This window comes from Lytechinus pictus, chromosome 9, assembly GCF_037042905.1.
Source record: "Lytechinus pictus isolate F3 Inbred chromosome 9, Lp3.0, whole genome shotgun sequence".
Taxonomy (NCBI): domain Eukaryota; kingdom Metazoa; phylum Echinodermata; class Echinoidea; order Temnopleuroida; family Toxopneustidae; genus Lytechinus; species Lytechinus pictus.
In genome coordinates this window covers 19,793,311-19,917,348 of record NC_087253.1, presented here as the reverse complement: position 1 = coordinate 19,917,348, position 124,038 = coordinate 19,793,311, and the positions used below count along the sequence as shown (strand labels likewise).

At 36.5% G+C, this 124,038-nt stretch overlaps 4 protein-coding genes across 6 annotated transcripts; 2 read left to right on the top strand and 2 right to left on the bottom strand.

Annotated features, from left to right (window-relative positions):
• Positions 1–13,546: 13,546 nt before the first annotated feature.
• On the top strand, positions 13,547–21,078 carry LOC129267579 (5-hydroxytryptamine receptor 1D-like). 2 transcript variants are annotated; one of them, XR_010294676.1, is made up of 3 exons: positions 13,562–13,634; positions 16,287–17,963; positions 18,488–21,047. XR_010294676.1 is itself a non-coding variant. In XM_064104895.1 (2 exons), exon 2 carries the CDS (start codon positions 16,301–16,303, stop codon positions 17,546–17,548), a length of 1,248 nt encoding a protein of 415 aa, XP_063960965.1. In that variant the 5' UTR covers positions 13,547–13,634; positions 16,287–16,300; the 3' UTR covers positions 17,549–21,078. The 2 variants fall into 2 exon arrangements, 1 of the variants encoding a protein (XP_063960965.1); XM_064104895.1 differs by having other exon boundaries at positions 13,547–13,634; positions 16,287–21,078.
• A 32,420-nt stretch (positions 21,079–53,498) lies between these two features.
• LOC129268701 (meiosis 1 arrest protein-like) lies at positions 53,499–67,004 on the top strand. Its single transcript, XM_064104894.1, has 11 exons — positions 53,499–56,498; positions 57,084–57,242; positions 57,914–58,027; positions 58,770–58,878; positions 59,646–59,735; positions 61,834–61,919; positions 62,576–62,710; positions 64,066–64,179; positions 64,933–65,160; positions 65,418–65,549; positions 66,254–67,004. The coding sequence occupies exons 1-11, from the start codon at positions 56,439–56,441 to the stop codon at positions 66,401–66,403; spliced, it is 1,377 nt and encodes a 458-aa protein (XP_063960964.1). The 5' UTR covers positions 53,499–56,438; the 3' UTR covers positions 66,404–67,004.
• A 1,770-nt stretch (positions 67,005–68,774) lies between these two features.
• On the bottom strand, positions 68,775–105,275 carry LOC129267583 (DNA damage-binding protein 1-like). Its single transcript, XM_064104392.1, has 22 exons — positions 105,242–105,275; positions 103,381–103,493; positions 100,292–100,504; positions 93,712–93,870; positions 93,131–93,214; positions 91,612–91,728; positions 89,982–90,084; positions 88,968–89,043; positions 86,083–86,191; positions 85,226–85,404; positions 84,290–84,447; positions 82,620–82,727; positions 81,450–81,657; positions 80,311–80,660; positions 79,507–79,671; positions 79,017–79,111; positions 78,179–78,349; positions 77,323–77,432; positions 75,859–76,028; positions 75,081–75,183; positions 73,192–73,315; positions 68,775–71,971 (listed from the first exon to the last, which is right to left on the bottom strand). The coding sequence occupies exons 1-22, from the start codon at positions 105,273–105,275 to the stop codon at positions 71,891–71,893; spliced, it is 3,030 nt and encodes a 1,009-aa protein (XP_063960462.1). The 3' UTR covers positions 68,775–71,890.
• Positions 105,276–110,864: 5,589 nt separating this feature from the next.
• On the bottom strand, positions 110,865–118,911 carry LOC129268483 (DNA damage-binding protein 1-like). 2 transcript variants are annotated; one of them, XM_064104333.1, is made up of 4 exons: positions 118,761–118,911; positions 117,419–117,567; positions 115,656–115,772; positions 110,865–114,137 (listed from the first exon to the last, which is right to left on the bottom strand). In XM_064104333.1, the coding sequence occupies exons 2-4, from the start codon at positions 117,458–117,460 to the stop codon at positions 113,931–113,933; spliced, it is 366 nt and encodes a 121-aa protein (XP_063960403.1). In that variant the 5' UTR covers positions 117,461–117,567; positions 118,761–118,911; the 3' UTR covers positions 110,865–113,930. The 2 variants fall into 2 exon arrangements, with proteins under 2 accessions (XP_063960403.1, XP_063960404.1); XM_064104334.1 differs by lacking the exon at positions 118,761–118,911 and adding an exon at positions 118,520–118,617.
• Positions 118,912–124,038: the final 5,127 nt, after the last annotated feature.

Genomic DNA, 124,038 nt, shown 5'->3' with positions numbered 1-124,038 from the left:
GTAGTCAATTTTTTAAGAGCGTAGTAACTGTGCTCAGTAGCTCATCTAAATAAAGGTTTTAATGGTAGCAAAGTTGCCATAGTTGTAGGCTTAACATTGTTTCCCTTTAGAACATAGGCTGTTATGTTTCCTTTCTTTATAATGATATATTTCTTGCACACTGAATGCTCCGGTGGTGGAGGATAATTATGAGCAGTAAGCATTGTTTTGGGGGTATGCGACAGCGTTGTTCTGCCTTTATGCTCGGCCTTCACATTATGCCTACTTGGGATTTTGGTTTGTTTTGTTTGGTTTTCTATTTTTTTTTCTCAATACTATTGTCTTGAACTTTTGTGCCGAGGCTGTAAGCAAGCCTTGGCGTTGAAGTTTGAGGTTATGAAGCTTTGAAAAACCCTATTGCATTCCAAAAGCATATATAGGCGCATGTATATGTTTGCATAAATTTTTCAATATTTGGCTCGCTGTGGATGGTTAGTATCAATACAAAAGTTGATTTACTACATACACAGATAAGTTATTGAATATCAGTTGCAGTAGTTGTAGTAGTATTTATTTATATCACCTGGAAAAAATGAAAGAACTATTATTATTATTATCATTATTATCATCATCATCTTCATCATTATTTATTATTATTATTATCATCATTATTATCATTATCATTATATTATTATTATTATCATAATTGTTATTATTGTCGTTTTTATTATTTTTGTTATTAATAATAATAATAACAATAATAACAACAACAATAATAGTAACAATAATGAAAATGATAATAATAACAATAACGAAAATAATGATAATAACAATTCTTTCATTTTTTCCAGGTGATATAAATATAATGCGGAGATATAAATATGAATTTATGAAATATAGCAGTATAAAGGTATAATTTCCGGGTGACGAATTTCAGATTTGCCCGCCTCCCTCCAATTTGACCTCTATTAATATGATATAGATTTAGCCAGTCAATGCAATGTATAAACTCTACCCCCTTCTATATGCCACTATATCCCCCTTCCTCCTCTCTTTTCTCTATAATCTCTCCATTTGCTGTCACCCCTGCGATCATATTATGACGTCATACTAACTATTACAACATGTGAGTACCCATTCACGTGGAATAAGCTCGCCAACATTGAGAAGAGGCGCGAAACGCGGTTTCCCCATAGGGAGATCAAAAATTCAATTTGAACTCGATCGTATGAATACTTTCTCTATATCATTTTGGATAATCAACCCCAACACTCAGATTCGAGGACAGATAGGGCTATTTTGTTATTCTTTTGTGGACTCTTTCATATCAACTGTGCGTCCTCATTCTAAGATTAATCGATCATGTTGTATCGACAGAACACATCATTTGGGTATTTTAGCAGGTTGTTGCCGGGGAGGGGGACATTTGTGGTGTCCAAGGAAAATATGAAAAGGGGGTATTTCTTTATGAAAATTGAGAGTATATATTCCTTCTTTTTTTTTTGGGGGGGGGTCATCAATTGTCTTAAAATGACATAGAAATACCATCATATGTTGAAATCCTTGCTTGATAGAAGTTGGTTGCTAGTTCAGATATAGACTCATTATATTTCATTTCGGCTAATTTACTGATTTCAAGAAAAGGAATACTTTCACACAATGATCTGAAAAAGAATACTTTTAACACAATGATCTGATTCATAAAATCTCTACATAAATCTAGAATAAGAAGGAGATCAGAATATGTGTTAAACTAGTTCGACGCAGTTCAAAAGCCGAGATCGAAAAAATAAAACGTTTGAGCAGCATATCCCTTCAAACGCATGTTAATATTTTTTTTTTAAGTCAGGAAAAACTTATGCCACGAATCATGTATTTAGGCAACGTTGACATGACAATGTTGAATACCTTCACTGTAATCTGGTTTACTGGAGGAACTTTACTTGTATAATACTGTGTATGCCCTTCATAGAATAAAAAATAAGCAAGAGTAATTTGAAATTGTCTAGATACAAGTGCACACGTTGTTCGTATCGCGCGGGCAAGCCGGGGTTCAATGACCGGGGTGGTAATAATGACAATGTTAAGCGATTGCAAACACAAACATATTTTGCCAAAGAGGATCCAATAAATTTAATTAAATTCATTGTAACTACTACTACTACTATCATTAGTATTACTATTGTTGTTAATATTATTATTATTATCATTATTATTGTTGCTGTTATTATTATCATTATTATTATTGTTGATGTTATTGTTGTTTTTATTACAAAATTTTATCATTTTTAAGCCTGCGCTCTTTCCTTTTTTTTTTCTTGTTCGTGAAAATTGTTTTGGGGAGCAAGAGCACCCCAAAGCCTCCCCCCTCGGTAAGCCACTAAATTTAGCCCCTCCTGCCATTTACAGAGGGCCATCCAACGTTTTAGCGCCTCATTTCATAAGCAATTTCCGTTCTTAAGGGTATGGTTTCAGATTTTGGAGTCACACACCTCTAGCCTTCCATATCCAAGTGCCTCCTCCCCATCACTTTTGCATAATAGGCTTTGGAAGATGTGTCCAAATTGAAGCCATTGGCCTATATATTTATGTAAAAAAAACAAGGGGCATAATGGAGGCCAGATAAACTCAATGATATTAAATTTGAGAGGTGACTTAATTAAAAACCGTGATTACTTTGAAGAAATTTCATATTGTGTGTTCATGTACTACAGAGAGGAAAAGAAGAAACAAAGTTCACTTGGAAGTTCATACACATCTGCAATGCATAGGCCGTACAGGGTTTTAGCTGTGGGAGAGTTGTCGTGGCAAAAGTAGTTCTGACTCTCGATTGTTTTTTGTTTTTTTTGGGGGGAGGGGGGGGGCTCAAGTTCAGTAAGAAATGTATCCACATTGTACTGCACTCCACCGAGGTGATAGGCCTACCCCCAGGGACCTGGGAAGCGGGGGTGCTGGGGTGCGGAAGCACCCCCAGAAATTTTCCTGGTGGTGCTGCGTGTATTATTTTCCATAGGCAGCACCCTTACGAAATCAGGTTCCCCCTGTATTTTTATTAAATATGTTATAATTTACATAATGATCACATCCGACAATCGCAAATCATTTACATAGTCTTTCACATATTCCAATAACATCCCTCCTATAACGCGACTTAATCAAGCTCCGGCATTCCGAATCAGACATAGTCGCGCGCGATACGTGATAACCATAGTTTACACACTACTCTATAGCAGGGAGGGACATATGGGTGGGATTGGACTTGAAACTTCCAGGTTTTATGTCGAATCAAGTGTGCGCGCGCCAGACCGCCCGTGTTTTTTTTTTAATATAAACAATTACAAGTCAGATAATAGAAATAAAATTTCACAGTCTTTTTTGCCCTGCCCCATGGCCCTGGGAAGCAGGGGTGCTGGGGGTGAAGCACCAACAAAATTTGGGGGTGCTGCATGTATTATTTTCCATAGGCAGCACCTCCTGGAAAGCTAGTGGTAGGTATGATAAATGACAGAAATGTAATCAAAATGAACGACGTTTTGTAGAACCCCCCCCCCCTTCAGAATTTTCCGACACAGTACTTAAAATAGTGTTTAAATTCTTCACCCTTTTTCAGATCGGAATATCAAATATTTTCTGCTCGCGCTTCGCTCTCGCATTATTGATTTTTATAATAAAAAATGGTATGTAGAATGCCCAGATACTAGGTCTAACTCTTAACACGCGCACACATGTTTATTCAGATACGCAGCTTGTTTTGGGGGTACTCCGGGCTGAAAATATTTATATCAAATACATTTTATCAAAATAAATAAATATTATGAAAATCTAATAACAGATAGTTAAGTTATTTAATTCTACAGTTTAGCAATATTTTATGAAAATGGTGATATTCATGTCGTCATAATAACTTAATATGTGGGTTGACATGGGCGGAAATCTGTCCTCAAATGTAAGGGGGGGACCAGGGCCTGTAAAATTTGACAAGTAAAAACAAATAAAAAGGTTATCACCCTACATGTAAGGTCATTTTAACCCTAACAAAAATTTGACAAGCCCCCCCCCCAAAAAAAAAAAAAAAGAGGTTTTCACCCAAAATGTAAGGTCATTTAGTCCAAAATACATGTATCATTTCGATTGTGAAGTGATGTATTTTTCTCCATCATGAAAAACCAAAAATAGTACTAGGGGGACATTTGATCTTGTGTCCCCCTACTACTTTTGGTAGGGGGGACACGTCCCCCTGTCCCCTCTGGGATTTTCGTCCATGTGGGTTGAATATGTCACATCCCCACTCTCCTGTTTCTTGTGTTATTACATGGAATCAAAATTGTTTCATTTTTTTTCATACCAGTGTGAATGATATGTCTCCCTTATAATGAAATAAGATGCAGCAAAGAATATTTAATGGACTAAATCAGTTGTCAATTAAACTGCTTTTGGTTCTTGAAGGGAAAATATTGAATAAACCTAATTATATGTAATAAAATACAAAAAAAAAAGTGGGGATATGACATCATCAGTTTGCTCATTGAATATTAATGAAGACATGCTTAAAACTGTTTCACCGGAATAATGCTAAACTTTAAAATGCAATAAGTTTGATATTCCTTGTCGGATTTTGATCAAATCTTTATTCTTATGTTCGTCGGATTTTTCTTTATCTGTTCAAACCATATTGCATTCAGTGCGGAGTTTCAGATCAGAATATAAAACAATTTCTGCTCGCGCTTCGCGCTCACATTATTAATGTCAGAATATATCCAATTACCCATAATTTTCTTGATTTACAAAACATGAATAGAATCTCCTGTTTTTAGATCTGAAATCTCATTTTTATTTCCGCTCGCGCTTCACGCTCGCATCAATTGTATAGTTATATACATATCCTCTTCATGATTAAAAAAGTGCTTAGAATATCTCGTTTTTTTGGTCTCAAATCTCAATTTTGTTTCCGCTAACGCTTCGTGCTCGCATCAATTGTATAGTGATATATATATATCCTCTTAATAATTAGAAAAGTGCTTAGAATATCCAGTATTCAGGTCGGAATGTCAAATTTTTCAGCTCGCGCTCGCATTATTTGATTGTTGGTAGATGTATCGTCTTAATGGGTAACTGCAAATAGTCCTTATAACACGTCCCTTTCGATCAGGCCAGAGCGTATATAAAAAATATCTGCTCGCGCTGATCACGTTCGCAGTTAATATTTGTTACATACGCATCTTGTTCAGGACCACAAACATTGCTCAAAATGTTTTATTTTTCAGGACAAAATACATGAATTTCCGCCCCCCCCCCCCAAAAAAAAATAGCTCGCGCTTCGCGCTCGAGTTATCTAATGATATGTCTATGTTATTTTATAAGAAGAAAGCTAAGAAGTGACTGTCATATATATGTATATGTGTATATATATATATATATATATATATATATATATTTATATGCAGCAATGGAGATACACACCTGAAAGTTGACCCTGAGTCAACCGACTTGAAGTCAATTTACTCAGAGTCATGTTCAGGACTTAGACTTTTTTCGAGCTCAGAGAGTGTAATGCGGGCGGCAACGGAGTGCTATATCACGATTGCAGTTTCTTTCAGTTGATTTTTCTAACATGTTGTCTGTTTTCTTGATAACTGTTCAACTGGTTTGAGTTATTGCTTGGTTATTCATCTCTATTTGCGTTTCCTGTATTAATTATAATGCCTTAATAACAAAATAATGAGTCTAGATTTGTCATTGTAATGTTCCACGCAGAGCGATTAATGTGGGGTTGTGGTCGCTTATTAGAACAGCCGCTATACGTACGTGCATAGACGTACTGCGTACTCTGCGGAGCGAGAGCCGATGTTGTTGTTGTTGTTATCTTGGGTTTAGAGGCGCGTGTCATTCAGATATGAATATTTACGCCTTTGAGTAATTGTGTAGTCTTATTCCAGGAATAAATAAATAAGTAAAATAATAATTATAACAATGCTCTAAAATTGTTTGGTTTTGTTTTTGTTGTTCAAACTGTGGTGTGATATTATGGTTCGACGCTTACTTTCCAAGATTCGTCAATTTTGACATCCAATAAAGTGTACTGACAGTGGCGTAGGCTACTTCTGGTAGGGTTTGTGTCTTTGTGGGGCGCGCTGCTGTTCCCCCATCCCCCCGCCCATCCCCCATATTTTCTTCAAAAGGTTTGTGTGTGTATGTGTGTGTGTGTGTGTGTGTGCGCGCATGTATGAAAATGTCGATTAATTTGATTTGATTTGATTTGTCAAGTTGAAAATGTAGATCTAGGCCGGATGAGGCAATTCTTGGTAGATCTATTGACATTGAATTGTACTTTTTTCAACATAATTAAAATACTAGATCTAGATCTATATGGTAACTATGTCAGATTTCGATACATATCACCCCGCAACGCAAAAAAAATCCACAAAGAGAGTCATAACAACTTGAGGTAAGATGAATACCACCATTATTGACCTGAAGTCAGCAAACTAAAACATATCATCACTTTGAGTCGATTTTAATGAGGGATATATTACTTTATATACTTTATATATTTTAGGTCGGTTTCACGCTAAAGTAAGATACCAACTGCTCCACCCCCCCCCCCCCCCCAAAAAAAAAAATATATATATATTATATTAAGATATGGACAGGATATGGGAAGAACGTAATGTTATCTATTCCTGAAAATCCACAAATAGAGTCATAACAACTTCAGGTAAGATGAATACCACCATTATTGACCTCAAGTCAGCTAAGTAAAACATATATTCTCTTTGAGTTGATTATATTAAGGGATATAAGGTAATGTAATCTAGTCCTGAAAATCCACAAAGAGAGTCATAACAACACACAGTCCCATTCGCACGAAATCGCGTAGGCATTGCTGCGTTAAGTCTCCATGCTGCAGAACTACTGGCGAGGAATGTGCGTCTTTAAATATCTACTCCCCCCCCCCCCCCCAAATAAAAAATAAATAAATAAATAAATGAATAAATGGGAAAAAATAGTATGAGTAGGTATGATACGTGGATGTCGGACATGCCGGGATAAATTAAATGTCTCTAGACAATGTACACACATGAAAACCATAAAGTGACCCAAAACTTCAAGTAAAGTTAATACTACCCACAAAACCCTCAAGTCATCTAATAAAAAAACATGTCATCACTTTTAGTCAGTTACATGAAGGAATATAATCACACGGCTGAGGTTGTTTTATTAACAGTTTTATGCAAAATCATGATATCAATTCCCCCCCCCCCCCCGCTGGAAAAAAAAAAGGCATAGACAGGGTATGGGATGAGGTAATGTTTAATTATCTAAACATGAAAATCCATCAAGTTAGCATTAAAAGCATGAAAATAAGTACATCTCACAGTGACTTCAAGTCACCAAGCATATCACTTTTAGTCGATTATATGAATGAATATTATCACTGCTGTTTTATTTTTAGTTTCATGTTAAATTAACATATCAACTCCCCCCCCCCCCCCCCCCAGAAATAAAAATTAAGACATGGTCATGATATGGGATAAGATTATGTTATCTATTTCTATGGAAAACCATCAAGTGAACCAGAACAATTTCAAGTAAACTAAACACCAGTAATACTAACCTCAAGTTATTAACAATAGCACGTCCTGACTGATAGTCAACCCACTTTGGTTTTCATTTTAAGGGTGAATTTAAATATCAACAAATTGATATATCATAGACAAAGTAAATATCGCCCGTGCTAAATGATTGTTCGTGGAAAAGGGCATATAAGCCATAAACCAAACAAACGGTTAGTTGCATATCATATAGAAGTTCCTAACATCTTCACCAGATAACAATTCAATAGAAGATAACCCGTCCGATTAAAGGGATGGTCGGGCTGAAAGTATTTATAGCTTAATAAATAGAGTATAATTCACTGAGCAAAATGCCGAAAATTTCATCAAAATCGGATAACAAATAACAAAGTTATTAAAGTTTAAAGTTTAGCAATATTTTGTGAAAACAGTCGTCATGAATATTAATTAGATCGACTGATGATGTCACATCCCCACTTGTTCTTTTGTATTTTATTATACGAAATAAGGTTTATTCAAATATTTTCCTCCAAGAACTAGAAAATTGGATTGACAACTGATTTAGTGCAGATATTTATTTGCTGCAACTTATTTCATTATAAGGGAGACATATTATTCACACAAGTATGAAATAATGAAGAAAAAAAAAGATTTATGAAATAACATAAGAAAACGGAAAGTGGGGATGTGACATCATCAGCCCACCTAATGAATATTCATGACGACTGTTTTCACAAAATATTGCTAAACTTTAAACTTCAATAACTTTATTATTTGTTATCCGATTTTGATGAAATTTTTAGCATTTTGCTCAGTGAATTCTTCTTTATGTATCAGGGTATAAATATTTTCAGCCCGGACCATCCCTTTAATGACTTTTCATGGAAAAGACCGGGAAAAGACAAAGTTGGTTGGTGTTTATTTTACAAAGTTCTATGTATATATTTTTAATATATATTAATATATGTATTTCTACTCTCTTCACTTTTTCTCGTACTTCATCTTTGTTTCTTTTGAATAAGAATTTTAAATCCTTCTTTTATGTCATGCGTGTGAATTGTCCCGGAAAGCTTGGTATGGTACGGTTAACTGCTCCTTGAATAGCTGGGTAACTGATGAACTATAATAGTTCGAAAAGGGGCCGGGGTGCTTTCATCGGCCGCTTCCTCCAGGAAACGATACGTTTAGTCGGTGTGAGAGGGCGGTGTTTAATAGTTCTCAGGAAAAATCATTGATTACTCTAAAACATCAGATAATGTTATAGTGATGAAGCTATGTTTTAGAACTTTGCCATGCCTGCAACAGGCTGCAGGCTGAATGAAGGAATCGGGAATCCTATGTATATCATTTTCATTATATAATCATTATGTAAATCATGCCAGGCTTTTGCAATCACAGTGGGTGAACTCCAAAGATTAATAATAATAATTCAAAATCGAAATCAATCGGCAGTATACTGTTTGTTTGCTTTGTTGTTGTTGTTGGTTTGGGGAAATTACAATTGTCATTTACTACGCGTTCAGCTCCTTCCCCCCCCCCCCTATTAACTCACACACACTTTTGTTAAAAAGCGTATACAAAAATCAAATGGTAATATTTATTGAGAAAGAAAGAGACGGACGAGTGAGAGATAGAGGTGGTTTTGACAAACTAAGAACAATATTTATAAGGAGGAAGGAGGGTGTGTTTCTTTAAAGATTTTATTCATTATTATTTTCATTTGCTCGATGGTTTGTGAATAATTTAGCATCTACAGTAATACGGGTATGAAAGAATTCATACCTTATTTTTATGGAATAATGTACATTATTGTTGTGAAATCTTTAATATGTATTTTTCTTTCGGGGGGACAAAAACCGAGTATGATTGTGGGCCTAAACGGTGGGGTGGGTTTTTTTTTTTGGGGGGGGGACAAAAACTGAGTATGATTGTGGGCGTAAAGGGTGGGGTGGGTGTTTGTGCGCAAAGTCTGTTGGAGTGCATGGGTGTGCTTGTGGCAATGTGTGGGCGTGTGTGTGTGTCGTGTGAAAGCTTAAACAATTGCTGAAATATTTCTGGTTTAATTCCTCACAATAATGTGAATGTATGTACTCGCACTAGTTAAGCATGCCAATGTTACTAGATTTATGTTAAATTTGATTTCGCTTGTCTGCCGCTTCCTGTATCTGCGGTAAAAACACAGTTTAGGGAAAAAAAATCCAGATTTGCTACCAGGGTATCGGACATGCGGAAGTCAGCTCTATAAACATATCGTCTTTCTAAGCAGACAAGAAACAAAGTTTATCGATATCAATCATATATTCATATTCATATTCATCATTCTCAAGATATTATTTTTTCATTAGTTCTTTACAAACAGAAAAAGATTTTTTATCAAAGGCGAAAAATTTAGGGGGTCCACCTGAAATTTTTGGATGGACACAGGTAAAAAAATGTGACAAGCAAAAACAAATAAAAAAAGATTATCAACCAAAGATTTGGCGGGACAGGTCCCCCCCCCCCCCCCCGATATAAGAGTATAAGGAGGAACGGGGGAGTGAATGTGTAGGGGCGATTCATGTTTTATTACTTTACTTAATTCCTTTCACTATTCACCCTTTGTTTAACTGCCTGTGAGTCTTTACGAAATTGTTGTTTGATTTGCGTGGACTTATTTACATTGCAGTTGAAGTGATTGTTAAAGTGAAATCTTCAATATGAATATTTCGAGAAAAAAAAAGAAGTATGGCTGTGTGCTTAAAGTGTGCGAGTGTGTGGGTGGCGCTATAGCTCAGTCGGTAGAGCGGGTGACTCGTATTCCGGTGACCCGGGTTCGATTCCCACTTGGTGCGCTAGTGCCTTTTGGTAAGGCATTAATCCTCAGTACCAGGTCCTTCGGAGAGGACTTTAAGCCGTCGGTCCTCTGGTTGCTTGCTTACAAGCATTCATGCTTTCTTAGCAATCAGGTAAAAAATCACCACCAATCACCACCAATGGGCTGGCGCGTGGGTGTGTTAGGTGAACTCTAGATTTGCGGAACCATTTCACATTTAATTCCTTGCAATCATATTAATCATTTAATGCATGTATTATAACTTGACTTAACTAAAGTATGCAAGACAAGGATTGTAAAATTTAATTTCGCTATTTCCTTCGTTTCCTGCAATAGCGGTAAATAACAAAATATATAAAAAGAAACTTCAAGTATAGACTGGCTACCAGGGTACAGAAAATGCGGAAGTCAGCTTTATAAACATATCGTCTTTCTAGGCAGACAAGAAACAAAATGTATCGATATCAATCATATATTGATATTCATATTCATCATTCTCAAGATCTTTTTTTTATTAGTTGTTAACAAACAGAAAAAGATAAAGGCGAAAAAAGAGTTAAGTTAATTTTCTTTTTATAGCACAGTTCCCCCCCCCCCCCCCCACTTCAAAAGCAATCTGCGGCCCTGGGAAGAGAGCAGGATAAGGGGGCAAGAAATTGAAGACAACCAGAAAAGAAGAACAAGATATAAGAGTTTGCGGAACCATTTCACATTTAATTCCTTGCAATCGTATTAATGCGTTAACTAAAGTATGCAAAACAAGGATTGTAAAATTTCATTTCACTGTTTCCTCCGTTTCCTGTAATAGCGGTAAATAACAAAATATAGAAAAAGAATTTTCCAGTAGTCTGGTTACCAGGGTACAGAAAATGCGGAAGACAGCTTTATAAACATATCCTCTTCTAGGCAGACAAGAAAAATATATATCTATTGTCAATCATATATTGATATTCGTATTCATAATACTCAAAAATAAAAAACTAATAATAATAATCTTAGTTCTTTATATGAAAAACATAGCAGTTAAAGAGGAATAGGATGATATTGGATTAAAGGCGAATAAAGAGATAAGCTTATTTTTAATCGTCTTAAGTACGGGAAGTATCGTGGCAAATATCACTCAAAAATACGTTTGGATATTGAAAAAAATTATAAAAAGTGTGTAAAAAAAAAGATCTACATAAATTATATTATTTTTGTTGGGAATTCTACAGTCACTCAGTGGAACTAATCTCTGTTTTTTAAGTGCACAAACGGTTACAAAAATGACAATAGCATTTCAATTAATTTGAATGTAGGATAAAAGAGAACTACATATTAGATTTCTTCCCCATTGGCATATTAAGATTTTAATGTTTCTATCCGTCACGTTTACTCCACATCCAACTTGTTTTCAATATTCATCGCCCTCATTTGTCCAAACCTGGCTAATCAGGTGTCATTTCTAAATATATAAATATATATATATATATATAGTTAATATAATTTATTACGTTCTCACGAGTTCAGTTTTCTCATTCTCCAAGTAAAAACATACTGACAGACCTTCAGCGGTGTTGTTTTAACGATATATATTATTAAATTGGGAAGCTAGTAAAGAAAAAATCATACCTGATAGGCCCTATTCTGTTTGACTTACGTAGACATGTATCTGCTCGTGGGAGAGATTAAAAATGAATTGGATTTACACGTACTGATACAAGAAAACAAGAAATGTATATAAACATTTTTTTTTGTTCACCTGACGTAACACCGAAATCATTATTCTCCCCCCCCCCAAAAAAAAAAGAAAAAAAAAAAAAAAAAAAAAAAAAACGGGTAAACGAAATACATAGGCAAAATACATGCCCGAACAGTAACAAGTCATTAGAAATATGACATAAGTTTGGGAATCCAAATACATGTATATAGTTTACTTTCAATCAGTAAAGCATTTATCGTTAAACTATATTGTATACACGTCACACAAAGTGGATCATCGTATAATCCAGTCATAATTCGTCCCCTGTGACCCACAGATTTGTCATTATACTATAATCTGAGAATGTTCATTCAAATGCGTGTCAATGTTTATTACGGTGTTGGTTGCCAAGGTAACCGGTGACTAACATGATCAACTTTGTTAACCAGAAAGCTTGTTATTTTACTGGAATAATGTGGCCCCAACACATACACCCCACCGCACAAACACACACTAAGGTAGCCATGTGAACTACACTTGTGTTTCTGAGTTTTCGGTTAAGGGTATATTTAGGAGTTCAGTTGAGAGAAATCCCCCTTGACTAAATAAATAAGTAAATAAACAAATAGATAAATAAATAAATAAATAAATAGATAAATAAATGAAAAATAATAAATAAAAAAATAGAAAAGGGATTTTTTTTTCTGAATTGTTTTTATTATTCAGGGATATTTTACCAATATTTACCCCAAAAAATAGAAATTCAGGGGCTACTTTTGCTAATATCTTTCATGTGATAGGAGGCATGATTTTGTTGTCTTCATTTGTCTTCATCAAAGCCCTTGTGGTGTAGTGAGTGGGAGGGGGGAATGTCCATGGCTTTCATTCCAAAATTAGGGGGTCAAAACTCCAGCCCCATTTCCATTATTGAACATGTAAAAGGGGGTATTTGTACGAATCTGGAACGCGCAAGTTAACGAATTACATCATTCGACCATGGTTATAGATGTTATGATGTATGAAAAATCCATCCATAATTTGAAAATCCAGAATTTATTGTTCGAAATAGACATGAAATGAAATACTCCGAAAATTTGCTTTGGGCCCGGCAGCCGCTGTGCAGCGCCAGATCGACGAGGTTCTATCCCTTTAATCGTTGAACGCCAAACAGGGTAGCAGCAACTCCCATCTTTTAACGTCTTTTGGTCTGACGCGGCCGGGGTTTGAACCCCCGACCTCCCGGTTGTGAGACGGACGCTCTACCAACTGAGCCAACACACCGGTATCTCCATGGTTCGTCGCTTTGCTAACAAGAAAACTTGTCATTTTAGTGGAATAGTATGGCACCTGACCTTACAGTGTCATGTCTTTTTTATTACGTAGGCGTATATAAGTGGATTTCGTTGTCAAAGTATGATAATACCCGGATTTCAAACCTAACGCGCACGGGTGCGTCCAAACTATGTTAGGATATATCAAGCAGCCGACAATTCGACTACTGTCATAACCAAGATTGTTTCCAAAGCGAAAGGATTCCCTCTCACATTCGTCTAGAGGAATTAACAGTTGATTTGGCATTCTCCAACAGGTAGGAATTTCGTCATATTTCATGCACGTTTTCATAAAATTGTAATTAACAAGTGCATTTCAATTGCTAAGTAATGGTTATATGATACATCTCCTTCTCTGCTTCCCAGCTCTCTGCTTCTAAGTATAAAATGATGTTGTTCTACTCAAATTTTACTAGATTATTATTCAAATACGACTAACTTATTAGTTACACACATCTGGCCATTCTATCTATTCAATTTTTGATATTTGTTTTTTTTAGAGTGCATACTATTCCCTTTTTATCAATCACCTTTTGAGAGGCGCAGTTACAATTTTTAATGTGAAAATGCCGATAAAACACAAGTGTGCCCCCTCCCTTGAAAGTGAAACATTTTTTTTTCTTTTTTTTTTTGGCTTGTCAAATTTTTTTCTTGGACGAAATGTCTTAAATTTTGGGGCGAAAACCCTTTTTTTTTGCCTTTTCAATACTTTTTCGTGGATGAAATGTCCTTATTTTTAGGGTGAAACCGTTTGCTTGTGTTTTTTCCTTTTCAAATTTTCCTCTGAAACATGTGCCCCCCCCCCCTTGGAAAATCCTCGATCCACCCCTGATTATAAGGATATCATTCTAAGAATGTATGTTATCTAGTTTAACCCCTTGCATACATAAAATCCTGACTTAAGTGTTTTGAAAAACAAGGGTATATGACTTGAGGTGCCTTATTTCATCATCAAATATTTATATTTTTGTTAGAGTTTAAAGCATTTTTTTTTCAGAAAAGACTTTGCCAGTGATCATACAGTACTACCTGGGCCTATTATCAGTAATAGCAATAGAGTAATAGCTTGCATAAGTGGCGCCTATTACTTACCTATAAATCTACTTTGGAAGAACAGATGTTACGTGCTATGCATTTTAAGGAGTATTCCTGCCTGTTACTCAATGTAGACAGATTACCTTAAGGAAATAAGAAATCTGGAGTATATTTTGAAGGACCTTTTAAGGAAAAGTATTTTGCTTTACGGAAGCAAGAGCTCCCTCTGAAATGTTACAAAACTTCTTGTCCTTATATTATTTTCAATTTCATGCAGGTATCCGATTAGATTATAATAAATTCAGTATTCTTTTTATCAAAAGATTAAAAGTATCGACTCCAAAATCAGGTTATTTTTTCAAGTGCAATACTTTTAGTATTGAACGTGTCAAATGTAAAATCTGATTTAAACCATCGGGACTTTAATTACTAACCAGACATAACCATGATCGAAAGAGTATGCCGAAGACTATGGCAAAGTGTGAACAAGATTGTCCTGATGCTTTAAACGCATTTATTCCGCTTGAAATTTCTTATACGTGCATAAATAAGTATACGAAACGTCCTTACTTTGGTAAAGCTTTATAAAACACACATGCTGTTTGAAATTTTCTTAGACATTTTTTAAGGATGCCTCTCTGGATACTTGCCTCTTAAATAGGTTTATGTTTGGAAATTACACTACACAGATATGTGATTTAATGACTCTTGACTGTTATCATCAGGAAAATTGACATGTTTTTATCCTTATATATAAATCCTCACTCAAGAAAAAACGGTCCTCTGTAAAGTTATGTTTCGTAGAGGAAAATAACAGTAGTAATTCCAATTGTTTGTATAACTATTTGGCTAAAAATTTACTTTATGAAATGTCTTTCAACAAAACAGAGCAAACAACCTGAAGCAGCGGCATATAGAAATATTTTTTTTTTAATCACTTCCAGGAAACAATGTTGATACTTACATGTATATGGTGTTTCGGTTTCCAAAGAAGTATGCATACTTGACCGAGAAATAGACAGATTGTTACCATGAAAGTACTTTTTCTATATTTTACTGCCGTAAACAATGTAAATTAATATCGCGTTGATAATAGATGGTCAACTTTTGGATAAACCGACTAAATATAGGAAAAAAGGAAAACATTCCAAGCAATCCTTGTTCTTCCTTAAAAATATATAATTTTTATTTTAATTAATACTGCTATCTCTGACTACCATGATTATCATGTTTATCATCATCATACCATAATTACTGTATTTTGTTTATCCCTTTAGTAATAAGATTATCATCAGCATCATTACAATCTACTACCAGCAGCTTCACTATTCGCAATACATTTTCATTATTATAATGTTCGACTTTAGTCTTCTTAGCTTAATGATATATAAATCATGACTAAAAGGGCCAAAGGGCAGATTTTGTGATGTAATTTTGATAATTGTTATATATTTCATGATTTATGATACATTGCGACATTTATTTTAATGTGATTTACTATGCATTCTTTGATTTATATGTGATTAAATTTAAGTGGAAAATAAATGTTGTGAACATAAATTACACAAAGATTTTGGCAGTAACATGATTAAACTACTCAGTGGGTAAGCCTGCTGGCCACACAGTAACATAAAATTAAACAAGCTGCATGCCACGCATAGTGTTTTATAAAACTTGGTGTACTATTGGATTGCATATGGGTGGTATTCCATTAGCAGAGGTTCAATTAATCTGATGATGCCACACAATTAAAAAATACCATTTGCCATTTGGTGCATCGGAACGCATCTTTTAAATTAAGCTGTGTATATGGCTCCCTTAAAAGAACAAACAGGAACGGATTTATATTTTTTTATTCTTTATTATAATTACAGCAAAAAAGACGAGCATGGAGAGCTTAGGGAGCATGGATTCTGTCAATGACACAGAAGGTCCACAAGTTGGAATGCTTCATGATGCCAACGGAAACGGGACCATTGACCCGGTAGAGAAGGTCAGCATTGTTGCTATGATCTTCCTACCAATCATCATCTCCGTAGGTGTCTTTGGAAACACTCTAGTCTGCATTGCCGTGATCCGCATCCAAAAGCTCCGCACAGTGGCGAATTCCTTCGTGGTCTCCCTGGCCGTATCCGATCTTGCGGTCTGTGTCATTGTCCTCCCTCTGGGTCTCTACGAAGCCATCAATTTCGGTAGCTGGTACCTTGGTGATATCCTCTGCAACACTTGGCTCACACTGGACATCATCCTCAGTACTGCTTCAGTTTGGAACCTCTGTGCAATTGCAGGAGATCGCTATCTGGCAATCACCAAGCCCATCTGGTATGCGAACAGAAGATCTAGCAGATTAGCTTTCATTGCTATTGCAGCGGCTTGGGGCTTACCGGTGCTACTCACGGTTCCCTCTACTATTTTAATGTACCATAACGCCCGTGATTATGAAAACGTATGCTACCTAAATGTCAATTTTTCGTACGTTATTATCGCTTGCATCTTCGCTTTCTTCCTACCGTGTGTACTTGTTCTTGGTGTCTATATTCGTATCTTCATGGCCGCAAGGGATCACTTCCTGCGAAAACCGTCCGCAGTTCGTAACCGGAAGAAGTCCTCGAGCGCTGGCACTGACCGCAGTTTGGACAGCATGGGTGATAGCAGCGGTAATGCAAATGCGGGCGTTACGATCAATGACAAGACGGAGTATACGGTGACCGGAAGTGCGGGGAGTATCAACGCTCTCAACAACCCCGCAAGGAAGATCAGTACGTCCGCTTCGACAGAGAACTCCTTGGACCTTCTGGACAACCGTCCGCCACTGAAACGACGCACGTCTAGGATCCCACGTATTTCAGTAAGCAGGGAGAAGAAAGCTGCTATAGTCCTTTCCATCGTAGTAGGTGCCTTCATCATCTGCTGGTTACCATACTTTACTGCTGTTCTTCTTTATGCTGCATCTGGTGGAAGAATTATGGCATCAGATGAGGTTTTCGTCGCATTCTCCTGGTTAGGCTGGTTAAACAGCATCATCAATCCAATCATCTACACTATCTTTACCAAGGATTTCAGGAAAGCTTTTAAATACATCTTAAAATGCCAGTGCGACAATTGGATACCAACGCGTACATCGAGCTCACGCTAGCAATTTCCAAAATCTTGTAAATAAGACATTCGACCTTTTTTTCACAAATATATTGGACAGGTGTCTGATTATTCTTCTCTAGCTGAAATGAACGATTGACTTGGACACTCATGATAATGACGTCATAAAAGAGGAACAATTTCCAGACAAGGTTCATGGCTACAGTTACACCAATGAAATAATTATCATAAAATTGATCGGTTTGGAGATGAATTCATTAGTGTGACTGTATCACATGTGTGTATTGCAAGAAATCAATTTGCAATCGATTGAAAACATACACTGTAAAAACTGTGGTGTTAAAACTGACACCATTTGGCGTTAATAGAGGACCACACCCTGAGGTGTTAAAATTACACCCTAGAGATTAAACATAACCCCAAAGAGTGTAAAAGTAACAACCAAAGGTGTGAAACTAAGGGTGCGTTTATCCGCCACTTTTTTACCCTATAATCATGATTCCAATCATGATTCAAATCACGATTCTGCAGAATCACGATTGCGTTTAGTCGAAATTGAATATAATCATGATTAGAATCACAAACATGAACTACGAAAAAAAGGGCGTTTGGAAAGACGTTTCTGCAGAATCACGTACGAAAATGTTCGGATAAACGATATCGTGATTTGAATCATGATTATATGACGTCATTGTGTCGAGCTATTTCCGGTTCTTGCCAAGGCGCGCGCCCCACGTTGTCACATCACATGTACGTCGCCGACCTCCAATTAAGTGTCCAACGTTGACCTATACTTCCTGGGTCAAACTGCGCACTGTGATGCGCACTGGATCGGTCCGAATCCGAGGAGAAACAGCGTTGGAACGAAGGTCGTCTAAACCCTGATTCTGTAGTAATTGTGATTCATGTTTGTGATTTGAATCATGATTCCAATCATGATTCAAATCACGATTCTGGCTTGAGGTCGGATAAACGCAGCCTAACACTGTCAATTTAACACCGGTGTAAATAACTGGTGTGGTCCTCTATGTACACCGGTTAACACGACAGTGTTTGCTGTGTAGATTTGGGGTTAATGTACATTCTGCTGTGCAGATGAGGAACTTTTTTAAATGCACAAATAATTACATGAGGTACTATTGCATTTTGGATTTTAACCAGATATGAAATTGATTACCGATTTCTCGCAATAAAGCGATCAGTCTTCACTGTACAGAAACGTAGCTGTCATCATATTTCATACAAAGGAAGATGTATTTGTTGCGCCACGTTTCTCGCAACATCATACAGAAATATATTTACCTTTGCTCATATTGAATACTAGTCTTTATCTTGCTATTTAACAATATAAAAATGTCAATTTCCACCTAAACTCCCACAAGTAATCACCCTTAAAATTCTTTATTTTTAATCACGTTTAAAATACCATGAGCAGGGCTTTAAGGTGATATTTTGTTTGCCAAACTTGTTCGACAATAACCTACACAATTACTTGATTTGATGACGACGGCGAAATTTAGTGAAAATTCGGGGTCTTTGTGTGTTTTGTTGTTTCGCTTTGTTTTTGTTTTAACTGAAATTAGCAAATATTTTCCAATTTTGACCGGATGGAGAAAGGGAGTTGGTCTGTTAAATCAGCGAACTTTCCGAATTTCGATCTTTGGAGACTAAGATCTATTGTGGCTAAAGTCCTTTTTTAAGGGGGCGGGTGGCAAGTGGAGGCACTGGAGGGTTAGAAATTATATTGTCAATCTATGGAATCTCAAATGAATCATTTGTTTGATAATTACTTTGGAAAAAAACAATTTGTTCACTCGAATAATCTCAGCTAAAATATGGAATATGTATCGTTTCAAATGTCTTTTATGAAAACTCCGACATCAGTGTTCGCAAGTGATCAGTTTAAAATCCACGGGGTTTGTGTAAACGCGACTATTATGTGTGTCAACTGTGTGAATGCAGTCCACAGTGCAGTGAACACGGTGTGGGCATGGTGTGGTGTAAGCGTTGCATAGCAATTATACATAGTTTTCATTTGGTGAAATAGTTCACAGTGTGTGGTTTAATTCGTTCACTGTGTGAAAACGACATACACACTGTGTTTACATAGTCGGCCCATAGTAAGAAAATTGCAATACAGTCAAATTCATTCGACACAATATGTTCACACAGTGCCCACGCAGTAAAAATAAAAGAACTCGGGAAAGGAGTTAGCCAGTGTGTGGCATTTATTCAGCACAGTGAGTCCATATGGTTACACATGGTTATCACAGTTTGATTACTTATATTGGCCTATTTTGATTAAATATCCATGAAAAGGTTGATTCCATGTTGGAAGGGAAAAAAGTGAACTGGAATAGTTGTTTTTAATAAAACATTAAAAATATTTTTCCGAAAATTGTGATCGAAAGTTAACCATCACTTCAAAATATTATGGTAATGATAAATAATATTATATTTATACTAAGCATAACTATAAACAGCGATCAATATGGTTGATTCGCACCCACCCGTCCCACACCCGCACGCGCTGGGCGTTATGGCGTGCTGCGCCTGCAATCTGAGCTATGTGGGGGAAGTTACAAATTGATGCAGAGGTTCGAGCCCTGGTCACGTCTTTCGGATGGTGACGTTAAAAGTCGGTTCCTGACGTAAAAAATCAAATCTGATTGATACACGCCTGATAGAGACTGGAATACACACGCACGCGCACACAGAGAGAAAGAGCCCACATTGAAACACAGTACAATGACATCTCAATGCAAAAAAAAAACAGAATGTTAACTAAAAGAAAATGACAGAATCACATATTCTTGTATTCCATGTCTGAGACTAGTTTCAGCAGCAACAATGCCGTCAAAATGCTGAGCATGATCAATATAGGATGTCCTCCCATTCTCTGGACATTACAGCCAATTTGGGTCGATGGGTGTGTGTGATTCAGTTTCATCATGCTTTCATAGTTATTCTTCCGTAATTCTGAAATGCAACCGTCATGAAAGATTTCCTTTACCAAATTACATCAAGTTATATTATTTTAAAAACAGAATAACTGCTATTTCCAACGTAATTTAAAACAAAGAAAGTCAAATTTTCGACTCATTGGTCGTATTTCTGGGGAGGGTATCTTCGCCTTCTTTCGAAACCCCACAGTTTGCGTTTTACACGATGCGTCTCCTAAGAACAAGGAATATTTTATTTGATAATGATTAAACAATGTATTTCTAAATACCTATAGATCAAGTTTCTTTTAATTGTATCATTACGATTTCTGTTTCTGTCTTAAGATGGCATTCAAAGTAAAATCTTTATTCTTAATTCCGGTTGGAAGATATGTATATATCAAGTTGTACATTATTATATGTGTATATAAACATGTCAGATGAATTGGAGTTTCTAACATAGTGTATTGTAATCAAAACAAAGGAAATCATGATGTAAAAATATTAATAACGTGTTACAATAATTTTTATGATACAGTGTACAGAAATCTTCCAATGGTACAATGTCGATAAAAAATAAAATCGAAATTTTCCATTAAAAAATGGTCTGATTCTGTTTTAATGATTCACATCTGATTCTGTTTGAATATTTTACATTGGAACAAGTGTCATTACATCCACTACACTCTAAAAACAGAGAGTAAAATTTACCCAATATTGGGTGGAAATGGAACATGCTAGGTAATTTTTTCCCCAATATTGGGCAAAGTGCATGTTTAAATGGGTAAGTTCAACGCAACATTTACAAAATATTTGGTATCTTTTTACCCAACAAACAAGCATGTCCCAATTTTAACCAATATTGGATAAACCTTTTTTTTAGAGTGTAATGATAAGCATATCGCTACTAGTAAGAACAGTGTGTGCCACAGTGTATTCACAATGTGGAACACAGTGTAAAATATCTTCACACTGTTGAATTTGAGAATAGGAGCATTTTAACAGTGTGAATAATATCTGGCATATTATTCACACTGTTAAAATTCTCCAATTCAACAGTGCAAAGCTTTTTTCACACTGTGGACACCTCGACAATTATCATATCAGATCGTATCAGGTCATACCAGATCGTATCATTTCATATCAGATCAGTCGTGGCAATTGCATTGATCATAGAAAAATTTTACGATCAGTTACGAAAGGTCAATCGTGGGGTTCGCAACAGATCGCAATAGGAACGAGGTAATAACAAGGACCACGACTGAAGGCCCATAGACAGATTGACAGTATATTACACCATTACAGAAGTTTCACAGTAGATGGATCAATACATTATATATCTGCATGGGTTCTAGAAATTCACATATTTTATTTTATTCATTCAGTTCCATTGATTTCAATCAATTCCATAGATATTGCAATTTCATTTCAATATCTGTGGATTTGTGGATAACCAAGAAACACAGACTTCAAGGATAAATGAATGAAGGGAATTTGGTTAAGAGACCAAGGTAGGTTGAAGATTTTTTTAAAGATGAAGATCCTGGGATAGATTGGAAAAGATGGGATGAAGGCGAGAGAGAAGAGAGAAAGCTTGAGAGAGAAGGGAGAGAGAGAGAAAGATAATTCATGGTGATGATTACATTACAAAAAATTTGAATAGCCAAATATATAAAAACAGCTAATCCTAATGAAGATGATATTGTTCATATTTGTGAGTGATAGAAATTATGGAGCAAGTATACGCTTGGGTATCACAAGGAATCATCTAGGCTCCGTGTTGCAGACAAGCGGCAAGCTCATTAGTAAGCGAAATGTAATTGAGAGCAGATAAAGAACTTTAAATTTGATATTTTGTTCGTTGTATTAAATCCAAACTAAACAAGAAACCCGGTTTTCGTTGACAGGAAGAATGGTTAGTTTGTGGTCAGAGTTATACTAGGAGATACCAGGTACCCTATATATTGAAGAGAATGTAAAGTACCAAGAACTAGAATGTTGGCAAACATTCGTTCCTGTGCTGTTTTATTAGGAATGATTTTTATAGCCTCACAACTGAAAGTAGAATACGATCATGATAACATTTCTTGGATTCTCTTTATTATTGAGACAGTTCCCTTTAGAGTTCAGTGCTTCCATGTGAATTTTGTCATTCTCGTATTCGTAGGAGTACACATATAGTACTTGTTATAGTAGTAGTAGTGGTGGTGGTGGTGGTGGTAGAAGTAGTAGTAGTAGTAGAAGGAGGAGGATGATTAGTAGTAGTGGTAGTAGTAGTAGTAGTAGTAGTAGTAGTAGTAGTAGTAGTAGTAGTAGTAGTAGTAGTAGTAGTAGTAGGAGTAGGAGTAGTTGTATTAGTAGTAGTAGAAGTAGTAGTAGTAGTAGTAGTAGTCGTAGTCGTAGTAGTACTAGTAGTAGTAGAAGTAGTAGTAGTAGTAGCAGTAGCAGTAGTAGTAGTAGTAGTAGTAGTAGCCGTAGTAGCCGTAGTAGTAGTAGTAGTAGTAGTATAGTAGTAGTAGTAGTAGTAGTAGTAGGCCTAGTAGTAGTAGTAGTAGAAGTAGTAGTAGTAGTAGTAGTAGTAGTAGTAGTAGTAGTAGTAGTAGTAGTAGTAGTAGTAGTAGTAGTAGTAGCAGTAGTAGTCGTATAGTGGTCATAGCAGTTTATTCAACAGTGGTCAGGCATATATACCTGACTAGAATGATTCTATTCTGATTTCTCACAAGAAAAAAAAAAGATCTCGGTTGCCTGGAGGATTGAACCACTATACTAATCCAACTGAACGAAACTGTATAGCTAAACCGAATCAAATAAGAATATAGATGATAAGCATGAATATAACTTAATGTTTTTGTAATTAAAGGACAAGTCCACCCCAACAAAAGGTTGATTTAAATAAAAGAAAAAAATCCAACAAGCATAACACTGAAAATTTCATCAAAATCGGATGTAAAATAAGAAAGTTATGACATTTTAAAGTTTTGCTTAATTTCACAAAACAGTTATATTCACATCCTGGTCGGTATGCAAATGGGGAGGCTGATGACGTCATCCACTCACTTTTTCTTTTGTATTTTATTATATGAAATATGATATATTCTAATTTTCTCCTCATTATACAAGTGAAACAAAGATTAATTCCTCCCTGAACATATGCAATGGCATTTTTTAATACTATATGGTTCAGTCAAGTTGGTTCTCATTGTCAAATCTGTAAAAAAAAAGTGAAATATTGTATAATTCAAGCAATAAAAAACAAAATAAATAGTGAGTGATGAACATCATCAACTGACTCATTTGCATGACACTTAATTGTGCATATCACTGTTATGTGAAAAATAAGCCAAACTTTAAAATGCCATAATTTTCTTATTTTACATCCGATTTTGATGAAATTTTCAGCGTTATGCTAGTTTGATTTTTCTCTATTTATTCAAATCAACATTTTTCTGGGGTGGACTTGACCTTAAATGTGTAGAATTCACTGCGGGAAGTTGCCCTTATGTTAAGTCATTGTGAGGTCAAATCAACCATTAAATGACGTCAACCTAATTATGACGTATAGGCCGGTCAACAACTTCGAGAGCTTCCGAGCAATAATTAATCAAAGTGTTCGCTCATTTGCTTACATATTCTCTCAAACACGTGTCAAACATTTGTACAAAAATGTTGTTCCTCTAAATGGGTGAAAATCATTCGCTGGAAAAACAAACAAACACAATCTTAATTTGATGGCAAAACGTTTCATTATTTAAATATTGGTCCAGTTTACCCCAATAATTGGTCAAACCCAGATTTTTACCAACTTTCTCAATATTGGTCAAATTTTTGGTCATCTATTAAGTCTTGTAATCAACAGTTCATCACAATTTGGATCAATAACCGGTCAGAGATCCTGCACAAGCCTTGTTGACTTTTTTCACCCAATTTTCGATGTTTGATAATGTACCAGTATCGGTGAATTCCCCCATTAATCCAATATTGTATATGAATATATTGAATTTATACAATTTTCCCATAATCCCTTGCGAATATAAATGCCTTACGGTTTATATGCGTTTACCAAGAATTACATTATAATGTAGCTATTATCCAGGCACTTTATGGTTTCAAGGCGGAAATGTCCTACTTTTCTTTCCCGACTAATAACTCATTTTTCGCAGGTTAGTATTTAAAACAAAATGGACTTGTCTAGTGGCGAGTGTATCAATGCATTGTGCAATTCATTCATGTTTGCATTTCTTTTTTCATGACCGCTGGTGTTTGGTTATCACAGTTTGTGTTTGAGGAAAGAAAATTAATATTTTCAAAAGAAAACGAAGGTGATTTTATATTTTCTGATGGATATACAAAGGAATTTGTTATATCAAGGCGATTGGATCTTCTGTATATATATTATAGAACAAAAAAAATAAAACTCCGAGTATATATAGACTTGTCGGATTCAGTTCAAATATCGAGCTTTAGTTTAAGCTATCTTCAAGAATTAAGGTGTAAAATAAAACAAATTGAAAAAGGAATCTAAATCCTTTTAACTCTAAATGAAATACATGTAATTGAACTCAAATTAACAATAAGAAGGTATAAGATTACAACGAACATGACATTGGTTGCATTTTTTGTTCTTTATTGGGTATAACCTTTGAGTGTTACTTGATTTGATTTGATTTTGATTTATTTATTTCCACATTCCAATAACAAAAGCATATACAAGTGTAATCATTCTTTCTTAGCATAGCATAACAATAAGCAAATGACATAATTAATAACATATGCATATATACAATCTGTCACACCTGAATAAATTCAAATGGACATAACTTGTGTCGAATGGTGACTCTCTCAACTCACTACTGTAAAACTAAATAAATGACCATGGAAGACAATTATTATTTAGTTCAACAAATAAAATATGTTTAGTTTTATTACTCGTTTTCCGGCTTCAACTTCCAACATTTAAATTCAATCTTCTGGTTTTGGTGGACCAGAATAAACAGAAGATAAACAATAATAACAAAAATATATTCAACTCGAAGGAAGTTACACAATAGTATATATATGGTTACAAAACAATGCTTTAAGTCTCTGGAGGGTATAAATAAAATAACCCACTTTAATCAACTGTTGCTTCCTGCTAAAAATTCATGAGGAGTAACGAAAGAGTAAAACGAGCGATGATAAACGACCATCATCAGATCTTGTCAGCGAGGGTGCTGTCCGTTCTTGGTGGGTGCCCTCTAATAAACCTTTACTCCTACTCTTGACTGGTCTGGTCAATGGCTGAAAATGAGCTGCCAGACTTCTTTACTTCTGAAGAACCACTGGGTGAACTCCCAGGTAGATGAAGAAGAACCACTGGGTGAACTCCCAGGTAGATGAAGAAGAACCACTGGGTGAACTCCCAGGTAGATGAAGAAGAACCACTGGGTGAACTCCCAGGTAGATGAAGAAGAACCCATCTACAATTAAACAATTTCCAAAACTTAAAAAGTCTACGGAATACATATAGGACAATAACCATAACATAATAGGTTATCTATATTCAAGGAAACATCATTTCCCTAGCTTAATTCAAGTATTCAAGTATAATCTAGAATGACATAATTCGGTCATTGAAAAGAAAGCATCATCATTTCTCTTAAATCTAACATTTCATACAAAGAAATTCCATGACATGAGAAACACTTTCCATAATCCATTAATGCTTAGGAAAAGCAAAGTTTCTTATATATTTTAAGAATATCATTTTAAGACCTTTCAATATTTCAACAGATGGAATTCTTGTTGACATATAATAATCTTTTAATGAAAAAATATAGTTAGCATCTTTCACATCTCACATTTTTAGAGGTTTTCTTTGACCTTTTGTTATTCTCAATGAATAATAAAAATCCAAGACATAAATGAGACAAAAAAACAACTAAACTTACAGTTTGACTGGGATGACTAAATGCAGGAAATCAGGAACAGGCCTCCATGTTGGTTTAGTGAATCTTGACTCTGGAATATAGTTTTATTGCAGCGCAAGTGTTTGGCTTAAAACTCTAACTCTCCATTTCCAATCACCCAACTGGACCCAAGGACCAATAGGTCCTGCCTGTGTGAAAGATGTGCAGATAGTGAGGTACTCCTGCTAAAACAGGCAACCCACCCAGTTCAAAAATGCTGAGTATGTTAATTACAATTAAGTGCGATGGAGCCTAACCACTGAGCCTAACTACTCACTATTCACTCCAGAGCACTATTGTGCATTACATAATACAAAGGATTAAGAATACACTTGAGGGGGAAGGTTGAATCTCTAACACAATCTAATAATCTAATTGAAATATATTTATGCCTGATAAATTTCTTTCTTTTTTTATTATTAAAACAAATAGCAGAAAAAAAATATATATATACAAATATCGATATAATGCATTTTGAAATGTGGGAGACCTTCATCTTAAGCTTAGAGCTTGAAATTGATAAAGGCCTTAAAATGGCTCCTTCACAAATTCAACATTCTGGTCACTTCAGTGGCCAATAACCTCATCTTGTCATTTTAAATTGAATTGATGAATAAGAAGGCAGTATGACCACGATGGCCGCAGGCAAGAAACACGGGTGCAATAGAACTGTCTCATGCCTCGCGTCCTTCATTCATAACACGATTCGCTCATTAAAATATGTATGATATAATAGATTATATCACGCACCCTATCACACGCGTGATATAGTTCACTGTAGCCAGCTGCTAAGTGTCCAGCATTTAAAATAGCACAGGGATTTATTTGGCAAATAGTTTATCACTCCAGGGTGAAGATTGATAAAGATGTCGTAAGTTACTAACGACTATAACTATATATTCATGTGCTAAGCAAGAAACTGTATCAACTCTTGATGGAATGCTCCCGAGGGAGTGGAGAAGGTGCATACATTGTATGCGGGCATGCAAGGATCCGATGACCGGGGTAATTATTAGAGACGTCGTTACGATGTGTTAAGCGCTATATAAATGCGGATTATTAATATTATTATCAAAACATGATGAATCATGATGTCATGATACACTCTTAAAACAAATTAGTAAAGTTGACTAGATCAGTATAGTCTGCTGCTTGTAACTGATATGTCTAGTCACATTGCTGACGTGCATTCTAGTCAGAAATAACTATGTTATAGTTAAATACGACTAGAAAAATAGTATAATGTGACTAGAATAACAGTTGCATCCAGCTGACTCGATTAACTAGTCATTTTGACTGATTAGTTTTGAGAGTGTACGTTGAGTCAAACTATATATGTCATAAAATGAATAGTGAGTGTGGGACATTGTCGTTTCTGTGATTTCCATTGACGAGTGGATACCACGCGCGACCATGGTGTCTCAAAAAGCACTCTAAACAAGTATATTCCATATTCTGAAAATGCACCCCTCAACAAGTAATGGCGTGTGAAACCCTACCCTAAACCCTACCCTAAACAAGTATTGGACACAAAACGATACCCTTGGCAAGTATGCTCTGAATTGAACCCCTCAACAAGTACACCGATATTTTAATTGTTATATGTCACGAACGTCGGTTTTACCTTTACCTACATCATTGGGTTTAGTACGGCCCACCTCCAACACCTCGCGCAAATCAGACTCTAAACATGTAGTGTTGACTGTTGGGGCAAATTTTACATCCTTTCTAAAAAATTCAGTCTGTTTTATCCCCTCCCAAATTTGACTCTAAACACGTCGCTTTCTTGCCCCCCCCCCCCCCCCCCGGATGAGGAACCGAGATAATTAGGAATGCACTATGTTTTCACCCCGTCGACATACATTTTCCGGGCATTTTTTTTATATTTTTTTTAATTTTTTTTTTTTCGAAGCTATTCTGATTTTAGTATAGAAGAAAACTAAGAGGAGGCACATTGGAATAATAAATGTTTAGAGTGTGATCTGTTAAATTCATTTTATTTGTTACCGGAACTGACAGCCAAAGGAACCGACAAGTACACGGAAACATGGTACCTAGGATAGCTTCAAATTTCAAATAATCGATTTTCGGTCCCGAAGATTATCCTTTTTACCCCTAAATTGAATATTGAAAGACCTTGGCAAAATTTGCATTTGCTTCACATGAAGCGTCTATTTGATTTTATATTTGCTGTTTAAGCTCATTTCGCGGGAGTTACATGTTAAAAAAACATACATGTTTTCTGGGCAACAATTAGCTTCCGCTGGAAAAAAAATTTATGTTAGATTAAAACCGCGGTGTTGAATAGAAAGAAAAATAATAGCGCGAGTATGTAGATAACTATAGCATAAAAAGATTGAACGAAACTGCAGCATCAAACCGAAAATTATTTATCGCCTCATTGAAACTATTCGCAGCATGGCGATACACATGATACACAACGGGAGGGGGCAACTGCCCGGTAGTCCCCTCCCCCCCCCCTTATCTACTATTCAAGACATTACTTTTCATTATAAATTTTGCATTCCCCCCGAAAAGAATCTGCCTACAGCCATGATCAACCCGATCGCCATTTTGATTGGCTCCAACGATTATGATACCGTTTTTTTGCGAAATTACTTTTGAGTGGCTAATAGTTACATTTAATCTATACCTAACTGCCTCAACTAATTTTACATTTGAAAAACTCGTGGCGAACAACAAAGTCTAATTTAAACATTTTTCAAAATGTAATTTCATATTCACTATTTTTTATCGCGCCTGGATTGACTCTTTCTACATGACTGACATTCATCTTTTTTAAACCAAAATATACAATGAAATATGTTTCACGGCAATTATTGGACATAAGGGTACCAACATTTTATCATGATTTTTTTTATCAACCTTTATCTGACAAAGCATTTCCTCAAGAAAGATAAGCATTCAATTACACAAAAATGATTTATTTCTTTATAAATGATACCTTTCTTTTGAAAGGTAGCTGAATATATCCTTATAAAAGCTGCGCTATACAAATTAATGTTTATTATTATTATTCATGTTTTAATGTAATCTATGAATTCTTGTCGTTTGCTTGACTGACGTGGGAGAAAATATCTATCTTACTTTCCTTCTTTAAAACAAAATACGAAGTATATAACTTGCTATGAAAATAGAATAATTCTCAATATCGGAATATCCTAAGTATGTGTATAACAAGAAGGAAATATTTATATCTTATTATATTATGCGATTAATCAGTATATATCGAGTTTTACTCTAAAATCACAATCAGGGTTTTATATATATCACAACATTCTAATCTGCTAATGATTCTTATCTATAAAATAGAATACAAATATATCTTCTTACAAGAGGTATAGATCACTATATGATTAATTTTTACTTTTAAATTTTTGTTTTTGGCCTCTGTGTTTGCTACACAATTATTATCACAGCGCATTATTATACCGCCCCAAAAAATATTACATGATCCATCTATTAGTTTTAAATGTATAATTAAGACATATAATGTTGTGTTACATTTTTTATTATAGTTCTATTGTTAATATAATTTGCATTTCTGTGGATTTTGTATACTGTTCTGTTGGAAATTAGAAATTATGAAACTGAAACTTAAAAAAAAAATCTGCGTGCAGCCATGATAAACACATCGTTGCCATTTTGATCGGCTTCAACAATTATGACCTCAGTCACATTTATTCTACGCCGGCCGTACGGCGTGTCGAAAATAGCTGTTTTAACATTTTTGGTAATAGTTACATATAGGTAGTTTGAATAAAAATTAATGAAACGGCTGTTACTCGCCTTACGGCCACCGTAGATCAAATGTTACTGGTATAAAAAGAGTTTTTACGAAAATACTTTTGGACGGCCATAAATTGCCTTCACGCTATATTTAAGCCATGTAATCCGATAATTATCTATATTATTTTAAGGAAATCGTGGCGAACAACGAGGTCCACTTTCAATGTGTTCAAAATATCATTTCATTTTCAATATGTTTTTACCACGACTGAATTCTCCAACTTTAATGATAGAAGGGCCCGCTGGGAGAACAGTTTTCGGAACCGAAGTGGTTACCCTGGGTAAACATATATATCGTTATTTTTTAGTATTATTATTACTATTATTATCATTAATAGCGAACTAATAAGAAAAGTTATAGGGTCTAATAGAGGTCAGTTCATGTTACTATTTGTACATGAGTGTCATCCATCCTTTTTAGAACCAAAATACATCAACTAAAGATTTCATGACAATAATTGGATAAACAGGGTACCCACATTTATCACGCTTTTTATCAAAATCATTATAGTATTTCCTGAAAAACGTACGGATTCAATTACAAAATATTATTATATTATTATGAATAATACCTTATACTTTTGATGTGTGAAATACATAATGATTTTTTAATAGAAATTAGAGAAGCAAATTGGCTTCTTAGTTCCGCCCATTTGATTGAGGATAATATTCAATTTGGGAATTTATTCAGCCATATATCAGAGAGATGTTTTTTATGGGAGCGCTGTAGTAACATAATCATTATCACCCTTTTACCTTTCTTTTTTTTTCTTTTACTCCTTTTTTGTCTTATGCTAGTGAAAGTCAATAATAATAATCCGCTTTTATATAAAGCTAAATACATCGGAGAGACGTGTCTAAGCGCTTTACAGATATATATTTAACCCGGTCATCGATTTCAATCATTCATTCCCACACACAATGTGTGCACATCCTCCACTCCCTGGGGAGTATTCAGTCAGTCGCCGGTGAGGCGCACACAGTACTGGACAAGCTACAATGGCTATCACATCCTACCGGGTACCCATTTAGCACATGGGTCGAGAGTGGCAAAGTGTGGATTAACGCCATGACAAAGTCATGGATGTCCATGGCCCGAAGCCCCCCCCCCCCCTCCAATCTGTACGGCAGTTTTAACATCCCAGGTTTTGCTCCCTTTCTCCGCTTCTTCAGTAGATGAGCCCAGCCGTCGCTATGGGCTCCCTCCAGCACGTTATAGCGATAATAATAATATAGGTATATTTACCCAGGGAAGACACTTCAATTCTGAAAACTGTTCTCCCAGCGGGCCCTGCTATTATTATTACCCCGGCTTTAGCTAGGCTGCCTAGGCGCTCAAGCATTCAAGGAATTTCTTCCTACCGGGTACCCATTCATCTCACCTGGGTTGAATGCAGCACAATGTGGATAGATTTCTTGCTGAAGGAAATTACGCCATGGCTGGGATTCGAACCCACGACCCTAAGCTATGGGCAAGCGGTTTCGAACTCCTTGCTAGGGTTGGGCCATGGAGGTAGATTATCAGAGGGCACACGACCTATAAACCAAGTCGGTTTGGATGCTGTTTTTTTAATGGTAATACCTAACTGGTGGGCTTCAAATATACCCAACAAAATAAAATGTATTCATTGACGTACTAACGCGCCTGGCGCATTGTATAACCCATTGAATTTTTTTTTTTTTTCATTGAAGCCTCCTAGTTACGGCCACCATAAGTTGCAGTGATCTGAAGTCATATACACAACATGCGCAAGGACAGTCATCAATGATGATAGCAAATAATTAACGGTGTAAAATTGAAATACATTAATATCATCATGGGTGAATAAGTGAAATTTTATTACCGAAATACTGGCTTCAGGAATCTTTATTGAGCATGTAGGCGTTACGGCATCACAATATTTTGACTAAATGACTTTCACGTTATGAACTTTAGTTAGGAATGTTTTAAAACCCGGACACCATGTAGCATCACTTCCGAATCTCGTTCCGGGGTAACAGAGTACGATAGCACGGATCACAGCGAATTCTCCGAAATTATATGGGCTATCGATTAGCAATAACTTTCGCTGGATTCTTAATCACTTCATAGTTAGTTTAAAGGATTTGTATTGTTTGTCTTTACCACTGTCATCATGCTGTCGTAATGTTTTCTTTCTGTAGGAGGGATGACGCAGGATTGATTGGGGTGCATGGTGATTTATAGTGGAATCATTTTTTTTTTCAAATGAAATTATAAGGGAAAAGGGACCCTTTAGTTGTTATTTCTCATGTTTTTTTTTTTTTTTTGGGGGGGGCATCATTTGAAAAAAAAAATTGTGCAGTCAACATACAAGAAAAGGGTTCTTCTTCTTCTTCTTCTTCTTCTGCTTCTGCTTCTTTCTCTCTTTCACAACTTGAAAAATCACTGGGGATGTCGCCGTCCCCAGCTCCCCTGTAACGACGTCCGCGATGCAACGTAAAGTGTTACATTTTCACGAACAAAAAAGCGAAAGCTCTTGTAACATTCTTTAAGATCCGTTGATTACAGAGAGCAATGAAATAAAGTTAGTTAAATATGGAATTAACCATTAAAAGCCGGGGTAATATACAGTGCTTGGAAACATTTTACCAAGTGATATTTTAATCGTTGCATCATCCGGCGCGGATCGGGGAGGGGGGGCAAACCCAACCCGTGGGAATTCAACCCCAAATGACAAAAAGTGCCTTACTTTTGGATTGATGAATTTGTCTTTGTGTCATTTTCTTTGAGGACCAAATGCCATTAATTTATGACAGGCGCGAATCCAGGGGGGCACGGGGGGCACGTGCCCCCCCCCTTTGAGAAGCACTTAAAAATTTGTAATGTAGAAATGCCATGAAAACACAGGTGTGCCCCCTCTTTTGAACTTGAATACCTTTTTTTTTTTTTGCTTGTCCAATTTTTTTGGTATGAAAAACCCATAATTTTCTTTATTTTTTGTTGAAAACCATTTTTTTTTCCTTGTAAATTTTTTATCGGGTATGAAATATCCTTTATTTGTGGTTGAAGACTTTTTATTCCAGCTTTAACTAATGAACCTAGACATAGATATGACACAGATCAAACAATCTGGAATATATTGACTACTCCTGGTCCGTCAGCGAATGAAATATCCTTTAGGCCTATTTGTGGTTGAAGACCTTTTTTTTTTTTGGCTTGTCAATTTTTTTCGGGGACGAAATATCCTCCGAAAAATTTGCCCCCCTTTTGGGAAATCCTCGATCCGCCACTGATTTATGAGGTGATGACCTATTTTTCGCGGGTGTTATCATTATCATAGTTTGTGTCAAACATCACCTCCCAGTAAATTTACAGGATTATTTTAACATTTGTATTTCCTTAAAACTTTATTACTTTGAAAAGAATAGAAAGTTAGACAATCATTCAATGATGTTTTACATCAGCCCACCAGCAGAAAACGACATGGAGATGTTATACTTGGAACCATAACAATTAACGATATTATTATTCAATTAATATCCAAGAAATGCATTACCTATATGAGGCTCGCTACAGAACTACATTATAACAGCACTGGATGGATACGGAACTTTGTAATTGAAGGGGCACATAAAGTATATTACAAAAAAATAAAAGGAAAGGAACGGAAACCTTCCAAAGAATCAAATGATTCCATAGAAATTGATTTATCATGATAAATAAGGATTAAGTTGTTTTTGTTTGTTCAAAGCCTGAAGTTATAACCTTAAACTGATATAAATTATCGGGGGGAAAGATTATCTAAAACATAATTTACAAGTGAAAAAAAAACAGAGAGAAAACGTTCGCACTTCGAATTAGGGAGGGGGACTTTTCGGATGTTTTATCTAAAAGTTGTAATAACAACAGGAAATTTCTGCTTCTCAGCCAATCAAACGGCCGAGGCAGACACCGAACATGTGCTCCTGTGCCCCCCCCCCCCCCCCTCGATCAGCCCCACTTCCCCTCCCCTAAAACACTGAAACGTGACAGTAAACATGGTTAACACTTGGTTTATCTTGAGAAGTCCGGGTTTATTGTTATTTCAAACTTTGTTGCTTTTCTGAAGCTCTTGCAAAGACATACACATGTAAATGATATTGGACTATCAATCTAACATGAGCGGCGCCAGCATATTTTGACACGGGCAAAACGACATGAATGTGACATTTTTTCCTCAATTAAATACCGTTCCGAATATAGAGTTACACAACACAGACATATCTTTTTGCATCAATTTTCTTATTCCGTTTCCTTCCGTTTCCTTTCTCTTTCTCTTTTATTTTAATTCATCTGTTTTTGTGTTTGTTTTCTTTCTTACTATTCTTAGGTGGCGCCGCCTATCTCGCCGCTCTTGTACTCCTCTAATCAATAACTTCGCTACATGTAAAAACATGAAATAGACCACTTAACAGATGTTACAACCTCTGTCTTTACTGTAATTATTTTCATCGATAAAGTTCACTCGAAAAGGACATCCGAACTTAAAGTCTTTTAATAGCCCCACCTCAAGTTCTCAACTACTCATATCTGGCCAAGTTTATTACCCATAAATCATGTAAACCAAAATTCTAAGCGATGTAAGCTTGTAATATAGACCCACTTGAATGACAACACACTAAAAATACTACTCAATACATTCTTACCGCAAAATATTATTAAGTGCCAAGCAGCAAAATTGTTTCCTTTTTTCTCACAAACGTTGCAGGCTCTCCACACAATTACAATTATAGACCAATTTATCTTCTGTATTACTAAAAACTTATCTCAAAAGGTATGGTTTTAGACTAGCCATTTATAACAAACAGTTTATATCCAGTGCGTCCCACAAAAAACGAAACCGAGATTCATCGATGATTTTATAACTTAATCACAAATAAAAATAAACAAATGACCTACCATTGTAAAGCTTAGAATCTCCCCTTTCATCTGAAATTATTTAGATTATTTCTCATTCAAGCATGAGTGAGCAAAAACAATTTAAAGCGGGGATACCAAAAAGTCACTTGGCGGGCTGTATCTGGGTTTCAAAAAGAAAACCACATTTTAAAAAAGTTCACTATCTGCTCTTTAATATGATACCTCAATTACAGAAAATGGTCAAGAAATAAAGTTCTGGTTATTTGAAATAAGGCTTCAATTTCAATAATTTCATAAAATTGAGAGGTTTTACAGGCTAGCGTTCAAACTCACTCGACACTCCGTTTTGTTGACGATCAGCCATGCGATAGCTTCAGTGAAAACGGTGAAAACGGTTCATTAAATGAAATTATGGAAATACAAGCATTGATTCGAGGGACATAACTTTTTTACTTCTTGACCATTTTCTGTGATTAAGGTATCAAATAAAAGATCTGATATTAAATATAAAAACTAAAGTAATGAGAATCACGGCAGCCAGAAAGAGACATTGTGGACTTCCAGATTATCATATATGTCATAATCAAATAGACGTAGTTACCGAAGTAAAATAATTGGGTGTCATTCTGAATAATAAACTGTCATGGGATAATCATTGTGAATCATGTCTCTAACATAATGCTTGGTATGTTGACTTCACTGTATTCTGGCCTTACGTCAGCAGCAATCTTTACTCTGTACAAATCTAAAGTCTTGTCCCTCTTAAAATATGGTCTACCAGCCTGGACCCCATGTAACCGTAATCTAAGTGATCGTCTAGAAAGTATCCAACGCCGTGCAACTCGTATAATTCTCAAACAGAAGAAACAACAAATGTCTTATCCTGATAGATTACGCTTACTGGACTGGCCTACCCTTGAAACACGAAGATCACATCTTGTCATGGGCTTCGTCTCAAAAGCTCTTCTTCGCCATACTATCTGTCATGAAGTTCAGTCCAATGTAGTTGCGCGGTGCCAGGATGATCTAAGACTTCAACACCTAAAAGCCAACACACAGAGACTCTCAAAAACGGCTCTTTACCAGTTTTCTATAATTTGGGACAGTTTGCCTTTGAATCTTAGTAATGATCTCATTCTTACCAGCTATTCAGCATGGAGATTTCGGTTAAAAGAAATCATATATCCCCCCTCCCTATAAGTAATTTCTTGTACTCTGTAAATGCTGGGGAGTTAGTCTTATCCCTGACCACGCTCCTCCCGGAGTGATGACCAATCCCTTTGGGATGGGTTGTGCGTCCTTTGTGGTGTATCATGGCTCCTTCTGGAGTGAAATTTGCATTTTCTTTTATACATTTTCACTCCGGAAGGAGTTATGATGCACTCTATATGGATCTACAGTTCACTCCAAAGAGAGTGGGATCGTGTCACTCCGGGAGGGGCGTGATTGGGGACCGGATTGGCTCTTTTTTTTTTTGCATTTACAGAAAAATACCCGCTCTGATGATATATGTTATCTGAGTTTTAAATTTCTCAATACCATATGATTGCTGTTTATTTTTATTTTATTTTGTTACGTCCCAGATTTGTTTATTGTGTTTACATTTTCTACCAGTTCTCAAACATTATTTATTTAATTTTCTGGTACCTTATTCAAATTAGTGAATGTACTTGCACAGATGCTCGTAATCTATTTTTATCTCCAACTTTCAACTTCTCGTGCAGTCAATTAATTATTCCCTCTAAAACATATACACTCTCTTTTCAAGATTTTTTATTTAATTGTCAATTTCGATTATTGAGATAATATTATCTATTACACACGGTTTCATGTTCTCTCAAGTATACCACCAATGTACACAACCCACATTATCAATCATGTCTGTATTTATTTTCTCTGTTTTAAATTTTTTGGTTGTTTATCTGTGTATTTATCTTCCTTTTAATGTTCTATCAATTATTATTATTACAGACCAATTCTGGGTACATGTAGCTTGGTCGGGGAGGGAGACCCTCGGGTCACAATTATCAAGTTAGCTTTTCCCATACCCAGGCAGCTAAGCTTCATGTACCCATCTACGGCTCTGCTTTTATTTATATTTTGTTGAAATTTTATTGTTTGCCGAATTGATAATAAAAAAATAAAATTAATGATATTGAACTTTTTAGGCATGTGCTTTTCTTTTTGAAATTCAGATACCCCCCCCCCCTCGCCAAATGAGTTTTTGGTATCCATTCTTCAAATTGTTTTTGCTCACTCATGCATGAATGAGGAATAATCTAAGTAATATCAGATTAAACAGGTAATTTGTCTATTGTATTTATGATTAAGTTATGATAAATCATCGATAAATCTCGGTTTCGTTTTTTGTGGGACTAAATGACACAATATTGAATGTCACTGTTCTTTTTTCCGTGGTGATGAGTGAGTTTCTCCGCGGTTTCTTTTGACTTTGATCGATAATCCCTCATCGGTTTTAGTAAATATCAATGTGCAATCAATATCAATGAGTAGATCATTTAATGTTCTTTAAAATGATACCCTACATGATATGATTATGGTTCAAATGGAGGTGCAGTGCCTTGAAATGTGGGGCAAGGTCAACATTCAAAAGTTGCAAAATGACACAATATTGAAAGTCACTGAGTGATTTTCTCAGCGGTTTGTTTTAATGCACCTTAACATCAATAACATGGAATCAAACACACCTCTGCACAAGCAAACACACAACAAACAAACAAACATGCATGGGTATATTTTCAAACCACGACTCAAACCATGTTATCTCACAGAACCATCACAACATAAACCACAACAAAACATAAACAATAAAGAAGCACGTGCTTGATTTGAATGGATTTTCATCTCTATTGACACAGACAAAAGAATCATGACTGTTCTGTATTGACCCTTCATCACTATTTCTGCTCGTTTTGCAGCTTTTCAATTCAGACCTCACTCAACACTTTTGAATCCTGCTCTTTTCGTGATGGTATGATCATAACGAGCATGGTATCATTATAAAGAGAATTAAATGATCTTTTGAATTATATTAAATATGCATTGTGTAAAAGTGGAAGTTGGGAGAAATTAATGGCCGAATTCAGATTTCCAAACTTTTTTGCTCGTTTTGCAGCTTTTCAATTCAGACCTCATCCAACACTTTTGAATCCTGCTCTTTTCATGATGGTATGATCATAACAAGTATAGTATCATTTTAAAGAAAATAAATGATCTTTTGAATGATGCCAAATATTCATTGTGTAGAATTGGGAATTGGGAGGAATTAATGGCCAAACTCAAATTTCCAAACTTTTTTGAGGGGTTTATATCAGACAGCTATGCTCCACTACATGTTGAAGAAGTGATATTATTTCATAGTACAATAACTATTATTAGAAAATACGGCAAAAAGTTTGCTAGACGACTTTTGGATAAGAATTTATTTTATTGCAAATTTAATTCATTATCATATTGAAGATCCCATCTTTCGCAACAAAACGAATTACATTTTTTTTTTATCGTAACATTTCTAATTTGTCAATGTACACACCTAATAAATAAGCATACACATAAAAGTCATATTAATTTCTTTTAACTTTCATCATCATCATCCTACACTGTTAGAAAATTTATTTTTGAAATAAAAGAAGTTCCTGCAGCAGAGTCTTGAGAACACCCGTAATCTTACCAGATTGCGTAATCTTACAGGAAATTGCTATTTGGTGTATTGAATCTTACAAATTTCCTTCAATAAAACACTCTTTTCCCCTTTTTAAACAGACCTGTTTCGTTATATTGCAGAAAAATTCCTGTTTTATGAATTTACATAATGATTTTGTTATTGCTTTTTGCAAAATCTTCTCTTTTTTTCTGGAAAATCACGGGTTTTTTTACAGTGTAAGTTCATTATCGTTTAACTAAAGGGAGGAATAAATAAATATAACAACTTTGATCGGCCTAACTTGAAGTAGCGGCGACGTTTTAAGTTTGTTTACCATCACTTTTATTACCCAAGGTTGTTTGAAGCGTCAAGAGAAGACGAATGCACAGGTCGAGAATGACAGTTAATCTGTGACAAACGTAATTCGATACAGTAATATGAGAAATAGCACAGGGCATGATACATGATACCAATACACGGGCTGAAACTTGCGATCCACCAACAAACAAGTATTTCCTATAGCAGACCATCTTTTACGAACATCAATATGTGACCATATTTCCTTACAAAAGTTCTTTGATAAGAAATATAAATTAAATGATGAAGATAAGGGAAAGGTTGAATGTAAGGTAATATTTGGCCGTCGTATGGTTTTCAATATGTAATTGATATGATTTGATAAAAACTATTATTATATAAAGATGGTATCCGTTTAGAAAGCAACATATCTGACTAAACGATGAGAAAATAATAACTTCGTCAAGTAGGTCAGAAGAATAGTAACAGTCCATGTGACTTTGAAATTTAAAGATCATGTCTTAAAGGTCAAGTCCACACCAGAAAACAGTTGATTTAAATAAATAGAGAAAAATCAAACATAAATAACGCTGAAAACTTCATCAAAATCGGATGTAAAATAAGAAAATTATAACATTTTTAAGTTTCGCTTATTTTCCACAAAACAGTTCTATGCTCGACTCAGTGATATGCAAATGAAAGTCGATGATGTCACTCACTCACTATTTCTTTTGTTTTTTATTCTTTGAATTATACAATATTTCAATTTTTAGGAATTTGACAATTAGGACCTCCTTGCCTGAACCACAGAATGTTAAAATAATGGAATTCCACGTGTTCAGGGAGGAATGAAACTTCGTTTCACATGGCAATGACGAGAAAATAAAAATATTTCATATTTCATATAATAAAATACAAAAGAAATAGTGAGTAGGTGATGTCATCTTTCCCCCTTCATTTGCATACCGAACAGGATGTGCATATAACTCTTTTTGTAAAATCAATCGAAACTTTAAAATATTATAACTATCTTATTTCACATCCGATTTTGATGAAATTTTCAGTGTTATGCTTGTTTGAATTTTCTCTCTCTATTCAAATCAGCTTTTTGTTGGGGTGGACTTGTCCTTTAATTACTGTATAATTTTTGGTTCAAATCAAAGTTGTTATCCATTCCAATATATTCTTACATTGATTTATTTATACACACTAACATTCATTCACAACCAATTGTCTACATTTCGTATAATTACGTTAGAATAGTTGTAGATTCAATTTTATACAATGTGAATTTTCAATCATGTTTTCATATTTTTCAATATTTTTATTGTTTTAGCTGTATATATAATTGAAATATAGATGAATAATCAAAACAAATAAAATTGAGATGATGTTTGAAGGTTTGCATGGTGTTATGAACAATAGTGCACAGCAGAAAACTGTGGTGTTAGAGGACCACCCCAGTTATTTTACTCCGGTGTTAAATTGACGGTGTTGGTTTAACACCTATAGGTGTTATTACAACAACTTTGGTTGTTACATGTACATTCTTTGGTGTTATGTTCAATCTATAGGGTGTAATTTAACACCTCAGGGTCTGATCCTCTATTAACACCAACTGGTGGCAGTTTTAACACCACAGTTTTTACAGTGTGGTTTACGGTACAAATGTGTAAAGTCCCGGGGCCGTTTCATAAAGCTGTTCGTAAGTTAAGAGCGACTTTAAGAACGACTGGTGATCCTTTCTTTGGGTAAATAATATATACATAAACGTTCACTGGCGATGGTTTTGCGCATAAGAAAGAATCACCAGTCGTTCTTAACTTACGAACAGCTTTATGAAACACCCACCCGGAAGGAAGTCAGATAAAAGTTGATAGAGATAGAAGTGAAATGGAAATGCAAGAAAGTGGAGGTTGGGAAGTACTCTATAGAGTATTATTTTCAGAATGAGTGTAGTCCTTAAAATGATCGTAAACCAGAAGGAGTAGAAAGCTTGAGCATGTTGAGTATAGTAAGCAGGGTGAGATGCTTGAGTGGAACTTCGGCTGTTTGAGTTGGAGGGGTGAGAGAAGACTGAGTAGATGAGAGAAGGCTGGCTTGAGTTGGCTAGTGGAGTTGTAGAGTATGAGCAGGAGAGGAGACTCGACGTTTCGAGCAGGTTGACTTTCCGTCTTCAGTGGTCTTCGGGACTGTTCTGTCTAAATAAAATTAATTTAGATAGAAGAGTAACAACCATCGAATCAACGCTTTCTTTAATTGAAAAGCAAATTTTGCTCATACTATCATAATTGTGATTTGTAGGAGGGAGGAAGGAGAGAGAGAGAGGGGAGAGAGAGAGGGGAAGAGGGAGAGAGAGAATGGCATGTCAAACCCTGGGAAAGGGAGAAAAAAGGGAAAAGAAATAAACTGATATTCATTGGCGACCTAGGTCCCGTCTTACAGAGAGTTACGATTGATCCAATCAACCACAACTATGGAAGGCCAGCAACGTCAATATCTCAAAAGCACGTTTGTTCAAAATATTTCCTAGGTATGATGTATTTTCATATAGTTTTCTTAACAAATCAGTATGTTTCTTTTTGTTTTCAAAGGAAATTGTGCAAATTTCTTGAAAAAAAAATATGACATTAATGGATTTCCATATACTTCAGGTTGATTGGAAGTTATTGTTTTGTATCATTATCAGTAATGATTGTAAAAAGGGAGTAGCCTAGATAGGCCAATGCCCTTTTGTTACTCCCTCACATCACATTCATTACTTTATCTTTTTTCTTGTTATTTTTTGTCTAAATTGTACAACTGTCGTTGTTATCATTACTTTATTGCATTAACTCACTTTGTATCGTACCCTGTTTTTTTTAAAGATGTGAAATAAATGAATTTGAAAATTGTTTCTAGATATGATGTATAATCGGACGTTCACTGTTTTCTAAAGAAAAATTAGTGTGCTTCTCCTTGTTTTCAGAGGACATTGTGCAAATTTATTGAAGATAAATATATGACATTGATGGATTTCCATATCAGGTTGATCGGATCAATCGTAACTGTTTGTAAGACGGGCCCTGTTCTGCAGTGGTACTCCTTACGGTACGTTAGGTCCTACCATGTACAGCGAACGAGAACGGGAGAAAAAAAAACACTCAAGATTGAAGATGGTAAAACAATGTCCCAGAAGAGTGCAAATTTCTTTAAGGTGAATTTAACAAGTGGTCTTATTTTTAGGTAAATGTATAAATACACGATCTACGAGTTCCTGGAGACGCAAAAAAAAGAGAAATTAAAACTTTTCAAGGGTTTGATGCGTTGTAGTTGTTGCTGGTATATTTACCAATGATCGAAAGCGATATGAAATTCAATCTATGTCAGGGCAGATATTTTTCGGCATCTTCAAGGATTGTGTTACTACTTGACATCTTATCAATTTGCGAACCAGGAAGTGAGCTGTACATGATCTTGCTTATCAGCTGATATAATTTTTTTTTTATATTACGAAAGAGAAAATATTTCTTTCCGAAATAAATATAATCAGCCTCATTATGACGTTTACAAAAATAAAACGGCTTCACCGAATCTAAACGATTTTTCATCAATCATTTCAGTCATGATACATTTTCCATTATCAGCATGAAGATGATAGACAACTTAAGATTTCCGCAACTTCTGTGACAAACTAATTTTATTGACCCTAAAACCTTGTTGTGCATACGCGCAGGGGCAAACAATTAAGCGCAAAACAATTTTCATGTGAACTAAGAGAGCCATAGAACACTGCATCCATACCTCCTTAATTATTTAGCAATTTCTTGCATCAACTAGCATAAATTAGCATAATTCATGAACTATTTTCCTACCATCGTTTTTCTTGGTAAAAATGATAGATTTCTACTGATGCTTTGATTAATGTTCTCCGGTATCATTATCAAAATGATTCAAATAAAAAATGTTAAATTCTTGCAAAAGTTTGCAAATAAATTAGCATAACTTCACTAAATAACACCCTATCCAATCAACAAATTCTTGGAGTGCAGATCAGATTTAATAGATGCTCTGGTGAAAAACTAGAAGTAGACGATGATTAGTAAATAATTGTCGACTAGCAGTTGAGTGTGATAAATAAAGACTCAAGTTGTATCACAACGGAACATGTGTTATTATTCCCCATGGGTGTCAGCGCAGAGGATTATCCTTTGTTCATTGGGGGATCTATATTGCCCCCCCCCCCCAAGGTATTATCCTCTGCGCTGACGCCCATGCCCCCCCCCACCCGGACCCCCTCTCCTCTCCTGCTTGTTATTATTATTATTAGTAGTAGTAGTAGTAGTAGTATAAGTATTTGTAGTATTAGTAGTAGTAGTAGTAGTAGTATAGTAGTAGTAGTAGGAGTAGTAGTAGTAGTAATAGTAGTAGTAGTAGTAGTTGTAGTAGTAGTAGTATTAGTAGTAGTAGTAGTAGTAGTAGTAGTAGTAGTAGTATTACTATTATTATTATTATCATTATTATTATTAGTAGTAGTATTTTCATTATTATTAACCTTTTTTTTATTATCATGATTTTTGGAGATGTGGTCGAAACAGAAAACCTCTCTGACGGATCAGCTTTTGCCAATGTTCCTGAAAGGGCGAGCGAAGCGAGTCTTGGCTTTGGCTGCACTATACGATGCCTATCACAGGAAACCGAAGGTTGTTAAAAACAATGTAAAAATAAAAATAGTGCACTGTAAAAACTGTGGTGTTAAAACTGACACCAGTTGGTGTTAATAGAGGACCACACCCCGAGGTGTTAAAATTACACCCTAGAGATTGAACATAACACCAAAGAGTGTAAATGTAACAACCAAAGGTGTTGTAATAACACCTATAGGTGTTAAACTAACACCATCAATTTAACACCGGAATAAAATAACTGGTGTGGTCCTCTATGTACACCGGTTAACACCACAGTTTTTGCTGTGTACATACGATGCCCCCTTAAAATCGTACATAATCCGTTCCAGATGATCGAAGCAAATGTAATATCCAGGCATAAGTTACATAATTTTCTTCATGTTCTTGGGATTATTAATTCATAAGGCCTATGTAAAATAAATTTCATCCGTTTCGTTCTTACTTGTTACGGTCTATAACTCTGTACACATTTTAAGTTTGCAAGTTAAGTAATAAAGAAGTCCCTTGAAATAATTAGGCATATACATATTATTATTATCACCGGCCTGGATAACAATGACAAATTCCCTATTTTAACCCGATTCTCTTCGACCTCTCGCAGGTCCATTCCCTTCTTTTCTGCTTCTCATAAGTTGTTGGTTAAGCTCCCTTTAAATTCTTGCTTTTTTCGGAGATGGAATATTGTTCTTCTGTAGCTTCCGGTATACGCTTAGTTCCTATTGAACCATGATAACCCTATATTAACTCTCTATTTTACGCATATTCTACCCCGGAAGGAAGCCGAGTAGGAGAAGCAACCACAGACATCAAAATCCGGTTTTGTAAACAGATAACTGCACCGTTTTACCTTTTCAAAGAAATCATAATTTGTGTATACTGATTTTGTTTTTCTTTTTCTCAAGCCCAAGGCACTTATGATTATGAATTTTCTCAGGTTTCACTGCAAATGGTTATGGTAGAGTCTTAATTCACTTTTAAGAAAATATGATATGAACTATAAACAGGACTTTGGCCGTTTCAATAACTTTTTTTAAGTTATCCATATTACGATACGTACTACTGGCGACCTAAGGAACCTTTCATCAACATTATCAGATTATTATCTGGCAAGTTGATAGACGGGTTGTTACATCTGACGAATTCCCTTGATTTTGATTGGCTGAGAAGCACTATTACTAGGGTAACTGTCTGATGAAACGGGTCTTTTTCGGATAAAACGTCTGGCAAGTCCTTTCATGAAACGTTCTGTTTATTTGCAAAATGATATCATATTCATGTAGCTGACTTGGCACCTGAGAACATGTTCCAGTCATGCGTATATATCCTTTTCCGAAAGCTTTTCGTAATTTTCGCATACTTTTTATAGGTTCAACTAACAAGTAAAAGTTCATTTTTGATGAAAGATTTAATTACTTGAGGAGTGACATTTGTAACACCCTGTTCTGATTTTAAAGATTATAGGCCTAAACTTCGCAACTGAATGTTGTTGTTGTTATTATTATTGTTATTATTGCCAACATTTTCACCTTTAGAATCATTATCATTAGAAGTAGCAGTAACAGCAGCAGTAGTAGTAATAGTTGTAGTAGTAGTAGTAGTAGTAGTAGTAGTAGTAGTAGTAGTAGTAGTAGTAGTAGTAGTAGTAGTAGTAGTAGTAGTAGTAGTAGTTGTAGTAGTAGTAGTAGTAGTAGTAGTAGTAGTAGTAGTAGTAGTAGTAGTAGTAGTAGTAGTAGTAGTAGTAGTAGTAGTAGCGGTGGTGGTGGTGGTGGTGGTCAGGGGCCGCGAAAGCGGGGGGCCCACTTTTTTTCAAAAACCGTGTACAAAAATGTAAAAATGACCATACAAAATTATGATAGTGATTTTTTGCATGTCAGCCTCCCCCCACACTTTGAAAACCGTAGTAGTAGTAGTAGTAGTAGTAGTAGTAGTAGTAGTAGTAGTAGTAGTAGTAGTAGTAGTAGTAGTAGTAGTAGTAGTAGCAGCAGCAGTGGTGGTGGTGGTGGTGGTCAGGGGCCGCGAAAGCGGGGGGCCCACTTTTTTCAAAAACCGTGTACAAAAATGTAAAAATGACCATACAAAATTATGATAGTGATTTTTTCCATGTCAGCCTCCCCCCACACTTTGAAAATCGTAGTAGTAGTAGTAGTAGTAGTAGTAGTAGTAGTAGTAGTAGTAGTAGTAGTAGAAGTAGTAGTGGCATAAATAGAAAAAGTAGTTGTTGTACTATACTGGTGCACTTTTGCGATAGTAGTTCCATATCTTTTTTTCCTATACTTCCTCGTTTTGAATTATGTCCGCTTTGAAAAAAAAAATGCACGAAGATGCATGATCGTTACATCATGAAGGATGTGGGGGATAGAAGATTAACGTGGGGGTGTGCACTTTCGTGTGTGTAGGTGTGCGCATGCGTGCTTGTGTGCTGCTGTGGTTGGAGCGGCATCATCAGCATGCATGATCATGGTGATGGAAGCACGTACTGAAAATACACTTGCCCTTTGAGCTAAAGTGACAAATTAATCATTGTACAGTGTATAGCGACGGTCTTAAAGAAGGAAAACGATGGTCTCGATTACTTTTTTCCAAATCTCAGCCAATGATCAAAGATATTTCAGTTATACCTCATCATAAAACGATCTTTATCTCCTTTATAGATACATAATATGATTTGAGAAGTTAACGCATAGATGAAGAAGGGTTTGAAATTTCAATGTCAACATCAAGTTGCGCAGAAAATTGATCCCAAGTTCACTAAAAAGAACACTGAATAAAATGTTACCCAGTATTGGGTAGAAAGGGAACATGCATGTTTGCTGGGTATTTTTTTAATTGACCGCATATTGGGAAAAATGCATGTTTAAAGGATAAATTTCAACGGAACATTGCGTAAAATTTACAATATAATTTTATGTGGAATCTTTTTACCGAACCAACATGCATGTTCCCATGTTATACCCAATATTGGGTAAGCCTTTTCAGAGTCGTGATAGCATAAAAATATTACAACTTTGTTTGCGAAGGATGGCAGTCTAGTATTTCTGTGTGCGGGTGGGTGTATGGGGGTGGGGTGGGTGTGTGTGTAATGTTTAAGTAATGTTCCGTTATAACCTGAAAAGAGAGTAGTAGATACAGAATGAGAGTAGATACACAATGTTAAATTGCTAGTGTTTCTTAGCAAATCGTTTCTGAGTCTGATTCTGACTGGATATCAGTGTTCATGGTGATGACATCAAGTATTTGTCTCAAATCATTAAATTATTTAGCATTTTTTGCGATGGCGCTATAACAGTTTTTGTAAGCGAGAAGTTCAATTATCAAGCTAGCTTATATACACTCAGACGGTTAATAGGGAGTTTTCGCATTTACTACGGAGACACTCTACAAAGCATCGATTCCTTCGAAAATGCAATTAAAATCACAATGGAGAGCTGAGAGACTTTTGTCGAAAATAATTGCACCAATTGCAAATATTTTGTTGTCCAGAGTCAAGAGATTCCGATGCTACCCTTGTCCACCAACTTTCGACAAAATTCTTTCAGCTCTCCATTAGTAAATGCGAATAGTCTGGATGTCGCTAGGCCTATAATACAGTAGAACTTGAGCTAGAGCAGGAACTATTAGTAGCAGTAGCAGTAGTAGAAGAAGTATATAATACTAGTATGGTATATTACCAGTATACTACTAGTATTAATGTTAGTGGTGGTGGTAGTAGTAGTAGTAGTAGTAGTAGTAGTAGTAGTAGTAGTAGTAGTAGTAGTAGTAGTAGTAGTAGTAGGAGTAGGAGTAGTAGAAGTAGTAGTAGTAGTAACAGTACGACTACTACTACTAGTAGTAGTAGTAGTAGTAGTAGTAGTAGTAGTAGTAGGAGTAGGAGTAGGAGTACTTAGAAGTAGTAGTAGTAGTAACAGTAGGACTACTACTACTAGTAGTAGTAGTTTTAGCAGTAGGAGTAGTAGTAGTAGTAGTATTGGTAGTAGGAGTGTAGTAGTAGTCATGAGCACAAATCACACGGGGGACAGGGGGACGCGTCCCCCCTACCCAAAATAGTTGGGGGACACAATATCAAATGTCCCCCTACTATTTTTTGTATTTTATGATAGAGAAAAAATACATCATTCACAATTGAAATAATACATGTATTTTTGACTAAATGACCTTACATTTTGGGTGATAACTATATATTTTTTGCTTGTCAAAGTTTCCAGCCCCTGGTCCCCCTACCTTTGGGGAGAGATTTCCGCCCATGATAGTAGTAGGAGGAGGAGAAGTAGTAGTAGTAGTAGGAGTAGTAGTAGTATAGTAGTAGAAGTAGTAGAAGTAGAAGTAGTAGTAGAAGTAGTAGTAGTAGTAGTAGTAGTAGTAGTAGTAGTAGTAGTAGTAGTAGTAGTAGTAGTAGTAGTAGTAGTATAGTAGTAGTAGTGGTAGTAGGAGTGTAGTAGTAGTCATGAGCGGAAATCACAGGGGGGACAGGGGGACACGCCCCCCCCCCTACCCAAAATAGTTGGGGGACACAATATAAAAATAATGTCCCCCTTACATTTTTTGGTCTTTTATGATAGAGAAAAATTACATCATTCACAATCGAAATAATACATTTATTTTTGACTAAATGACCTTTCATTTCGGGTGATAACTATTTTTTTTTTGCTTATCAAAGTTTCCAGCCCCTGGTCCCCCCTACCTTTGGGGACAGATTTCCGCCCATGGTAGACTAGTAGTAGTAGTAGGAGGAGTAGTAGTAGTAGTAGTAGTAGTAGTAGTAGTAGTAGTAGTAGTAGTAGTAGTAGTAGCAGCAGCAGTAGTAGTAATAGTAGTAGTAGTAGAGTAGTAGTAGTAGTAGTATTAGTAGTAGTAATAGTAGTAGTAGTAGTAGTAGTAGTAGTAGTAGTAGTAGTAGTAGTAGTAGTAGTAGCAGAAGTAGTGAAAAAAACAAGGAGTCTGAGTAAAAGAATTTAAAGAAAAGAAAAACAAAAGGGTCTCACTTCGATCACCCGGCCCTCTCTCGATCTCCCAATGAAAACGGCGTTGTGGCCCGTACGCGCGTTTCCGTTTTGCACCCTGGCGAAGGCATTTTCCGCAAAAATAGCCACAAAGCGACTAGTGAAGAGTCTACACACGTCGCTGGTTGCAGCGTGCGACACAGGCGAGTCCCACACCACCGCATGTAATCTGCACAGTTACTGATCAGAGCATAGAGTTCCTCGGCACTTCATGTACAGAGAGCAGTCATATGAGTGAAATCCGAACATGCTTTTGCAGTTACGTTTTTTTCATGAATAGTTATGAAAAAGTTTTTTTTTCTAAATATAGATTATTAACTAAATGAATAGAATGACAGACAAAATAAAAATAAACAGATACATATAATAGAAAGAAAATTGAAGTTTGATGGATTGATACACTTAGATGCCGAAAGATAGATATAGAAGAAGACTGATAAATAGATAGAGACATAGATAGATAAATAGATAGATAGAAGTAGAGAGAGAGAGAGAAAGACAGAGAGATGGATAGATAGATAGATAGATAGACAGATGGGGGAGAGAACTTGAGAGATGGAGAGATGTTATAGATAGATAGATAGATAGATAGATAGATATATGGACGGATAAAGAAAAATAGAGAGAGAAAAAAAAGACAGACAGATGGATAGATAGAGAGAGAAAGAGAGAGAGAGAGAGATAGAGAATCTGAGAGATAGATAGATGTTAGATAGATAGATAGATAGATAAAGAATGAGAGAGACAGAGAAGATAGACAAATTAACATATAAATAGAAACCTTAGTTACATAGATAGCTAGATAAATTGATAGATAGAAGATAGATAGAGAGAAATAGAAAAAGACAGACAGATGGATAGATAGATAGAGAGAGGGAGAGAGAGAGATAGAGAATTTGAGAGATAGGTAGATGTTAGATGGATAGATAGATAAAGAATGAGAGATACAGAGAAGATATACAAATTAACAGATAGATAGATACTGTAGTTACATAGATAGATAAATATAGATAGAAGATAGATAGATAGATAGATAGATAGATAGATAGATAGATAGATAGATAGATAGATAGATAGATAGATAGATAGATAGATAGATAGATGGGGGAGAGAACTTGAGAGAGGGAGAGATGTTATAGATAGATAGATATATATGGACGGAAAAAGAGAAAGAGAGAAAGAGAGAAAACAAGACAGATGGATAGATAGATAGATAGATAGATAGAGACAGAGAGATAGAGAGAGATAGATAGATGTTAGATAGATAAAGAATGAGAGAGACAACAGAGAAGATTAACAGATAGATAGATACTGTAGTTACATAGATAGATAGAGATAGAATTTGAGAGATAGATAAATAAAAAGATAGAAGATAGATAGAGAGAGAAAGACAGAAAGATGGATATATAGATAGAGAGAGGGAGAGAGAGAGATAGAGAATTTGAGAGATAGATATATGTTAGATAGATAAAGAATGAGAGAGACAGAGAAGAGCGACAAATTAACAGATCGATAGATACTGCAGTTACATATAGATAGATAGAAGATAGATAGATAGATTGATAGAGAGAGAGAGAGAACTAGAGAAAGACAGATGGATAGATAGAGAGAGAGAGAAAGAGAAGATTAATAGATAGATACTGTAGTTACATAGATAGATAGATAGATAGATAGATAGATAGATAGATAGATAGATAGATATATAATTTGAGAGATAGATACATAGACGGATAGAGATAAAAAGACAGACAGATGGATAGATAGATAGAGAGAGAGAATTTGAGAGACAGACAGACAGATGGATAGAGAGAATTCGAGAGATAGATAGACGGATAGAGAGAAACAGAGAGAGAGAAAAAGACAGACAGATGGATAGATAGAGAGAATTTGAGATATATATATATATATATATATATGACGATATTATGTTCCGCGTGTTGGACATAGAAGATATTAATGAGGCAAAGTGGTAATGCATTGTACTTAGTTCCAACAGTTTATTTTGAATTCAAAATAAACTGTTGGAACTAAGTACAATGCATTACCACTTTGCGTCATTAATATATATATATATATATATGTGTGTGTATTGGATTTTATTGCAATAAAAACTATCAAAATACAATCACAAGCAGTCAAAGACTGAAATAAGTGAATGTTTACATACAAATAGAATCATAACAAAATATAAAGTAAACATAAATAAATATCAAATACGTACAATACAAATTCATACAGATAAAAAAAAAATGTATCATAAATAAATACAAAAGGCCAAAAGTAAAGTGTCACCAAAGAAGAAAAAAGCGGAATGAAAGATTAAGAAGAAAGAGGTGAGAAAAGGGAAAGAAATTGGGATAAGACAAAGAGAAGGGAAAGCAAGAGGTGGAATTTGAAAGAGAATAGGAGGCAACCTTCAGAAAAAAAAACTCATTATGCAATACAAGACATTTAACAATGGTAACAAGTAAATAAAGTAGTAATTGAATCAAATCGAGCACAAAAAAGGGAAAGGTAGAGCTGAGGAAATAGACTCCCGAAGGAAGTCGAAGCAGTGTTGATATTGCACATGAGTAGATTAACAGATGGATAGAGAGAAATAAAAGAGAGACAGATGGATAGATAGAGAATTTGAGAGATAGATGTTAGATGGATAGATAGATAAGTAGATAGAGAATGAGAGAGACAGAGTAGATAGACAAATTAACAGATAGATATATCATGTAGTACCATAAATTGATTTATAACATAGATAGTGGATAGACAGATATGATAGATATAAGGATAGATATAATATGAAAAAAAGTAATTATGTGTTTTATTTTTCAATATTTTAGCTATTATTCGTTTTCATTCATATAAACGATCATGTGCGATAAAGTAAAAAAAAAATCATGAAGCCAACGTATATTGTTCAGCGGAACAACCAAAATACAGAGACTGAAGCTTTTGGTCTGCTCAGCTGCATTTGCACGTATGTTCTGCGGATATCTTCGGTGCGGACTTTTGGATCGCGCGCCCAGCTGATTATGTAAACAAACGTAGACGTAGACTCTTCACTAGTCGCTTTGTGGCTATTTTTCCGGAAAATGCCTTCGCCAGGGTGAAAAACGGAAACGCGCGCCCCGCGCTGTACTGTCGGTCTCGCGATCCTGGGCCACGTACGTGCAGTCGCCGCTGGCTAACGTCAGCTTAATGGACGACGCCATACTGCCAGATTTGGCCCGCGCCCTCACCGGCTAACGCTCGAACGCCATTCATCCATACACTAATTCCTCTTGATTACCGTTGATAAAAACCTCGTTCAAATCTTTTCCAGAGTTCCTATGAATTAGTGATGGATGTTTTTCCGTTAATCAAATATCTTTTATTATACCAATATTTTTGTTATATTTATAACATTTTTATTTTAATCACAATTTCAGTCCGAACGCGGGTCTGTTTTTGTGAACCCACGTTGTTTGTGCATGCCCACGTATGGCCTTACGCGTATTGAAAGGAATGATGTTGGGTCGAAAAACAGAATTGTTGTTATTGTTTGTTCCGTGTTTGTTGGGGATGAAACTATGATGGCGACCAGTCACGTTTGACTGTACCGCCAGATAGTTAAGATTAATTAATTAAGGTCAAGGTGAGATAAGAGAAATGAGCAAGGGGCTTTGTGGTGGGGGGGGGGAGAGGGAGAGAGAGAGAGAGAGAGGGGGGAGTTAAGAGGGCGAGTGGGGGGGGGGGGGGGAGAGGGCCGAGTGGGGATACAGTTTCATCATGCAGTACAGGGCGTCGATGAACACCTTAATTTTTTTCTCCAAAATATGGAAAGTGACAGAATAATCAGAAAAAGGTTGATTGGTTCTGATTTTGTAAAAAAAAAAAAATTCAAACAGAATTAATCAAGATTGCTGTTATTCTTCATGGTTGTAGAATTTAATTTAGTTCTTTCAAACAACTCAAATTTTGATTAATCATATTTGATTTATTTCACTCTTTTCTTTCGCCCCATTTTTTTTTTTCTTCCAAAAAATCAGGGAGCTGAAAAAGATGAGAGCTAGAACCTAAAGATATGGGGTAGCTATGACGTTGGAGAGGGCGCAGCCGCATGCACTTGCAGATCCAGATCGATTTTCATAGGGGACACTTAGAGTAGCCCCTATTTCTTCAATATTTTTTTACAAGCAAAAAAAAAGTCAATGAAGACATCATGCCACCGACAGCTCAGCTGCCTCGTAAAAGGGGGGCGGTCGATTATTTTGAGCATTTTTTTCATTTTGTCCTCAATAGGGGAGCTAGGGGGGGGGGGTCAATTAATTCTATATACACTTCTATTGTGTTTATATATGGGGGGGTCTGCTATTGAGCATGTTTTTAAAAGGGCTTAATATAACAGAAATTGTATGGTTTTAACACAATAAAATGTATCATGGAGGTTAATACTAAATTAATACATAATTAATGATAATTGTTTTAATTGAAAATGAAAATAATAAAGGCACCCATAAATACAGACCTAAACCTGTATTGGAAGTTGAACGGGCATAAAGTATGTTTAGCTGTAGCTGATGCTTTGATCCCGCAACCAAATAATGTTAGCATAAAGACTAAAGTAGCTTTTATATCAGTGGCGTAACGGGCGAAAAAAATTGAGGGTTACCAATACCAGTATACGATATGGCATATCGGGCAAAATTTATAAAAGTATATAGTTGCAAGCAAGCGACATGAGCATAATTTTGACGTTTTTGTTACAAAAATCCAATTAAACAATTTCGCAAGATTCTTTCCTTTTCCTTTTTTTTTTCTTGTTCGTGAATTGGGGGCATGCAAGACCCCCCCCCCCCCCACCCCCCTAACACTTTAACAGCACCACTCTTTGTTATGTCACTGTCTAAAATTGGATTTCAACTTTGAATTTCTAATCCAAAGGGATAAGACAAAAATATTTGCAGATTTCTTATTTCAAAGTATTTTTACCTAACTCCCTAACTCTGCTCTAGCTGCACTGCACGTTGCCCAACGGCCTTCCACCAAAGGGCCAGGCCGACTCGCCCCGTGAGCAAGTGACCGCGTTCGCGTAAGTTCACCCGAAGCCACGACTAAATTCTGACCATAAACATCACCTAACTAATCACTCTCTGACAATATTTCAAAGTATCTTTTATGACAGTCGATCCTTTGGGCCATTAAACGATAATATTTCCAATGTTATCATGACAAACAATTTTAATGAGATAGTGGCATTGTAGAAAAAACAAATTTATAAGCACGAAATGGCACCAGATATATCATCAAACATACAGCGCAGCGTTCGGGACTGGTGAGTGGTACGGCTCGCTTGGAGTTTTCGCCCCGACGAATTCGGCGAAAACGTTACCATTGCGCCGTGCGAATGTTCAATCTACGGCTCTCAATCAGAGACTTGAATGTCTCTTTTCGCATTATCGAAAATGTATCATACACTTTGTTTGGTTTGTTTACAAGTAAGTTGCAAATCCGTCGTGATAATTAGGAAAATCCACAATGTCTTCTTCTAATTCTGTAAAAATTACGTCTTCAATGTACCTGTGTCAGAAAATTGCCGAAAATCGTAAAAACTTGCCTAAAATTTCTCTTTTTGAAAGTTCATCCATGGTCTGGAAAAAAATGTTATAACTTATGTAGACATATACCGTGAACAAATGCATCCTCGATCACTAAAATGAAGTATTTGCTAAGATTTTTTATCTCAGGCCGCGTTACCATGGCAACTTTGAAAAATCCTTATTTTTTAAGAATAAAATTCTGGTTTTAAGGGTCATTTTAGAGACATAAAACTTACCCTATTTTGAAGTATTGGGTTTAAATTTCACATAAAACTGAATTATCTATGTTTATACTTTCGTATATGAATATTCATATTTCTTGTAGAATCTTAGTTTTTGATTGGTCAATGTTTCAGTCACGGCTAATGACTGAGTGTAAAAAAATCTGAAAATGCGCATTTTATCGGCAACCAACAAGCAAGATGGCGGAACACATTAAGTTGGCGCTATGCACGTACGTGGGGCCAGCGCAGCCTAGGCGCCTAGGGCCTTTATGGCCGGCCGTCGCCGCACCGACCGCGCGGTCTCAGGATTCATTAATTTTGGGGGAAAATATAATTTGGGGGAGATTTTTGTTGATCATGGAGAAACAAAGTAACTTATCAAGAGCTGCATTCGCCAGGCAACCAGGTAAAAATCTGCTCTCATATTAAGATCATATTGATTCAAATTTTTTTCATTTTAACGTGAAATTGGGATTGATAAAAAAAAAAGATAGTGAGTGACTGTGTCTGAGACTGAGTGAGAGATGCGGACCGCATTGCTCGGGTTCTCATAACCCAGAGGCAGAGAGCTCCGGCCCGCGGGCAGGAGCTCTATGGGTTAGGGTTCTCAGCGCTAGCTCGGGCCTCGGCTGGCCTGAAAGAAGGGCGCCTGTGCTGGCCAACCGTCCAGCGGTAGTAACGCGGGCCTAAAACAAGTTAACTAAGTTAGACCTAACGTTACTCATTCAGACTACCGTGCAGCGCTGTTCGGGCCAGACTAAGTCACTCTTTAGTCCACATTATTAAGGTTTAACGACGTTAGACCTGCACTGCCACTGGACGTGTCATCTAACTTAGATGTGGAATCACTGAAAATATGGTACCAAACTGTGATGTAGCATGAATATTAAATGTGGAGCAAATGCCAAAAAAGTCTGGTGGTTTTCCTTTTCAAGTTCTCTTTTCTCCCAAATCCCAATTAGAATTAGAATTAAATTAACGTTAGACACTGAACTTCTGAAGATGGTCTAACGTTACAATTAGGTTAGACCTGCATGCCATTAGTCTTGATTAGACATATCATAATTAGATGTGGAATCACTAAAAAGGTTGATCTGATTGATGTAATGTCATGTCATAGATAATTATATCTAGTACATACTACATGTATGACGTAGATCGATTGAAAAAATTCAAAACTTATTACTTAAGTGGGACAAAATTCTTAGTATCTTACTTGTGATTTAATGAACGCTAGCCTAGATCGAGGTGAGAGATCTACATGGTTTGTTGTAACGGGGTGATGATCTTGGCTGCAGGATTAAACTGCAGATAATCCCTTTTTTGCAGTCCTTTACTTCTTTACATGGGGGTCTTGACTGACTGAGCACTGGGTCTTTACAGCCTGTGCTGAGCTGTCAGATTATGACTCGATAAACGTTTCCATACCCATTCTTATCAACGGTCTATATCATGAATGTTTGTATGTTAGAATATTATGGTTATATGAATGTGTATTTTCTTATTAATAGCTGACAAAGTATGTAATGATAATAATACTCATAATGATGATGGCATTGACAATCATGGTGATGATGATAACAGTTTTATGATAAAAATGACGATGATGTTAATAATAATCGAAATAATGATAATGATAACAAGAACAATATCAATAGCTAACAATAATAATTAGAATTGCACTTGATATAAATAATATTGATAATTAATGATGATCAAAACAACAATAGTAATTTATGATGATGGTGAAAATAGCAGAAATGGTTATCATCTTAATGATAAACTTGTTTAATGATATCAGTAGTATTGTGAAAAAAAATTGTCACCACTATCTACTTTGTATCAATAGCCCGGATACTGTTGGTTGATTTCTCCCAACCATTCTCTGCTGAGATCTGCTATGACCTCCACCAAGCCCTGGAACATACCCTAGCCCTGGCCTGTAATATGTCTGGACCCGCTAGGATTCCATTCTTTGGACTGTTCGCTCTTGGTGCTCACTCAGAGGTATGTGGTACAAATATTTGAATTTGAATTTTATTTGTCAAGAGGGGGGAGAGGGGAATCGCCCTTTTAACATGTGCAGGTTCATAGGCTCTTGTACTGAATGTGTCATTTTGCTGTAGTTTGAATTTTGGTACATTAATCACAAATGCCATGATCTATTGATGAGAAATAGGAAAGTACTCTTGGAGTTGTATCTCTCTGTACATCTCTTTGCATATTATTTGTGGTATGGTATTCAAAGAGCAGATGAATAGAGTAAGCAAGGCAGTACTTGGGATTTCCCCCCTGGGCATAAATTGGAAACATCTACCAAAGAATTGCTAGGGATCAAGCAACTGAGTTTAATCACAAAGGTGTTATTTAAATTTTGAAAGTACAGAAGGATTTGGTTAACAATCATGCATCTTTGTGAATAATTGCTTTTAAAAAAATAGTACATTTTCAAATTTCTCCCATCCCCACCCACTCCTGCTAGCTGCTTAATATGGCCATAGTTGTAAGGATGTTCTCTTTTTTTTTCTCCTCCCTACCTTCCTAATATTTCTCTCTGTCTGTCTCTCTCTCTCTCTCATTCTCTCTCCACAGAACCTATTTCCACTGCAGCATGTTAAAGGGAACTTCTCAAGGCTCCAGAATGCTCTTCATGAGTTAAAAACCTTTGCCATCTCACAGGACAGCAACCTCCCACAAGCCTTACAGGATTCTGTCACGCAATTCAAGCGTCAGTCACAGACTTTGAGACAGGTATAATGGACCAGTAAATCCCTGTGGCCCATATTCTGAAGTCCACTTTAACCCATAATCTACTGAAACATGGTTGTCCCTGTACAAAACATGTGGAAATTACAGAATTCAGTAGTCAAAGGATTAACTATAGTCACAATCTGAGCTAAAATTAAAAATTATGATTACATAAAATGTTTTTAAACAGCTTGTAATGAATATTTCTAGTGATAAATGTGTTTTTTCCCCATCCTAAAGGCTTGGTTCCACTGCACTTACGGCTGCAGAGAAGATGTAAAACGGAAAAGAATCTTGCCATCCGTTGGAAAATGTTATGTATCCGTTGTGTACACTTTGCATACGTGCTTCATACGCTCTATATCCATCGAGCATCTGTCCACTGTGATTTCATTGTTCGCCCATTTTGTCCATTGCCTGGAGCAATGAAAACAGATGGAGCCACCCCAGAATTTTGCTTGTCCGCTGTATATGTTATGAATATGTTTTGTGTCCGTCGGCCAGTGGGACCAGGCCTTAAAGAAAGTTGAATTTGTTATTATTTCCAGATAGGTATGAGATATTATGCACGTTTAGTCATATAGATAATTTTTTGAAATAATTTAGCTTAACTTTTTTTTCAATAACAATATGAAGCTACCTTTGTAACGCTTCTATTCTTCTTTCTTCGTTAGACAACAAGTTTTAGTTGTCAGTTGGAAGTCATCATCATAACCTGCAAGCAAGGAGGAGAAGTCTCCAAACAGCTCGATCAAATACTCACTGAAATGGACCTGGAGAGTCTTAGGGTATGTTCACCCCCCCCCCCTTCCTTCCCTTCTGTTCCCTTGATATCTCTGAGGGAAAAAATACAAGGGGCACAGACGGGTTCCCCTTGAATTCCCAAAGAGCCCTGGAACTTCCCATAGGATCCAGTGTAATTTGTAATACAATTTAACAAATTTTGTCTTTAGAGCTAAAAAAGTAGCCCCGAAAAGATTTATCTGCATTGTTCCTCATTGAACCCCCCCCCACCCGAAAAAAATTGACCTTAACACCTCATACTGTTTGTTATCTGTATTGCAAATTTTGTTATGATAGGTCAAGTGTACAGTTACTTGTAAGTTTTGCAAACAGATAGAGGTCACATGGAGACTTTTTTAAAAGTTTATTCTGTTTGACAAAATGAACCTTTTTTTATACCGATCATATCTCCTCCCCCCCCCCCAAAAAAAAAAGGGGGAAGAATGTCAATATATGTCAGGACTTTGACAAGTAGTCCGATCTGCCAACTTTCCTTGGTGTTTATTGGCCAAAAAACTAAGGTATGTTGCAGTTACCAGGGTAACTGCCGGAAAAACAGATTTGGTCAGATAAAACATCTGTTGAGTCCTATCAATGCTCTTCAGAAGTGTAAGGTTTACATGCAAATACATTTTGTGCTCAAATAATCAAACAAACTTATACGTTAATTGATTTTTTTATTGTCAACATTCATACTTTAAAAAATGGGTTTTTCTGCTTAAAAAATGATTTTTTTTAATTTTGTAGAAGATTCTTGTTGTGAGTCTGACTAGTTCTAGTCATGACAGTCCAATCAATTCTAGTGCATCATCTGACAACCTCACCGGCATACTGGATGTGACAACTATCGAACCAGGTTTGTCTAAAGAGTTAGGTCAACATTCAATTCAATTCTGCTTAATTCATTTTATTCTATCATACAGTACATGAATAACAATCAGTGTAAATTGGGTGAAAATGACTCGGGTAACCATAAAAGCAGCTTATTATCTTTTTTTGAATTCTGAATATTGTATTTAATATTAAATATGTGCACACACCGGGAGATTAATGTTAACAAATGTTAGTGTATGGAATTTAATCGGGCTAGTGTTTCTGGTCAGACTATTTTATACATTTATGAAGCACTACATAATTATTATCAGGCACCTGCTGCAAGGGGGATTATCTCTTCCAATTTAACTATTACTGAAGTTTCCATTCGTCTCTGTATAAACATGAGGATATCTCACTGGTCATATTCTGAACTTGGCTTTAAATTAAACCCTGGTTTAAAGTTGTGGTTTAACTATGGAGAGCCAATTGGGGCACAAATCCCGAACAGGACACATCCAATTTATTAACTCATATGATACCCAAATTGTTCATAATTGTCTGGGAATGATAACTGAAGTATTTTGAAGCATTTTTCCTCATTATGAAAGCAAAAGGTAACAAAATAGTAAACATATGAAATATACAATATACACAGATTTCTAGAATTTTTGGCTCCCCATAATTTTAGCACAGAGTTAGACCGTGGTCTAAATTAAACCCAACTTCAGGATATGGGCCAGTGAATTTAATTTAATGATAAAGTTTGTTTGGCTTTGTTTTGTCTGTCCTTTCTATCTTTTTTCCCAGGAGAGCTAAGTTTCCAGTCATTTTTCACCGGCTGGTTTCACAATTGTGGAACTGACAGAGAACAGCTACATCTCTTGTTTCCAAACGGAGGTAGGCATATAAAACTGGATAGGGGGTAGTTCTTTTCTGTGAAACCACAAAACCTGATTTTGGAGACAAAAGGTACCTTTTACATACAGTAACAAAAGTAATAACCACTTTAAGCGATTAAATGAACATATGAAAAAGGGCAAAAATCATCTTGGCAAAATAGTAGAATTCCATAATATTACCCAAAGTGAAAAAGTTTGTGGATTTTTGTTTGGTTAAAAATTGTAACCAATTTAAGCCTTTCATTCTATTCATATATGTTTAACATGGATACATGTGGCTGACCAACCATTTGTATGCACACCATGCAAAACACTATACATATGGTATGAAAGATATTTTTCATTATTAGATTTAGAGGCAAAATGCAAGGTTTGAGTTTATATAAGTGTTTGGAAATTACAAATGACCCCCCCCCCTATCACTACATCATATCTTATGCCTAAAAATAAGTTCAAACAAAAGTTCAAGAAAGCGAAGTGGAAGTTTGAGCAAATTATTATCCTGTTTCTGTTTGTGACGATCACTGATAAAAAGTCAGTTCAGACTTTTCAGCTCATGTGATTTTAGGTCCAAATCAGAGGTAGATATGAAAATATTATGCTGTGATAGGAAAGGAATAAACCCATTTCATATTATAAGGGCAATGTTCTTGATCTGGTGCATATTCAATAACTAAAACCTGCCTCTCCTGATCCTCCCTACTGTTAATGTGGAGCGTTGTGGCCCAGTGGATTAGTCTTCGGACTTTGAAACAGAGGGTCGTGGGTTCGAATCCCAGCCATGGCGTAATTTCCTTCAGCAAGAAACTGATCCACAATGTGCTGCACTCAACCCAGGTGAGGTAAATGGGTACCGGTAGGAAGTAATTCCTTAAACAGCTGTGTGCGCTATGAACGCCTAGCTTAGCCGGGTAATATAGGAGCGCCTTGAGCACCTAACAAGGTGGATATGTGCGCAATATAAATACCCTATATTATTATTATTATTATTATTATTATTAATATTTGTAATTTTCACCTATAGATGTTATGATATTATTGTTGTACATTTTTTTCTAAATTCTCCTGAATTCATGATGCATTGTTTCAGTCTCTGATTGTTATCATGATCTATTACTATCTTCCAATAATGTGACCTTTTCTTTCTCACTCTACCCAACTATTTTCTATTTCAGAATGCTACGGCATTGTAATTTTTGAATATGTAAAACAGAATATTACTTGGGTTTTTGTGTGCATTTGTGGTAATCTCCTCAAACTAGCTACAGTATATTACTATCTTCCAATAATGTGACTGTTTTTTTAAATATTTTTTTGAGAGTGTTATTTTCCTTGTACTTTGCGATAAACTGATTATTTATGTTTTTGGTGCATTTAGATGCAGTCCTTTAAGTTACATTTAATCTCCTCAGACAAGCTAGTGCTTTACATGTATGTGCTTGTGCTGTCTTTCCCTTGTGTTACTGATCTTGTGTATATGTCCTCAGACAAGCTAGAGCTTATGCTATCTTTCCCTTGTGTTAAGGCCACCGCACACCTTACGACCCGACCAGTCGCCGACTGGCTTGCGACTGGGTGAGGGGAGATGTGACGTCACAGCTCTTGTCAGCTTCGAGTCGCAGACCGGTCAGAGACAAGTCGCAAGGAAAATCGTAAGGATTTGACATGTCGAATCCTTATGAATGGATCGCAAGCTCAATCGAACTTCCAGCCAATCAGACAGCAGAGTTGCACGACGCATATATGATAAACAACGCGCTTACGCAGTAGTAAGCGCACTTCCTCAGTTGCAATGCCAAAAAGCGCATGCGTGAGTCGCAGATCGGATCGCAAGGTGTGCGGTGTCGAGGCTTATGACTACCTTGCGATTCATTTCCCCTTACTCAGTCGCAAGCCAGTCGCCGACCAGTCGGGTCGTAAGGTGTGCGGTGGCCTTTACTGATCTTGAGTATATTCACTGATGTCCTCAGACAAGCAACTGTTCATGCTTTATTCCCTTTTTGTTACTGAATATGTGTATATTTAGTAAAGTCCTCAAAAAAAATAAGCTTGTGCTCATGCTTTATCCCCCTTGTTTCTGATCTTTTGTATATAAGTAATGTCCTCAGACAAGCTGGTGCTCAAGTGTGACTTACAAGAGAGATTTATTGACCCTGCATTACTACCCTTCAACGCACAGTTTGTAAGTATATTAATCTAAATTCAAATCACATGAATTGTAACACATGATATTACACTAACCGAGTTTGCAATAATTGGAAATGTCAATGGAACCCTTCATTTTGATTCTGCTGTGCAATCATTGGTGGAAAAGTCACCATAATAAAAAAAGAAAAGAAATTAATTGCAATATTAGTAAGTTTGAAATGTGAGGAAGGTCAGCTCCTACCACAGAAATCCATGATGTAAAAAAAATGAAATCACTTTCATATTTTGTAGTTCAAATTATTATTTTTTTTCGCATCAAATAATTGGCATTAGCCCCTTTGTCTGAAATTGAAATTATAGATCATGATGATTATTAAACCTTAGTGAGAAATCTTTTTTTTTTAAAGTGATTAATAATAATGATAGCTGGATTTATAAAGCACTTTTTGCCTGAGGATAATGTGCTGCTATTATTACCCCGGCTTTAGCTCGAGCTACGATCACCGGCCCTCAGTGCATTCAAGAAAATAATCCTGCCGGGTACCCATTCACCTCACCTGGGCAGATATATGCCAAGCAAGTAAGTCCCTTCAAAGGAGACGGTTATTTTCGTTCTGATCTATCATAATATTGCCCTTACCCATGGAATGATACTTCATCACCCATTATATATTTTTTTTTTTCAAACAGCAGGTGATTATGAGTGGTCCACCAACAAAAACATCTACATCATCCATGCAAGGATCTACAGTAACACAAACCACCCCAGTCAGCAGACTACGGGTTATGCAGATGGTTAAACTCCAGGGAATATGCGATTCACTGGTAAAAACAACAACAATCTCACTATTTCTTTTTCTTTCTCGTTTCTTTTCTCCCTGTTTTCATGACTTATAAAAAGATATGGAGGCAGTTGCAAAGCCAACCTCATTGTTTGGTATCAGATATGACTTAGCAAAATGAAAATCTATTTGTATTTGAAATTTATTGTAATAGATTTTTTTCTTTTAAAGAGCAAATATGCAAATGGGGTAAACTTTGCCCAATTGGCTTATTGCATAATCCCTATTGCTCCTAATTGAAACCTTGGACCTACTGTTGAAAACAATTGGTCCAAATTGTTTCCAACTGTTCAGCCCACTGGTCCAAATAAATTATTTCCCATTGCAACCATTGTTGGTCCAAATTGACACCCCCCACACCCCATCCATTGAAACCAGTAGTCCAAATTGCTCCCAACTGCTCAACCCATTTGCCCAAATAAATTATTTCCCATTGCAACCTTTATTGGTCCAAATTGACACCCCCCCCACCCCCATTGAAACCAGTAGTCCAAATTGTTTCCAACTGTTCAGCCCATTGGTCCAAATAAATTATTTCCCATTGCAACCATTATTGGACCAAATTGACACCCCACCCCCAATTAAAACCAGTTGTCCAAATTGACATTTGATCACAATGGGAACAGTTGAACTTAACTTTTCTATTGAAATCCAATAGAAACAATTGCACCAGCTGACACAATGCCTGGTATACAAGTAGGATTAGGATGCCAAGCGAAATCTGAGATTTACTCACTGAAATCCATTGGTCCAAATCGAAACTAATTGATCACCAATTGCAATCTAGTTGATGTTCAGTTGGTTTCAATTGTTATTTATTGTTTTTTTTAATGGGTTTCATTTTCATTTCTATTTATGTTCTCTATATGAAGAGCTCACTTGCAAAAGGGGTTAGGTCCATTTTTCATCAAATTTGATTTTTATGTCTCAATGTATAGATTTTTAGTAGCTCTATAAGATGATATCAAAGAAAAGTTGAAATTCCTATTAAAATGTGAACTAAAATGGCAAAGAGAAATCACTTTTTTTTTCAAAACGTGAATGAAAGTGGCAAAGAAAAATCACTGTTTTAATCAAAAGAGATTGGATTCATTTAAGTTTACTTGCAAAAGGGGTTAGGTCCACAATGATAATTTTTTTTTTTAATATATAGAAAAAAAATGAAGACAGGTAGATTTCTTTTATACCCAATTTTATGTTCACATGATAGGGTAGTACATCATGACAATTTAGTTTCTCATAAGAATATTGCAATAAGTGAGAATAAAAAACACATTTTTTCTCGGAATGGTCCAAAGTGGACCTAACCCCTTTTGCAACTAAACTCTTCATATATAGATGTTTGGTCAGCCGATGATTGCACGGCCGACAGCATGCTGGAAGCTAGATTGGGAAGAACTAGATTCAAATCAACAGAACTTCCATGCCCTTTGCCATCACCTACATCACAGGGTAGGTTAGCAAGAATGGTTTCAAGAAGGTTGTATTCAAGCAACAAGATATTCCACCTCGAAACACGTTTATGAATTTCAATTTTTAAATCATGCATACACTACCAAAGAGAGGAACATCAGAGTTAAAATGGAATTTAATAATAATATTTCACTTTTAGATATCGCCTATCAACTTGTAATGACATATCTTTACTGTATTATTACACCAACTTTCATTCTGAATCTGGCTTGCCGGCATATGGTGTATACACAATGAAAAAAGAATTAAATACAGCTGTCATTAAATCTGAGTGCAAATGGATATAAGAGAATTAAATGATTTTGAATAAATGGATTTTTTTCAGTTTTTGTATAGTGCATAATCACATTATGACATAATGACCCCGGCTATGCGCTTCAAAGGACTTGGATATTACCCTGGCTTTAGCCCCGCAGCCTTTTACAGCCCGGTAGCATTTCAAGGAATAAATTCCTGCCAGGTACCCATTTACCTCACCTGGGTGGAGTGCAGCATAGTGTGGATAAATTTCTCGCCAAAGGAAATTACGCCATGGCAGATGGCTGGGATTCAAACCCACGACCCTCTGTTTCAAAGACATAAGACTAATCCATTGGGCCACAATGTTTTACAATTGAACATGACTGAATGTAGTTTTTAAGAGGAATAATTATGAGAATGGTACATGGCAAGTTGATTAGACAGTTTCAGTTCATGGTTTACATCACAACATTCTTCTTCTTCCTCTTCCAGGAGATGTGTCTTGTTACAAGACTTGAGCCCAGTGAACTCCCAACATACCCAAGCAGTTCTACTGTCCCTAAACCTAGGGGTCATTTCATAATTTTGCCTTCACCATCAACGTCGCTTCTAATCAGACCTGTAGCAGTCAATGAACTTATGCTACCAGGAGACTATCAACTACCATCAGAAACACCAGTTTCTGATAGTCTTCATCTAGTTTCACAGTATTTAGATCAAGTAAGTGGCTCTTTCATCCTGCTCATATAAGCCTACATGTACATAATAATAAAAAGTTACAAATGTTAAAGCTTTTTTCCAATTATGTCATAAACGCTCATTTTAGTGTGCACAAACATTTTTTGTGACATATAGGATACAGATTAATGCCTTTCAGAGAAGCCATGCATCATACCTCGGTCACATTGTATCAAGACTTAGTTTTGCCTAATGGGTTTTCAATATTCCATCATAAATTTTTATCTTTCTTTTTTCAGCTTGAAGTCCTGGATAAGTACAACCCATTAATGAATCACTGTAACCTAACATCAAGTTTGGTTGGATTGATGACCAAGACATCGACAAGACAGCCAAGGAAACAGAAACAAACAGCCACTGGTTCTTTTCAGGTAGGAAGGAATAGCATGGGTCCAGGGGATTCTCATGGGTGCATATATATATATTCTGCTCTTACATAGCGCCTCTCATTTCGGAACGATGTCTGTAAGCGCTTTATTACAGACTAATTGATTCCCTGGCCTTCGGATTTTGAATTTCCTCCTTACCTATGTGCTTATACCTCGGTCACATTTGCTCTACCGCGAGTCGAAAACAGCCGTTTTAACATTAGTTTTTTTGTAATAGCTACATAATTATACGTGGTCGGTGTGAATAAAAATGGATAAAACGGCTGTTTTAGACTCGCCGTACGGCCGCCGTAGAGCAAATGTGACCGAGGTATTAATCTCCACTTCTTAGGAAGTATTCCCACAATGAGGAATGAACAACATTGATGCCTGCATCTCCTCATGTATACCCAGCTATTACCTGGGCAGAGAGAGAGACAAAGTATAGATTGAGACCTTGCTAAATAACCCAAATGCCTTGGTGGGATTCAAACACATGACCTTTTGATCACAAGGCAAGTGTCAAAACCACTGCATCTCATTTTTGAAATTTACCGTTATTCTTACTAATACTGCTTGCTGTAGTATAAACCTATACGGAAAGTAGGCCTCTTTATGACAATGAGTGTTGATATTGCATAAAATAGATTAACATAAAACTATCGAAAGTTTGTTAGTTACCTCCATTGTTTTTTTGTTGTTTACAGCCAGCATTTGACAGAGGAGGAAGAGGAAGAAGAAGAGGATCGACCCGTCCTCATCAGTTCCAACCCGCAAGTAATCTCCTCAACCAACCACTGCAAAAGAAATTCTGTAGCCTTCCAATGGAGACAGATACATGTGATTTTGAATTGTAAACTATATGTACACCATGCATGGAAGATTGTTTGATTCAAGTGTCCCGGAATCACCAACAATCATTTCTTAACTTGAAAGGATGCAATTAAGTAAACAATTGGGGAATACATATCTGGACAAGTAGATACAGGTGTCCAATCATTCACTTCCTAAATCTTTGAACATGGGACTTGTTGCATGCATGTCTCAATGATTAGAAAATGTGTATGTTTACACACTCAATGACTGGTGTCCTAAAGGATGAAATATCCTTAAGTTTTAATCATTTTGTTACTACTAGCGCAAGGTTTGGTAATCAAATTATTGAATATCTAACAAGGGTAAATAATGAAACTAAGGGAACAGTTTGAATTAACTCACCAAATCTCCACATGGTTGTCCAAGAACTGATGCTGATGTATTTGTGAAGTCTTGAAGTATGATATTAACAAAATAATCATCATGCAGGAAAAAATGTCTATTAATGTATGAAAACTGGCTGGAAGAGGATCAGTCCGTGATGTTTCGGTGAAATGCAACACAAAAACGTACAGTATGTGGGAATCCATTTCATAATAAGTTGCATCTGGAGCTACGAGGTATGACGTCCATAGTATATACAAAAATAGATGGAATCATAAAAAAAAAACAAGATAGCGCCATCAAGGGCCAACAGAACACTTCAATAAAACATTGAACAAAGTACGCACAGTGCACAGGAAACTATAACTCCTCTCAATGACGCAAGTGAAAATTCTTTACACATGCATGATATCCAATGCAAAACAAAAATTGAAATTGAATTCATTTTGGTGTATTAATAGCACCAAATCCACTCTGTAGTGTTCACGGCACGAGTCAAGAATTATGAAGGAAATTCAGAATTGAAAAGAAATGTTTTGGGGCGTTTTCGAAAGTTCCAGAAGTTAAATCTTTCTTAATGCAGGGAATAATTTTCCTGGTATTGCATCGCAGTTTGCTCCACATTCTTGAAAGACTGCTATACATCAAGTCTTTTGTATAGCATATTTTTACATAGGACTGTACATTACTTAGTTGAAAGCTTTTCTCTTATGACCAAAAATGCTATTCAAATTTGTAAAGCAAAATCATTCTCATTAATGATACATTATTTTTTTACTTTATGATACAGTAATTTGGTTGGTCAATACTACCTTCATTGTCTGTCTATAGGCTTATTATTATATTAATACACTATAATAAAATTGTATGCATATTTGATATAAAAGGTTAGGTTTGTATGGACATGAAAGCTTACCCCTTGCCAGAGGCCTTGCCAGTTGTAGCAAAAAGTAATGCAACTCACTATATCACAATAAAAGCATGGAACACTAGTAAATTTTGTACACTGAACCTATTGTGTTCTGCTTTTATAGAAAGATGGAGGATAGTATAATTATGCACACTTGGTTCTTTGTGTTGTATTTCATTCATTCATTCATACAATTTTGGGAATACCTCATTACAAGCTTTCTAGGAATGAAACCTTCATAAAGTAGCCTTGGACCCTGTAATATAAAACTTAGCGATTGACCATAAGGCTCTTTTTTTAATGATCTGGGCCCCCATCTTACAGAGAGTTACGATTGATCCAATCAAACACAACTATGGAAAGCCAGCAATGTCAACATCTAAAATACATGTTTCAAAATATTTTCTAGATATGATGTATATTCATATATTTCTCGACAATTCAGTATGCTTCTCTTTGCAAATTTCCTAAAGAAAGAAATGTGACTGATGGATTTCCATATACTTGAGGTTGATCGGATATATCGTAACTGTATAGAAATCCATCCATACAATAATTTTTTTCTACAGGAAATGGAGCGAATCACACTGAATCTTCAAGAGAATGATGAATGTATGAATATACATCATATATCTAGAGAATATTTTGAACAAATTTGCATTTTAGATGTGACGTTGCTGGCCCTCCAAAGTTGTGGTTGATCGAATCGATCGTAACGGGGCCCTGATCATACACAATAATAAATGAAATCAATTGTAGGAATTAGCCCCATGGGCAACCACTAAGCATTATGTTACGGGGTTTCATGAAGCTTGTCAGCGATTTTTCTTGTTAAATGATTTTCACTGACAAATCAGCTCTGAGCCAATCAGATGCAAGGATTCCATTCAGTGGCTTATTAGCAAATATTAAAAATCAGTGAATATTTGTTTTATGACATACGTGTACTCCCCCGATGAGATGTTATGTAATGTAGCAATCCAGTTATAAGTCCAAGTAGAAAATGATTTGTTCCTCAGTTTCATAATCCATGATCTATTCACGCAGACCGCACAATTCTCATTCGATTTATTGACTTCGAAATAGTAATCGAGAAGAGACGACAAATAATATCAAGATTATGTTTTGTTTGTATAACAACTTAATTTAATGTCAAAACTTTTTCATAACAAAATTACACTTTTAATCAATGTATATGATCAATGCATTTCACTTCATTACAGCGAGTCACATTTCTAAGATCTATAACATATTTATGATGTGTTCTTTTGATGATTGTGGACAAATAACCGCATTACCTTGGGGTAAAAAGAAAGCGATTGACTTTATATTGAGACCTACAACTTCGCCAATCAAGTCTTGATCATTCCAAGAAATCTACCCATCATTATCACCTCTCCACTTCTTTTGGGCCAAATCCATGGAGGAGGTTTAGAGAAGCAAGGGCAAAACCACCAACAAAACAGAGACTGAAGCTTTCGGTCAAGACCCAGTTTACATGTAGCCCTTTGTACCTTTTACCTTCTGGATGTCATGCTCAGCTCAGGGTCCCGTTTCATTAAGACTTGTTATAATAGCAAATGCACAATTTCTATTTAAAAATCTATTATCAGCCAATCAGATTGAAGGATTTGAAGAGCTTTTAACCGTTATGCAAATTTATTATTATAACAAGTTTTATGAAACGGGCCCCTGCTCTCCCAAACTGGAGTATTTCATGAACAAGTCATTTTCAGTATTGTTATAATCTACTGAAAATCCTTGTATCTGATTGGTTGAGAGCAACTTAGCCTGTGAAAATCACTGACAAAACTTTTATGAAACACTCCCCTAATCATCTCATTGGATTTGATTACTCCACCATGAAAGATATTTGTAATATGTTGAGCTTACTTGCCTAAGTTATATCACTGTAAATACACTTTGCTTCAACAAAATAAATAGAAAATGTTGGATGAAGTATCAATACTCAGCTGTTGTCGTTTTTTATTTACCAGGTATATGATGAAAAAAAAGAGTTATTCTCATTATCAAGTTGCCATTGCCAAACCTGTGAAGAATATGGCATCAATTATTCTACATCACAAAGCGATCTAGGGTTTCCTCCAAATATACAAGACAAATATAAATGTTCTGTATTTCACAAAAGTAAAAATCAATTAAGGCTCTGGCAACCCATTCACAGTTGATTATAAATGTATTGGGCAAGAGTTCTATATGCACTCCCCACTAAAATTGAAAATAAAAACATGAATAAGGTTCAGAATAATATATCTAGCCCTAATATAGAACATATATGATGGGGGAGTGGAAATGCATACCAAAATATGGCTTTATTCCGTCAAATTTCGAGCAAGATCTAATGCGTGTTTATGTCCATAGACATCGGTTTATTTAGGCAGTAAAGGGTCTGTGAGTCTAGACTAGTCGAACTATCGGCTGATAATCGTTAAAATACCCCTTCCGGTATCAGCGCTTCTCACTAGCATAGCGGGAAGAGGTCTTGACTGCGGATAAAACGAGGTGAGTTCGAGTCCCAACTAAGGTAAGCAACAGTAAAAAAAAAAAAAAAAAAATCTGAAGAAAAAAAAAGTGAACGAACCGGAAGTCTCAACAATCTTTTATTTTTTTATGGGGGGGTGCACATGGAACTCTTTCCATGTATTGTCTTTTTAATATTTTATTTTTTGAAGTCATTTGTACACTTATCCACACAGTGGCTGTTAAGAATGAAGGGGAGGGGGCTGTAACACAAATACATGTATTTGCAATCAATAAAACAAAGATTGATTGATTATACACTGATCAATATGAGCATGCACCAGCTAATTTGACTGGCCATCCAAGTGACTGTGATCGATCACTACTTTTACATTACAGAGTCCGGAGCCCTGTCTGACAAAGACGTGCAAAAGATTTCAAATTGAACTCAAAACTGGGATTGATCAGAAATCCTATCTCTTAACTACACAATTTAAGATCAATATCAGTTTGAGTTTGATTTGATCTATTGCAACTCTTGGTGAAAGGGAGCTTTACCACGTAAGTTTCCAACATTTATCTAGATTCCAGAGTGCGGCTCTATACACAAAGAGAATTTAAACCATGCACAAATGATACATGTACATTATTTTACAAAAATATACAAGTATTTACACTGATTAAAGGCAAACACCTATCAGAGATATGATGGCTATGAATTTTCAAGTTCTATTCATGTTTAGCAGCAGATGCAATGTAATACAAACCCTTTCCATTGCAAAGAACTGTTTTCCTAACATTGAAAATATATAACCGCCGATATGTTTGGGCAGAGCATTCGTGTATAGTCCCATACGTGCGATTCATTTTTTTTTTTTTTAACCACCTTTTCAATATATATTATGCACATTAAATTGAAAGATGGAAACAATCACTGAGTTACTGATTTCAACATTTACTAAGAATACCATTGCAAAAAGTCTCACTGCGAAGGATTGCACTTCAAATCCCTCACATTTAAAACATACTGGTAAAACATGAAGAGCTGAAAATATTGGGCCGACAATTTTGGCATAGTCCCATAAATGCTCATCTGTGTGCTGTGCATATACCCTTAGACAAAAAAAGTCTGCGAGTCAATTCATTTGCAACTTAGTGACCTCATTGCCTTACGGCAAAAAAAAAAAGAAAAAAATCTATCAGGTGCATAAAGATTTATTTGGTGATCTCATTGCTTTTATGGCAAAAAAAAATATCTTTCACAATCATGTTGAGACAGTTTTCACCATAATTAATATTCACAAGTAGTAATTTTTATCCTAATATATGAAATTAACAATCCATGGTTTGGCAACATAAGGTTTCAGAATCATCGCTGTACGCAAGCCAATGTGATTTGCCACTGGTACACAATACAAAATGGCAAAAACAGACCTCCAAAAAGACAACAGTTGTCATTCAATGAAGTACACTGCATTTGTCCAAATATCATGCAAATACAGTACATACAAGAACAAGCTAGTTGTCCAAAAGTATTGATGCACATTATAAAGAAATGCACAGTCCATAATAGACCCATGCATGTTTCATAACATTTCTTATCAATGATAAATACCAGAATTCAATGACATATTTCCTACTGGCCAATGAAATAGCAAGAAACCAGTAGCTTTTAACAGGACCATGTGCCACTGAAAGGTTTTATGAAACTGGGTCGTTTTGTACCTTGTATTGGGAGTACTGTAGGGCATTTTCAGTGAATCCTTGTTAATTCTTCAATAATCTTGATGAGATCGTTAGATGTGCAGTCTCTCTTCATTCCTCCGTCATCAATCTAAAAACAAAATAAGAAGTACATGTCTAAATAAGGGGGTAATACATGTATCACATTTTAAGCTCGACAATGGTTGTGATGATGATGGTGATGATAGTGATGATGGTCATGGTGATGGTGGTAATGATGGTAGCAGCAATGACGGCAGTGGGGGTGTTGATGATAGTGATGATGTAGGTGATGATGTTAAAGTGATGATAAAGTGGTGGTGGTAGTAACAATGATTACAGAGGGAGTGATGATGATGGGGATGACGGTGGTGGTGATGATGGTGGTGGTGAAGGTGGTGATGGTGATGGTGTAGGTGATAATGACTTAAAGATGATTATAAAGTGGTGGTGGTGATGATGGTAGTAGCAATGACGGCAGTTGTGGTGATGATGATGTAGGCGATGGTGATTTAGTAATAATAAAGGTAGTAGTAGTAACAATGATGGCAGAGGGAGTGATGATGGTTGTGGTGATGGTGATAATGATGTAGGTGATGACGGTAGTGGTGGTGGTGATGATGGTGGTGGTGAAGGTGCTGATGGCGATGATGATCTAGGTGATTATGATTATGGTGATGAGAGTAAAGATGAGGAAGGGTAAATTGTGACTAGTGTTCTAGCTACAGTGTTAGGCAGTCGCTGGGCCGAACAGGCACAGATTTGTGACCCCAATTCATGAGAATAAACACTGCTTTGACCATGATTGTGCCAAGGTTTGAGATGAAGGTAAACAAAATATACATTTTCTAAAACCGAAATACACTAAGACACCCCTACATGTAATTTGCCCAAAACAACAATTTATGTAGATGTCCTAGATTTCCGCACCCTAAACAGGAATTACATTGATCATTTCGATATACCCATTTAAAAAAAAGCATCATGTATATATTATTGGAGATTTGGGTTCAGGTTGAGATTCAGGGTTAGGGATTCCATTTAGAATTTGGACTTTATATCAGGCTTTTTATCAAGGTTTAGGCAGAGGATTTTCCGTCCAAGTCAGTACAAATTACCTACCATTTTCCCATTTAAGTTATGATTTAGGAGGCTTTTTTCCCATCTTAGTGCTTTAGACACTCTTTGCATTCCGTGCCTACCAGTGAAATACACCCCTTTTCTGTGTCTTTTTTCTTGTTGATGCTGTCCATTCTTCAATGGCAGTGACCCCCCAGGAATCACACCTAAGTAAAACAAACAACATTTCTTGAGGAGAGGAGAAGATCATACCTGTAGTCCGAGGGCTACTTCATCCATTGTATCCTTGCTGAGGTCCAGGTAGCTCTCTAGAAGATCACCATCGATGAAGTTGTCCATCGGCTCCGTCTTCCTCTCAGAATAGAATGATCTCCAAGTAAACATGGTAGTCAAGGAATTCAATCACATGCTTTCATATCACTCGTAATTTACGGTCAACTTGTTACTCTACCAGATCACTACTACTTCTACTATCACTACTAATATTACTACTACTACTTCTACTATTACTACTACTACAGTTTCTATTATCAAGACTACTACTGCTACTGCCTGACCTCATAAATGGGCTTGATGACATCTCACCAATTTGCATATCACCTTCATCTAGTGATGCCAGCAAATCCCCCTGCCAATGCACTCTGTCCGACAAAGCTCTATTACATCCACTCTGCTGTTATCACACCTGTTTTGACTCGATTCAGTGCTCCATGTGTGACGAATGGTACCACTTCCTCTGTCTTGGCCTTGACACTAATGACATTGAGCGTCTCTCCTCCCCTGAAGAAACCTTCAGCTGTAGCTCCTGCTCTCCCAAAGTTAAATCTCTTGGCACCCATACATCACTGATCTCCATCCCAAATGCTCATAATCTCCATGTTAAAGCAAAAGAAACTAACGGTCGCCTGTATGGATGTTTAGCTGCTTCACCTCCCTCTTTGCGTGAAATTGGGAATAATACACTTCCGCCTACTAATATGCAATGCTCCAAATGCAATGCTTTCGAAAAACTATTGAGAACCTCATGCAACGAACTTGGGTCCCCAAAACTGACAAACAAAATACTTCACACCCAGTACGATAACATCGCGAGGGAATTCTCATAACTCAAAAGAGACTTTGATGCCGTCCAACTCCGAAACAATTGTGACAAATCTGTTGTTATAGAAAAAGAAGCCCTAAAAGCAGATCTAAGGAGTAAAGCCAACATTGCTCGTGAGCTCGCCATCCTCGGATCCTCCAATGACCTCCTCCACTCTCTGTGCCTTTAGCAACAATATCAATAGTAATGGTTAACTTCAACAAATACCAATGCAAATTTACAGTGTGCGATTACATTTAATAGTAGCAGCTTTGCGGTCCAGGAATATAATATTATGGTGTAGCCTTTAATGTGATCCTGTACTACAGAATTAAATTAAGGCCACCCATATATTTAGACCAATGATTACAACCATAATTTCAATGCTTGTATTACGTTTATCATCACCATAAAGTATTATAAATTTAGTTGTAACCCATTTTGTAACGTGTTACCTTATATATATATATATATATAATATATTGATTTACTCTGTAGTAGAATATGCCTTTATTTCACTATTTTGCTTCACTTATTTCTTATTATGAATTTAGAAGGACTTTGTAACCTTTGTTTGTATCAGTCTCCCGACAGTTTAAAAAAGGAACTGTTCTGCAATAAACCAAAATGAATCTGAATCTGACATTAACTTGTAATGAGATTAACTCTTAGCATGTGTGATAAATTTGCAACTCTCTGGGATTTATGTGCGGTATTTGATGAATAGCCATAGTGGCATATTGAGAATGTCACTCATAGTGTGAGGGCATCGTGGTCCAGTGGTTGCGACTCATTTCTCAGAGGGATGTGGGTTCAAATCCCAGCCATGGTGCGTTTTCCTTCAGCAAGAAATTTACCCACATTGTGCTGCACTCAACCCATGTGAGGTGAATGGGTACCCATCAGGATTAATTCCTTGAAATGCACTGAGCGCTGAAAGGCTGCTTGAGCAAAAAGCTGAAGTAATAATAACAACAGTGCACCTCGGAATAGATTATTTCTAGATGGAGATGGCGCAATGTAAATGCCTATTATTAGTAGTAGAAGTAGTAAAGGATATAAGCTGTGTTTGATCTTTCCTACACTCTTGATGACCTTGGTAAGCTTGTTCTGGACTTCCAGAAGGAATCGATAGAACTCCTCGTTGATCTGGGTGACCAGACCTACAAAAACAACCAGAGGAACATAATAAAGGGTCAAGATAAATTCCAGTTGTACACAATATAAATTTGGGTGTCCCACATCATACAAATGAACAATGCCGATCGAGACTATCGCCAAATTTTAAATGTAAGATTTAGAAAACCTGACATTTACGTTTCGCAGGTTGTATGAGCATGCAACAGTCTTGATAATGTAACGTTTCGCAGGTTGTATGAGCATGCATCAGGCTTGATAATGTAACGTTTCGCAGGTTGTATTGAGCATGCATCAGGCTTGATAATGTAGCCATATTTGTCTGTAATAGCTGTGATAATCCTCAGGTTCTTCTAATATCGGCTGGTTCCTGTCATTTCAACAAATAATAAAGGATGCCAACAATTGAATTAGTGTGAGTTGTACCGATGAAATCGTAGATCACACTTCCGGTTTTAAGTATCTACTGATGGTATCAACGAGCACACTTCTGGTTGTAGGTATCAAGTAGGAACCTGCATACTGACAAACTTACGGTACCAAAGAGCACACTGCCAGTTCCAAATATCTAAAAGGAACCAAACTTCTGACCTACTAGTGGTACCAACACATATTGCTGGTTGTCAGTATCTTATAGGTACCCACTGACCCATTGGTGGTCCCCAAGACCATATTGCCGGTTGTAACTTTAAGTGACCTACCTACTGACCCACTGACGGTACCAAAGAGCACACTGCCGGTAGTGGGTATTGTACTCTCTCCAATGTTCTGCATTACTAGAGATCCATGGCGGAACACGTTAACAAACTCTCCAAGATGAAATAGGCCCACCTCCTGTAAGTGTCTTCTCTCTTCATCTGTTGTTGCCGCACTGCAAAAAAAATGTTAATAGAGAGTTTGATTTTTAATTTAAGTTGAACTATTCAAGCAAAGTCATGCACCAAGTCTCATCTATGCTCTATTGAAAACTTAATGATATCCTGATAAAATTCTGATTTAAAAAATGGCTTCAATTCTTCATGTTTATCTAGTTATTTTAAAAATTATTCTTAAGCAATTTTATTTCTTTTTTCAGGGAAAAGGGGCCTTTTACCCCGATAGTATTACCTTAACAATCTATGACCTAATGTAGACTTGGCACATACACACAATTTCCTAAAAACAAGTATAGAATATATAAAGTAGACCTACAAATGTACAGGGCCTGTTATATGAATATTAGTAATCAATCATTTGACAGATTTCTACAGCTGATCATACACAATTATCAATGCAATCAATCGTAAAACTTAGTACCACACTAAATTGAGGCCGGAACTTTTGATTTATTAACCCTAAAAGGACTGGGGGGGCCATGATGGCCTCCCCCCGACGCTTCGCGCGAAATTTCAGAAACACAAAATTTTATGACTTTTTCCTTTGAAGTCTCGCACAACTTTTGAGACCAAATTCGCGACAGACGGGTATAACATTGCGAGGTCACATGACTTTTTACGAAGCAATGTCATGCCGAAAATGGCTAATTTTTATACATTGTGTACAAAGTCTATGGGAGATGAAATTCACAAAAGGGTGATTATTTTTCATTCTAATTGGTCTGCTTAATAAATTTAGGGTTTAATTTTGTTGTTAACTGGTCTGTAATAATTTCCATTGATAAAAACAATGAAAAACGAAAGATGAAAAAACTAAGAAATACATAAGAAATTCTAAAAACAAAGATACATAAGGAAAAAATTGGCTTTCACAATTTTTCTTTGTGGAAACCTTAGATTACAAAGATGAAATCTGCAAAAAAAGGAGAAAATTTGAAGTGAAATAGGGTGTTAAATATGCAAATAATGTTTTTCATGAATAAATTTGCATATTTTATTCATAATAATTAAAAAACAATTATTTTCAGAATTTTTTTTATACTAGCTTGTAGTTTATGTTGTAAAGAATGTGCGTGCCAAATTTCAGCGCGATCGCGCGAACGGCGGCCGAGATCAGAAGGGCATCATGGCCCAGTCCTCAATACATCTCAAATAGCCCAGTCCTTTTAGGGTTAAGGCCACAGGAGAAAACATTCTCCCATAGACTTTGTGATCATGTGACTAAGGCCGAGGCCAAGGCTGGCAAAATGTTGCTGGGGTCCGCCTAGACGACATCCCTAATATACAGACCTGTCTTTCTGGCATGTGAAGAGGTTTGATGAGTTTTCAGCTCCTAAGAAGGTATCATCATCTAAGATCTCTACGGCTGACATCCAGTTAGGACTGTAGTCTCTAGCAATCTAGGTCGTAAACAGGATCAAAAGTAAGCAGTCATGAGTTATTGGGGTGATAATTAAAGATATCGGTAAATGAATAAATGTAGTTGCAGTAAACACTGATTTAATTTAAAGGTTTAACCGTGCCGCTATCATCGTAGTCTAAGTCTAGTAGTTGCATAAACCCAGAGATGTCAACCTGATCAAGAACATTTCAGTATTTTGGTAAGAATATCAGTACTTTCAAAGAAATACCATAGGACAACACTTAAACTGAAACTTTAGAAATCAGTAATTTGCATGAAACCACCAGTATTCTTTCTCATTTTTCGGTAATAATTCCTGAAAACCAGTACTACTTGGCAGCTCTGTTAACCAAACTTTGTGATATCCTGGAATTAGAGCGGATCACACTGAAGATCGCCAACACAGATAAGCACATGTGGGACAATGTATTATTACTAGGAAAAAGACCCAATATCTGACTGGAACGCACCTAATCACCAACAACTATAAAATCTCCTTTCCTCTTTAGAAAAACCCCTAATAATGATCTTAATAATTATATCATTATATATTTTAACCCACCTCTTCTAAGCCTCCTTCCATTGGCTTGTACGCTTATAATGATCTTAATCACCATTATGTATTTTAACTCACTTCTTCTTAGCATTCTTCCAATGGCTTGTATGCTAGTAATGTAACTGACTGCATCAAATCCCCAAAGACTATAAAAAATTCCTTTTTTAAAACAAACCCCTTGATCTTACCTCTTCTAAGCATCCTTCCATTGGTTTGTACGCCAGTAACGTAATTGACCTCATCAAATCCCCAACGACTATGAAGTCTCCTTTTGTCTTCAGGTACAAGGCTAATACGTTGTTGTAATGACTGCATTCTACGCGTAACGAATGCTCCGGTGTCCACTCAAACAGCCGAACCTAAAAAATGAAATAATGAACTCTTGCATGTGAGATTGGATAGCCTACTGTTGATCGCGTAATGGCTATGAAAATAGGCACACATGTCAGCAGCGATTTAATCTACAAATTTTTAGTTTTTCTTAATTTTTAAAAAATCATTGCAAATTACTATTAATCAATCAACTATGCAAATTAATTCATACATATAATTGGGCATTGGCTGTAAATCATTATGTGAAGCTCCTAAACGTCTTAATTTTTGTCTAGAAACTATTTAGGATTTTTATATTACATGTATATTTTGAAAAATGAAGGTATTTTTATTATGTATTTTAATGTTTTAAAAATTCATAATGTACCGCTTTTTTTTTTCTTTTACCATTTTTTTAAATAGTTTTACTATTGCAGTTTTACTTTTGACCTTCTCAAAACAAAAAAATGGTATAGAAAAGCAATATAGACTGCTGCTTTATTTCTTTATTCAGGCAATAGTAAAAAAAAAATCTAACCTCTCACTGATCTTGAGATTATAGGCCTACTATTTCCCCTAATAACCTTTGGTCTCAGGAAAATAGAAGGCCTATACATGTAGACTAGATATCACTTTGGGGCAATAGCTTTTACTATTGCCCTCTTGAGAAGTCAATATTTTTATACTATTCATACAACTTTTTCTTGAACTTACCACACTATTGACTGATGCAAGGAGTTTACCATTGAACTCTACCAGTGAGTATGGGGCTCCTTTTATTTCCTTTTCTGCAATCTCTTGGAGTTTGCCTACAATCAAGATGAAAATAAACATGCATAAAACAGAATTATTTATACACACTAATTTAATTAGCTTTCAGTATATTTAATGTATTCCTCAGATAATACATGTTAGTATGTATCCATTTACTTTGAAGAGTTATACATTATGTACAATGTGCCACACCCGATTAGCAGCAACTGCTATTTTATGGTCCCCTTTAATAGTAAAGATATTTTGGTGTTTGTACAACAATACTATTGTCTTTGTGTAGGGCCTATATATTTTTTTTGGAAATAAAATTTCAACTTCAGCTTCAAATTAATATAAAAACAGTAACAATATAAACATAAATTCATTCTATTCAAAATAAAGTTAATTTAGGTTAACATTAATAATGACAGAAAAAAAAATGTTGTTTTACCATCAATATACTGAAAGACAACGATCCTTCCACTCTTCGGCTCAGCTTCGTCAGGATGTACGTTGGCCAGACCAACGATGTAATACCAATTAGAATCATTACAAAGCTTGCAGGAGATCAGACTGGTGGCGTATTCTGATGCACCAAAGTGATGAGCATGGAGAACTGCAAAGGAGAAAATAAATAGTTCAATGTCCAGTGTCCTGTGACACAAAATTTAGCAATTAATCGTACGCTTGATTTTCACGATGAATTGTACATTGTAGTCAATGCAATCAATTGTAGAAAAATGTTCTACGATCATTGCTAAGCTTTGTGTTAAGGGCCCCTAGTTCCCATTTCATAAGCTTGTTATACATGTAACAAATTTGCAATTACAGTTATAATCTACTGAAATCCTTCAAAACGATTGGCTGATAGCCTTTGCTATAGAAAGTTTGCACTTGTTATCATAACAAGTCTTTATGAAACAGAACCCTGATTTAAGCACACAATTGAAAAACTATTGTCTATTCTCATAATTTGAAAGAATTCATTTCTAGTCAGATACCATTGAATATATGTTGGTCTATGCCTTGTGCAAAAATAATTTGTAATTATTATTTTTTTTACTACAATAACCTCAATTTGATTCAATTGAAAATTAAAATAAAATCTTGAAGTTGAAATCTTAATCACCATTTTAAGTAAAGAATTTCCTGTGTATGATCTAGTGCTATTCTTTCCATTAACACATGAGAGAGAAAAATAATTATAGTTGTAAAATGATCTCTTGAGCCCATGAATTCCATACCAGTCCCATACCTTCAAATGTGTGTTGGTCAATGATGAGCAGTGAGTGGACTTCAACTTCATCTCCAAATGACGACCCTTCCCCGCTGCCTCCAGCTTGCCCTGCCATCCCCTTGTTGCCTCCGCTCTTTGTGATGTTCAGAGCACTGGTGCTCGCGCTCTGTCGGGTCTGTCCCACGGACGCTGTCGTCCCTGACGAATCAACAACATCGGTCCGGGTCGAGATGACACCGAACGTCTGCGAGGATTCTTGATATGTGATGCGTAGCGGGGTCTCGCCGAGAGGGACGGTACGGATGTGAAGTTTCTGGATCTCGTCGATGCTACCGATCATCAGGGTGGTGTCGTTACAAAGAGCTAAGCTGTTAGATTAAAAGAGAGGACATAAAATCAAAAACACTCAACAACCTAAATGAAAACAGAAAAATGAAAAAAATAAAAATCTGCAGGTACAGTCAAACCTGTGATAGCAAAGATCTGTAAAGAAGGAATACCTGTCTGTAATGACCAGATATAGGGTTCCCTGTGGGTTTGGTTAACCAATGAAACGTCTATTACAGGAAACTGTTTACAAAGACCAGAGTTTTCTATAAGTCCAACATGAAAAAGGATTAATTTATAATTGCACACTCTCTACTCCATGGGGAATACTCTCACCTGTCTAGGTATCCATTAGAATTCAAAGGACACATAAGGGGCTTCCTATAAATTTACCTCTTCGTAAATTACATTAAAGACCAGGTAAACATTACACATTTTCTACTCCATGGGGAGTCATCTTACCCGTCTGTAAAACCATCAAAATTAAATAGCTGACCTCTTCAGGATAACAAAAGAGAAGATCGGGGACTAATAGTATCTTCAAACTGACTACAGAGATCAATTCATGATTGCACATCACCTACTCCCCAGGGAGTATTCTTACCTGTCTGTGTATCCATCAGAATTCAGTGGACACATACAGCTAACCTCCTTCAGATTAACATAAGAGAAGACGAGTTTAATATTGCACCTTCTCTACTCCGTGGGGAGTAATCCTGCTGGGTTTCCACCAAAATTCAGTGGAGATATAAGCTGGTCTCCTTATGACCAACATTAGAAAAGACCAGTTAATGATAGCACATTCTCTACTCCATGAGGGGTAATCTTACCTGTCTGGGTATCCGTCAGAATTCAGAGGACACATATAGCTGACTTCCTTCAGATTGACATTGGAGAAGACGAGTTTATGATTGCTGGAATAGATGACTGTTGGTCTGTCTGAGCACGCAAACACGTTGACCGTTGAATGAGACTTGAAGGTCTTCAAGACCGTCGGCTGTGTCCCAAGGATCACCTTCTTTCTATCTGTCATGTAACCTAAGAATCCAAAATAATAATGAGGTTTTTAAGTCCTATTCACATTCCATATACTGATAACATTGCTGGGTTGATGTCTGATTTGTTAAAAGTAAATCATACAATAAAACAATTTTTCCATTAATCCCTGATGCAGAAAAGCTTGATAAATTGATGGTAGTAGTACTAATTGGAAAGGGCACTCTCAAAATGGTGCTAATTTAAGACATGCCAACAAGGATATTAAATTAAGAATGATTCTTCAGTCACAGATATTTCCAAAGTGTCTGCAAGAATTTGATTTCTTTCATTTTCATGGGTGCTTTTCATAATCCATGTGAATAACACCAAATACAACATGCATTTTACAACATGCACTGCAGCGAGAATGGTAACCTTGAGCAAGAAACACGAACACATCACCCCTATTCTCCGATCACTTCATTGGCTTCCGGTTCACTCTCGCATAACGTTCAAAATTCTACTCATTGTATACAAAATTACCCATAATATGTCACCCAAATATCTCCAAGACCTTATTTCCATTAGTTCTACCTCTTTTGTCAGATCCCTACGTTCATCATATTCCAATAATTTAATTCATGGCCCTCACACTAAGACCCGATATGGTGATCGTGCATTTTCTGTAATTACTCCCACCCTCTGGAATAAACTCCCAACTCATATCCAAAATGCTCCCTCCATGGAAATTTTCAAATCATCACTTAAAACTCACCTTTTCTCATAACTTGTTTTCTTTTTCTTTTTTCATGGATTGACTCTATATTATTATAATCTGCCAACCTGTGCGCTTTGAAACACCAGTATAAAGCGCCCTACAAATGTTATTATTATTATTATTATTATTATTATTTTATCATTTTTTTTTAAAGAAGACATTGGTAATGTTAAACAGTGTCCTTAATCCCTGCTACAAGAGGCATTACCTGATCGAGTAATGTGTTTCAATGCAGGTTACCTACCTGTTTCAGCATTGAGCTGGAAGTAGAATAGTGACCCATCACCTAGAGCACAGAGGATGTAGTTCTGACCCTCAAAGGTTGTTAATAAGATAGATCGAGGGATGATTTCTGATGAAAACAAAAAATACAAGATTATTAGCACTTAAAGTCAAAAACAATTTCTTGAGCAAAGTTCTGACTTGAAAGATTTTATCTTCAGTCCCCATCATCATCATCATAAACAACATCAACCCCACCAACATTTTCATCATCATCACCATCATCACCATTATCATCACCTTTATCATCGGTGGTATCATCATAATCATCATCACAATCATCATCACCATCACCATTATCATCTCCATCAAAATAATCGTAATATTCATTATAACCAAGGAGGTTTCAAATGACATGGAGTAACAGCAAAAAGTATGTCAGGCATGCACTTTGCTCAACATCTCTTGCAATTGTGTAGACAAATGATTCCTGCATGACTCCGCAGCTATAGGTCATACATAAAGGGAAATATGCTTTTGTGATAATTACTTTTTCGCCGCATCTTGGACTGGTTATATGTGTAGTACATAATTTGGAGGCATGCGAAGATAAACTATGCAATATGGCCTGAAATATGACTCAAATTTGCTCGACTGGGCATGTGCGGGCACTCATCTGGCATATACAGTAATGAATAACAATATTCCACCGACCACATTTGAAATTTTCATTCGCCGCAAACGATCGGAAAAGTGTTTAAATCTGGTTTCAGTAAAGGTCAAATTCTTTCTTTTTTCACTAATTAAAGGTTAATTGATATAATATGGGCAAATATCTCGTCGTACAATGCTTGGTTATTGATGTTTTGTCATGCATTCAAACTTCAGTTTGTTTATATGAAACATGAAAAATTGATACAAATGAATATTCGTAAAATTTCACCCCTCGGATTTCTTCATTGAAACTGGCAGCTTCGAAGGCGGACATCAAAAAGGTCCTTATTGCCGTTCTTTCTTTTGTGCTTCTTAAGAAATGAACAGCTGCTTGAATAAATTTGTTGCCTGTTGGAACTCCAGTCATAGAATCTTCTTGTTATAACCATCATCAATCGTCTACACCACAGCCATTATCACCATCACCATCACTATCAACAATATCATCATCATCATAATCATCATCATCAACACAACCACCACTACCATCTCCACCACCATCATCAGCATCATCCTCATCATCACTTTCACCATTATTATATCATCACCATAATCATCATCAACACCAACCCCACCACCACCACCATCATCACCATCATCATCATCTCACCTCCTCCTAGTAATTCAACATGCATTGATTCCATGGTGGGTCCTTATTGCCGTTCTTTCTTTTGTGCTTCTTAAGAAATGAACAGCTGCTTGAATAAATTTGTTGCCTGTTGGAACTCCAGTCATAGAATCTTCTTGTTATAACCATCATCAATCGTCTACACCACAGCCATTATCACCATCACCATCACTATCAACAATATCATCATCATCATAATCATCATCATCAACACAACCACCACTACCATCTCCACCACCATCATCAGCATCATCCTCATCATCACTTTCACCATTATTATATCATCACCATAATCATCATCAACACCAACCCCACCACCACCACCATCATCACCATCATCATCATCTCACCTCCTCCTAGTAATTCAACATGCATTGATTCCATGGTGGGTAGTTTGAGTATCCTAGCCGAGATGTCTGTCCATAGACCTACAGCACAGAGGTCTGTGAAGTCACCGGTCAGGGGTGTGATGTCCAGGCAAGCCACCTCATGCTCCATAGTTAGAGTGCTACAAAAACAAATATTGAGACAAGACTATACTAGTGAAACCAGAGTGGGGAATACTTTACTTGGGGGGAGGGGGATATTTTTTTAAGAACTTGGGTGATTGATGTGAAATTTTGGGGTGATTTATTTTCTGCATAACAAACAATGATGTGGTAAATGTACTGGGTACCCACTCACCTCATCAGGGTTGAGTGCAGCACAATGTGGGTAAATTTCTTGCTGAAGGAAAAGACGCCATGGCTAGGATTCAAACCCACGACCCTCCGTTTCAAAGCTGAGAGTAAGAACCACTAGAAGAAATCCACCCCAAAAGGAGTACAAGGGGGAGTTGTGGTCTCATGGTTCCAACAATTGTATTTCAATCAGAGGGTCGTGGTGCATTTCCTTTGGCAAGAAATTTAACCACATTATGCTGCACTCAAGCCAGGTGAAGTGAATGGGTACCTGGCAGGATTAATTCCTTGAATGCACCAAGTGCTGGAGGGCAGCTTGATCTAAAGCCTAGGTAATAATAAGAGTGCGCCTCGAAATAAATTACAAGTATTTCTAGATAGATTGCACTATATAAATATATTACATTATTGTTATTATTACATGTGTATTTAAACACATCTTTGGATCTCCCTCCCTTCTTCACTCCGTGAAATTGACAAAATTCAACTCTTCAAAACTCACCTTTTTTCAGCAGATGTGTAGTAATAAGCTTAATAGGATGAGCCTGTGCCTATGTTATTAACAGATATACAAATGCTGTTGATCATCATTTATACCAGACTCACCTGACTTGTCTCACTTCTCCCTCAAAGATCTCAAGGTAATATATATCCGAGCCTGCAGCACAGACTACTTGTCTGCTATTACACGATGCAACACTGATGTTCTTGCCCGATTGAGGTTGCCATTCACTCACCATTCGTTTGGTGGGTGTACTGACCAATCGCACCGAAGCACCGGTGATCTGAATAAATAAGACAAACCAAAAGTGTCAGCAAGAATAAATTTATTTAGCCATATGAGATTGATGCTAGGGGGACCTTGCAAACAACTTGCGACTAATTACTTGTCAATTTTAAAGTGTAAAAGTCAATTGTCAGTTTACAAGTAATTGCTAATTTGTGATTGATTGCTGATTGCTCCTTGGAATATAAATTCACTTGCATAGTTTAGAGCTGTACTATCAATGGAAAGTTTTCAATTGCTAGTTTCAATCAATTGTATATATTACTTGCAAAGTCCCCGAGGATCCATTCATCTTTGTGAAAAAATCCTCCCCTTTTGCTTCTTAGATTCCACTACATTCAAGCTTTGACTCAAAACCGATGAAATATTCGGGCTGATTATTAATCTGTAGTTCAATTCATATACTTCTCTCTGCAGTCCATGTCGCTCTCTGCAGACTTGGGTCAACTTCTTTACCCAAACATAATACAGCATACACTAATTCTTCAGTACATTAAAAAAAAAACATTCTATAATCATTTTCTTCCATCATTCCATTTCAATGGCCAGAACATAGGTTTATCTTTCACTTTCAGCACAATTCTTAAAAGAAGCATGATCTATCCACTGCTGGACAATTCTCATGTGTTATTAAAGTCAAGGGCATATCTGAATATTAAGTAACGATAAGACTGACCTGAATAATTTGATTGTGTGCGACATTGCCACAGTAGAACGACTGCCGATCACCGTCAAAACCGGGTAATTCTGTTTCTTCTACTTCTTCACCATTCAACATCAGAACCCTGCAGAAAAAAAAATTGAATACAAAGAATGACAAATGTCTGTGGGGCAGCATTGCAAGACAAATCTTATGCACATTCTCAATCCCCCTGGATTATTGAGTGTTTCATGAGAGACTTGTCTTAAGTCTGTATCAATTGTTATTATAGAATGGATGGGAAAATCCCTGCAATCTGATTGGTTGAGAGCTATGCAAGAATTTTTACTGGCTGCATGAACGATATCCCGATAATCAAAACGATATCCACTGTAAACAAGCTATCGTCCGAAAAGGTCATTGTGATGACATCGCGCATGTACTGTTACGCTTGTTTACGTCAAAATTTTGAATTTTCGATCAAGGCAGAATGAATCAAATAAAGGATGCAAAAGTATCTGTAAGTACAAATACGGTACCGTAATTTTCATAGGGATTAAAACTGCCTGCATACTCGTTAGTTGAGAAGTCCAGACATACGATCTAACGTGCCCTGGGCTGGGTGTGCACAGCCAAACCTCCACTGCAGGCCCAGGCAGCGGCGTAGGCACTGGCCCCCGGCGCGGCCCGGGCATACACACACAGCTATTGGAGGTCTGAGGCTGCCTCATAGATCTAGTCAATGCAAAGCTGTATCTGGCATTTTGGGTATAATAATGCCTTTGTGCCAACATATTATCAAGTTAGGCATACATATTTATGTTGTCCAGGGTTATCAAAGGGTCTGCATTACATTTTGGAATTTTCATGCATCCGGTAAATAAATCATGCGTCCGGTAAAAAAAAATCATGCGTCCAGGAAAAAATTTTCATGCGTCCGGTAAATTCAATTTACCGGACGCATGAAATTACCATGCATCCGGTAAATCATTAATTTTTGTGGTTTATTCAATATTTTTTTTCCATTCTATAAAACAGATGATGCATGGGTTTATTTCGTGGGTCAGTGGAACTGTGTGCACGCGGTAACTTTGACATTATGGTCTAAACCCACTCGGCTGCGCCTCGTGGGTTAAAAACCGTGCCAAAGTTACCTTGTGCACACAGTTCCTACTGACCCACTCTAACCCATGCATTCATTTGTATACTATTATAACCGGTAACACATGTGCTCCTCAACCACCGAAAATCTAGAACAGTTGGATCTAACAAATTCCGAGAAGGAAGTTGTTGCTGAAACAGTCCCCTGATCCTGGACACACTAGTGGTTTGTGAGGGCAGCCAACATTTTTTTTTTAGAAATAAGGATTTTTTTTTCAAAAATTCAATAAATATGTGTATTTTCTTGAATTCAATCATACCGGTACATCTAAATCACATCACATCACATTAGACTAAAATTTAAAAAAATTAGATTACAACAAATGTATGTGATCATATTAGAAATCGGACAGTTATTTGGGTATGGTATCGGAACACAGCTGCGAGGAGTGTGGATGTGAGCTATGTGTAGGCTTTGAGGAGCACAAGAAAAACGCAAGAATGGCAAGGGAATCATTACGGAAAGACACGCAAAGAATGCAAACATCCCGAAGCGAGGTAGCCGTTGTGACAGTAGATATGCAAAAAGCGATACCCATGCCTAAAACGCCAGTCAAAGATTATTACTTTTCAAGGAAACTAGTAGTCTTTAATGAGACTCGTGCAGAGCCAGGTACAAACAGTAAAGCAACATGCTTTATTTGGCATGAAGGTGAAGCTGGTCGTCGTGCATTTAATATTACCAGTACATACATGGAATTTGCCAGACATAATCGTGATGCTAAGTCAATCATTTTTTATTGTGATAACTGCTCCTCACAAAATAAATGTTGGGTCCTGTTTTCTGCAATGAGTTATAAATGACACCCAAACTGGTACACAAGACATCACTTTCAATTACTTCTAGGCAGGTCATTCATTTATGTCTTCTGATAGCGTTCACGGTAGCATACAAAGAAAAATCAACACGTACTCCACCCTCCGGCGACATCACAGACTATGTCAATGTCATAAAAGAGGCGAGAAAGGGGGTATCTTGTGAGCTACTAGACCACCAATCTATGCAACTCTTCACTCAAGAGAACTAGAAGATCCCTCTCTATCTGAAAAATGTGAAAGTAGTTCAGTTTCGAAGGGGGTCTACAAGTATGTTTGTGAAAACAAGCTACAGCAGTGACTTCAAAGAATACAAATTCTTGAGGAAGCTTCAAGAGAAAGAAATCCAATCAAATCTTGATAGGGGAGATAACCCCCGTGGACTCTATCCCTTGCATGCAATCGCCAAGAGGGGTGCAAAAGAAGAAGAAGGATGAAGTCTAGTGTTGTGGTTCAAATAATTACATTGTTTTTTTGTCTTGTCATATTTTAATCTCCATGTATCTTTCCTCATGGCAATTTTTTGAGGTGGGCACACAACCGTTTGAAATACATTTACATGTAGGTGTGTGCCACACTTGAAAAATGAGTCTTACACATTTTCCTACAAGACCAATGGGTGAATCAAGTCTGATAAGCATTGGACAAGAAACAAGGAAGTAGTTCAATCTGCAAGATTTGAAACTTATTGGCCGACTGCCTCAACCATACGCTGAAAATAGTGAAAGCCAAAGTGGACCTTGAGGCCAAAGCCTGAGAGCTCTGGTCTTATCCCATGCCATCTTTAACCTTGAGATGAACGGTTATTAAACAGTTTTTGCTGCTGTTTTTTCTAAGGAAGCACATTGCTTGATAATCATACGCTTCTTTAGGAGCTTCTTTTTTTTAACCTATGTACATTTTATATTGCAAGATCTGAAAATAAATGAATGGAATAAACTCACCTTGTTTGACCAACAAAAGAAAGCACCAAAGTATCATCAAATTGGGAGTTCATATCCACTTTCAACGGCCAGATACCTGTTATCAAAACAAAGCATTACATTTCAGGGCTTTCTTATTCTTCTTCTCGTGCATAACAAAATTATAATAAATACAAGCAAAAATTAGCAAATATACTAGTGGATAATACATCTAACCCTAAAAGGCAGGGGGGGCGGAATACCCCTTCTACATTTTTCATGATAAATCCGCCGCGACGCCCGGGTACGCGGTTACGAAATTACACATTATGTAAGTGCATGTCAGACCAAAAACTGCTCAAAAATGTGAATTGTGTACATAGCCAAAATTCATAAATGTATCATTATTTCTACTTTTACTGATTAAACTAAATCAATTTTGTCTTGTTTATGATCAGAATTAAGTCTGCAACAATTTCCATTAAAAAACAATAAAAACAAAAAGTCGAAAAAACTAAGAAATACATAAGAAAAAAAAAAAAAAAAAAAAATTTGCGAAAATATTTGGAAGTACATTTAATCGAGATCCTACAAAGAGTCTGGGAATGAAAAAAATAGCAGTTTTGGGGCTGTATGATAGTTGCTTAGAGCAATTTCGTACATAAATTAGCATAATTAATTCATTAAATAAAATATCTTATTATCTAAAAAATATTAACTATACAGCCTTGTAGATTTTATCGCACACTACCACAGTGCAAATTTTTGCGGCGCTCGTGCGATTGAAGGCCGAGATCCCAGGGGGGGGGGCGGATTCCCCCTCGGCTGTGAGATGGGTCCAAATAACCCGGCTCTTTTAAGGTTAAGTTTTCATTATTATTCTTCTTCAGCATAAAAAGATAATATAAGAATGCATAAAATGCCAAAAATACTTGACATTGATGCATTTCATTTCTTTTCATCTCTATTATCATGCATAAAAACATATACATGCACAAAATTGCAAATATACTTATAGGTAATATATTTCAGTTATTATTTTCACAGATACCATACCTTTGATGCCCGGTAGGTCAATACTGGCATGTTCATGGATTCCGATCCCGTTTCTTATTATGCGAAGGGAGCCCTCTTTGTAGGCTCCTGAACAGGTCACCAACTAAGAAGAAGATGCATACAAATAGGAACGATCAGATACAGAACGCTTTGTATTCCTATTGATACGGAAAGCATTATTTAGAGAATTTTTCAAAAATATGGTTGCAGGATTAAAGTTTGCTTGACTGTTGAGAACTTTGTCCTCTTCTTAAAATTTGGAAAAGGGACAAAAACTCCAAAACTTTTAAAGATTATTTGCATACAAGTATTTTATTACATATTTCATATGAGGAATATTGTCTAGGACCAGGGGGGGGGGTTAACCAAGATTTAAGTATGACTTAACCCTAATTCTCCCGGGGGGGGGCCATAATGGCCCCCCCCTCGACAATTTTCGCGATATATCCACTGCGCAAATTTTTTTGACCTCGCCGCTCACTGACTTTTTACTTTCAAGTCTCGCGCAAATTTTGAGACCAAATTTGTGACGACCGGATACGCGGTTACGACATTACGCAACATTATGTAAGTGCATGTCAGACCCAAAATTGCTCACAAACGTGATTTCATGTACAAATCCAATGCAAATTGTGTATTTAGCCAAAATTCATAAATGTATCATTATTTCTACTTTTACTGATTGAATTTAATTAATTTTGCCTTGCTTATGATCAGAATTAAGTCTGGAACGATTTCATTGAAAAAACAATAAAAAAACAAAAAGTAAAAAAAACAAGGAAATACATAAGAAATTCATAAAACAATAAAATACATAAGAAATTGATTTCCAAACTGAAGTTTTTTTTAATTGCGATTGTTAAGAATGCTACAAAGAATATTTTAAATAAAAATTAGCATTCTAGGAGCTTTATTTAGTGAATTAGAGCAAAAAGTATGATTTATGCATAAATTAGCATAATTAATTCATATAAAATAAAATCTCATTATTTTGGAAAATTTTACCATACAGCCTTGTAGATTACATCGCACACAACCAGCGTGCAAATTTTTGCGTCGCTCGAGCGATCAGCGGCCGAGATCTTAAGGGGGGGCCATAATGGCCCCCCCCCGGGAATGACAAGAATCAAAATACCCCGGGAGATTGAGGGTTAAGAGTCGCATTTAAATGCCGACACGTATATGATATGCAACACACAATCTTATTGATCAATACGCAGTAGTGCGCATCCTCTTGGCATGGTCTGACCAATGCAGTCATGCCTTTTATACTGCAAGCAATTAGGCATTGAAGTGCGACTGTTAGTCAGACCTGGGGCCCGTTGCATGAAACTTTTTACCTGAGAAAACTCAGGTTGTTTTAACCGGAGTTTTTGCCCTGTGTTAAAGTCAATAGTAGAAATCACACTAACCTTAGTTTTCAGTTTTTACCCGAGTTTTCTCAGGTAAAAAGTTTTATGCAACGGGCCACTGGGGGGTGTTGACCTGGGGGTGTTTCACAAAGATTTAGGTAACTTAAATCTTTGTGAAACACCCCTCAGGACTGGTAATATTTCCACCAACCCACCTCTTGTCCATTGAATATTACATCAATATCACCCAGTTGTTCAGAAAATAGATCTTTGCTTACCTGTCCTTGACCTTGTCTATCCAGGTCAACTACAGCCATGTCAACGATCGGTCCAAGGTTGGTGAACGTCTCCATCATTGTCACATATGATCCATTATCATCTGACTCTGTATTCAACTGAAAAATTGATAACGATATATGACCATTTATCTCACAATCCACAATCAGGGCGCGCAAAAGAAATTTTGCGTTTTCTTTACAGTTTTAACGTGGAAGCACCGTGGTGTAGCGGTTCAGACTTCCGCCTTGTTATCAGAGGGTCGTGTGTTCGAATCTCATCATGGCCTAGCGTCCTTTGGCAAGGCATCAATCCACACTTTGCCACTCTCACCCAGGTGCTAATTGGGTACCGATATGAAACAACCATCATTGTGGTTGTTATAGCAAGTGTGCGCCTTAACCCTCAATCACCCGGGGTATTTTGATTCTTGTCATTCCCGGGGGGGGGGGGCCATTATGCCCCCCCCCTTAAGATCTCGGCCGCTGATCGCTCGAGCGACGCAAAAATTTGCATGCTGGTTGTGTGCGATGTAATCTACAAGGCTGTATGGTAAAATTTTCCAAAATAATGAGATTTTATTTTATATGAATTAATTATGCTAATTTATGCATAAATCATACTTTTTGCTCTAATTCACTAAATAAAGCTCCTAGAATGCTAATTTTTGGTTAAAATATTCTTTGTAGCATTCTTAACAATCGCAATAAAAAAAAACTTCGGTTTGGAAATCAATTTCTTATGTATTTTCTTGTTTTATGAATTTCTTATGTATTTCATTGTTTTTTTTACTTTTTGTTTTTTATTGTTTTTTCAATGGAAATCGTTCCAGACTTAATTCTGATCATAAGCAAGGCAAAATTAATTAAATTCAATCAGTAAAAAAAGAAATAATGATACATTTATGAATTTTGGCTAAATACACAATTTGCATTGGATTTGTACATGAAATCACGTTTATGAGCAATTTTGGGTCTGACATGCGCTTACATAATGTTGCATAATGTCGTAACCGCGTATCCGGGCGTCACAAATTTGGTCTCAAAATTTGCGCGAGACTTGAAAGTAAAAAGTCAGTGAGCGGCGAGGTCAAAAAATTTTGCGCAGCGGATATATCGCGAAAATTGTCGAGGGGGGGGGCCATTATGGCCCCCCCCCCCCCCCCCCCGGGAGAATTAGGGTTAAAGGCTGCTAAAAAAGCTATGAATCCAGTGAATGGATAATAATTGTAAAGCGATATAAAGCGCTATATAAAAGTCAATTATTTTAAGCGGCAGAGGCTTTGTTCATAAATAATAGCAATTGACTCCCAAACCCTGGCACTATCAATGTAAATCAATATTCATATCAAAACTCATTCATTTTATATATTCTTGTCTACATCTGTCCAACTGTAAAAATCAAGGGCCAATTCACAAAACAGAAGTACCATTGATCTCCTTTTCAATGATCTTTATATGTGTAAGGCATATCAAGAAAATTATACTGGTAATCAAAAATATTTCCTCTATAGGGTCTTACCCTGACCAGCTGTGAGTCCCCAAGACGAGATCCTATGAAGACCACTCCATTATCAAGGTACGTCAGACATTCAGCTATTGATGTCTGTAAGATAAAGAATAAATGAAGACAAGTCGAACATACTCAAAGATAAGCAAAAGGAGGCATTTTTATAATCAAATTCTTTATACCAGAGGAAGAACCAAAATATTGTGGCTACTTCTTTAGCTCATCCTCCAAAATGTCTAAACTCTATTAAACATTAGATTGGGCCCTGGGCATTTCCACAGCTCTTTCTTACTTTTCCGGGTGGGCGTTTCATAAAGCTGTTTGTAAGTTAAGAGCGACTTTATTAAGAACGACTGGTGAACCTTTCTCACAAGTGAGATAATAACCAATGAACATTGAATGGTGAATACCATTTACCACAAGAAAGGATCACCAGTTCTTAAAGTCGCTCTAAACTTACATACATCTATATGAAACGGTTCCCAGGGCTATTTGGGTGGCAAAATTGACTCAAGCCCCCATGTAATTTTCTTCCCTGCTCAATTGGGAAGTTTCCTAACCCCGAATCGTGCAGTCTGTATTCATGGACTCACCTCTCCTAAGAACTCCAGTTTGAGGTCCTTAACAGTAGCTGTCCCATCCATACTCTCTTCCTTGTCGAGTAGTAGCAAGAACAGACGACCGGTCAAGTCACCAAGCAGATATCGAGAACCGTTGTTGTCCAGACGACCATAGCAGACCAGTGTGCTAGTCTGTGAAATTCAAAATGAAATTGAGATGTCAAGTTCGAGTTCAAATTAAAGCTTACGTTTTAAGAGAAATGCCAATTGTGGTGATGACCTCAAAATTAGTTAGAATAGAATCCAATAAACTGTCCACCCAAGTGTTGGTATGTATACAGAGATGCCAACCTAAAGGGATGGTTGTCAGGAATATTTACCATATTTATCAGGAACAAATGGGAGTTTCTCAGGAACATCCCGCGAAGTAGCATCGTTTATACAGGGATGCCACTAGGTGTCCTCCAAAAATACTGAAACTCATCGCGGGCCGGGACAGTGTCCAAGAAAAAAAAATTTAGGGGGGTCCACCTTTAATTTTGGGATGTCACAGGTAAAAAATTGGACAAGCAAAAAAAAATTTAAAAAAAAAAAAAAAAAAAAAAAATTAGGAGGGGGGGACTGCCCCCACCTAAAATTTAGGGGAGGGGGGGGGGGGGACCAAGTGGCTTCTTACCTTGTTGTGATCGATGACTTTGAAGTCAATTAGGTTTGAAAAACTGACGGTAGTTAGTTGTGTGTTTCTCATAGAACGCTAGACCAAAAGCTTCAGTCTCTGTATTTTGGTTGTTCAGCTGAACCGCGTTGGCTCCACTCACCAATATAGTCCGGGGGCTGGGAGAGTTTATTCAGCTGATCGGGTACAAAAGGTTTGATGGTCCCAAGATGTTGGCATGATATCAGTGGTCAAGAAAATGTGTTGCTGCCGGGTCAAATCCTGTACGGAAGGCCCACAGGACCCCATTTTTGTCGGCCATCTTGAATTTTTCATGAAAATCAATTATTTTCATATTTTTGCACAAACAATGGTAAAATATTGAATAAATACGCATTTCACATTGATTCAGACAGTAGAAATCGATTGCAAGTGTTTTCAGAACAGTCCGGTTAATATTTTTTGAAAAATGTAAGAATTTATGCCAAAATTTTCATGTTTTTAGGCAAAAATTTGCATGTGCATTGATATATTTCTGTTTTGTCATTAATATCAGCAATCATTGCAAAATATCAGCATTCAACACGAAAGAGAATATATTAACGAGAACATTGATATGCTTCATGACAGTATTAATGTCTTAACTTGCTTAGATATAGGGAAAATACCTCCAAATTCATTCCCCGATATTGCGATAAAATGACACCAAAAAGCAACCTCCGTCCTAGTCACACTAGTAATACCGATTTCAATGCGCTCGCTAGCTTGCCTTTCAAAAGAGTACAATTAGACTCAATCGGTCTTGCCTCGCCTTAAGTGTATATTACGTTATGGCTATGAGGGCAAAAGGCGTTTTTTACACATTTAAGCAACTTTTATGTTAATGAAACCTCTTGGAAAAGTTAGAGGAGGGATTGCTCTGCATGTCGCAAGCAATTACATTCGGACACCTCAAACATAGTCCCGCAAGAGCCTGTCGAAGGTACCCCACCCTTATCCGAAGCTTGACTACTAAAATATCTCGCCTTTTGGAGCCCTCAATGTGGCAAAATGATGCTTCGGTTAGGTAAATAAACAACTTTTATTTTCTTGAAATCAATTGGAGACGAAAGAGTAGGCTTTTCTCTATGAGCTACATTTAAAGAAGTGAGGGCACAACAAAGCTTACCCTCTCAGGGGGCTGCCCCAAGTCACCAATCCCGTTTTTCGTGTTTTGCCCATTTCTTGGAAAATTCGTCATTTTGGAGCCACATTGATGAGAAAAGTGTTTCGACTATGTAATGAAAGCACTTTTATTGTTTTAAACCACTTGAAGACAAAAAGAGTAGACATTCTTTTATCTGTTACATATAAAGAATTACTGAAAAATGGAAGCCACCCCCGTCAGTGGGATGCCGAAAACACTATCCCCTTTTTCCGTATTTTGCAAATTTATGGAAAAATCTGCAAATTTGGAGCCCCCACTGAGGCTAAAGGGTGTTTCTGCTAAAAAGCAATCCATCTTAAAACCACATGGAGACAAAAGAGTTGCCTTCTATTAGTTACATAATAAGAGGTGCTGGTATAGCAAAGCCTACCCCCGTCAGGGGCTCCTGAAATTACCTACCCCTTTTCTGTATTTTACCTTTTTTATTAGAAAATCTGCGAATTTGGAGCCCAAATTGGGGCAAAAAGATGTTTCTCCTAAATAGCAAAACACTTTCCTTGTCTTAAAACCACTTGGATGCAAAAAATTAGTATTTTTCTATCTGCTACATTATAACGAAGTACCGCCACATCGAAGCCTACCCCCTCAGGGGGCAGCTGAAATCACCCAACCCCTATTTCGCATTTTTCTAGGAAAATTCGCCATTTTGGAGCCCCAATTGAGACCAACGGCGTTTCCGCTTTGCAGAAAGTAACTTTTATTGTTTTGTACCTCGTGGGAGAAAAAAGGTAGGATTTTCTCCATCAGCTTCATTTGAAGATGTGCTCGCACAAAGAAGCCTACCCCCAACAGAGGCTGCCAAATCCCCCCCCCCCCCCTTGCCTATTTTCCCACTTTATTGAATAATTCGCAATTTTTGACCCCTTGTTTAGGTAAATTAGCATTCCTGCTATAATTATAATGAAGCCAAGAATAGGCTTTCTTCTACATGCAAAAAACGTGCTGGCGCATCGAAGCTACTCAATTCCAGGGCAGCTGAAGTCACCCTCACCTTTTTGCCTATTTTCCCTCTTTATTGGAAAATTCGCAGTGTTTAGCCCCACTGATGCAACAAGGTATTTCTGCTATCAAGTAAAACCATATTTTTTTTTTCAACTCCCCTGGGCTTGGGGATGAAAGAGTAGGCTTTTTAAATAAAGAAGTGCTGCATGGCACATCGACGCCTACCCTCTTCAGGGGCTGCCGAATACTTAATCACCCAATCCTGTTTGTCCATTTAGTCTAATTATTAGAAAATTCGATATTTTGGAGTCGCCATTGAGGCAAAGGGCGTTTCTGATACAATAGTAAAGTCACTTTATTTTTTCAAACCACCTGGAAATTAAAAGATTTTTTTTTTAAATATCAGCTTCATATAAAAAGATGTTGGCACATCGACGCCTACCCTCTGCAGTTTCTCCAAATTGGCAGATTTTCCCCATAAATTGGCAGAATACGGGAAGGGGCCGGGTGACTTCAAGAGCCCCCTGAGGGGTAGGCTTCTATGTGCCAGCACTTCGTTATATGTAGCAGATAGAAAAATATCAATTTTTCCTATCCAAGTGGTTTTAAGACAATGAAAGTTGTTTGCAAGATAGGAGGAACATCTTTTTGCCCCAATGTGGGCTCTAAATTCTCAGATTTTCTAATAAAAAGGTAAAATGCGGAAAAGGGGCGGGTGATTTCTGGAGCCCTTGACGGGGGTAGGGTTTGCTATACCAGCACTTCGTTATATGCAACTGATGCTATGATAAATGCTATTCTTTTGTCTCCAAGTGGTTTAAGACAATGGAAGTGGTTTGATATACATAGGAGAAACATCTTTTTGCCTCAATATGGGCTCCAAATTTGAAGATTTTCTAATAAAAAAGGTAAAATACAAAAAAGGGGTGGGTAATTTCAGGAGCCCCTGACGGGGGTAGGCTTTGCTGTACCAGCACCTCTTATTATGTAACTGATAGAAGAAAGGCAACTCTTTTGTCTCCATGTGGTTTTAAGACAAGAAAACGGATTGATTTTTAGCAGAAACACCCTTTAGCCTCAGTGGGGGCTCCAAATTTGCAGATTTTCCCATAAATTTGCAAAATACGGAAAAAGGGGATAGTGTTTTCGGCATCCAACTGACGGGGGTGGCTTCCATTTTTCAATAATTCTTTATATGTAACAGATAAAAGGATGTCTACTCTTTTGTCTTCAAGTGGTTTAAAACAATAAAAGTGCTTTCATTACATAGTCGAAACACTTTTCTCATCAATGTGGCTCCAAAATGACGAATTTTCCAAGATATGGGCAAAACACGAAAAACGGGATGGGTGACTTGGGGCAGCCCCCTGAGAGGGTAAGCTTTGTTGTGCCCTCACTTCTTTAAATGTAGCTCATAGAGAAAAGCCTACTCTTTCGTCTCCAATTGATTTCAAGAAAATAAAAGTTGTTTATTTACCTAACCGAAGCATCATTTTGCCACATTGAGGGCTCCAAAAGGCGAGATATTTTAGTAGTCAAGCTTCGGATAAGGGTGGGGTACCTTCGACAGGCTCTTGCGGGACTATGTTTTGAGGTGTCCGAATGTAATTGCTTGCGACATGCAGAGCAATCCCTCCTCTAACTTTTCCAAGAGGTTTCATTAACATAAAAGTTGCTTAAATGTGTAAAAAACGCCTTTTGCCCTCATAGCCATAACGTAATATACACTTTTTTATTGCGACGCTCATTACATGCATTAATGCGTGCTAGTCACACCAACAAAGGCGAGGCAAGACCGATTGAGTCTAATTGTACTCTTTTGAAAGGCAAGCTAGCGAGCGCATTGAAATCGGTATTACTAGTGTGACTAGGACGGAGGTTGCTTTTTGGTGTCATTTTATCGCAATATCGGGGAATGAATTTGGAGGTATTTTCCCTATATCTAAGCAAGTTAAGACATTAATACTGTCATGAAGCATATCAATGTTCTCGTTAATATATTCTCTTTCGTGTTGAATGCTGATATTTTGCAATGATTGCTGATATTAATGACAAAACAGAAATATATCAATGCACATGCAAATTTTTGCCTAAAAACATGAAAATTTTGGCATAAATTCTTACATTTTTCAAAAAATATTAACCGGACTGTTCTGAAAACACTTGCAATCGATTTCTACTGTCTGAATCAATGTGAAATGCGTATTTATTCAATATTTTACCATTGTTTGTGCAAAAATATGAAAATAATTGATTTTCATGAAAAATTCAAGATGGCCGAGAAAATAGGGCCCTGTGGGCCTTTCGTACAGGATTTGACCCGGCAGCAACACATTTTCTTGACCACTGATATCATGCCAACATCTTGGGACCATCAAACCTTTTGTACCCGATCAGCTGAATAAACTCTCCCAGCCCCCGGACTAATACATAGACTGAAGAGTTGTTGGCCCGTACATTAAGACAACGTATCAGCTAACCCAGGGAGCTCTGGGCTAGCTGATACGTACGTAACCCATGGAGCCCAGGGCCGCTTTTCGGGCCGGAGCTCCCTGAGTTCCGTATCAGCATGCAGCAGTAACGTTAGATCTAACATTCGGCGGAAACCCGATTTTCGGATCGTTTTTGGTACATCAAATGTCACATTATGAAAAAATAATTACATCCAAACTTACGAGAAAATATATAAAATTCAGAAACATCGTACCTTAGACCGCAGTTACCGCTAATTCCTTTGAAATGATGATCAAAACTTAGTCATCCTCGATTCCTTCGTTGGTCATCGTAAGTTGCCATCTTGGATGACGTCATCATCTTTACAGTCGTATTTACCAGTCGCTATTATACCGCGATTCGTGCCGCTGATTTGTGATGTGCGTGCGTTCGGAACTTGTCGCTCGCATTGATTGGCCAGGATATCGATAATTCTAATCAGAAAGCCTTGATAAAAGCATAACTCAATGAACGTAGTAGGCAGTGCGCGCGTTTATAAATTATAGTAGAGAAACTCCCGTTGGTTTACCGTTGGCCACACACACGCTGCATGCACGATACATGTATACACAATACACGCATATACATGCACAATACACAATACACGCATATATACACATGCACAGCAAAGCAATACACAATACACATGTATTGTAGTTGTTTTTTCCGTAACCTTTTTATTGTTGCCGTAACACCGTAATTGGAGGAATAAAATCGGAACAAATACGGCGAATCCGTAACGGTTAGCATCTCTGTGTATAATGAACAAAATATGTACTAAATGGCTCTGGAAAGAAATGTGTTATTGCTGAAAATGAGCAAAATACACAAGGAATTCCATCAAATGTCAAGTATTTTTCAGAAAAAAAATTAATACACAGTCCCACATATGCTTTACTGTGTTAGTGATCATAAGTGTCAGTTTTCAGCTAAGATTTTGTGATTTCACAAAGATAAGTATATGTTAATGTATCTAGATCTCGATTAATATGGTGACAATTAACCTCAATTTTAAAGACTTCTCATACAATAATTGTTTGCTGCAACTATATTCTTTTACCTTTAAGCTTCATTACTTTGTAAACATAATACCAGAGTGTGATTAACCACATATAAAAATAGTTGGCTAGTGCCAACCCTGATAGTAAGAAAAATTGTATTAATTACTAAGAAAATGGCAGAAATAAAAATATTCATATATTTCCTATTCAATATTACACACACATTCATGAAAAAGGAATAAACAGGTTAAAAGCATGATTTTCCTTTCCCAAAATATTTCTATCAAATAGCAACAATTTAAACAAGATTCTAACCTTTATGGTTGGTGGAGCAATGGCTACGTAGTTATCCCCTTTGTGGTAGGTGATGGATTCTTGCCCGATGATCAGGGCGCCCCCATAAGGCTGCGGCACAGCAATGACCATGGTTGCTTCCGTCTCTACGTTGTCCTGTTTCCATGGCCCTCTGTTGAACTCCTTCTCTCTCAAGTTGACCTCGTAGGTCTTGACATGTCTTCCGTGAGGATCCTGTGGTAGGCACCAACAAAATAAATAATTTCATCTTATTTTATTTCCAATTTTTGGAAAAACAAGGCAAAAGCAATTTTGTGTCTCGCCCACTTATGAAAATGACCAGAAATATCGTGATTTGCGAGGGCACGCAAGAGAATTATATCGAAACTGCATTGTGAAATGACTGGGATGGAATAACACTTGTCATAAGAGCCTTACACGTAAACTTTAATGTTGACCTGAAAATGACCTTACCATGTGACCTCCGACTGCAGCATAACATGCAGGTCCCCCAAGTCCATCTACCATCATAGTTTGGTTGAAAAGCGACTTACGGATGCGGAGTTAGGTGTCATAAGAGAGTCTTGCATGTAAACTATAACGTTGACCTGAAAATGACCTTTGACCTTACCATGTGACCTCTGACTGCAGCATAACATGCAGGTCCCCCAAGTCCATCTACCATCCAAGTTTGGTTGAAAAGTGACTTATGGTTGGGTAGTTAGGTGTCATAAGAGAGTCTTGCATGTAAACTTTAACGTTGACCTGAAAATGACCTTTGACCCTACTGTGTGACCTCCGACTGCAGCATAACATGTAGGTCCCCCAAGTCCATCTACCATCCAAGTTTGGTTAAAATGCGACTTACGGTTGCAGAGTTAGGTGTCATAAGAGAGTCTTGCATGTAAACTTTAACGTTGACCTGAAAATGACCTTTGACATTATCATGTGACCTCCGACTGCAGCATAACATGCAGGTCCCCCAAGTTCATCTACCATCCAAGGTTGGTTGAAAAGTGACTTTCGGTTGCGGAGTTAGGTGTCATGAGAGAGTCTTGCATGTAAACTTTAACGTTGACCTGAAAATGACCTTTGACCTTACCATGTGACCTCTGACTGCAGCATAACATGCAGGTCCCCCAAGTCCATCTACCATCCAAGTTTGGTTAAAATGCGACTTACGGTTGCGGAGTTAGGTATCATAAGAGAGTCTTGCATGTAAACTTTAACGTTGACCTGAAAATGACCTTTGACCTTACCATGTGACCTATGACTGCAGCATAACATGCAGGTCCCCCAAGTCCATCTACCATCCAAGTTTGGTTGAAAAGCGACTTACGGTTGCGGAGTTAGGTGTCATAAGAGAGTCTTGCATGTAAACTTTAACGTTGACCTGAAAATGACCTTTGACCTTACCATGTGACCTATGACTGCAGCATAACATGCAGGTCCCCCAAGTCCATCTACCATCCAAGTTTGGTTGAAAAGCGACTTACGGTTGCGGAGTTAGGTGTCATAAGAGAGTCTTGCATGTAAACTTTAACGTTGACCTATAAATGACCTTTGACATTATCATGTGACCTCCGACTGCAGCATAACATGCAGGTCCCCCAAGTTCATCTACCATCCAAGGTTGGTTGAAAAGTGACTTTCGGTTGCGGAGTTAGGTGTCATAAGAGAGTCTTGCATGTAAACTTTAACGTTGACCTGAAAATGACCTTTGACCTTACCATGTGACCTCCGACTGCAGCATAACATGCAGGTCCCATAAGTCCATCTACCATCCAAGTTAGGTTGAAAATCGACTTACGGTTGTGGAGTTATGTGACATTAAGTTTGTGACGGACGGACGACATTTGGATCCCTAAGTCTCGCCTTCACCTCCGGTGGGCGAGACAAAAATGTAGAATACATTCAATGATATAGATACCAAAAGAAACTATGAAAAATTAATGTCGGGGACACAGAAGATACCATTAACGTCACAAAGTCTGTTGTAAGGCACACACAAAACTCATTCCATCATATTTTATTTCCGATTCTTGTTTTAAAACAAATGTAGAATACATTCAATGATATAGATACTAAGAACTTGTAAACGTTTACAAAGAATATGAGGAAGACAGAAGACGCCATTGACCATTGAAAGTGTAGGCTCCAAATCTTTAACAAATCATACAAAGTAGAGTAGAGAGAGGGGGACCGGGGGAGGGGGGAGTATTAGCGCCATAACCAGACAGATCAAAACCATGCAAACTTCTGGTTATTCATCAAAATTTTCCTCATATGAAAATTTAAACAAGGCAAAAGCGATTTTGTGTCTCGCCCACTTATGAAAATAACCAGAAATATCGTGATTTGCGAGGGCACGCAACATAATTGTATGGAAATTTCATTGTGAAATGACTGGGATGGAATAAAACTTGTCATAAGAGCCTTGCACATAAACTTTAATGTTGACCTGAAAATGACCGTTGACCTTACCATGTGACCTCCGACTGCAGCATAACATGCAGGTCTCCCAAGTCCATCCACCATCCAAGTTTGGTTGAAAAGTGACTTACGGTTGCGGAGTTAGGTGTCATAAGAGAGTCTTGCATGTAAACTTTAACGTTGACCTGAAAATGATCTTTAACCTTACCATGTGACCTCCGACTGCAGCATAACATGCAGGTCCCCCAAGTCCATCTACCATCCATTTTTGGTTGAAAAGCGACTTACGGTTGTGGAGTTATGTGTCATTAGGTTTGTGACGGACGGACAACGGACGACATATGGATCCCTAAGTCTCGCCTTCACCTCTGGTGGGCAAGACAAAAATTACAGACTAACCGTTTCTTCTTTTTCTTTCTAAATAAAGGTTAAAAATACTGATGAATGTCGCAGCAGACACTTGGATAAAGGACCTGTAATACATTGCTTTAACATATTTTTACAATATTGTGATAATACTATTTATCGCGAACTTTTGTGTTACAGGACCCTAATCTGCGAGACGGGAGTTCTCTGGTCGGACCGAACCTTGCGGGCAACAGGCAGCAAGGCTCGGAGCGGAGCGGAGTTGCGAAGGAAGGGGTTGCTTGAAGATGAAAATAAAAAATTGGGATTACCTGATGTAAGAAGACGATGGTCGGTTGGTGACATCCATAGAGAAACTGAACATCAATCACATTCAGTTCTTCCAGTCTATGTGAAAAGATAAACCAAAAATAAGTGATTAGAACTATGAAACATAATCATCAGAGAAAAGGTTACATGGGGGCTCGGGACCTATTTGCCCCAAGAGCATATTGTTTAACAAAATATATGAATACATGCATGTTAGTGGTTAGAACAAAGAAAATTATTATTTATGCATGTTTATCTGTGAATATGTTTATCCTACATGTACGTGTATATGATATTTCTTGTGATTCATATCAATTCATTTATATCTTTCTACTCGGGTGATGGAATGGATTGCCCATCGCTCATGATGGTTCATCAAGGTTCCCTCTTTAAAAAGGTCAATTTTTAACTCTTACTATGCCATGCCCAATACCCCTATAGTGCCAGGGATATTCGAGGGAATCCTAAATTGACCGAAACGTAAGCAGAGACCGATTTTAAAACGGTCATATCTCTTTACCCGTACGTTGTATAATGAAACCTTCTACATATGAAATGATGCATGGTTCATGAACTTTATGATCATGTTATGACCTTTCATATTTGCAATCGGAAAAATTGAGAAAAGATGAAATATTTTACATAGTTTTTTTTCAATAAGTAAAACCTAGAAAATTACGGTTTCATGAACATTTCAAAGAGTAAATAACCTGAGTAATTGTAGAGATACCAAAAAATTAAGAGGATAAAATTAAAGTTCAATGTTTACCCTTTCAAATGACGTATCTATTGATGAAATTGAGCAAACAGAAATATGAAAAATAATGCTCTTTTTAATGAAATACTATTTTGCTATTCAAGTTATTTCCTCTGAAATGTGAGAGGGTTTATACACACGAAATAGAAACCGACCTTTCCAAAAAAGGGCATTGTCGTCGATCAAGTGACCAATCACAACACAGCTGCGATCCCCACGCAAACACACACAATAATATATTAGAGCCATGTATCTTCACAGTGCAGCCAACCGTACCCTTACATTCGTGTAGTCTTCAAAACAAGACCCTGTAATTTTTCAGAATGCGCGGTATTCCGAAACAACCGCTATGGGGGAAACAAAATTATTAGCGCAGTGTAAATTTTATGTCATTTCAATTCTTGTCGATATTGTCGTAATGCAAAACATGTTTTTAGAAAAATCGTAACCTGGATACGATTTGTGGTGTGCGATGCACTCAACTATATACTGTTTTGGATAATGTAGGCGATTTCTATCCAGTGTCGGCAACAGACATTTGCGACCCTCTCAACTATCGATCAAAAGCATGAATCAGTGTAAAGTTTGGCCATATTTTGTCAGGGTCGATTCGTCGTACATACTATACGGGCTTTCGTACTGTAACAAAGTTATTGCCAGTCAGAAGGAGACAAAATATAGAAAACTAAAGATGATATATTGAAATATAGATAAAGAGGGATCGGACAGATTCAATACTAACGGGTTTGGGGTGTAAAATCCCACAAAATAATATGGGCGTTTTTGGCAAAGTACACAGAACTAAGAAAAAATGTTTATTTTTCGTGAATCAAGAAGAGGAAATACAGATCAGTTACAAACTAAAAATAAATTCAATACAAATTTTCAAAAAGAAATTTTAGTTCTATTTGTTCTGTATTTGTGGTCTGACCCCCCCCCCCCCCTCGCCTTACAAAAAAGTGAGGTCAGGTGGAAATGTTTATGTTGATTTTTAGCCCTTTTTGTGATGACCAAGGTTGAATACAAAATTAAATGTATTTATTACAAAACATAATTCTAGCATAATATTCATACGTTATCATTATTACGTAAATAACTGATCTCACATCTCTCTTTCTCTCTCTCTCTCTCTCTTTCCATCTATCTATCTATCCATCTCTCGTAATCTCTGATCTCTCTCTCCTTTCTTTTTCATGCCGTGTTTTTTTTTTTCACTTTTATTTTACTTTTATATCTTTGCATAGATTCTGTGCTTAAATGATAAACGATAATTTACAGTGAGCTAATGAATTATAATGAGAGTAACAAAACTACTACTACTACTACTACTACTACACTACAACTACTTTTTACAGCAGTACAAAAACTGGGTGTCCTGGTCGGACAAATGAATCGCTTAAAATATTATGAACGTTGATATTTGTGAACACTCATTCTTAAACTGTCAAAAAATGTTAAGGTTGATCCGTTTTGAATTAAGAGACCCCCCCCCCCCCGGCTTCCAGGGTAACCAAAATTAAGATAAATATAATGAATAATTACGCAATTAGAATTTTGTGATTACAGTCATTATAAGACTGGTATTCTGACAATTTACAGACTGTAATCTGGGCCAACTATGCATCTCGTACATGCCAAGGAATGGACAATACATGCCGGATATTCTTTTTCGTGTGGATAATATCATGCAATATGAATATGAAAATATAATGGCAATTTTAGACAAGAAAAGGGCCCCATTGCATATTATGTCTTTGAATAATTGATTATTTTCAAACTTTGGGCTTCATTCATTCCGCAAGCGAGCAAAGTAGCCACCTGTCTGATAGCGACTGCATTTTTATTGTTCATGCCACCAAGTCATGAACAATAGATGCCCAGACTCCCTTTCACGAGGAATGTCTAATCCGCACTCCCTCCTGACCTATTATCGAGGAGAGCAATTTAGCACAGGATGTTCATAGAAATCGGGCCACGCGCGCGTCTTTTGATTTGAATACTTTCAAAGGTTCCGATACGCACAATAGCTTTTCTCTCCGTTGAGATCAAGATTAAGATTCCCCCGTCTCTTTCCCCAACACCTTCCATTGACTTATTGCCATTAAAGTACATAATTTTTATTCAAATATTTGTTTCGACTTTAAGACATTTAGCATCGACAATATACGTCAAATTTCCTGTAATCTAAATGATGATGATGATAATGATAGGGATGATGGTAAAGATGGCATGGATAATGTCGAGAATGAGAACAAGAAATCACGGGGAAACAGCACACCTTGTAGCTGAAGCCTATTTTGCATATTTAGAAATAAAGGATAAAGATAAGATTTATGATTGAAGAAATGTATAGGCTATATAATCCTTGACAAATCAAAAATACAGGAAATTGAAAGATAAAAGATGGAACATAAATAACGAAGCAATGGGGTTTGAAGGTAGAAATTACTAACAATTTGGAGAAATTTAGATCTTTATAATTTGTTGAACCTTACGATTGTTTATTCAAATAATATGTTTGTAATGGATCATCTATCAGAAAAGTAAGATATTGCTTTCGACAATATCAGAAATTATATTTTCTACACCTCTTTATTTGTGATATTTATAATTACCCCGTCATTAAAAATATCAATCTAGTAAGGATTAATTTTACTTCCCCTTCCCTGAAATAAAAATTAAATGGACATTATTTGCTGTTCAAATGATATATAAGTGACACCACTAAGTTTCTTTATACCGTGCATTGTCAATATTCATGCAGTAGGACTTATGCACAATCAACATACTCGATATGTTAGTACAATTTACATTTCCAATTATTAAATTTGCTTGATATATTATTTTTTTTTCCATTTAGTAGTAATCCAGTTTATGCTTCCCGATTTGCCATATGAGCTCAGCGTGTAGGGGAATATACCCATTATATTTTTGCTGGCAAAAAGGGAGAAACAAAAGAAAGTGGAACATCGGAAGAAATTATGCATTGATTGATATAAATTATTTCTCGCTAATAAAACAAATGAGGAAGAATAAAAAAAAACGCATTACGGAAAATGCATGACATTCACAGAATTTTGTAAATAAAAGATTATGAAAAGTGCGTTTACTCGCTTGATTCGCTCACTCACACTTTTCTTTTTTTTTAATCTTCCTTACACCCATCATATTTTTATTTCACCCTTGTCACATTGACAACATATATTTTGTTGATGATCAAAATAATATTTAGGTTTCTTACCGTAACCGATGCAAATTTGATGTTTATTTTTTCCACCAAAATTGGTACGTAATTTGGTGTTGTTATCAAATTTTCCTGATCCATTTTTTTTTCATTTAGTAGTATATGATATCAGATTTGACATATGAGCTCAGCGTGTAGGGGAATTTACCCATCATCGTTTTGCTGGCAAAAAGGGAGAAACAAAAGAAAGCGGATCATCGGAAGAAATGATACATTGATTAATATAAATTATATCCCGCTAATAAAACATATGATGAAGAATGGGGGAAAAAACGCATTGCGGAAAATGCATGACATTCACAGAATTTTGTAAATAAAAGATCATGAAAAGTGCGTTTACTCGCTTGATTTGCTCACTCCCATTTTCTCTTTTTTTTTCTTCCTTACACACATCATACTTTTTATTTCGCCCTTGCCACATTGACATCATATATTTTGTTGATGATCAAAATAATATTTAGGTTTCTTTCCGTAACCGATGCAAATTTGATGCTTATTTTTTCCACCAAACTTGGTACATTATTTGGTGTTGTTATCAATTTTGCTTGATTCATTTTTTTCGTTTAGTAGTATATGATATCACATTTGACATAAGAGCTCAGCGTGTAGGGGAATTTACCCATCATCTTTTTGCTGGCATTGATTGCCCTTACACATTTTTGTACACATTGCCTATTGACTTGGGGAAAAGCGAAGATTTTACAAAATAACACGACTTTTTCCTCGTAAATTCTTAACTATTCTGTTGATTTGAGAAGCGATACCTTTGTTTCTAGAAAGAAAAAATGTCTGCTCTTTCATATTTACATTTACTAAAAATCCTGAAAACACTTCAGTTTGGCGCAATTAGCAATTGATTCGGAAAACACCGCCACAGATCCAAATACCAGCAATGTACCAAAACGGCTCCGCCGCAGGGAGAGGTTAATTATCACTTTTTTTTGCTTCGTCCTATTTTATTCGAGGAGAAAATTGAACAATTCATTTTTTTGTGAGAAGTTTGAATATGATATTAATAAGCGTAACAATATCAATAATTCTTTTTTTATAATGGTAGGGCTATAAAAACACAAACGAATATGAACCATTATTTACCTGATCTTAAGTTTATAAAGAGAGAGTTTTGCTGCAGGAGAAATGCAATTAATATGATTACAATCATTTTTATGACATAATATGTAATTATAATATTTATGACTGTTTTCACAAAATATTACTAAACTTTGAAATTCAATAACTTTGTTATTTGTTATCCGATTTTGATGAAATTTTCGGTACACTCTAAAAAATGTTGGGCAACATACGGTCCACACAACAATTGGTTAAAACTTTATCCAATTCTGGGTAGTTTTCAACCAATACTGTGTAGTTTTCACCCAAAGCACATATTATTGGTGTAAAACTACCCAGAATTGGATAAAGTTTTAACCAATTGTTGTGTGGACCGTATGTTGCCCAACATTTTTTAGAGTGTATTTTGCTCAGTGAATTCTGCTTTGTATATAAAACTATAAATACTTTCAGCCGGGACCATCCCTTTTATACTAAAAAAGAAGGTGAAAGAGAAGAATAATGATAATAATAATTATAATAACAATAACAATAACAATAATGATAATAATAATTATAATAATAGTAATACTAATAATGATAATATTAATAACAATAAGAAACGAATAAATAAATAATGAGTGTGATGATTGCAGTGCGCAGACGAGAGTTGGAAATGACAGGCTTCTTTACTCATATATTTATAACGAGAACAATTTTGTGACAATGCTAAAAACAATGTATAAGACCTTTCCCCCGCCCCCCCCCCCAAAAAAAAAAAAAATCCCCAAACAGTGCACATTTGCAGGCAGAAAAAAGCCTTGACACAAGAATACTACCATACTGGCCTGCAAAAGACCCGATCGATAGCTCATGAATATTCATGTAACAATAGCGAATGGGCGAGTAGTGTAGGGTGAGGAACATCGTACCGCTCGGTCATTGGTCAATTCCGAGCTGAATGTCTTCACACATTCGCCGTTGCTCTGCCCATAGAAGTACGTGTATTGCTACACACAACCGTTATATCACACGTGTCAATAGGGGAAATCTTGATTCAGATCGCGGCAATATCCGAAATCAACTCTTGAAAATAATGATGCAAAAATACAATTTTACTCAAAAAATGTCTATGTAAACCACTATTTTTTATATGATAAAATGAATGGTGAATTCCTGGCCAGTATAACAACATAAAAAACAGAAAATATGGTGTTGATTTTCTGGCTGTAAAATTGGTTTAAAAAAAAAAGTTCTCTGGGCACGCATACGTGCCAATGGCATTAGAGGGCTAAGGGCACGTATAGCTGCCAACGGCATTTAAAGAGTTAATCAAGAATGCTTCAACAGATCATGCCAGCTACCGAATGTCTTGGACCAACAGATTGTATCCATGGAAGGGATTGGCTGGTGCTTAGGACTGTTTTTCAAGCTCCCTCTTTAAAGACGATCAAGTACGAATTAAGCAACAGTTCGACAGAGCATGCCAACTACCAAATATCTTCTTGGGAGCAAAAGACTGCACCCATGTGAGACTCAAATCACCAAGAGTTGATGAACATGAATACATTAACTGCAAAAATTGTTGACTCTATGCTCAAGGAATGTGCGATGCACAAATGAAGGCTCTGAATGTACTTGCACACAATAAGGGATCCACCTATGATGTCTACATCTTGAAAAACTCCTAAGGAAAACATGTGATGGAAAACCGCAGGATCAACGGATGGTTGCTAGGTGATAGTGCCTACCCACTCAGCCAGAACCTCATCACACCAGTTCCCCATCCTTCGAACCACAGAGAACAATCCAATTACCTGCGACGAGGGCATTGCGTCATTGAACGCTGTTTTGGGGGTCATAAAATCTAGATTTCGATGCCTTGACCAGGGTGCTGGAACATTTCTTTTTTCTCAAGCAAACGTGTGCTTTATGACCGTTTCATGTGCTTGCCTCCATAACGTTTGCATTACAAATGATGATTTCTTTGTATCAATACTACTTTCCATTGTAGGTAAAATCAATGACGGTATGTCTGACACTTTCGTATTCCATAACTGCATTGTATAACTTTTGTCTTTAATAAATGAACTGTATATATTTTGCCTTTAAGTACTGTATTAGTATTTTATCTTTCAGTATTATCTGGTATATTATGTAAATATGTGTTTTCATTAAAAAAAAATATTGAATATCATCTCCCATGATGTAGGTTACATACATGTAGTAAAGAATGCTGACCTCAAGAGAAGAGCAATTCAATTACCAACGGCGACGAGAGCATTGCATCATTGAACGTTGTTTTGGGGTTATGAAGTCAAGATTTCGATGCCTTGACCAGAGCAGTGGTACACTTTTTTTTTCTCAAGCAAAAGTGTGCTTTATGACCATTGCATATGATTGTATAAACATTTGCATCATCAATATTTTTCTTTATAAATAATACTTTCCATTGTATGTACAATCAATGACCTTTTATTTTAAGTATATGAAACTTGTATCTTTGATATTATGTCTTTAATATCTTGATTGTATATAGAAATGTTGTCGTTGATTACTTTATCAATGTAATTTTGTTTTTTAGAATTATATTGTATACATTGATATTTGTTTTTATCAAAATTAATGAATGAAACCTGAATAACATCCTTCATAAAGTTGAAGGTTACATACTTGCGAATGTGGAAGCGAATGCTGACACGACCGGCCACAAACATCAACAAACCCTTTGGACATCATCATCGGAATGTATTAAAATTTAAAAAAATTCTCCGGGCTGAATCAATGGGGTGTGGATTTCAACACTGTTATTTTTTATTATTATTACTATTTCAGGTGACTAGAATCAGAGGTGGAGGTGGTAAAGAAAGAATAAAAGAAGTAACACTCTGACAGAAGCAGCTGGACAGATAGCAGTCTGTTTATGGGAGAACATGCTGAAACCAAAGAGGACATATCCGAAGAAATTAAGATTGGCCCGGTGAAAGTGCAAACGGACAAAAGGAGCAGCATCAAGAAAGTGATCACGGTCCCAACATTATCAGCTGAAGTGTGTCAGTTTTCTTAATGATTGTGTATGGCGTTTGAAACATTATGGTAGTATTTGTCTTAATAAATTTTTGAAATATATGTTTTGGCATGATGTTTCTGTACGATTTTTTTTAGATGAGAGATTCAATGCTTCATGTTCTTGATGTACATTTGAGATGAGAGGGTTCGCACATAAAAAGACAAGAAGATCCTTGGTTGCTAGGCAACAGCACTTATCCATTTAGCCAGTACCTCATCACACCAGTTCCCCATCCCTCGAACCACAGAGAAGAACAATTCAATTACCGGCAGCGACGAGGGCGTTGCATCATTGAATACTGTTTTGGGGTAATGAAGTCAAGATTTCGATGCCTGGACCAGAGTGGTGGTACACTTTTCTTTTTTTGCCACCAAAGAGTGTGCTGCATGACCATTGCATGTGCTTGTTCCCATAACGTTTGCATTACAAATATTATTTTATTTTGTATCAATACTTTCCGTTGTATGTAAAATCAATGACCTTTCATTAATATGTCTGTGAAACTTTTATAATCCATAACTGTATTGTATAACTTTGTCTTTGCTTTAATACTTGTATTGTCTTTGATTACTGTATCACTGTAACTTTGTCTTTCAGTATCATATTGTATATAATTATGTTGATATGTTTTCATCAAAATGAATGAATAAAACCTGATTAATATCTCCCATAATGTTGAAGATTACATACATGTAGTAGCGAATGCTAACCCCCATCAACAGTCAAAGAAGTCAACAAACCCGTTGATGGATGTCGTCTGTTGAATTTCTCTAAATCAACTTTTCGCGACACAGAATACATACACCAGCCCGGAAGATCCAGGTAAAATGCCACCACTTTGTTTCATACTATTACATTTAGAGAGATATAAGACCGTCACGGTGCTATTTCAACTGTACATACATGCATCTGTTATTCCTTTGTACTATTAACATGTTTCATTATATTGTGTTTATCTGTTATAGAGCCCATGAAGATTGATTGAAGCCGAAAGCTTGGCAAACATTGTGGTCTATATCAGCAACGTCCAATTGTTTAGTATTTTTTCATCTACATACATGTATCCTTCACAAGACGATAGTAGTCATGTAAATATGATAAATATATTATGTTGTTAAACATTGTAAGTTTTTCATTTCATTAGTGATGTAACTTTATGTATTGATTTAATTTGTTCTAATTTGTATTAAGTATTTTAGGATTAAAGTTTAGGTTTATTGTATAATTCAGATAAGATTTAATGTATTATTTATTAAATATATTTTGTAAAGCGCATAGAGAGTCTTTTGACTATTATGCGCTATATAAATTTCAAATATCATATTATTATTTAAAATAGCTGCCTGCTAACATATACAGTCCCAACAGTATCATTTGAAGTCAGTCAATTTTCTAGATGATTGTGTATGTCGTTTTCAAATATTGTGCTAACTTTGTTCCTTTAGGAAGAATAAGCATTGAATTAAACAAACAAGTGGAATGCCTCTGGCCGTCTCACCTGCATCACGCGATTCAATATAGCAGCAGTGCTGATTTTGAAAACTACTATAACTCACACAAGATGTTCAGTGATACTTGGTTACTCTTATTTCCACGTTTTATGAACTAGACCAATACACTTATAGAGATATGATGGCAATTCAACAAATACCCCCAACGTGGCCAAAGTTCTTTGACCTTACATGACCTTTGACCTTGATCATGTGACCTGAAACTCGCACAGGATGTTCAGTGATACTTGATTACTATTATGTCCTAGTTTTATGAACTAGACCAACACACTTTCAAATTTATGGCTGTAATTCAACAAATACCCCAATTTGGCCAAAGTTCATTGACCCTAAATGACCTTTGACCTTGATCATGTGACCTGAAACTTGCACAGGATGTTCAGTAATACTTGATTACTATTATGTCCAAGTTTCATGAATCAGATCCATAAACTTTCAAAGTTATGATGGTAATTCAACAGATACCCCCAATTCGGCCAAAGTTCATTGACCCTAAATGACCTTTGACCTTGGTCATGTGACGTGAAACTCATGCAGGATGTTCAGTGATACTTGATTAACCTTATGTATAAGTTTCATGAACTAGGTCCATATATTTTCTAAGTTATGATGACATTTCAAAAACTTAACCTTAGGTTAAGATTTTGATGTTGATTCCCCCAACATGGTCTAAGTTCATTGACCCTAAATGACCTTTGACCTTGGTCATGTGACATGAAACTCAGGCAGGATGTTCAGTAATACTTGATTAACCTTATGGCCAAGTTTCATGAACTAGGTCCATATACTTTCTAAGTTATGCTGTCATTTCAAAAACTTAACCTCAGGTTAAGATTTGGTGTTGACGCCGCCGCCGCCGTCGCCGTCGCCGCCGCCACCGCCGCCGCCGTCGGAAAAGCGGCGCCTATAGTCTCACTCTGCTATGCAGGTGAGACAAAAAGTAGAACTATCTTTTGCAGCAGCTGCACAATTATTACAAACCTGATGTTAAAAGCCTTGAGTTCCTTGTTATCTCTGTCAAGTGGGATGATCTTGAAGAGACCGTCGTATAGTCTTAATCCAATCATACGGCATTCTGGATCAATGATTCCTATTGGTCCAGTTTCTGAAGGCCGACCAATCCGATCCTGCAAAAATAAGCAAACAGATCTGATTCAAATCAAATCAAAATGGGTTTTCCCAACTAATAGAGTACCGAAGTGATGACGTAACAAAAAACTTTTAAGCATTTCAGCATTTTTGATACCATATTTTGGTAGAGCATGAATACATAATTAGCCCCATTGAAGTCAGTGTATTATTGGCCTGGTTCTAAATGTTAGGAACCAGGCCAATAATACATTGACTTCAATGGGCTAATTATGTATTCATGAGGACATATCTTGGGGCCCCATGGAAAGTTTCCCACCAAATTTGGGTTGTGGGGCTTATTCATCATGCTCTACCAAAATATGGTATCGAAAACGCTGATATGCAAAAAGTGTAAATTGATGACATCACACTTCGGTACTCTATATGATCATGGGGAGTATCATTCTTTACAAAATAGTTACTGCTGCTGATAGAGAAATGCAGTGAGGTACCAGGATATTTGTCACCATTAATCAAGACACATCATCCTTGTCATTCATCTGGTCGAACTCCATATAGATGCCCATTATGACCCTGTACCATAGGATACAAATAATGCACGTAAGCGTGTGTATGCAGGGCCAAATACATGTAATGATCGATGTGCAAGACGAGCCAATGGATATACCGCACCGAGGTCCCCAGGACCGAGTGCGGTAGATCCATTTGGCGAGTCAAGCACAGAGTTCATATTATTCAGGTCCTCAAGGCACAAGAATGCGTGCATTTTTTGTTTTATACAACCCCCCTCATGTTACTGAGTTGCCCCGAATGCTATATTTGCAGGATAGTGCATTTGGTATGACGTCAGAGTGCAGGATAGAACATACATGTATGGTATGACGTCAGAGTGCAGGATATTGCATTTTAAATGCCATAGTGCAATTCGCTAAATATCATGTGATCCGATTTGGACCAATCAGATAACAGAACATTCTTGGGAGTTGTATAACAGCAAATGTACGTCAGGCATCAAAAGTGTGGACTGGCCCATCCACATGCTCAAGAATAATGCATAGCAAGCAGTAAAATCCAGGTTCCAAAAGTCCCTCGCGACTGAAGCCACTTGATCTCGCATTCACCTTGGTTTCACCAGCTCTTTTCTTTGACTGATCAGCCACTACTCAACGAAGAATATCCAAAGCAAGATGCCTTGTCGAAAGGCTAGGGTGACTAAGAAGGAACAGCTCACCAGAAGCAATACGGATTTTAAGATTCTCTGCTGAAAGATGAATCACTCAATACCAGGGAAAAATTACAAGGGGCCTCAGGGCAATTTTGCCACTAAAACGCTAAAAAAGCCCTGGAAAATCAGCATTCATTACAATATTAAAGCTTGTCCCATGTTTCAGGATTAGGCAGTCATTTTTTAACAGTAGCCCCCAAAACAAAAAATATATATTTCTTTTGTCTGCTTATCACCAATACTTTTTTTTTTTTTTTTTTTTTACATTTGTAATATTTTCACAAAATTGTAGGAGAAACAGAGGAGATTTAAATTGAAACAAACAAACCTGAACATTTCCTTGTGCTTTTGTGATGATTTCTTCTGTTCCGTTCTCTGTCACACACTCTAAGATGCAGGCATTGTACTTGGCTGTCAACACAAATAACAAGGCCTTAGGCTGTCCCTGTATAAAAAAAGCATAGGCCAATGTAGCAAGCTTTATCAAAGAAGAATGACTGAATCAAAGGAACATTGTAATATCAAATAAGGATGATCTTGAAATGATCTTTAAACATGGAAGAATAAGAGAAGGGCCAGAAGTATAGCACCATGCGACTGTGCTAAAAAAAAAGACTGTCACTTATTTGTTTGGGTATTTTTTCACAAATAGTTCTTTCTGACCTACCAAACTGATGACAACCGATATCAACTTCAGACTAATGTATTTGGCTGCCACTGTCACAGATATTGCGCAAAGAGATTTCGTACTATCTGAAAATAAATAAAATAAAGTTTTCCTTCGAGGAGCTCACTCACACATACTAAGTTTCCTTTGATAGGCTTGTGTGCTTCATTGATAATGTACAATTTTGTAGATTTTTACTGATTTGTTTGTTTACTGAAATTTTACTCTGTACAAATTCATGTAATTCAGCCTTTGGATGCTAATTTAATTTTTATCACAATAAATACCATTTATCATCATCTAAAATGATACGAGTTCAAATAATATCCGCATTAAAAACATAATAGAGAAGAGGACAAAGAAATATAAAATGCAGAGTGTCTATACCTGAGTCTGAAGGAATCTGAATCTGTTATCTGTGTCTTTATCAAAAATATTAACTCTCTCTCTAATACTCTGGGCCTTCCTGGCCCACATCAAAATCGTAACTAAGGAAACATAACAATATGTAAATTAACCAGAAGATAACCAATGAACTGAGAGAAAATAGAAGAACCCAAGTAAAATGTAGCAACCCAGTTCGTAAAAATAACCAATGAGAAAGAACTAGGATGAGGATGGGTAAATGACCAGGGTGATTATGTAATGAAGAATATTCAACAAATGAACCAAATGTGAGGATGGAAATGACACATCTGAATAGGAAAGGAATGAAGATGACTAGAGAAATAGGACAGTGACTAGTGTGATGAATAGACCGGTCGGTTTACTAACATATTCAAATTTTATGCATACCAGTATAACAAAGGTTGCCTCTAACAACCAGAAAGCTTGACCGAGGTTTGCCCGACATAGCAACAACTAATTAATATGCAAAGTGGATTCTAAGTATTGAAATACCATTGTTAGGTTCAGGTTAATGGAATAACTCGTTACTAGGCCCGAGAGAAGAAACATCCATAAATTTAACTACATTAGTAAACCGGTCTATTGAGCACAACTTCCTATTAAAACTGAAGAACATACCAAACTGATTAGATGTTAAACAAAAGCAAATCCAAATGTACAATTTACCTCCCTACTACATTCTTGATGCATACACCTCTATGTAATTCTTTCAATTTTTTTTTTGGGGGGGGGTAACATCAAGATACTCAAGGCCCATTCAATAAAGACTTAAAGGAGAATGAAACTCTTGGAGCAAGTTAGCTTTTGTGAAAGCAGAAAAATCAAAGAATAAGATCAACAAAAGTTTGAGTAAAATAGGACTAGCAATAGAAGAGTTACAAAGTCTATGGGAAAACGGAATTTCCGTTTTCTGACATGCTGAAATGGAATTTGAGATTTTCTGAAACGGAAAAAGCAATTTTTTGAAACGGAAAATCACTGTCCCTACATATGGGATATTATACAAGAGTACTTACAGGAGGTTTGTAAAGTTTGAGGACCTCAATGCGTCCATACATTCCTATTTCTTTGATTGGCCGCAATCCCTCGGGTGTTACGACATAGATCTCCAGCCGAGTGTTCTTGGCAATGATCAAGTTCAGGTCATCAGCGGATGTGAAATTACCTACAGGAAATAAATAACAATAAATCGTCATCTCCATCATCATCACAAAATTTAGGCCAATGAAGGTATGCATTTCAATGAGAATAGTGCACACCAAGTCGTGAGCCTTTCTCGCCAATAGGTTAAGAAAAAAATTCCACAAATTTCAAAGACAATTTGAAACTATGCGGCGTTCCAATTGTTTGGCTGAGTAATCAGCCCATAGCCACTGCACAACTGCTTTCCATGATGGCAGCATAATCATCATGACATTGGTGAATATTTCTTGCGGTTCCTAAACACAAATTAGATCTGGCACTTCCGAAGAAGAGGATTTTAATAATCACTTTTTAGTCAATAGTATGCAGAATAATCTTTATCATTTTTCACATTTTTCAACTTATGGCAGTTTAATTAACTACCATCTGCCATCCACATTAGACAATGGTTTTCCAGACCTTGACTAGGGACAGTGATTTTCCGCGATCACGGAAAACGGACGGAATTCACGGAAATGGCCTTTTGAAACGGAAAGTGGCATTTCAAACGGAAAATCACGATGTTAAAAAAAACAAAATTATCGATAAAATTTCATTCAACCATAAAATAATGTGAAAGGTGAGGATGTATTCATGTTAAATGTGTCTGTCAAAATATTTTGTGTACCCGCATACAGTATCGCTCGAAATAAAGTTGACAGATAACGCACGTGAAACGCGCTAACCGATGTGGGTCTGACTATCGCAATATTCACGCGCGTGAACGTCAGGCCAGTCTGTGGCAGATATCGCCGTGTTCTTGCCGGTGATTCGGCGCACGGCCACGGCCGCGAACTACTGTCTCGAGCTGCGATAATTATCGCGATAGGACTCCAATCAGCGAACCTTTTCTATATCATTCGCAAAGATTATGGGCATAGATTATTTCTTTGAATTACATTTTCGATAACTGATTGGCTTGGAAAACAACTCACATGTAGCGATCAGTGGAATCGCTCTGCTTTAGAATAAGAATCTAGAATCTACTCGGCCGCGCATCACATGCCTGGCCAGGCCAGCAAACAATCTTGGTTCCTGGCGCGGCCTCAGTTCTCCGCCGTACGCGCGCGCGTGCGAAATGAAATGGGTTGATAGACGCTGACTACGAGTTTGTATGCCAGCGCAGCTGTCCCAAGCAAAGTACTTAAATTGTTAACGTTGAAATAAATTACTCACAATCGTCCCTCAGACCATGGACCTATTACATGCTCAGACCCAACCAATAATTATCCATTTTGTTTCTTCCTTCTCCAGCTCTAGCTAGGGTCCGAGCAAGCCCCCGAAGCTACCGCCATTTTGTTTAATCCATTAGAAACTGCTGGCTAGCGACCGACGGGTTTCCATTCTCAGCCGTTCTCTGATTGGTCAGTTAAGACTGTGTGTTCCGTGTGTGTATGTGTGGTGCGAAGCGTGCGGTACATGTGTTCACTGTACGTGTGGGCATAGAGTAGATAACCAGTCGTTTTCTTGATTTTAACCTTACAATAACAACGATCAGGGATTGTTTTTTTGTTGTTGCTGTGTTATGTGTGCATATGAAGGCTAGAAGTTTCTTACAGCTCTTAATTAACTGACTCTCTTTCCAAGCTTAAAATTTTAATGATAATTGCTTAATTCCAATTAATTGATTGGTTTGTTTTAGAAAATTCTCCCATTAAATATCAATTAAAGAGTCTTCACTTGTGTTTCATTACATTATAGAATGTCCACTGTATAATGAAAATGGAAACATGCTAGTCAATTGACCAGTATAATATGAAAGTGGAAACATGCCGGTCAGTATACCATATGTTTCAGTGTATATGCAAATGGAAACATGCCGGTCAATTAACCGGTATAATATGAAAATGGAAACATGCCGGTTAATTAACCGGTACTATGAAAATGGAAACATGCCGGTCAATTGACCATATATTTCAGTGTATATAATGAAAATGGAAACATGCTGGTCAATTGACCATATGTTTCAGTGTATATGAAAATGGAAACATGCCAGCCAATTGACTATATGTTTCAGTGTATAATGAAAATGGAAACATGCCGGTCAGTTTACCATATGTTTCAGTGTATAATGAAAATGGAAACATGCCGGTCAGTTTACCATATGTTTCAGTGTATAATGAAAATGGAAACATGCCGGTCAATTGACCAGTATAATATGAAAATGGAAACATGCCGGTCAATTCTGTTCATTTTCTCTTTCTCTTTTGTTCTTTCTCTCATTGTCTATCTACTAAAGACATATGTAATGAAGATCAGACGCATGGGGATTTTTTTTTAACTTGTTAATTTTATTTATTTATTTCCGTTTCACAATTTTATGTTCTTTGAAAAACAGAAAGTGACAAGAACGTTTTTCATCAGCTAGATCATGATGCATGTATTAATTATTCATTAAGATTTCACATTGTGAAGAAATGTGCAAATTGAAAATCGCAATTTAACAGACAAATGAACTTCATTCTTTCATTTTTTCAATAAATTTTGTTTGTTTCATTTATTCACCATGCAACACAAAAATAAAACGTCAAAAATATAGTATACACATTGATATAATGATACATATATAGGAGGAGCTGAACATAAACAAAATATGTTTGAAGTGCAGATAGCATCATAGGTAAATAATTCGAACTAAACCATTGGCTCTCTATATAAGCATTCATTAAAAAACCCAAAAATAATGCCCTATAGCATGTATATCATCTTGAATAAAATTTCAAAAACATGCATCAACTATATCTCAAAGAGGAAAAGTATACTAAAAAAAATACAGTATAAATCCATACAAATTTCAGGATATTTTTATGATGAATTGGGGAGTGTTAAGGGGAGGGGGGGGGGGCATCATGCCCCAGCCCAGTTTGGGGTTAAGAAAGTGTAAATTTTTTTTTCAGTAATTAATACCCATTTCATTGCCTTGACAAATTATTGGATATATCTTTCAATAAAATGACAAATATTTTTTCCATATTTTCAACAACAAGTATTGTAAAATCAGAACAGCTTCGGATCGATAGAAATATCACTTCGCTTACTTTGGATTCAAGTAGTATCTATTGATTTGTAATTAGTAATCCATATATATGTCCCATTTAAATTCTTTTGTATTTTATTATATGAAATTAGGTTTAGTCAAAAAATTTCTACCAAATTAAGAACTAAAACAATGGGATTGACTGATTGCGTGCATTATAGTTATTGCCGCAACTTTCATCTTATGGAGACACATCATTTACACATGTATGAAAAAATGAAACATTTATGACTTCATGTAATACATAAGAAAAAGGAAAGTGGGGATTTGACATCATCAGCCCACTATATGAATATTCATGACGATGTGCATAACTGTTTTCACAAAATATTGATAAACTTTAAAATTCAATAACTTCCTTATCTGTTATCCAATTTTAAATTTTCAACATTTTGCTCAGTGAATTTTATTACATTTACTTTATAACAATATCAAAGTAATGTGGAGGTTCCGGTCTGCAAACTTCTCTGTTGAGACTCCTCCTATACACAAAAATATAAGTAAATGAAAAAAATAATAGGCATAAACATTCCGAATTAAACCTTTCTTTAAATAAAGCTAGGGAACAGCTAGGTGTTTAGAGGGAATATACATTCGCTGATATCCATCTAAGAAGGCAAATTACTCTTCTAATAAATAAGTCCCTGAATAAAATATGCTTTCTCCACAAAATACCCCCCCCCCCCCCGCGATACCCTAACACAATTATGGTGTGTTAATCCCTTGTACTCAGTATTGATTTTAAGGTCATAGTCAGAGTCTCGAGGGAATTTAAAAGGGGATTACAGCGTGAAAGTTCCTTTTGATTAGTCCCATATCAACGACATATGGATAGTAATTAAGTCCCTTTAATAGTAAACTTGTCAGACATATCCTGCCATAATCAACAAGTACATACAGTCAATATAAAAAAAACTTCCAACTATTATGCTTTATACAGGCAACCCAAACGTCCACATTTTGCAATGAAACTTGTTGACAGGCATGTTTCCATTTTCATTATACACTGAAATATATGGTCAATTGACCGGCATGTTTCCATTTTCATTATACACTGAAATATATGGTCAATTGACCGGCATGTTTCCATTTTCATTATACACTGAAATATGGTCAATTGACCGGCATGTTTCCATTTTCATATATACCGGTCAATTGACCGGCATGTTTCCATTTTCATTATACACTGAAATATGGTCAATTGACCGGCATGTTTCCATTTTCATATATACCGGTCAATTGACCGGCATTTTCCATTTTTATTATACAGTGAAATATGGTAAACTGACCGGCATGTTTCCATTTTCATATTATACTGGTCAATTGATTGGCATGTTTCCATTTACACTGTCCATTGACCAGCATGTTTCCATTTTCATTATACACTGAAACAATTGACCGGCATGTTTCCATGCATTTTCATTACCGGTATACACTGAAACATATAGTCAATTGACCGGCATGTTTCCATTTCATTATACACTGGTCAATTGACCGGCATGTTTCCATTTCATTATACACTGGTCAATTGACCGGCATGTTTCCAGTTTCATTATACACTGAAACATATAGTCAATTGACCGGCATGTTTCCATTTCATTATACACTGGTCAATTGACCGGCATGTTTCCATTTTCATTATACACTGAAACATATAGTCAATTGAATGGCAGGTTTCCATGTACAGTGGACATTTTTTTGTATAATACTCTCTTTAATTGATGTAATGGGAAAATTAATAGACTTGAGGAAAAAATAAAGACCCTTTCCAAAAACTTGGAATGTAGCAACTATCATTTAAATATTAAGCTTGGAAAGAGAGTCAGTTAATTAAGAGCTGTAAGAAACTTCTATCCTTCACATGCACACACAGCAACAAAATATCCCTGATCGTTGTTATTAATTGTAAGGTTAAAATCAATAAAACGACTGGGTATCTAGTCTATATGCCCACAAATCCAGTGAACACATGTACAGCACGCTTCGCATCACACATACACACACGGAACACACAGACACCGCACTGTCTTAACTGACCAATCAGAGAACGGCCGAGAATGGAAACCCGTCGGTCGCTAGCCAGCAGTCATTAGAAGCTAAAATAAGCCCTCATTAATATTAATTTCGTACGATGCTCCCTCGTCAGCTGTGGTTTTGTACGTGTATTAGACAATACGCACATCAGCGCAATGACAAAGGTCAACTTGGCAAATTCATTAATGTATTCATTTTGTTACGCGCTCGTGACGCGAAGGATTCAGCGAATCAAGCAAGTGCAAATCTGAGACGATACATTGCGCTCAATAAAGTATCGATATCACAATCGATATCACTTAAAAACAAAGCATTGTTTGTATTGTGTCTTATAGGCCTATAAAGGGAAGATGAAAAGAGTAGTCTTCAAGTCGTGATTAGTTAAAGAGTTCTCAAGTGCTTTTGCCATCCCCAAATTGTCACATGTTAAGATATACAGCAATCTTAGTTTTTAACAAATGTAAAGAATCAATATTAATTAATCAATATTAGGGGGGCCTACATTATACAAGCTCTGCTTTTCAGTTGGCCCTCCCTCCCTTTCAATCATTTATATTTCGATTTGATAATTGTCTATTGTAATTTTATAATGTTGTCAATTTTTGTATGTACTTCAATTGTGATTATATGTTACTTTGTCAATTGTATCATAATTGTAAATATGAAATTGAAAGTGGAAAATAAAATAATTTAATTGAATCTAGACTCTACATAGCCGGCAGAGACCGCCGAACGGATCAAAGGGGGCTGTTGCACTGACCCAAAAGTCTTGTTTTCTTTTTTTTTCTAGGGGGGGGGGGGCGGGTGGGGGCAGAACATGGTTATTACAATTTGATGGTAATTTTCACTGGTTGAGTATGGTTACTGAAAAAAATAACTGTCACCACTAATAGAGTACATTTCTTGTTACAAATTTCGAGAAGCAAAAAAAAAAATCTTTTGTTCAAGGTATAATACGTAAGGGGCCGGCCCCGGCCCTCATGGATCCCGTGCCTGTTTTCTTCATCTGGCGTCCGTTTCATAATGAATTACAGCTATTTAAACATCGCTGTTATTGTGATTACCGTGGTAACCTAGATTATGATTGGTTATAGCAGTTACCATCGCAGTTAACTACGATGGTAACGGCTATAACCAATCATAATTACCATACTTGTAACTCATGATGAAACGGGCCCCAGTTTATCATGTTTAATACGTTTCCTGTCCCCTCTATTCTCCAGCATTTCTTGCTCTGTTTTTCCATTTAATAATTTTCCCACTCACGTTATTTTGGTGCCGCCTTTCTCCTACATATATTTCCTTCTTCTTTTCCCACTTGTTATTTGTCTCCTGGTTTCCATAAATCTCGTCTTATTTCTCTTCCACCCCTTTGTTCCTACT

What these genes read in the sequence shown, in the direction of transcription:
- LOC129267579 (XM_064104895.1), top strand. Translation starts at nt 16,301, where the DNA reads ATGGAGAGCTTAGGGAGCATGGATTCTGTCAATGACACAGAAGGTCCA.
- LOC129268701 (XM_064104894.1), top strand. Translation starts at nt 56,439, where the DNA reads ATGTCTGGACCCGCTAGGATTCCATTCTTTGGACTGTTCGCTCTTGGT. An exon ending in AGTCACAGACTTTGAGACAG is followed by an intron (nt 57,243 to 57,913) that starts GTATAATGGACC and finishes TTTCTTCGTTAG; the next exon opens with ACAACAAGTTTTAGTTGTCA. An exon ending in CAGCCACTGGTTCTTTTCAG is followed by an intron (nt 65,550 to 66,253) that starts GTAGGAAGGAAT and finishes TGTTGTTTACAG; the next exon opens with CCAGCATTTGACAGAGGAGG.
- LOC129267583 (XM_064104392.1), bottom strand. Translation starts at nt 105,275, where the DNA reads ATGGAAAGAGAGAGAGAGAGAGAGAAAGAGAGAT. An exon ending in CCAGCTCAATGCTGAAACAG is followed by an intron (nt 81,658 to 82,619) that starts GTAGGTAACCTG and finishes TTGGATTCTTAG; the next exon opens with GTTACATGACAGATAGAAAG. An exon ending in TACCGTCAGTGGGTCAGTAG is followed by an intron (nt 75,184 to 75,858) that starts GTAGGTCACTTA and finishes TTGTTTTTGTAG; the next exon opens with GTCTGGTCACCCAGATCAAC.
- LOC129268483 (XM_064104333.1), bottom strand. Translation starts at nt 117,460, where the DNA reads ATGTATGGACGCATTGAGGTCCTCAAACTTTACAAACCTCCT. An exon ending in TCAAACTTTACAAACCTCCT is followed by an intron (nt 115,773 to 117,418) that starts GTAAGTACTCTT and finishes TTTTTTATACAG; the next exon opens with GGACAGCCTAAGGCCTTGTT. An exon ending in AAGCACAAGGAAATGTTCAG is followed by an intron (nt 114,138 to 115,655) that starts GTTTGTTTGTTT and finishes TTATTTTTGCAG; the next exon opens with GATCGGATTGGTCGGCCTTC.